This window comes from Hemitrygon akajei, chromosome 9 (assembly GCF_048418815.1).
Source record: "Hemitrygon akajei chromosome 9, sHemAka1.3, whole genome shotgun sequence".
Taxonomy (NCBI): domain Eukaryota; kingdom Metazoa; phylum Chordata; class Chondrichthyes; order Myliobatiformes; family Dasyatidae; genus Hemitrygon; species Hemitrygon akajei.
This window is the reverse complement of record NC_133132.1, coordinates 53,006,593-53,150,771: the sequence shown is the minus strand read 5'-3', so window position 1 is coordinate 53,150,771 and position 144,179 is coordinate 53,006,593.

Genomic DNA, 144,179 nt, shown 5'->3' with positions numbered 1-144,179 from the left:
TCCTGTTCGAACTGGCTGAATGAAACCAGATGGAAGAGGATTTAAAGTATCTCTATCCTCGCGAGAAGAAATGTGGCCAAAATAAATTAATAAAGGAGTGATTGGCCAATGAAGAGGCCTGGTATTGAAACTCCAATGCCCAGACACAAAAAAGGCCACAGGAAGTGATAGATACAGCCCAGTCCCTTCCTACCACTGAGTACATTTACATGCAGCACTGCCACAGGAAAGCAGCATCCATCTTCGAGGACCCTCTCCATCCAGGCCATGGATTCTTCTGCTACTACCATCGAGTAGGAGGTACAGAAGCCTTAGATAGATAGACAGACACTTTATTGATTACAAAGGAAATTGCAGTGTCACAGTAGTATTACAAGTTCACAGGTATGAATATTAGACGAGAAGTAAGAATAAATAAAAAACAAGTTACCACGAACAGTCTAACAGGAGGGGGGTCGTCACTTCCTCGGCTAGAGGTTGACTCATTATAGAGCCCAATGGACGGGGGGTGAGAATAACCTCATATAGCGCTCTTTGGAGCAGCACAGTTTCCTCAGTCTATTACTAAAGGTGCTCCTCTGTTCAGCCAAGGTGGCATGCAGAGGATGAGAAACATTGTGCAGAATTGCCAGGGTTTTCATAGGGTCCTTTGTTTCACCACAGCCTCCAGTGCGTCCAGTTTGACTCCTGAAGGTGGTGTCTGAAAAGAGGATGCTGTCCAAGTTGCATGCCATCTTGGACAATGACTCCCATCCACTCCATAATGTACTGGTTAGGCACAGGAGTGCATTCAGCCAGAGACTCATTCCACCGAGATGTAACACTGAGCGACATAGGAAGTCATTCCTGCCTGTGGCCATCAAACTTTACAACTCCTCCCTCGGAGTGTCAGACACCCTGAGCCAATAGGCTGGTCCTGGACTAATTTCCACTTGGCATTATTTACTTATTATTATTTGATTATTTGTGGTTTTATATTGCTATATTTCTACACTATTCTTGGTTGGTGCGGCTGTAACGAAACCCAATTTCCCTCGGGATCAATAAAGTATGTCTGTCTGTCTGTCTGAGTACGTAGATCCCAGGTTGGCAACGCCTACCCACTATCAACTTCACAAAATAAAAGCCAACTGGAGGCAGATACAATATCGTTTCTCAGGGTTACTTTCCCCGAGGGATCAGACAGTGCCTTTTTTTTTGCTATGAATAAACTCCTGTTGATGGTGATACCCTGAGAAGGGCCCTGAGGTCGGGACATGACCTCATCACATTACCCTTGTCAACAAGGAGATCTGAAGATCCACATTCAATGATTTAGAAGCAGCTTCTATCCCACCATCACCCCACACCCCCACAACCATCCCAGCAGTCCATGAACCCATAAATACTACCTCATTATTTGCTTTTCCCGTACGCTGTTTTGTAATTTATTGCAATTTTATGTCACTGTATTGCTGCCTCAGAACAACAATTTGACATCACATGAGCCAGTGTTAAAAAATCTAGTTCTGATTCCAATTCTGACTACACTGACTGGAAGGAAGTTGCAAGCACATTAGTAATTTTTTTTTCCCAGTGGGAATTGGAGAATTAATGGACAGTAATTTCAAAACACTGGGGAAAAGAGCTAGGGTTAATTGGAATGGGCTTTGAAAGAATCAGTACAGGAATTATGGCTAAATGGCCTCATTCAATCCTTAATTTCTCCACCTAGGCAAGCAATGCCAACTTCACAAAGTAATAGCCAGTTGGAGGCAGATGAAACATCCGCAGATACCTCTCAGGGTTACATTTTCTCTGTGGTATAGGTAGCAGAATTTTCTTGTGAATAATTCACAGTTACTTGTGTTGCTCATAATCCTTTTAAGCTGAAAGAGAAGTCCAGCGAATAGATGTAGTGATATCACCTGTCATGCAGGTGATACGATTACTCTTGCTGAGAGACAATTTATCGATCAGTCTTGCTGGTCTTGGGTCTGGACAGTGCAGTTAACAAGTAGGAGAAATACTTAAACTTGTGAAAAAATCATTAAATGCTTTGGGGAATAAGTTCAGTCTAGGCAGGGATTGGCAATGGGTTGATGTATTGAGCTGAGACTTCATTCGAAGGTTCAAGATTCAAGGTACATTTATTACCAAAGTATGTATGCAGTATACAACCCTGAGATTCATCTTCCCACACACAGCCATGAAACAAAGAAAACCATCGAACCTGTTCACAGAACAACATCAAGACCAACCCCCCCATGCAAAAAAGAAGCAAATCACACAAATGGCAACAAAAAGGGCGAGCGAAAAACACTGAACATAAAACACAAAATCAGAAGAGTCCAGGTCGTCCCGATCAACATTGTCTAAAGTAGCAGCAAAAAAAGTAGAGACCGGAAACACATCAGAACATGAACTGCAGAGTCCAGTCCACAAGCACTTTGTTCTTCGTCTCCTCATTAGGATGTATTGTCTGCCCAAGGATTATATTAACGAGGCAGCTACAGATCAGAATCAGGATCAGGTTTATTATCACCGACATGTGTCGGGAGATTTGTTAACTTAGCAACAGCAATGCAATTCATAATATCGGGGAGAAAAATAAATAAATAAAATAGAAATAACAATAATAAGAAATAAACAAGTAAATCAATTACAGTATATGTATATTGAATAGATTTAAAAAACATGCAAAAACAGAAAAAACTGTATATTAAAAAAAAGTGAGGTAGAGTCCAAAGATTCAATGTCTATTTAGGAATCGGATGGCAGAGGGGAAAAAGCTGTTCCTGAATCGCTGAGTGTGTGCCTTCAGGCTTCTGTACCTCCTACCTGATGGTAACAGTGAGAAAAGGGCATGCCCTGGGTGCTGGAGGTCCTTAATAATGGACACTGCCTTTCTGAGACACCGCTCCCTGAAGATGTCCTGGGTACTTTGTAGGCTAGTGCCCAAGATGGAGCTGACTAGATTTACAACCTTCTGCAGCTTCTTTCCGTCCTGTGCAATAGCCCCTCCATACCAGACAGTGATGCAGCCTGTCAGAATGCTCTCCACAATACAACTACAGAAGTTTTTGAGTGTATTTGTTGACATGCCAAATCTCTTCAAACTCCTAATGAAGTACAGTCGCTGTCTTGCCTTCTTTATAACTGCATCGATATGTTGGGACCGGGTTAGATCCTCAGAGATCTTGACACCCAGGAACTTGAAACTGCTCACTCTCTCCATTTTTGATCCCTCTATGAGGATTGATATGTGTTCCGTCGTCTTACCCTTCCTGAAGTCCACAATCAGCTCCTTCGCCTTACTGACGTTGAGTGCCAGGTTGTTGCTGTGGCACCATTCCACTAGTTGGCATATCTCACTCCTGTACGCCCTCTCTTCACCTCCTGAGATTCTACCAACAATGGTTACATCATCAGCAAATTTATAGATGGTATTTGAGCTATGCCTAGCCACACAGTCATGTGTACAGAGAGAGTAGAGCAGTGGGCTAAGGTGAGGTGCACCAGTGTTGATCGCCAGCGAGGAGGAGATGTTATCACCAATCCAAACAGATTGTGGTCTTCCAGTTAGGAAGTCAAGGATCCAGTTGCAGAAGGAGGTACAGAGGCCCAGGTTCTGCAACTTCTCAGTCAGGATTGTGGATACGATATAAGGAGACAGTATGAGCCATCTGAAGATGGCCCCTCGCATCTGCGATGTCTCTTTGCTAGACTAATCTAAAATGTATTCCACGCTCACTGAATACTCCTAAATCCTCCTCTGCTTCACGTATTTACTCACATCTTCTTTAAATCATATCTTGGCACCTGCGCAGTTGAAGGCCAGCAGACCCTGCGGATGGATGTTGGCTCGCAGGAGTCATGGATGAATACCTGCGAGGATCAGGGCTGGGGAGCCCCAGGCTGGCGAGTCAGCGAGTCCACAGTTCGAGGCCTGGAGTTCAGGAACCCATCACCAGCAGGTCCTGGGGTTGATACCGAAGACTGAAGCCCGAAAGTCAAAGACCAAAGCCGGCGAGCCCGGATGTTGCGGCCCAGTGGCTGGAGCCCTGGGTCTGTGGGTACGCAAACCCACTGGGGAGGTCAGAGGCCCAATGACTGCAAGTCTGCATGCCCACCAGAGGTGGCCTGTCCTGAGGTGGACACCCGTGTTCGTGAGTGGATGGGTGGGGGAGGGGAAGGGAAAGAAAGATGTACAGAATTGAGCAGGGAGCTTAGACTAGCTGGGTCTTAGTCTTGATTTAGACCTGAGTGAGACAGGCTTACTTTACAGGGCATGGATTTAATCATTAACCTCAAGTAACCTTCCACACACCACAATCCTGGGAATATAAATGTTAAGGGAAAAGTTTTGCTTGTCCTGTGGTTCATGCAGTCAGTTGTAACAAAGAGATAAAAGGGAAAGGAGGAAGAGAAATCCTTGATCTGGAGCAAGAAGTGGACTGCTGAACAAACTGACCCCTTTACATGACATCCCTCCCCTCGCCACGGCCAAACTATTATACCCACAAAGAGGGCCTCTCACTGAGTTAGCCAAGTGACCTTGAAAACAAGAAACCTCATTTGCCTTTAAACTGTCACCACCTCGAAAAGGAATGTAATATAATTTATGATATTTAATCAGAGAATGGATTCTCATATTTAGCATTGCAAAGTATAATGCGTGACACAAAGAATGAATACAACCTGCTTTTATATTAACCCCTAGAAGATGTATTTATACAGCAGAGCAGAAAAGCAAATACATCAGTGAGATCATAAACTCGAGATCCCGCAGATGCTGGAAATCCAAATCAACACATACAAAATGCTGAGGGCATTATGCAGGTCAGGCAGCATCTATGGAAATGAATAAACATTTTGGGCCAAAACCCTTTTTCAGGGCTGGAAAGGAAGGGGGAAGATGCTGGAATAAAACAGGGGAGGCAAAGAAGGACAGCGAGAAAGTGACGGGTGAAGCTAGGTGGGTAGGAAAGTAAAGGGCTGGAGAGGAAGGAATCTGATAGGAGAGACGAGTGGACCAGAGGGGAAAGGGAAGGAGGAGGGAACCCAGGGGGAGGTTTTAGGCAGGTGAGAAGAAGTAAAATGCCAGAGTGGGGAATAGAAGAAGAGGGGAGGAGGAGAGAATTTTTTTACAGAAGGAGAAATTGATATTTGTGCCATCATGTTGGAGACTACCCAGATGGAATATAAGGTGTTGCTCCTCCACCCTGACACGGCTATTGTGTCATCTGTCGATCGGTTGTGTCGGTAGCGAATTGTAGGGGGTCCAGTGTGGGTGGTAGCAAGCTGCAGATGTAATCCTTGACCAGCCTCTCAAAGCATTTGCTTATTATTGAGGTGAGTGCGACAAGACGTCAGTCGCTCAGGCATGTTACCTGGGTCTTTCTGGTACAGGGACAATGGTGGAAAATTTGAAGCAGGAGGGCACTATACACTGGGATAGGAGAGATTAAAAACATCAGTAAACACACCTGCCAGTTGTGCTGCACACATCCTGAGTACTCGCCCTGGGATGCCGTCCGGTCCCGCAGCTTTGCGACTGTCCACTCGTTGGAAACATCTGCGTGCCTCAGCCTCAGAGATGACCAGGTTGCAGGTTGTAGCGGTGGCTTTCCTCAGAGGCTCAGAGTTAGCGACATTGAACCGAGCGTAAAAGCCATTGAGCTCATCTGGGAGTGAGGCCGTGATGTTGGTGGCACCACAACGTTTGGCTTTGAAGTCTGCGTCGAAGCAGTCCTGCGGCATGGAGACCGACTGTGGACGGCTTTAACTATGGCCGCCTCTTGTTTCTGTTTCTGCTTGTATGTCGGCAGAAGCAGGATTGAAGAGTGATCTGATTTTCCAAAAGCCGGGCAAAGGAGAGCTTTGTAAACATTGCGGACGGGTGCGTAGCAGTGGTCAAGCTCACCTGGATGTGCTGACAAAACTTCAGAGAGACTTTCGTCAGCGACGCTCAATTAAAGTCATTGAAGAGGAGGCCATTGACCAACATGTTGGAACTGCAAAACCTGAAGTCTTAACTAATTCACTCATCTTATATAAAATGCAAAACAAAATCAAAAATAACAAATTGCTGGCAGGGATAGAAAAACAGTGTTAACATTTCAGATTGAAACCCTTCCGCAGAGATGTAAAAACAGGGAAAGACAATCACAAACAAGAGAAAATCTGCAGGTACTGGAAATCCAAGCAACACGCACAAAGTGCAGGAGGAGTTCCTCCAGCATTTTGTGGGCTACGGGAAAGACAAGTTAGTTTTAAGTTACAGAGAAGGTTGGGAGGTGTGGTTTGGAGGATTAAATCAGACAGAGCTTGTTCATGAAAAGGGTGACGCTAGGGCTGCAGTAGGGTTCAGTTCTTGTTGATGGCAAACAATGAGAGATTGTTAATAAAAGTTTCAAGAACGTGCCTAGCAGGTTAGGTTAAGGGAGAATAAAATTGAGTAGAATTGACCAGTTTTGATACAGTCAGAGTAAGTAAGTTACCTAAAGATGGAAAATTGAATATTGAGTCCAGAAACCTGAAATATGCTCAGACAGAAGATCAGGTGCCATTCCACAAGTTTGCATCAGGCCTAACTGCAACTTTGCAAGAAGCCACAGACAGGTCAGAATGGGTGTGGGATAAAAAATGTTGCAAAATATAAACATATATTCCGAATCAGATTTAATATCACAGACTTATGTTGTGGAATTTGCTGTCTTTGTGGCAGCAGTACAACGTAATACACAATAATAGAAAAAAATGGAGTTACAGTATAGTAAGGTATATATATTATTAAAGTAAATATGTAGTGCAAGAAATAGAAATAGAAAAGTAGTGAGGTCATGTTCATGGGTTCAATGTCCATTCTAAAATTGGATGGCAGAGGGGAAGAAGCTGTTCCTGAGTCATTGAGTGTGTGCCTTCAGGCTCCGGTACCTCCTCTTTGATGGTGGCAATGAGAACAAGGTGTGTTCTGTGTCATGGGGATCCTTAGTGATGGATGCTGCCCTTTTGAGATATCACTCCTTGAAGATGTCCTGGATACTATGGTGGCTAGTGCCTATGATGGAGCTGACTGAGTTTACAACTTTCTGCAGCTTATTTCAATCCTGCAGAGAGACTGAGGAACCACAATCTCTATTTTTGTTAGACTACATGGATAGATCAAATTTTCTAAGCAATGTGGCTCTACAATCCCATGATTCTGCAGGTGAAGTTAAGATATAGTCTGCTGGCCCTTCCTTCCGCTATTCAGATTTCACTGCCTTCCCTCTGAGGCTTTGCATCAGTTTATACCCCATTAGGCTTCTGTGAGATGATTCAAATAGTTTCTCTACATTTAAAGATCTTTCAATGCCTTACTAGTGTCCAGAAAATTCTTACAGGGCATTCCGAGAGTGGAATGGAGTCTTTCTCTTGCCTCTCACTGATGAACGGCTCTCTCTCCCACAAACTCCCTCTCTGCCCCTCTCGGGGTACGTATGGAATGCAGTTGCCATTGTGCTGCAGTGCACGTGCTGACAGACGTGGTCGTGAGCAGCAAGTCACTCTGCTCCTATAGAAGCAAATTAAATGTTTGATTCCAGTATGATGCCGCCTGTTGAAACAAGCCTAATTATGAAACTTATCAAGAATACTTCCAGCGCTGATTGACAGCTTGATGTCTTGCATCTCGATAAACAGCTGTTTGTTTGGGGGTGGACGGTGTGGGCACAGCACTGTGGCGCCAAACCACCTGTTTCTCCAATGATCTGCACAGACCCTCGGAGCAACCTGCAAAATTAGATTAAAAATAAATTCACTATAAAGTCCTTCACATCCTTCTCCTGCACATCCCAAACTGCTCTGCAGCAATTTGAGTTCGTATTGTAGTACAGGAAATGTGGCAACTGATTTGCAGAGTCCTACAAACAGTGCACCGATGACCACTTCATCTGTTTTTTAGAATCCTGGTAATGTTAGTTTGTGTGGGGGTGTGGGGTAATGATGCGTCTCTACCAAAGGAGGTGCAAGGCGCACCTTCCCTCTGCTAGTCTACGTGTCACCCTTGGGCAAGGTGTAGTACCTGATTAGGCCCCCCCCCAACCCCGATCTGGGTCACGTGAAGCCATGGGAGCAGGTGATGGATGGTCATGTGAGCAGCTGGTACATTATTACAAGTCCTGGATACGGGATCACTGAGACCAGGCAGACAATCTCTAAAGAGTATTAATAACGGCTTGTAAAGACACTGCCCAGAAGATACCGATGGCAAACCACTTTGGTAGAAAATTTTGCCAAGAACAACCACGTTCAAGACACCACGATCGCCTACATTATACGACACGGCACATGATGATGATGAATGTCTATTATTTGACAGGCATCGAAGGAGAGATTAGGCCTGCCGGTGGTGTAGTGGCATCTGCACCAGACTTCAGGGCGAGCGGTATCGGGTTCAAATCCAGCCGGCTCCTTGCACACCTTCCATCCGTGTTGGGTTGAGTGTTGAGCTAGCAACTCGGCCTCGTAAAAAAACAGACAAATGCCAAGAAAACAGCAAAAAATGCCACCCAATGCACCACATGGCACATTGAGGAATAACAAAAAACTGAGTGGAATCTGCTGGTCAGGCAGCATCTATGGAAATGAAGAATTGACATTTCAGGACTGGAAAGAAAGAGGGGAGGCAGCAGTGCAAAAAGGGTGGAGGGAAGGGCTGGACCAAGAGCTGGCAGGTGATTGTTGGTCCACGTGAGGGGGGTGATAGGAGGGTGGGGGCATGATGATGTCAGAAGATGGGAGGTGATAGGTGAAGTGACAAAGGCCTGAAGATGATGGAGTCTGACAGGAGAGGAAGGTGGAGCATGGAATGAACCGGTGGGTGGGGGTGGAATTGGTGGGAAGAGTATATGGGAGATGGAGAGGAAGGAAAAGACATAGGGCATAGGGTAACACACGCAAAATGCAGGAGGAACCCAGCAGGTCAGGCAGCATCTATGGAAAAGAGTTAACAGTTGATCTTTTGATTTGAAAGCCTTCTTCTGGACTGAGAAGGAAGGGGGAAGATGCCAGGATAAAACGGTGGGTCCGGGGGAAAGAGGCTAGCTGGAAGGTGATAGGTACAGCCAGGTGGGTGGGAAAGGTCAAGAGCTGGAGAAGATAGAATCTGATAGGAGAGGAGAATGGACTCTAGGAGAAAGGGAAGGAGGAAGGGATCCAGGGGAAGTGATAGGTAGGGGAGAAAAGGTAAAAGGTCAGTGTGGGGAAAGAGGAAGTGGAGGGGGGGAATTAGTTTACTAGAAGCAAAAATCAATATTCATGCCATCATGTTGGAGGGTACCAAGGAGGAATATAAGGCGTTGCCCTTGCACCCTAACGATGACCTCATCTTGGCACATATGGACTATAGCATGGATTAGAAGGAGAAGGAGTAAAGAAAAACGGTGAAAAGTGGCAGGGGGAAGCTGGCACTGGAAGTTTGAGAGTTTTATCTTCTGTCACCAGCCTGCCATGTTAAATGACTCCATAATGTTAATTAGTGAGTTATTTAGCATGGAAACAGGCCCTTCGGCCCACTGGGTCCATGCCAACCAGCAAGCAGCCATTAATCCCATACCAACCTCATTTTATTCCCACACATCCCTACTAACTACTGTAAAGCTAGATCTACCATTCAGGTACACAGTGGATTCACTATGCACTGACCAATTCGACTACCAGCCTGCATGTCTTTTGGACGAGGGGGGAAGGCGTGCAGACACAAATAAGAACGTGGGAAGTCTGTACGCTGGAGGTCAGAACTGCACCGGCATCACTAGAGCTTTGAGGGAACAACATTCACCGGCTCACCCCATGTCACCAAAATTGATCAGACTCAAAATGATCTTCTACAAGTTAATGCAATGGGATTTCTTAAATGCTGAGAGTGCAGGCAGGCAGGATATTGCATTAATATCTCAACTGAAAGACTGCACGTCTGACAGAGCATCGCTCCCTCAGTACTGACTGTTGAAGTTGATAGAAGTGTGGATCAATAAGGAGATGGAGGATGACATGTCCATTCACAAACTCACCTTGGTTCCTGTAAGGTCTGACAACAACTGCAGGAAATGGTAACCAAACTCACAGATTTAGCTCTTCACCCGAGGACTGGGTCTTCCCGGACTGGGCTCCCCGCACAGAACTTCTGCCCACACTCAACTGGATGTGCAGAGCCAACTGAGGCAGCCCTCTGCACCCAGGAGTCCACAACACCGTGAGACCATAAGGCATAGGAGCAGAATTAGGCCATTTGGCCCATCAAGTCTGTTCTGCCTTTCAATCATGGCTGAACCTTTTTTAACCCTCCTCAACCCCACTCCCCAGCCTTCTGCCCATAATCTTTGATGCTATGGCCAATCAAGAACCTATCAATTGCTGCCTTAAATATACCCAGTGACCTGGCCTCCACAGTTGCCTGTGGTAATAAATTCCACAAATTTACCACCTTCTGGCTGAAGAAATGTCTCCACATCTGTGTTTTAAATGGATGCCCCTCTATCCTGAGGCTGTGCCCTCTTGTCCTAGACTCCCCCACCATGGGAAACATCCTTTCCACATCTACTCTGTTTAGGCCTTTCAACATTCAAAAGGTTTCAATGAGATTGCCCTCATCCTCCTAAATTCCACCGAGTACAGACCCGCAGCCATCAAACATTCCTTGTATGATAGACCTTTCATTCTCGGAATCATCCTTGTGAACCTCCCCGAACCCTCTCCAATGCCACCACATCTTTTCTCAGACGAGGAGTCCAAAACTGTTCACGATACTCAAGGTGAGGCCTCACCAGTGCCTTATAAAGCCTCAGCATCACATCCTTGCTCTTGTATTCTAGACCTCTTGAAATGAATGCTAACATTCTCCCCATATAGAAAATGGACTGCATATTTATTTCTACTACTAAAGTGCATGACCATGCATTTTTCAACATTGTATTTCATTTGCCACTTTCTTATCCATTTTCCTAACCTGTCTAAGTCCTTCTACGTCTTTCCTATTTCCTCAACAATACCAATCTTTGTATTATCTGCAAACTTGTCAATAAAGCCATCTATTCCATCATCTAAATCATTGATATACAACATAAAAATGTGGTCCCAACACTGACCTCTGCAAAACACCACTAGTCACAGGCAGCCAACCAGTAATTGATCCTTTTATTCTCCAACCATGCCAATAACTTTCCTGTAATGCCATGGCCTCTTAACTTGGTTAGCAGCCTCATGTGTGGCACCTTGTCAAAGGCCTTCTGAAAGTCCAAATATACAACATCCACCGCATCCCCTTTATCTATCCTACCTGTAGTCTCCTCAAAGAATTCCAACAGGTTCATCAGGCAAGAATTTCCCTTAAGAAAATCATGCTGACTTTGTCCTATCTTGTCTTATGTCACCAAATACTCCATAACCTCATTCTTCACAATTGACTCCAATATCTTCCCAACCTCTGAGCTCAGGCTAACTGGTCTATGATTTCATTTCTGCTGCATTCTTCTTTTCTTAAAGAGTGGAGTGACATTTGCAATTTTCCAGTCCTCTTATGCCATGCCAGAGTCCAATGATTTTTGAAAGATCATTACTACTGTCTCCACAATCTCTACTGCTGTCTCTTTCAGATCCCTAGGGTGCAGTTCATCTGGTCCGGGTGACTTCTGTACCTTTAGGTCTTTCAGCTTTCTGAGCACCTTCTCCCTTGTAATAGTAACTGCACTCACTTCTCTTCCTTCACACCTTTCAACATCTGGCACACTACTACTAGTGTCTTCCACAGTGAAGACTGATACAAAATTCTCATTTAGTTCTCCTGTCATTTCCTTGTCCCCCATTATTATTTCTCCGCCCTCATTTTCTAATGGTCCTATATCCAATCTCATCTCTCTTTTATTTTTTTACATACTTGAAGAAGCTTTTACTATCCACTTCGATGTTGATTGCCAGCTTGCTTTCATATTTCATCTTTTCCCTCCTAATGATTCTTTTAGCTGCTCTCTCTAGACTTCTAAAAGCTTCCCAATCCTCTATCTTCCCATGAATTTTTGCTTTGTTGTATGCTCTCTTTTGCTTTTACATTAGCTTTGACTTTCCTTGTCAGCCATGGTTGTATTATTTTACCATTTGAGTATTTCTTCGTTTTTGGAACACATCTGTCCTGCACCTTCCTCGTTTTTCCCAGAAACTCATGTCAGGGATGACCTGTCCTCAGGATATTACGGATAGGCTTTGACAGATGACAAAACTGGACCAGGAACCTGCTGTGGAATCTGGGAATGAAACATAGAGACCATGCGATGAAACTTTTCACTCAGCACCGCCCAGGTTTATGGTTGAACTGCATGCAGCCTGGGTTTAATCCTATTGGAATGGCTAAATATGATATTTCCCATTGGAAATTCCAGGTATTAAATGTCCAACAAGATGTGACTCAGCTGCAGCATACTAGCCCAGTGACTAAGTTACTGGACTACATTCGGGGTTCTGTGCCACTGATATTAGGATATGTGCTCACTTTCTTCCATGGCAGCTGGGAAGTCCAAGACAAAATTAACCCAGAACTTAAATCAGAACTCTTCTGAGCACTGAAGGTCACGGAAGTACTTTAGGATTGTCCAGTCTGACTAAAATGTTCAATGCTCAATGTTCAACTTAAACTTAGTATCAAAGTAGGGACTGTAAATACTACCTTGATATTAAATTTCCTGTAGGTATTTACAGGAACAATGGAATTTTACGAGAAACCATACATAGACAGACAGACAATGTGCAAATGAAGACAAGCTGCAAATAAAAATAACACTGAGAAAGTGAATTGTAGTGAGTCTATGGATGGTCGAATCAGTTCAGAGTAGTGGTCAGACACCCCAAGCATTTAGCTGCTTCCTCAATTCAGGATCATTTGGGGATGGTTAATAATTACTAAAGATGTCCACATCATCATAGACCCATAGAGCAACACAGACTTCAGCCCAACCAATTCATGTTGAGACTGGAACTTACCCAATTGGTCCCAAGTTTGGCCCATATACCTCCAAGTACTGTACTTCTTCAATGATATGATTAGCCAAAAGACCAATCCCATCAAACCTACTTCTGTGACACTGCAAATTCGTCACTCTCTGGGTGATTCTTTTGTTGCTTTCAGTAGGGGTAATTAACAGCTGCCAATAACCTACCAACACGACTTAGGGATATGGGAGAAGTGCAGAGCGCTAGGAGGGAACACATCTGGCCACAGGGACAGTGCAAATGTAACACAAACACCACTAGAGGTCATGATCAAAGCTAGGTCCCTGGAGTTGAGAGACAGCAGGACTATCTACTGCACCAGCACATCACAATTACAACGTCTGGTGTCTCAATGCACATTTTGGCACGGTTGTGTAGTGGTTAGCACAACGCTGTACCGTACCAGCAACCCAAATTCAATTCCAGCTCTGTCTGTAATGAATTTGTATGTTCTCCAGTGATCACATAGGTTTCCTCCTACAGTCCAAAGATGTACCAGTTTGTAGGTTAATTGGTCATTGTAAATTGTCCCATGATTAGGCTAGGGTTAAATCAGAGGTTTCTGGGCAGCCTGGTTCGAATGGCCAGAAGGGCTTATTCTGCACTGTATCTAAATAAATTAATTCATTTATGGATTTGGCTCTGCATCAAATATGAGGTGAAAGCAGAGGACATGTCATTGTACCCCCACTAAATCTCGTTCTTCTGCAAGTGAAACAGCACCTGGAGATTAGGCAAGCCGTTGCAGTGTAAGTTCAAACTTTGGCACGACTTTGCACTTGCATGTTTTGAAATCTTGCCAAATTCTTGATCCACACGTAAGAACCGTGCAGTATCTGGATATAGTTCTCTTTCATCATAATATCTCTCTTTGCAATGAGAGGCATTGCATATAGTGAGTTTTGTGCTGCATCCGTCTCTGCTGTCTTGTTGAACGTCTGCTCTGATGAACAAATTGCTCCGAGTTTTGGAGGCTTGAGCGGGGTGGGGTGGGGGGGGGGGGGTGTGAGGTCTGAACATTTCTGATTTCCAATCACCCACACAGGTAGACTTTGTGCTGTTCTCACTGACCATGAACATAAACAAAACTGGAACATCAAACATTTTTTAACAATGCCAACAAGCCGGTCATTACACCGGGTGTGTTTACATCCAGTATGTTATCAATGTTTGCTTAATAAGGCACTGTTGTGTCTGTACACAACTACAAATAAATTAAATGAAAGCACGCACAGGGGGAGATGGCTTTAACTGGTGAATTCATATTGCAACGAGAGAGAGAGAGAACAAATGTGCACGTAGAGCCAACAGCGTATGCGACAACAACAGACCAATATGTAGAGCTAAGGCGGGGGGAGCATTACTCCAAAAGAAATAGATCCAGACATTACACTTCCTGCCCCTTAGATTAATGCAACAGAAACCTGTATACGTACAAAACATTCAATTTCCCATTGCATTTTGGAATTTGTTACCGGCAACTGCAGTGTGGAACGCTTCTGCTGGGTCACAGTATGAAGATTTTGCTTCTTCAGCTGACAACAGTGGAAGACATGACGAGCCATCAGCATTGCTGTGTTGTTTGGTGCCCTTGAACTCCATGTCGTAAGAGTGGGCTCCCAGGAACAGTTCCCAACGTTGTAACTGGGTAGCAGTCATCACTGGAATTCCCTTCCTGGGATTGAAAATGGGCACGGGGGGCTGGTGGCCTGTCACTAGCATAAACTTTTGTTCATAGAGGTAGTGGTGGAATTTCTTTATCCCCCATACTCTCGGTCGATCTCTGCGTAATTGCGTTCTGTCTTGTCATTGATCTTGAAGCAAACACAATCAGGCATTCAGATCCATCTTCAATAGTGTGTGACAGGATGGCTCTAATGCCATAAGGGGATGCATCACGCACCAGTCTGATGGGCAGGGATGGGTCATAATGGCTGAGCAGTTCATCGGATGTTATTAGTCTCTTTGTTTCTTTGAATGTTCTTTCACCTCTTTCTGACCATTCCCTCTTTGCTCCAGTCTGTAAAGCTACATTCAATGGGTGCAGCACTGTAGCAATGTTTGGGAGAAAATGATGGTAGTAGTTTACAAAGTCCATGTATGACCTGAGTTGTGACATATTTTCTGGTCTGGGTGCCTGTAGCACTGCTTCAGTCTTCCTTTGTGATTTATGTAAGCCATGCTCGTCAATGACATGTCCACAATATGAGATCTCATTCTTGAAAAACTCGTATTTCTCTCTCTTTGTGTGCAGACCATATTCACTCAGCCTGGTAATCACTTTACCAAGGCTCTGGAGGTGCTCCTCATCATTCTTGCCAGTCACGATGATGTCATCAAGGTAACTCCGTTGCTCTTTGCCAAATTGCTGGAGCTGACGCAATGCCAAAGATGAGAAAATCATACTGGAACAGTCCCTGGTGAGTGTTGATTGAGAGGAACTTCCTGCTTTACTCCTCAATCTCCATTTACAGATAGTCCTGTGACAAGTCAATTTTTGAAAGCCTCTCCCCACCTGCCAAAGATGCAAAAATGTCTTCTATTCGTGGCAGGGGAGACTGCACAGCACGCAGCACTGGGTCGATGCTCACCTTGAAATCCGGTTCCGGCCTTCCCTTTCTTCATCACCGGGACAATGGGCGTGGCCCAATCACTCCACTCAATCTTGGAGAGAATGCCAGATGCCTCCAAGCTCTGAACTTCAGCATCCACTTTAGGACATAGTACACAAGGCACTGGAGGTGCTTTATGCAATCTTGGTGTTGCTGTTTCATCCAGTTCAATTCTGCCCTTCATGCCTTTGAGTTTACCGATCCCCTTCTCAAACACCTTCTCATCAGCATTAAGCAGCTGTGCCAGTCTCTGGTTGGTGCTACCATTTGGGCTGCTGTTACCTGCTGATGCCACACTGAGGGCTTTGATTGAGTGCCAGTCTAGTTGGATTTTTCACAACCAGTCACGTCCAAACAGTTCTGGCCCTCCACTTTTCAATACATTAAGCTCTAACTGTTGTGCCTGGCCTCCATACACCACATTTACTTTCCGCTTGCCTTTGGCAGACACTTTTTCGCCTGTGTAAGTCCTTATCATCACTGCGGTCTTCTCTAACAGCATCTTAGAAGACAGTTTGTTATAGTCAGCCTCTGAAATTATGAACAACGCTGATCCTGTATCCAGTTCCATTTTCAGTTTTACACTGGACACATCTATAGTGATCCAGATAACTCTATGATCTGCTTCAGCTATACTATGCAACTCTAGGCATGATAATTCACCTTTGTCGGACTCTATGTTGCCTGATTCAGTTTTACATTCGGTAACTTTAAGCATTTGCTTAGCTTTGTGTTTGAGACTTTTCACTTAATTGTGCTTTTTGTCTAACTTGCACGCTCTCTCTATGTGACCATGTCTGATCCAAACCTTTTCTTTGAACCAACAGTCATTTGCATCACCAGAGGATTTGCCACTTCGATAACATTTTTGGCTTCTTGCACCATCCATGGAGTTGTCATGCATTTCACATTCTAACCTCTCTTTCTGTAGTTCTGCTGCATCCTTTGCTGCAATCTCTAAAGTTATTGCAATGGTCGTTCGCCATTTTCAGGTTGAATCTCCTTCTGCCAGTAGCCTCGTTTGAGTGCTTTGACTATGCATGCCACATACAAGCCTGTCCCTTATTGCATCAGAAAGTCCACCTCTGAAGTTACAGTACTGGGAAAGTTTGCACAGTTCTGCAATGTGTTCAAAAAAGCTTTCATCTTTTGATTGCTTCCTTTTGTAAAATCTAAATCTCTCAGCTATTACCAGCAGTTTAGGGCTCAAGTGATTTTGTAAAATTCTAACAATTTCGTCAAGCGTCTTGCTTGCTGGCTTTTCAGGGGTTACTAAGTTGCATAAGAGGCCCATTAAGCCAAGAAGTGTAGGGGCTTTTTTTTTGGCTCCTCTATGTTGTTCACATTATACAATACAGTTCAACCTCTTGATATATGACTCCCAGTCTTCATTAGCGCTATCAAATTTGTCAACTTTCCTGACTGAAGCCATTGCCGTGTTATTTTCACTTTACATTCAGGACATCTTTCACTGTTACTGTGCACTGTACTCGTGCGATTGTCAGCGCCTGTGACGGCCTTCTCGTGCTGTTTAACTCTCGCTGTTCCATCCCATAACTGTCGGTGATATTCTCCGACATTCAGGTTCGTACTCGTTGCTAATTTGTTGTGTCTGTGCACAACTACATATATGTTGAATAAAAGCACGCGCGCAGAAGATGGCTTTAACTGGTGTATTCATGTGGCAACGAGAGACAGAACAATACGCATGCGTAGACAACAGCATATGCACAGGCAAGTGGGGGGGTCATTGCTCTAAAAGAAATAGATCCACACGTTACAGGCACTGTAACATGTTTTGACAAGATGGAGGTACTACATACTGTAAATGCTGCTGCTACTGTGTCAGTTCTCCCTCTGCGGCTAACTTTCAGAGCAGCACTGTGAGCTTTAAGACGGGCAGCGATGCTGTAGCTATTTCATGCAATGGCTTCAGAGTCATGAAGTCACGAATTGATACTCACATGCTGAAAACTTAGCAAAAGAGTCTTCTGCTGAAAGTTTAACCTGCCTCCCTCTGTCAAAACGTGAATACCTGGACCAAATGCCATGATTTACATCCCAAGTAGAGTCATAGAAGTACACAGCACAGAAACAGGCCCTTCAGCACAACTTGTTCATGCTAACCAAGATATTCATCCATTTACCTGTGTTTGGCTATATCCATCTAAGCCTTTCCCGTGCGTGTAGACATCCAACTTCCTTTTAAATATGCTTTTTGTACTTCCATCAGTGCTTCTTCTGAAGCTCATTACATATGCAGACTGCCATCTGTGTGGAAAAAGTTATCCCTCAAGTTCCCATTAAATCTCTCCCCTCTCACTGTAAACCTATGCCCCTAGTTCTTCATTCTGCAACTCCGAGAAAAAGATGGGCTCTCACCCTATCCATGTGCAGCTTCCTACACTCCAAGGAATAACGTCCTTGTCTGCCCAATCTCTCCCTGTAACCCTATCCCTCAAGGCCTGGAAAATCTTCATCAGTCTTCTCAGCACTCTTTCCAGATTAATAATATCTTTCTTATAACAGGGCAACCAAGTACGGTCTCACGATCTTTTACAACTGCTTCTATACTCAATAACCTGTCTGATGAAAGCTGGCTTGCCGAAAAGCTTCTTTACCACTCTCCTTATGCAACCACTTTCGGGACCGATGTGCTCTGAGCTGAATTTATTGGTTTTGAGTGAACTGACAGGGTAAATACCGGGTAGGGGTGCAAGAACATATTTCACCAACGGTAGCTTCACAGGTAAGACGTGTCAAAATATCAAATGTTAGAGGGTATGCATTGAAGGTGAGAGGGGGAAAGTTTAAAGGAGATGTGTGGGGTAAGTTTTGTTTATACTTAGGGAACAGTGGGAGTCTGAAGCAAACTGCCAGGGTTAGTGGTGGAAAGAGATGTAGTAGTGGCATTAAGAGGCCTTTAGATAAGAACATAAATACGCAGATAATGGATCCTGTACAGGCAGAGAGGTTTACACTTAGTGGCTACTTTATTAGGTATACCTGCTCGTTATATAATCATGTGGCAGCAACTCAATGCATAAAAGCATGCAGGCCTGGTCAAGAGGTTCAGTTGTTGCTCAGAATCAAACATCAAATAGGGAAGAAATGTGGGCGGAGCTAGGAGGGCGATGGTGCCTAACGGTGACTCCCTTGCTTGCATCTTCGGAAACGGCTCTATTTCCATCTTTAATATCTCTTTTTTCCCCCCTTTAGGGTACTTTTGAAGACCCTGACACGGAGTTACATGCTGACTTTGGTACTTGGCGGGAATGGGACCTGCTCTCGGGGTCTCATTATTCGATACGCCAAAGACGTGGCCTGGAAGACCGGCGCGCTTTCAAGGTGCCGGATTTTCGTGACTGTGGAGGCGGGTGGATTCAAGGCTGGTGCCTCCGTCTGGTGTGCCGTGGGAGACGGAAGATCGAAGCAGTGAGCTGGCTGCTGGCTGTGTGCCCAGAGACCCAAATTCTTTGGGCACAGAGCTTGGAAGAAGCAATGCAACAGACTCTTAACACCATAAAGCAGCCAGTTGTTTGTATGTCTCCCTGCTCTCTGTCAAACAAGGACACCTCCTTTTCCCTTATTAGGGAGAGAGAGCGAGCCTGTGGTATGTCGAATTATTGGGTGGATGAGTAGTCTTTGGAATACTGCAAGGCTGTGTCTTTATTGATGCTTTGCTGCAGGCTTGCGTGCTCGGTGGGGGTTGCCAATGCTTTTTTTTTGCTGGTGGGGGAGGGGGGGGGTCGTTGCTTTGTTGAGTGGGAGGGGGGAGCTGGGGGGGGGGCTTTGGGGTTCTAACATCTAACTGTCATTCATTCTTTGGGGCACTCCTCTGTTTTCGTGAATGTTTGTGAAGAAAAAGAATCTCAGTATGTATATTGTATGCATTTCTCTGCCATTAAATGTACCTATTGAAACTATTGAAATGTTATCTAAGTGACTTTGATAATGAAATAATTTTTGGTGCAAGATGGGATGAATGGAGTATCTCAGAAATTGCTGGTCTCCTGGGATTTTCATGCACAACAGTCTCGTGAATTTACAGAGAATGGCGTGGGAAACAAGAAGAAATATCCAGTGAGTGGCAGTTCTATGAATGAAAATGCCTTATTATGAGAAAGGTGGAGGAGAGCGGCCAGACTGGTTTAAGCTGACAGAGAGTTGACAGTAACTCAAATAACCTCACGTTACAACAGCGGTGTGCAGAAGAGCATCTCTGAATGCACAGCTCATTGAACCTTGAAGTGGATGGGCTACAGTTGCAGAAGACCACAAACATACATCCAGGCAACACTTTCTGGTGCAGTGTACTTATACAGTTCAGTCTAATTTAGCGTCATGTCTAGTACAGACATCATGGGATGAAGGGCCTGTTCCTGTGCTGTATTGATCTATGTTCTAATTCTCTCCCACGGGCTGTGGAGGATCAGTCGCTGAGTATACTTAAGACAGGCACAGATAAGAAGAATTTTTGCTATTAAGAGAGTCGAGGACAATGCTATTATTGGTGCAAGGTAAAAGTTCATCCATGGTCTTACTAAATAGAAAAGGGGCCTGAAAGGTCTACTTTTATTGCTTATGTTCTAATGCGAATGCCAGATTCATATGCTTCTTATTGTTAAGAGATAGCAAATTGCTCCCTTATTGTCCCAGTGGGACTGGCGGGACCTCCTCCACGCTTTCCAGATGAAAAACCTCCACTTTATCTTTCTGGCACAGTGGCTGTGCTGGCTCATTGTTTGCAAGAGCTGGAGATCCACCAGATACCTTCAGCAGTGACATCATTTGTGACAGTTACCAATACAAAAGCTATGTTGAAGTGGCAGCTAAAAGCTTTGGGCCTCAGTCCAAGTTTCAGTGAGTGCTTCGTTGCCATAAACAAGAAATTGGCCTAGTGCCTTTGCTGAAGGAAAAGTGCATTCTGCGACAAACCAATCAGAGAAAAAAGCCCAGAGAGAAGACAAGGATGCTGCAAAGTATCTTAGCCCTAATCCAGCCTGCTCAGTCTGCTTCAGAATCTGCACAAAAATTCTAAGAAATTAGAGGTGCTGCCTTGGCTTTTTGTAATGGCACTTACTCTGGTCTCAGGGCAGATCCTTCAAAATGGTAACACCAAGGAATTTTAAATGACCTCCAGGACTAGCTCATGGACCTACGGTTTCTGCTTCCTACAGGCAATGATCAGTTTTTTGGTTTTGCTGACGTTGAGTGAGAGGTTGTTACTGAGAAGTGCAACCAGATTTTCAGTTTTCCTCCTACATGCTGAGTCATCGCCACCTTTGATTTGGCCATCAACAGTGTGTCATCAGCAAACTTGAATATGGCACTGGAGACCTACCTGGCATCACAGTCATAAGTATAAAGTGAATAAAGTGGAGCTATACATACAGCTTTGTGGTGCCACCAGTGCTGACGGTAATTGTGGAGGAGATGTCGCTGCCAATCTGTACCGACTAAGGTCTGCAAGTGAGGAAATTGAGGATTAAGTTGCAAAGGAGTTATTGAAGCCTAGGTCTTGGAACCTATTGGTTAGTTTTGAAGGGTGATAATGTTGAATGTTGAGCTGTAGTGAATGAAGACATCCTGATGTATGAATCTTCACTGTAGACGTTCCAAAGCTGAGTGAAATACCAATGGAATGGCAACCACTCTCTGACTTCCTGTCATTTGCTTATTTTCTTTATCTCTGTCAATCCTCTTTAATCCATCAATTAGTTGAGCTTTGTCACTTAAGAAGAGGGACGCCTCACGTCTTAATAAGCTGGTAAGGAAGGCGGGCTCTGTCGTGGGCAAAGTACTGGAGAGTATAACATCGGTAGCTGAGCGAAGGGTGCTGAGTAGGCTACGGTCAATTATGGAAAACCCTGAACATCCTCTGCATAGCACCATCCAGAGACAGAGAAGCAGCTTCAGCGACAGGTTGCTATTGATGCAATGCTCCTCAGACAGGATGAAGAGGTCAATACTCCCCAATGCCATTAGGCTTTACAATTCAACCGCCAGGAGTAAGATATGTTAAAGTGCCAGGGTTGATTGTATTTAATGTATCTAAGTAAACTACTTAAGAACTTTTAAAAAGCTATTATTAATGCTTTTTGAGAGAGTGATTTAGATGCATATCATATTTTTACTGAGTTAAGTATTGTATGTAATTAGTTTTGCTAAAACAAATGTATGGGACATTGGAAAAAAATGTTGAATTTCCCCATGGGGATGAATAAAGTATCTATCTATCTATCTATCTATCTAACCTCACTGCAACCTTGACCTCACCCTATGTTTGCTTTATCCTATCCATCACAGTGACCTCAAGATGTCCTGACGTGTCTTAAATGGGTGGAGTTATTTGTGAAGTCCGGTTTTTGTTCTAATATAGATAGATTGGAAGCCAATGTGCATGCAGTAAGTTCCTGCAAGCAGCAATAGAACTACAGTGCCACATCCAGCCCACACCAACCATCAAAATTAACCTTTGCTAATTCTAAACTAGTCTCACCTCAATGTCCTATACACCTAAGAGAAATTTACTGTGTAGATTAACCTATCAATCTGTACGTCCTCCCATGATTGAGGGCATCGTCAGAAGTTGATGGCTCAAGAAGGCAGAATTGATCACAAAGAGCCTTTACCTTCTGGAACTTGCTCACCTCTTGACTACCATTGGGGAGGAGGTGTAGGAGCCCGAAAACTCACATTCAGTGATTCAGGAGCAGCTTTCTCCCTTCTGGAATCAGATTTTAAATGGTCCATGAATGCATTAACCTCATTACTATTACTTCGTTAATCCTTTGACGATAATTGACAATAAACTGGACTGGTCAAAGAACACTGAGGCTGTCTACAAGAAGGGTCAGAGCCATCTCTATTTCCTGAGGAGACTGAGGTCCTTTAACATCTGCCGGACGATGCTGAGGATGTTCTACGAGTCTTTGGTGGCCAGTGCTATCATGTTTGCTGTTGTGTGCTGGGGCAGCAGACACCAACAGAATCAATAAACTCATTCGTAAGGCCAGTGATGTTGTTGGGGTGGAACTGGACTCTCTGATGGTGGTGTCTGAAAAGAGGAAGGTGTCCAAGTTGCATGCCATCTTGGACAATGACTCCCATCCACTCCATAATGTACTGGTTAGGCACAGGAGTACATTCAGCCAGAGACTCATTCCACTGAGATGCAACACTGAGCGTCATAGGAAGTCATTCCTGCCTGTGGCCATCAAACTTTACAACTCCTCCCTCGGAGTGTCAGACACCCTGAGCCAATAGGCTGGTCCTGGACTTATTTCCACTTGGCATAATTAACTTATTATTATTTAATTATTTATGGTTTTATATTGCTATATTCTACACTATTCTTGATTGGTGCGACTGTAACGAAACCCAATTTCCCTCGGGATCAATAAAGTATGTCTGTCTGTCTTTTTTTGCACTATTTATTTATTTTTGTGACTTATAGTAACTTTATGCCTTTGCTCATACTGTTGCCGTAGAACAATAAATGGACAGTCAATTCTGATCCTGACATCTTTAGAACGTAAGAGAAATCTGGAGCAATTGCAAAGAGAATGTGCTCCCAGCGATTGAGATTACCATAGGCCAGGATTGAACACTGGAGATCTAAGAGATCAGCACTCCCAGATGCACCACCACGCTACCCAAGTTTTTGGTCTTAATTAAAGAATGACTATTGACCTAGGCATTATAAAGAACTTTCCCATTCTTCTTTGAAGTCCTGCCATAGGACCTTTTATGCTCACCTTATATCACTTGGCTCATCTTCTTGCCTACGACACATTATGTCAGTATTGTCCTGTAGTGACAATGTGTTATTACCAAGTATTCACTGTGCTGAACTATAGCTGTTCCTGAAAAGGTTTCATTAAACCAAATTTCATAAACCAAAATGACTGAGCAAATACATTTTGGTCCAGTGTATCCTTTAGGTATGTTATTTGGAATAATGCACAATAGGTTAGTTGGTTAATGTTATGTAACCTAATGACTCAGTGTTCTATAGAAGAAACTTCTAGGTTGTACAATGTCAAATCAAGGAATGCCTATAAGTCATACATAGTGTATATTCATATACTGGAGAGAAAATCAAAGAGCTACAGATGCTGGAAGTTGCAATAAAAATGCAAAATTATGGAAAGAGTAGAAGTTATTGTTTTTGATCTTTCAATAACTTCTTCAAAGAATTCCAGAAGATTATTCATTGGTCTGCTATTTATTATAAATTGATTAGTGTCTTTAGCAACAATGTACGATAGTAGTGACCCATTAGACATTTGCCTGTCTATCATTACTATATTCACCATTGTTACCAACTTTGGCGGCATTTCTTTGAACTAGAAACACATTTTTTCATTATTCTAAATACTGTAACATACCCAAAGGCATATGCTGGACGAAATACCCTTAATGTATCCAAAAACCGTTTATATTTCTGAAATTTGCTTCATGAATCTTTTTACAGGAATGTGACCCTTTTGTAAATCAAGAACTGGCTTTGGCCGCCATTCAGTCTTGCTACTCCTTACATTCCCAACATGATTAATTCCCTTGCAGCTACATCATCCTAATTTACCTGCCTAAACCATTTGATGTAGATGCAAATTTCCTTGCTATTGTGTGTTTCCTTTCTGATTCATGTGCAATTCAATTCAAATTTCATTGTCATTATCTTGTACCCATGGATTTTTCCAGTTGGAGGCACTGAGCTGTGCCGCAAAGATTCTGTCTCTGTAAAAGGAGTTGAAGTGTGCGTGGTTTCTGACCCTCCCTCTTGTGACGAAAGTGCAGCCTCAACTCTTCATGCTCTGGTACAGCCAAGAGAAATATACAGGAATGTAAGGAGGTGCAGTGAGTTGTGAACTCAGCCTAAGTCATCACGGCCCTCCCTACCATTGGTAGTATCCTCAGAAATGCAACGTCTATCATCACCACCATCCAGGACTTACCATCAAGCAGGACGCACACCACCAGCTTCAGAAACAGCTACTTCCTTTTTGCCATTCAGTTCCCGAACCTGTGCAACCTTGATCACTAACTACCTCCATACGGCAGCGCGACGACCACTTTCTTTGTTCTAATTGTGTTCTTTCATATATAATTCTGTATAATGTATGTGATTCTAGTGAATGTAGTTTATCTGATGCTATGTTCCTGTAATGTTGCTGCAAGTAAGTATTTCATTGCTCTAGTGCATATGACCATAAGCTCAACTTTTGAACTTAAAAATATGAATACAGCTAGCTTCCATGTTGACCAGAAGTTCAATTTTATGCTTTTTAATGGGGGGGGGGGGTCTCTTTTACTTTATAGCCTCCAGTTGCGCATTTTGACTCTTAGCTGATGTCATTAAATGCACTTTGGATTATTGATATAATGTAGCTAATCACACAGAACTATTTAACACCTTGTAGGGTCTCTCAGAGAGCTCCCACATTTACTTGGACACACAAGAGACTGCAGATGCAGAACTGAAACTAAAAACTAATTGCTGGAAGAACTGAATGGGTCAGGCAGCATCTGTGGAAGGAAACGGACAGTCAAGACTTTGAATGGAGAGCCTTCATCACTGCAGTTACTTGAATCTGGTTTATGAGAATGGATCTGGAGATTCTCTTCGGTTTAATCTAATTTGGAGCAACTGGGCAGAACAAGCCATCGGAACCAACCATCTCAAAATGATATATAAATTACAATGCTGCTAAGCTTCTAACTCCAGTATTTCTCAGCCTAATTACTAGCTCTGTGAGCATTGAATTACAGTGCAGCAATTTTACGTTCATTGTTGGTATTTATTTCAATGCAGCTCCATTAATTAATTTTCAGGTTAAGCTGATGTGTAAAGTTATTTCTTGGTGTGCAGTCATCAAAGTTCGAAGCTCAAAGTATATTTATTACCCAAGTACATTTACATTATTCAACCTTGAAATCCGTCTCCTTACAGGCAGCCACAAAACAAAGGAACACTAAAAAAGCATGAAAGAAAGACCCTCAGACACCCGATGTGCAGAGAGAGAAAGAAAAAACAAATTGTGCAAACAATAGAAGTTAAAAGACCTGGCGTATTACTGCATTTACGATTGTTCATTGGTCTGCTTAACAGGATCAATGACTCTTACAACAGTACACAAAACAAAGTTAGGTAAGCAAGTTGCTTGGTGCAATACATAGGTTATCGACACCAAAGGAATTACTTTACATAGGAAAATATTGGAATTATTGGAGAAATTTAGGACATGAAGTCCAGTTATTGCTTATATACTTCACCTGCTTCTGCTTAGTCCTTGGAGACATAATCCAGTTAGCAAGTTCCAATAACATGGGTTCGATCCTGACCTCTGAGGGTGTCGGTATGGAATTTGCATGTTCTCCCTGTGATTGGCTGTGTTCCCTGAGGGGTCTGGTTTCCTCCCACATCACAAAGATGCATTGTGTGGTAGGTTAATAGATCACTGCAAATTGCTCTAGTGCAGCTGGTGGAAGGAAAATCGGGGGGGGGAGGGGGGCATTTGAGGGACAGTAGGTTACAGAGAAACGCAAGGGGGGGGGTTGAGATTGATCTGAGTGCTGGCAAGAGCATGATGGGCTCAGTGGCCTCATTCTATTTCATAAGGAATGAAATATGACACCAAATCTCATTCTGAAGTTTAAATTCAAGTAATTGCACAAATCAGGTATATCAACAATGTCGACCCTAAAACCTTTATTTCCCTAACATCTTACAAGAGAGGAACACTAATAGACCAAAGACTTATTAGCACTGAATCATTTCTAGGACCTCCACGTCAGATAATTACATTTGGGACATATGCTAATATACCATTAGTTGCCTCACAGGTCCTTCTGAACGAGAAGCTCTCATTTAGAACCTCTGTTATTGGAATCTTCATCTCAGTTCCAGTCTCAGGGAAGGGTCTTTGACCTAAACCAATAGCTTTGTTTCTCCTCTACGGAGGACTGCCTGCCCTCCATCATTTTCTACCTTAATTTCAGATTTCCAGCATGCACATTGTTTTCCTTTCGGGATTCAATTTCAAACCTGTTTGTCCTGAATTACAAATTGCTTCTCGCACTTTGCCATCATGTCAAACTTACATTTGTGCATGCATTCTGGGACTCAAATGTAGAAAATTCCACATCAAGACACTTTATTTGAATAAAGCATAACAGCTGATGCCTGATTGGTGCAGTGGTGCTCGGAGATGGTGATAAATCATATACTTGTGGTCTTAAAATACAACCAAAAGAAAGCAACATGTTTTTTTGTATCAATGGAAAGAACATGGTCCATTGATGATTAGTTTCCTTTGAGAAACAATTGCTGTAAAGGACGAGTTGTGGCACACATTCTGCACACTGGCTGATGCTTCAGTACAAACACTGATGTTAGTATTCTAAAATGGTGGCAACGGAAATAGGTGCAAATGGAAGAATCACTAAACAATAGAAGAAGCCATTGAAATGTCTCTCAGAGCAGATCTAACCCATGTACAAGTAAACGAGGCCAGTGCAATCCTTCAGGACAAGTGTTTAAAACAAACAGTCTTAATGGGTAACATACAAAATACAGGAGGAACTCAACAAGTCAGGCAGCATCTATGGAGACGTTTCAGACATTTTATGGAGATCTATAAGACGTTTTGGGCTGACACCCTGGGGACATAATGGGTGGAAATGATGAATGACTTTTAGAATTGAGTAGCACAACTGGATTCAAGGTTTGTCCAGCTCATTAAGCGTAATTTGCATTGCAGAATTTAAAGTTATAGGTAAACATCACAGTTTTAGAATTGTGCTAACTGGGTGGTGGAATTTCTGAAAACACTATTCAGAGTACTGCAAGGGATAGTTTGAGGTGGTCTGCGCAATTGCTTGGAAGCTAGAAAAATGTCGTTACAGGGTAAATGCTAACAACCTGACTGATAAAACTGCAGTGGCAGTTCCAAAGAGTTGTGTCAAAGTTCCGTGAGATAGTGAATACACACAGTATCAAATAACAGATACCAAAATGTTTCAGGAATGCAAAATGTAAATTGCATCCACATGGGATATCTGAACTAAGCAGGAGATTGCACTGTTTTTCTGAAAGTAATTAATCCCGGGGGCTTGCAAACATTCAAACTTTGATGAAATTCTTCACTATTTAGAGACTGTTAGCCAAACTATTTACTCGAGGCTATATATTAATCACTTTCAGTGGTATCATTGGTATCAGTGGCAAGTGTATCATTTATCACTTATTACCACCCGCCCCTGAGCTGCTGGTGGTATGCCACCTTACTCAACTGCTGATATCCGTGGGTGCGGGTACTCCCATGTGCTGCAGCTAGAAGTTCCTGGGTTTCAGACCAGCGATGGCACTGCCCCAGTGGTTTCTTTCCAAGGTGTGACTGGGGAGAAATCGTGCAGCAGTGGTCTTCCCATGCACTTGCTCTCCTGAACCCTAATCCACGGACCCCACGATTAATGGTAGGGGTCCTTGGCATAAAAAAAGTTGGGAACCCCTGTTCTTGGAATTAGAACAAACGTACATCAGCCTCCTTGACTGATACTCTTTCTAATATTTTAACCAGTCGCTTTGTCCATATTCTGACCTTGAATGAGTGTGGTCGAGATCCAGCTAAATGGGCACACCTTATTAAGACCATAGGACCATAAGATATAGGAGCAGAATTAGGCTATTTGGCCCATCGAGTCTGTTCTGCCCTTTCATCCTGGCTGATCCATTTTCTTCTCTTAGCCTCAACCTCCTGCCTTCTTCCCATATCCCTTCCTGCCCTGACTAATCAAGAATATATCAACCTCTACCTTAAGTATACTTAAGATTTGGCCTCCATAGCCGCTTAGAAAACACAATATCAGGAGGCATGTTTCTGTACAGTTCAGCTCATTGTTAATGATCTGCAGGTCACTGGTTCTCGAATCGGGTGAGCTCAAATAGGCGTCGCTTCACATCGAAACAGCGATCTGTTGGCCTCCCTCTCGCTGTGCACAGTGTGACACCTCTCCGTCCCTTGTTGGGGGGGGTGGCACTGATGCTTCCTGCTGGAACAAATGTGGGGGGGAGGTTGACGCTTTGCTGCTGCTTGTGCAGGGAGGGGCGGCGGGGGGGAGCTTTGGCGTTCTAATGTTTTTCTTGCCATTTGTTCTTTGGGTTTTTCTTCTGTTTTGTGGATGTTTGTGAAAAGTATGAATTATAGGTTGTATTCTATATACGTTCTCTGATATAAAATGGAACCATTGAATTGGTGTACAGCATTGCAAAATGTCTGCATGCATTGATGCATTGCACAGCTGTTCACATGTGAATTAGTGCATTGCATAAGTGTGTGTGTGTGTGTGTGTGTGTAGATGCACTGTATGATGCACGGGTGTGAATTAAAGTATAACTGTCACACAACAGCCTGTGGGTGAAATCATGGATTGCACGAAAGCCCGACTGCGCTGCATTCCAAAATTCCAGGAGAAAGATGAACCATCTCTGGTAGATAAAAGTCAACCAAAATATGAAATTAAAACCTAGAACCCAAGTATGAATTGGAGTCAGTAGGGCTAAAAGGGGCAAACACAGGGCGTGAACAAGGGAGCAAACAAGTACTTCGGATTGCAGTATTCACTAGGGAGAAAGAGGATAGTGAGATGAGGGAGGGCAAATCGGAAAGGACAGGTACAGGCCATATCAAGGCAGTGGGGTCCTGGCCCCAGAACCCATCGAGGTGATTGAACCTGATGTTTGAATGCTGATTAATGCGCCAGGCCAAATTGAAAAGGTCAGGGTGTCACGGCAGGAGGCAAGGGACGGTCCAATTCAGACCATTACTCCGTGATGTTTGCTCGGCTCTGCGCTAAACCATGGGACTCTCTTTATGGACTTCAGACCAGAATGTTATTTGCTTGTTGTTATTACTCACCTGATGTATGTGTTCGACTGTCTACTTCTTTTGGGTTCTTTCTTATGAGCATGTTGTATTTTTTCTCTCGCTCATTGCGTGTTTGATGGTCTTTTTTGAATATATAGGTTCTTTCGAGTTTCTTTGCTTCATGGCTCCCTGTAGGTTGTATAATGTATATATACTATGATAATAAATGTACTTTGATCTTTGAACTTTTAACTTTGATATGTTGATATCATTAAGGAGGAGGGGTTGGGTCTCTTATAGACAAGTAAGGCAGATAATGGAATCTATCCCATTAAGTTGCTGAGAGAGTCAAGAGAGGAAGTTGTCCATTTTAGGGCAACAACTGCTCCTTAACCTGGTGGCATGGCACCTGCGACTGCTGCACCTCCTGTCTGATGGTTGTAGTGCGAAGAGAGGAAGGTAAGTCAAATGCAGACAGACAGGTGGGAGACTTTTGCTGGCACAGAGTAGTAGGGCTGAACACTGGCTCATTCCCCACTCTCGGGCCTCGACGCTTTCATCTGGCTTGAAGTTCACCACGGTGCTTTCTCTTCCAGCGATGGACGACCTTTGTCCACTACGAGGGGCTGAACCTACAGTCCTGAGATCCGACAAATCTCTCAGGACATCATAAGATCACTAGTTCATTTAGATAGTTCAGAAATATGTTTCTTAAAGGGAAATTGAAGGCTGCAGATTGCGGCAATCATGGTTCAGAGATATATCGAGTGGAATATCTTGTCTGTTGTGAGCTTCCCATAAAACATCGCTGTACATCACCAGCGCCATTTTGGTAAAAGATATCTTTGTACTTTTTAGATGCAGGCGAGGTCCAAGAGGACTGGAGAATATCCACTGCTATTCCTTGGTTTCTGTGTCCACTGTGGGGCCATGTGGGCTTTCATGCATTGTATTACAGCCTATGTGTGAATTTTATCACATAATTGTTCATGTGTACATCATGGCAGCCCAGCTGGAGTAATGTATTCCAATGTGTATGTTGGTATAGTATGCAGGTTCCTGTCTGAATATGCACATATTGCATGTCTCCCCATTTATCCCCTGATCAACATGAATGAAAGAGGTTACCCAACACTCAACATCTTATAGTCAAAGCCCAAGCACGCTAACATGAATACTATTTGCCTTTAAGGAATTTATGTCCCTTCTTTGTTTAACAATGTCATCAGACTGTGTGATTTAAAGAAAGTCATAAATCTGCCTTACAGCCAAAATATTCATATTTAATCCAACTTTTTGACTTCCAGTGTTCATTATTTTAATTTATGAGATTAAATTGCTGCTGTGTTCTTTTCAGGGAGTTTTGAAGGAAGCCTCAGTCACGAACTGCAGTCATCATAATTCCAATGGCACGAAGTCACTTCCTCCACAGGTCTCTAACAGCCAATGCTATGTTCATTATCAATTGTACTTCACTCAAAAGCAATTTCATTCCAAGTTAGAAGATCATCAGATCAAATCACACACCAGAGACACGACTAGGGTCAATTTTCAGTGCAGAGGAAGTGCTGTCATACAGTAGAAATATTGAACTGAAACCCGACCTGTCCTCTCAGGCAGATGTAAGAGATCATATACACACACAGTCATTAAGATGAACAGCATATTCGCATGCCCTTCAGCCCATCACATCCTTGCTGTCCCATGTGCCCATCTCCACTAATTTGCTTTGCCCGTATTAAGTCCATAAAGCAGAGTAACAGCTTGGAGAAGTTCAGGAATATCCCGGTCAATACTTCTCGTTTACTAAAAGTAATTACCTGTCATCGTCACATGGCTGTGTGTTTAAGCTTGGTGTCTGCAAGTTGCCTGGTGTGATTCAGTATAGAGAGGAAGAATCTCCTCTCCGGTTCTGGAAGTGATGGGTGAGGCGCAAGGAGGATATGTCCCAAAACTCAATCAAGTGTCTATAGACATACTGTTGAAGGTATTCTAACTGGTCGTGTCGTGACCTAGTAGACAATTCCAATATGTGTGAATGCATGAGGCTGCAGGGTCGTGGGCATGGGTCAGTCCATCATAGGCACAGCCTTCCCCACCCCTGATAGCATCTGCAGGGGGAGAAGCTTCAAGAATGTGGTGTCTCTCTTTAAAGTTCTCCAGCACCCAGGTCACACCCTCATCTTACTACTACCACCAACCAGGAAGTACACTTGCTGAAAGGAGAGATTCTAAGAGGTTTGAAAGTAGTGGGGGGAGGGGGAAATGCGAAATGATAGGAGAAGACCGGAGGGGGTGGGGTGAAGCTAAGAGCTGGAAAGGTGATTGGTGAAAGTGATACCAAGCTGGAGAAGGGAAAGGATCATGGGACGGGAGGCCTCGGGAGAAAGAAAGGGGGAGGGGGGAGCACCAGAGGGAGATGGAGAACAGGCAGAGTGATGGGCAGAGAGAGAGAAAAAAACAAACAACTAAATATTGTCAGGGATGGGGTAAGAAGGGGAGGAGGGGCATTAACAGTGACACTTCACTTGTGAGTCCGCTGGTGTGGTATACTGCGTTTGGTGCTCCCGGTGTGGCCTTTTATATATTGGTGAGACCCGACGCAGACTGGGAGACCGTTTCGCTGAACACCTATGCTCGGTCCGCCAGAGAAAGCAGGATCTCCCAATGGCTACACATTTTAATTCCATGTCCCATTCCCATTCTGATATGTCTACCCATGGCCTCCTCTACTATCAAGATGAAGCCACACTCAGGTTGGAGGAACAACACCTTATATACCGGCTGGGTAGCCTCCAACCTGATGGCATGAACATTGACTTCTCTAACTTCCGTTAATGCCCCTCCTCCCCTTCTTACCCCATCCCTGACAATATTTAGTTGTTTGTTTTTTTTTTCTCTCTGCCCATCACTCTGCCTGTTCTCCATCTCCCCCTTTCTTTCTCCCGAGGCCTCCCGTCCCATGATCCTTTCCCTTCTCCAGCTCTGTATCACTTTCGCCAATCACCTTTCCGGCCCTCAGCTTCACCCCACCACCTCCGGTCTTCTCCTATCATTTCGCATTTCCCCCTCCCCCCCCACTTTCAAATCTCTTACTATCTTTCCTTTCAGTTTCCTGACGAAGGGTCTCGACCCAAAATGTCAACAGTGCTTCTCCTTATAGATGCTGCCTGGCCTGCTGTGTTCAACCAGCATTTTGTGTGTGTTGTTTCCTATAACCATCAGGTTCTTGAACTGACCAGCATAAACTCCAATCCTACCTTAGCATGGAATGCTACAGACCACCTCTTCCACTACCATCAACTAGTCTCTGATTGTGGGGGTTTTGCACAAATGTTTTCTCTTCACTGTCTCATATAATTTATGGATGTTATAGTTCAAAGTTCAAGGTAAAATTTACCATCAGAGTAAATACATGTCAGCACATACAACCCTGAGGTTCTTTCCCTGCGGGCATACTTAGCAAATCTATAGAACAGTAACTGTAAAGTGTAAACATCAGGAATTGTGCAAGTGCAGATATCAGTAAATAGCAATAAATAACGAGCATGAAAAGCAATATAAAAGAGTCCCTAAATGAATAGAGCTAACCCCTTTTGTTCAAGAGCCTGATGGTTGAGGGGTAGTAACTGTTCTTGACCCAGCTAGTGCAAGTCCTGAGGCTCCTGTACCTTCTACCTGATGGCAGCAGCGTGAAGAGAGCGTGGCCTGGGTGGTGAGGATCCTTGATGATAAATGCTGCTTTTCTACGGCAATATTTAATGTAGATGTGCTTAATGGTTGGGAGGGTCAAATCCACTACCTTTTGTAGGATTTTCCGCTCAAAGGCATTGGTGTTCCCATACCAGGCCATGAATCAGCCAGTCAGCACACTTTCCACCACACATCTATAGAAGTTCGCCAAGGTTTTCAATGACACGCCGATCCCCCGCAGACTCCTAAGGAAGTAGAGCTGTCGAGCTTTCTTTGCAAAAGAATTATTTATCTATATAGATAATTTATGTTTTGCGTGCTGTCCGTAACTTTGTGCCTGCAATATGACTGTATACACGCTATTCATTGTACCTCACTTTACATGAGCACGTGACAATAAACTCCACTTCATCATGCTAGCAACCCTAAAGTGAAGAGAGAAATTGATTTCTAAAGCCACTAACTCATTGAAACCTGGTAACTAGGCAAGATCCTACCGATACCTACCTCTTCCGACATAATCTCTCTTATTTTGTTTTAACTACATGGGTATCGATTGTAATAACGGGGACAAAAGATTACATTTTACATCATGGAACTTAGATCTATTAAGAGTGTGGCTAAAATCCAATGAAACCTCCACTTCCTGCACAGATCCATTGTGTTTGTGCCTTATTAAAGCTCAGGGCCAACACCTCTGTGCTACTAACTACTAACCTGCACATTCTTCTTTATCTACAGCAATTAATTTTGACTGCTGAATTTTAGCTGGGAACATTTCCTCATGGTATCAGGTTGTTTGGCCAGATTAGAATCAGTATTTTTTTCCTTCTTTAAACTTTGGCATTTACTCCACAGGGCAATTAGTTATTATTTCCCCTGGAGCAGAGAATGCCAAAGTAAGGATAAAAATAAACACAATCATTTCCTTCTTGCATCATTCTTACGACCAGTTTTAGCTGATGAAACAAGAATAGTGCACGAAAGGAAGATATAAGCCCTCAAGTGATTTGATTGCCAGCAATAGAAAGTGTGTTGACAATATTGTTGGCCGGTGAAGAGAAGGTAGGGGGGAGTGCAGCAATCTGTTATACTGTAAAACAAAATCAGCTTCTGAGAAAACTTTCTGATTAAAGGGTAGAGCAAACAAGGCTTAAACCAGAAACTACAGCAATTTCTACCATTAAAATCAAAGTAATTTCACAAGGAAAATATGGTGAGTGGGGGATAGCTACAGATCAATTATGTGGCAGAATTCATTATTGGACATCTATTTATTAATAAGATGGGAGATATCAATCAACCCTGGTACTATCACTGTATTAACAACTGTTGATTTGTTATCTTTTACAGGATTGACAGAAGCTAAGGGGAGACATGATATATCTTTATAGGATCATGCATAGGTAGAACAGAGAGGCAGAATCTATTGTTACCAGGGTAGAAATGTCAAGACCTAGACAACATGCATTTAAGGTTGCAGACTTAAGTTCAGAAACACTATTTGCTTGTGGTTACTGTCTCCATGATGCTCTTTTTAATTGCACATTGAGTGTTAGGCAGTCTTCTTTTTATTACATATATATATGTTCTTCTTCTCTTCTTTTGGGTGTCTTTGTTTCGTGGCTGCCTGTTAGGAGGCAAATCTCCAGATCTCAAGGTTGTGTAGAGTATGCATACTTTGATAATAAATGTACTTTGAACTTTGAAGATAAACTGGAATTATGTGCTGGATACGGAGGCTGATGGGGTGCTGGGAGAGGACAAGAGGAACCCTGTCCCTGGTGGGGTGGTGGGTGGATGGGGTGAAGTCAACGTGCATGAATTGGAAGAGAATATAAGGTCTCAGCCCGAAATGACAACTGTTTATTTCCCTCCACAGATTGTGCCCAACCAACTGAGTTCTTCCAGAATTTTGCATATGTTGCTCAAGATTTCCATCATCTTTTATTTATATTATTTAGAGATCCAGCATAGTAATGGGCCCTTCCAGTCCCAAAGAAGCTGTGCCATGCACCCAGGTGACAAATTTACCCACTAACCTCTATATCTTTGGAAAGTGGGAGATTACACAAACTACTTATAGACAGTGGCAGAACTGAACCCGGATCGCTAGCGCAGTAATAGTGTTACACATACCGCTGTCTCAATCTGACCCATCTGCAAAAACATCTGGTGTCAAGGAATTTTATCACAAAAATGGACATTAGTCATTTCATCACCTTTGAGCTGCATGCTGAAGGCCCTACCAACTAGTTTAATTTCCCCGCCTATTTTTGGACACGCTGTTTTCTCTTAAAACCTCCTTCATTTTTACTGCTATCCCCAGCAACCTAAACTTAAGAAACAAGAGAAAAGATGTATGGTTATTGCCCTGGAATATTACGTCTGTTTTTCTCTCTCCTCAGATTCTGACTGGCCTACTGATTATCTCCAGCACCTTTCATTTTCATTTCCGATCCAAAGCTTCTGTTTTTGTACAAATTCACATATGTTATTATCACCTTGTCCTTCTGTTCAAATTTCTGGAGATGATCTTAAATTAGTTCTGTCTGGTGCAATGGATAGTTTTCCCTCACTGCCTTTATTAATATCTCCTTCATTTTAATTACTTCTATTAGAACTACTTCAATTTAGGAACTACTTTGTGGTTTATTCTATTAATGAAACCCTTCCCCAGCAGGGAGTCAATATCTTCTTTAAAGGATGGGAAGAGAATCGAGGACATTGCCATACTCCAGGAGTAAGCACAGATGGGGGGGGGGGGGGGGCATCACCTTACAATCTGTTAAGAAAATAATTTTGACTTTCAAAGGATTTGTTGAAGTGGACTATATTTATTCTTAAGGATTGTAAACAACCATTCAAGTATTTGGATACCAGTAATGAAAATCACTGCAGTTTGTTCATGGGCAAAACACCATTTTCAAATCGGCCTAAACTGGGGATAATTTGAATTCACCTTGAAAGACAAGATGCTCCTCTATCCCATAAACACCTTCTCATCAGATATTGATCCGAGGTAAAATATAACATTGGTCACACCTCTGTTAAAATTAACAGGATTAATGAACCTTGAAGTTATATATGGTACCTTTGCTTTCTTGGGATCTCAAATTTGACAGAGAATCTGAATATACTCAGCAGGTCCTGTAGTATTTGTAGAATGGGTTAACAGAACTTGTTGACAGAGATTTGTTGACCTGAAATGTTAACTACACTCATTGGACACTTTATTAAGTACCTGCTGATCTGTGTATCTAATAAAGTGACCACTGAGTGTATGTTCATGCTCTTCTCCTGTAGCTCATTTACTTCAAGGTTCAATGTGTTGAGTATTCAGAGATCTTCTGCACACCACTGTTGAAATGCATGGCTATTTGAGTTACTGTCGCCTTCCTGTCAGCTTGAACCAGAGTCGCCATTCTCCTCTGACCTCTCTCATAAATGATGCTTTTCTCCCACAGGATATGTTTTATTGTTTCTCACACAATTCTCTGTAAACTCTAGAGACTGTTGCAGCTGAACGCCTTAGGCAAAAAGCAATTCTTGATTGAGTGCTGTGTGATGAACCAGATTTGATTAGGGAGCCCTTAGGAGACGGTGATCAATACATGATAGAGTTAACCCGGCAGTTTGAGAGGGAGAAGCTAAAGTCAGATGTATCAGTATTACAGTGGAGTAAAGCGAATTACAGAGACATGAGAGAGGAGCTGGCCAAAGTTCATTGGAAGGAGACGCGATCAGGGATGATGGCAGAACAGCAATAACTGGAGTTTCTGAGAGCAATTCCCAAAGCACAGGATAGGCACATCCCAAAGATGAATCAGTATTCTAAATACAGAGGGTTGGAGAGGACTAGCTGTTCAATAACATGGTGGTGTGGGACTTCAAGCTTCTGTACCTCCTTCCTGATGGTAGTGGCAAAAAAGGCCCAGGTGCTGAAGGGAGGGAAATCTTTGATGATAAATACCTTCTAGAGGCAGTACCTCCTGGAGATACCACCAATGGTGGGCAGAGATGTACTGGGCCGAGTCCACTACTCTCTGCAGCTTTTGAATTTGCTTACCAGACCATGATGGGACCAGGATACTTTCAAACGGTCAATATGCCCTGCATGAAATAAACACGTGGCTGAGCTATGGAAGGAGTCCACCATCCCACAAGCTACGTCCAAACCTGACCCAGCTCTGGACGAGTCTGCAGTGTCCACATTGACCTCATTAGATCTTAGAACACAAAGTTCTGGAATGGAGGCAGGTCATCCTCGATTCAGAGAACTGACCAATTTAAACTCAGTCTAGATATATGAACAGAACATATGTCCGTTTCAGGTTGAAGAACTTTCAGAAAGGTTCGTTGACCTGAAATACGGACCATTAATTCTCTCTCCACAGTTTCTGCCAGACCAGCTTTCCAGTATTTCTTGTTTTTATTAACATTTTGCTTCTCTATAAATGCAAATTCCTCCTTCACGTGGCAGTTGAATTGTTATAACTAAATGCCCTTTGTTTATCATTGGTCTGATTGGGTCTTCTACAGTTAAACTCTTTTATGACATAGGTTGATCTTACATCTTGCACAGCCTTGTTTACTTTTCCCTTTCCTGTTCCAACATAATTATCGTTGAGGTTTACTTGGGTCTGTCATAAGAGTGCTTTCATGGGCTCGAGGAGTGCTCAAACAGCATCTACTTCTTTGTTCAGTGTGGTGAGAGCGGTTCTGGTCCAAGTGTCACCAGGAGCCCAGCTCACAGGAATTTCCCATCAGTGGGGCAGGCTTTTGTCACTGAAATGTCAGCCATTTCAATGTTTTACCTAAAACTAATTATACCACAGTTTTTACTAATAACATGTCAATCCAAATGCAAAGTGTGATGTTAATGAGTGCAGATATTTCGGCTTGAATATTTTTTTTAAGAAAAGGCCCCTTAATAAATGGCGAGCTGATTGATGTATCGGAGGCAACAGCTCCTGTCTCATGGCTTGTTACCCAGGCGTAGCCAGTAGCCCGTGAAGGCGTCGGCCATCCCAGGCCTGACATCGGGAGGGCATTTTCAGTGAATGCTGAGCCACCGTGTCTCTCCGAATTTTTCTCTGTGGGCAGATTTGTTAAATAGCGAAAGCGGAGCAGTCATCTTCGATCAGCGCATTGCGCCGAGATCTTCTCCTCATACGTGACATGCCGCACGTACATGCTGGAATCAGCCAAGAGACCGGCTCAGAGGCAGGGCAGAGGGATTCTTTCCATCCGTATTTCAGAGAGAGGTGAATTAAAACAAAGAAACAACATGGTCTCGATCAGAGATATATGAAGCAAACCCGTTAGGGAGTTAAAAATGAACATTTTCACATTTTAAGTGGGAGGATCTCAGTAAATCCACAGTTCAATAAAATATCTGACCATTTGACATTGGAATCTGCATTCAGCTGCCATCTTCCAAACGACGGACAAATAAACAATATAAAATACCAAGGAGTATATTTGATGGAAACATTTTGTCTTTTAATTGCTGCGATGCTAACTTTTTTTTACATAAATTACCCTAAATTTAACTGAATGCCAGACTTTGGCAACACACAGGGTGAACTACTGTGGCAAAAGTAAGAAGGATTTTTCTAAGAGCCCGGTATGCTTTAAAGAAATCTGTCTCCACTTCAAAGAAATCTGTCTCCACATTCAGAGCTGAACCAGAAGCTACTCCTTTTCATGAAAGAAGTGAAATGTCCGATGGATGCTCCTCACTGTTCTGTTGAAGGTGGTCAGAATAAAGTTTAGTTATTTTTCTAAAGTAGGTCACACTTTCCCTCAGGACAAGGCGATAAGCTGGGGGAGCAAAGGCATCCGACTTATCTCACAAATCATGTTGATCCATTGTCATAGAAATTTAAAGTAAACTTTGACCGGCTTGAGTGAAAGCACATCCATTGAAGCTCACTTCTTGTTATAAAGATGAGCTGTAAGTGGGCTGGGTCTCTGCAGAATGATGGTTGGGCTAAGACCCCAACCACTGCTCCATTGTAGATCAAGCAGGCGTGGAGAGCTATTGAGGGACAAGATTAGTGAGGGAAGCAGAAATCCAGGCCTAACAAGAAGGCAAGTCTTTAGGGTGCGCAGCTGACGTCTTCTAATCAGATCTAATCACTGTGGAATGGTGGAATGACAGTGTTGCTTTTTTAACCCTAACAGAACCTGTCATTAAAAGTTACTGAAGCTTAGCCTTTCCACTTCATTCTGCCATTTGCCCGTGACAGAGGCTTGAATGCAAAGCTTGTTCTGTCAGTAAACAGTCAATCTGCGTGTTTTACCTCTTTTGTGTCAGGCAGCTCGTGATGGCGGCCAGCTTTGTGCGCCCTTGTTGGGTGATTGACAACACTCTGCTCTAGGCACATAGGCCTGCCCCCTTGCTTCAGGTTTACAGGGATTCAGCGAGGTCACACTTGGAATATGATCCTGGATACTGAGCTTGCTTAATGAGATGAGATTAAGAGTACTGGGCCCACACTCAACTAACTAAAAGGATGAGATCTACAGAAGAGTCTGTTGATTGATAAAGGATCACTCAGGTAACTGTAATGAGCTCTTCGGACCTCTGGGGGAGCCAGAGAGCATTGAGCTCTGAGGTTTTGCCAGTACCTGAATTGGTTAATTGTTGTTTAATAAGAGTCATTTATCATTTAGAGTCCCTTGTGTTTTTCTCAAGCGATTCGCACTTTGGAATGCGGTCTCCTGGTATTTTCTGTTTAAACTTCTTAAGTTTAGTTTGATAGGCTCGGGGATTCTGTGTTATTTGTATTACTTAAGCAGTCATCCATTAGCATTAATTGTGGGTCCTAGTTTTGAGAAAGTTACTTCTCGCAATGTCGCTCACCGAGTCACTGATGGTCTTTCGGAATTCCTATGAATAAACTCTGATTACCAACTATACATGGGAATCTGTCTTTCCTCCGCACTTGGGTTGCAACATTGTCGGTGCACATCGTGAAGGTACCCAGAACTATGATCCAGCACGGTAGTCAAAGTCAAGTTTATTGTCACACGCACAAATACATGTAAGCACAGGTGGAACAAAAAAACTTAGTTGTAGCAGCATCATGGGCACATAGCATTCACAAGAAAAACATTAGTTTAGCAGAGATTATACACTGTTCTTACAAGAAAGAACATAATCAGAAGAAACGACGTGCAAAGTAGCCAAAAAGATCAGGGTGTTGCTATACTGTAGTGATTAGTGTAGTGTAGGTTGGTTGAAGGCGAGGAGCTGTTCTTGAACCTGCTGGCTCAAAATGAACGAAGCATGCCCTTAATTCTATGGAAGCTACTCTTCCCTCCCGCTCTCCATTACAGCTCCCCTTTAAGGAGAAGACCATCACGGCAGTAACAAGGGAGGAAATCCTATGACAGCTTAGAAACAAAATGTCAGCGAGGGCTTTGCTAAGGTATTAAAGGCTCCTCACAGGTGGCAAGTAAAACTATAGGCAAGTCACAGCGGGATTTAAGAACTAGTTTACAGTGGTGGTAAACTTTATCTTTCCTAATATTAACTGGATTTGTCATAGTTTGAAATGCTTAGATGGGGTGAAGCTTTTTAAATGTGTCTGGGGAGCTTTTTGTGTCAGTACCTGGAATGTCCAAAAAGAGATGGGGAGGGTTGGATGTAATCTTAGAGAAGGTAGTTGGATTATTGATAGAGGTGTGAGTGGGAGAACATTTTATGGAAAATAATTGTAAATTTGTTTTCAAGGCAGTCACGAAAAGGATATAATAGAAACCAAGGTTCCAAACTGGAGGAACAGCGATCACAATATCATAAGCAGGCCCTGCCAAAATTAGATTCAGAGCAGCCGATTGTAGTTAGGTGGACCTCGGAATAAGAGAATCGTTTAAAATTGAAATCAGAGTTCAGAATCAATATGTCCATGTAAGGGTGAAAGATTTGGACAGTAAAACAAAGATCCATGGCTATTAAGTGGCATTCGGAGTTGGTAAAACTTAAAAAATGGAAACATAGTTAAAGTTATGAAGATCTGATGGGAGTATAGAATTGCATCCAGGTAATTAAAAAGTTAGGAGTACATGGATGGGGGGCACAAAATATCAAAAGTAGACAAGATAAAGGAAAATTCCCAAGGGATTTGATTATGTTAAGAGCTAGAGGGTAATCTGCAACAGAGTAGGGCCCATTGGGATCAAAGAACAATCTGTGGATGGAGCTAGAAGACATGCATGAAGTATTAAATGACCATTTCATATCTTTGTTCACTGAGAAGGACATTGTACTTGTAGAATTCAAGGAGGTGGGCAATGAAATTCCTGAAGAACTCAGCATTGAAAAGATAGTACAAACTGAATGGACTTAAAGACCAATAAATCCTTAGGCCTGGTGAGATATATCCAGACTGCTAGGAGAAGCAAGGGAGGGATGCTTAAATTCTCACTAGCACAGGTGAGGTACCAGGTAACTAGAGGAAATAAATGTTGTACAAGCCATCCCTAGGTCACAAACAGGTCCAACTTTTACTAAAGTCGGCATTGCCATGTTGAAAAATACACAAAATCACTTGATATGGTAAACATACCACGACAGTATTGTAATGACTGGTGTTGAAAGAGGTCAATTAACATGAACTTCTATTTATTATCTTCCTCTGTCTAGTTACAATAGTGCAGAATCAGAATGTCCCATGCTCAGTGGTTGGTTTTGATGGGTTTGAAGTATCACTAGACACTAAATTGTTTAGTGGAGTAACACAAGGATCAATAGAAGTGATTGCTTGTCAATTTCCAAAGCAATTCTCTTAATCGGCTTCCCACAGTGAAACTGACAGCCTGTGACAAATCTGCATATAGGAGGGCAGAGTGAAAAACCAGTTGAATGGTGCCACATCAACAACCTCCCCATTCAATGCCAGCATAACCAAATAACTGCCCCAAAGAAGCAGCATCTATCATCAGGGACCCCCACCACCCAGGCCATGCTCTCTCCTCACTGCTGCCATCAGGACGAAGATACAGGAGCCTTAGGACCCGCATCATCAGGTTCAAAACAGATATTACCCATTAACATCAGGGTCCTGAACCAGCGTGGATAACTTCACCTACCTCTACAGTGAACTAGTCACTGAGCACAATCTATAAATTCACCTTCAAGGACTCTACACCACATGTTTTCAGTATCAATTATTTTTGTGTGTATGTATACAGTTATTTCTTTTTTGCATTTGTACAGTTTGTCCTTTGCACATTGGTAGCCTGTCAGTCTTTGTGTGTAGTTTTTCAGTGATTCTATTGTATTTCTTTGTTCTATGGGTTGCACAGAGGGAGAGAGAGTTTAAAAGAACTGAATGGGAGCAGTCGGCACATTTTGCATGCCGCAGTTCCCAAGGAGACATTGGTTTGCACACAATTAGGCATTTGGCAAGGTCCAATTAAAAAAAACGTTATGTTTAAGCAGAGTGGCCATTGTGGGAGTGGCCATTATGTGAGTGGGCCAGTGTCAGAGTGGGGAGTTGAGGCTTTGGCTCATCGAGGTTTCAGTGAGGAGAGGCTTTTGTTGTTATTTATTCTTCCTTTCTCTCTTATTGCCATTTAAAGCAGTGGGCATGCCAGACAGGATGGTGGAATGCTCCTCTTGTGGGACGTGGGAAGGCAGGGAGGCCTCCAGTGTCCCTAAAGATTACATCTGCATTCGTGCATCCAGCTGCAGCTTCTAAAAGACCATGTAAGGATTTGGAAATGAATTAATTCTGGATCAGTTGGGAGGCTGAGGGGTTGATAGATAGGATGTACAGGAAGGTGGTCACACCCAAGGTGTATGACGCAAGGACACAGGTAAATGGATAACCCTCAGAAGGGGGAAAGGTGATAGGCGGCCAGTGCAGAGTATCCCTGTGGCCATTCCCCTCAACAGAGGGTAAACCTCTTCGGATACTGTTGTGGTGATGGGGAGGGGAGGGATGATCTACCAGAGGAAAGCCACAGTGGTCAGGTCTTTGACATTGAGTCTGGCTTTCTGGCTCAACAAGGAAGGGGAGAGTGGGAAGAGGTGAACTGAAGTGATAAGGGGTTCATTGGTTAGGGGGACAGAAGGGAGGTTGTGTGAATGAGAATGGAAATCTCGTATGGTTTTTTTTGCCTCCTGGGTGCCAGGGTTAGAGGCATCTCAGACCAAGTCTATAGCATTCGTAAATGGGAGGGGGAACAGCCAGAGGTCCATGTGGGAACCAATGACATAGGTAGGAAGAGTGACAAGGTTCTGCAAAGGGAGCTCAGGGAGTTAAGGTACTAAGTTTAAGGACAGGTTGTGATCTCAGGGACTGGTACACATGTCACGTGCTAGTGAGAAGTAGGAAGATCCTACAGCTTAACACATGGCTAAGGAGTTGGTGCAGGAGGGAGAGGTTCAGATATTTGGATCATTGGGCTCTCTTCCAGGGAAGGTGGGACCTGTACAGAGGGACAGTTTGCACCTGAAATGGAGGGGGACTAATATCCTAGTGGGAAGGTTTGCTAGTTCCACACAGAGGTGGGGGGGGGGGGGAGGAGTTTAAGTAGAGTTGTAGGGGAATGGGAACCAGAGTACCAGAACAGATAGAGGTGTTATCAAACCATTACAACCTGTGGCATCCTACACAAGATGGCACATTGGTTCCAAAGTTGGCTTGGAAATAGAAGGCAGAGAATAAGAGTGGATTATTATTTGTATGAGCAAAAGCCCATGACCAGGGATCTGTACTGTGGTTTATACAATGATAATTTCAATATCAATGTAGGAGAAGTATGATTAGTAAGCTCAGAGTTGACATATAAATTGTTGGTGTTGTTGATCAAGTGAAGGATAGTATTTGGTTCGAGAATGAGATTGATGAGTTGTAAGGTGGACAAGAAATAGGGGATGGAATTTAATCCTGATAAGTGTGAGATAATGCTGGATGAATGGTCATGCCCAAGAGATTATTGAGAAACAGAGAGACCTTGGTGGACAAATCCAAAGGTCCCTGAAGGTGATAACACAGAGAGATGGGGTCATGAAGAAGACATACGGGTTACTTGCTGGGGCAGATATAACAGAAGAGCAGTTATGATACAACTTTACGAAACACTGGTTTGGCCACATCTGGAGTATTACGTACAGTTTTGGTTGTTACACATCAGGAAGAATAAGGGAGTGCAGAGGAAATTCACCAAGATGTTGTCTGGGATCGAGCAATGCAGCTCTGCAGAGAAACTGGAAAGATCAGGTCTGCTTTCCTCCGAGTGGACCGGAGTGAGTGAACGGTTGGTTGTACACAAATCCATGAGAGGCATGGATAGGGTGGACAGCAAAAAAAATTCCCTCCTAACAGAGGTGCATAAAATCAGAGAGCATAGGGTTAAGATAAGGGATGGGTGCCTGCGATGGAACCTGAGGAAAAAATATTTCGTAAAGTGGGTAACTGGAATCTGAAGTGTACTGTCTTAGTACGTGCAGGTAAGTACTCTAACAATACTCAACACTATCAAGACAAACAATTGAACTGCCAAGGCATAAAAGGATAGGAACTAAGTGCAGGTAAGTGGGATTGGTTTAAATAAATATTCAATGGTCAGAATGGACACAGAGAGGGGTGCAAAAGGCCAGTTCTGTGCTGTATAAGTCTATGATGCTTAATGAGAGGCCCTCCCATTGAAACATGCAGAATAGCAGTAACCATGAGGATGATAAATTCCTCCAAATGGAGTGCCCAGAACCTAGATCTTTAACTTCAAAATGAGAGGTCCTTTCAGGACAGAGATAAGCTGAAATTTCATCACCTAGAGAATGGTGAATCTTTGGGATTCTCTGCCCAAAAGAGGGGTGTGGAGGATCAGCTGTTGACTATATTCAAGGCATTCATCAACGGATTTTTTGACTTTAAGGGATTGAACGGACAGGACAGTGGTGCTGAGGTAAAAGGACAAGTGAATAAAGAAGCAAGAGGAAAGGACCATTTGTCTTACTCCTGCTTCTATTTCTTGTGTTTTTTCCTGCTGGCAATCTCAGTATAGCTAAGTCAGAATGGATACATTTTCCAGCTTGATTACGGGGGGGTTTATAATGGACCCCTGAGGTATAATGGTATAAGGTATAACCCCCTCAGCCCAAACCCAGTGTGTAGAGAATTCACTAGGACAGGCTGCAGAAGGTATGGTGGCCAATTAGATGCAGTGAGGTCAAGGGTGAATGATCTAGGACAAAGCTTTGTTCTAGCATTGTACTGCCAGTTAAATCCCAAACTGAATTCTTGCAGAAAGCTGAATTCATTTACTCATATAAGCAAAAAAATGTCAGCGTCGTCTTTGTGATTCTGTCAAGACAGCAGATTGAATTGAATTGATTGAATTTCACTTTACCGTCATTTAGAAACCACAAGTGCAATGCAGTTAAAAACTGAGACAACGTTCCTCCAGAATGATATCACAAAGCACATGACAAACAGACTACACCAGAAAATCCACATAACGTTTGGCTAACAAATTCTAAGGTTGTAACATACTGCACGTGGTAAGACACTGAAACGGCACACAAAAGAGCAAGAGAAACTCAGCAGGTCAGGGAGCATCTGTGGAATGAAATCTTTTGGGAGAAAACATTTCATCAAGTCTGGAAAGAAGGGAGGGAGATAGCCAGCACAAAAGATGGAGAGAAAGGGTGAAGCAAGAGCTGGCAGGTGGTAGGTGGATCCAGGTATTGGGTGATGGGAGGAGGGAGGGGGAGAGTGGGATGTTGTAAGAAGTTGAGGGGTGATAGGTGAAAGTAAAAAAGGGCTGAAGAAGATGGAATCTGATAGGAGATGGAATAAAGCAAAGGAGTTGAGGAGAGAAACCAGTATGTGCGGGAGTTGCACAAATTAAGAAGGCGGGGAGGAGAAAGAGGTGGGGTGATAAGGGTGATAGGGACTCATGGGATAAGGGAAAAAATAGACAGAGGGGACTGGTCACTGGAGGTTAGAAAAATTGATGTTCATGAAGTCTGGTTGGAAAAGAAGATGAGTAAGAGGTTGGTTATATTTGCAACGTTCATTCAGCAGTATTGAATTCTAGCCTCTGCAGCAGAAACTGTTGAAATCTTTCCGTATTTATAATTCCCATATTTCCTAATGACCTGGGAGACCATTCAACTGTTGCTGGTCCACATTTCCCCTACTCCCCCCACCCCACAATTTTCCTTGCAATCTATTCTCCCCATATTCCCAACAATTTTACCCGTCACTTATTCTAGGAGAAATTTGCAGAAACCAGTCAACCTACCTGCCCATCTGCTTTAGGAAACTGGAGTACCAGGAGGAAACCCACATAATCACATGGAGAACGTGCAAACTCCACACAGACAGAACCAGATGTCAGGATTGGATAGCTGTGAGGCAACTGTTTTACTGCACCATCCAGACATAGATAGTTCCATTGTTGGGACTGCGGATCAAAGCTGGACAGACAACACTGTCATTTGGCAAATTGGTTTATTATTGTCACATGTACAGAGGTAAGATGAAAAACTTTGTTTTGGATGCCATCCAGACAGATCAATTCACCACATCAGTGCACTGAGGTAGGACGAGGGAAAAGGGGGAAAAAAAGCACAAGGTGCAGAACGTGGTGTTGCAATTACAGAGAAGGGGCAGTGCAGGTTGGCAATAAAGTGCAAGGCTGTGACGAGGTAGATTGTGAGGTTAAAAGTCCTTTTTATCATCCTGGAGTCTTAAAGCAGCAGGATAGAAGCTGCCCTTGAGCGAGGAGCAATGGACGGACTCTGAAGTGGATTTGTTTCAGTGTGTGTATTGAGGTGAGAGAAACCAAAGCCTGAACTCTAAGGATGGTCTAAGAATAATCCAAAGAGCAAATGATAGATGAAGACACGAGAAAATAGGAGCAGGGTATCCCCCTGGCCCCTCAAACCTGACCTACTGTTCAATATAATCATGGCTCATCTACCCAAGGTCTCATCCCCCTCTCCGCATCAGTTCACCAGAGCTCTCAGTTCCCTACCCCTCAAGAATATATCTACCTGCCTTTTAAGAGCACCCAGTTACCTAGCCTCCACTGCTCTAGGACAGAGAATTCCAGACATTCGCCACCCTCAGCAAGAAGTAGTTCCCACACACCTCAGTTTCAAGTGAAGATTATGACCAGACACTGTGAAATGTCCCTCCAGCTTCCATCTGTATTCTTGAGTGTGTTCCATCTGGACCAAGTAACGTGTCCACTTTAAATGCAGCCAGCCTTTCTTCTGGCTCTAACCAGACCCCTTGTCACAGATACAGATTAGTTTATTGTCATACGCACCAGGGTGCAATGAATTGTCTTGCTTGCATGAAGCTCACAGTATAAACAGTAGATACGGTGAATAGCAAACAACATCAATCGCCGAATGAGAGAATGATACAATAGAACTGTGAAAGGATAACAGTGCATCCTGAAGTACTGCAAAAAGAAATACTAAAGTGTCGTTAATGGAACAACGCAAGAGGTAGAATTAAGAGACTGGGAATGTTTCCATTCTCAGAAATAGGCTCAGGAGAAGAGGAAAGGGGTTCAGGAGTCTGATAATAGTGGGGCAGAAATTGTTGCGTCCTGATGAAGGGTCTGGGCCTGAAACATCAACTCTTCACTCATTTCCATAAATGCTGCCTGACCTGCTGAGTTCCTCCAGCATTTTGTGTGTGTTACTCTGGGTTCCCAGCGTCTCTCGTGTTTATGAGGAAACTGTTGTGGAGCAAGACCAGAAGTGGGAACCAAGTTCATTTACAGAACGATGAGGGTAACTTTTGAAAAAAGAAAGAGAATGAAAAAGTGGCAGAGAATATTGGAAATAATATTTTCAGATATCCGATTTCCATGTGAACAGGAAGAAGGCTGTATGGCCAGTGCAGAATAGCACAGGAACAGGCCCTTCAATCCACGATGAGTGGGCAGAGGAGAATTAATTTAATTTGGCATTGTGTTCAGTGCAGATTTTGTGGATCAAAGGATCTGTTCCTGTGCTCTGCTGTCCTACGTTCTACCTCTACGTAAAGGAGATGGTGTAGGCCGATTCTTTTTAGACACGGAACGGTAGGTGCCTGAACTGTGCTGCCAGGGGAAGTGACAGAAGCAAATGTGTTGGCAGTATCTAACAGAGATTTAGATAAGCGTGTGCAGGGAGTTATGGGGCAGCTGGGGGTTGAAGCGAGGGGGTGAGCATTGTTCATTGACAGGGGCTTAAAAGCATCCTGGACTTCATAAATAGAGGCACAAGAGCAAGAACATCGTAATGTGAGCACTGAATTCGGCCACGCTTTAGGAAGAATGTGAAGGCTGTAGATACGGCGCAGAAGGGACTTACAAAAATAATTCCAGGAATGAGGAATTATTGCTATGAGCAAAGACCGGAGTAGCTGGATGGTTCTCCTTGGAACAGAGGGGATTGCAGCGGGACCTGACAGAAGTGTTTAACATCACGGAGGGTACGGTTAGACCTGATAGAGTACAAACAGTTCCCATCGGCAGAGCGGCCTGGAACTAGGCAACGCGGGATGAAAGTGATCAGCAAGGGAACCAGAAGTGACAGAAGAAAAAGTTATTTCGGATAGTGTGCGATTAAGAGTTCAGAGTGCAGCAGCGGGTGTGGCAAAGGTTTAATCGTAGCACATTTGTTATTGTCACATGTACAATGAAAAGCTTTGCTTGATGTGCCATCAATGCAGGTCGGTGTATTGAGGTAGCACAAGACAAGTCGATTATATAATGCAGAATAAAGTGTCACAGTTACAGAGAAATTGCAGCGGGGCAGACAAGAAGGCCGCGATGAGGTAGATTGTAAAGATTAAGACTCCACCTTATTGTACAAGGGGACCGTTCAATTGTTTTATAATAGTGGCAGAGAAACTGTCCTTGAGCCTGGTGATATGTGCTTTCAGACTTCTGTATGTCCTGCCCAATGGGAAGAGAGAATGTTCTGGGTGAGTGGGGTCTTTGATTATGCTGGATGTTTTACTGATGAGGTGAAAAATGTAGACAGAGTCCATGGGGGGGGGGTGGGGAGGCTGGTTTTTGTGACATGCTGAGTTGTGTCCACAACTCTCTGCAATTTCTTACAGTCATGGGTAGAGCAGTTGCCATACCAAACTTCCAAAAAAGAGAAGAGATAAAGAATGAATTTGTAGGGCAGTGGGGAGAAGGGCAAATGGGAGCATCTGGATTTGATTAAACTGGACCTTTAGTGCTGGAATCATTCGATGATTCTGCAATTTGTGTGGTGTGCATAGCTGCACTTCCCCTGTGCAGCTGGATATGCCATCTCAGTCACCAACGTGAAGCAATGGCAGCTGACACATCACTTTTCACAAGAAGTGGTCGGATTCTGGCGGGGCACTGCCTCCGGTGGAGGCAAAGCTACTCACAACATTGAATCACCGAGATACAGAAGGCCTCAGGCCAATTGCTGGTGAATGAGATCAGTACAAATGGGTTACCAGAGACTTGCTATAAAAATCAAGCATAACAACGCTAGAAGTATGTGACTATGGTGTTAGATAATGGCTGCTTATGTTGAGTTGGGACCACATTAAAATTCACTTCTGGCTGAAGGTCTGGCTTCTCTGCTAAACGAATGGACGTGATCTGTGTTCATCAGCAAGGCGTATCAGAGTAGAAGCGTTTTCCCGAAGTCACTGGCTATTGTTTATTGCTCATCTGCAAGGAGAGGTCAGGCAACCTTGGGTTGCTTTCTCTGGAGTGTTGGAGGTCGAGGGGGAGATCTGATGATGAGGTACAACAAGGAATCTGCGAGATCAGGGCTCCAACAGACCCCTCGGTTAGCGGCAAGGCTCCACGGCATAAAAAAGGTGCTAGAAGAATTCAACAAATTGAGCAGCTTCTGTGGGAGGCAGTGATTTGCTGATGTTTTGGAACAAAACTCTGAATCAGCTGCATCCGAATTATAATACATGAGAGGCAAAGGCAGGTTAGACAGCCAGAATAACCTTTCCAGGGTTGAAATGTCAAGTATTAGAGTACAGGTAGATGATGGGGGTGAAGTTTAGAGGAGACGTGAAGGGCAGTTTTTATTTATATAGAGAGTGTTTGGAGCTTGGAACCTAAGGTTAGGCTGGTGGTGGAAGCAGAGAGAGCCAGGCATTTAAGAGTCTGTTTGCTACAGGGACATGGCGGTGGAACGTATCCAAGTGCTGAACACGGGCGCAGAGGCCGAGTAGGGAGGCGTTACGGTCGTAGCGAGCGTGGAATTGGTGCCAAGGGAGTCTTTACCTGGAGTCTTGGTTTTAGTAGAGAATTCAGGAACGATGCTAGACTAGAACCGATAGGCCTAAGAACCATGGAACAAAGTTACTCATACACAAGTCAACCAACGAACCAGCAGCTCCTTGTTGTGGTCACAGGGTTTTATACTGCATTTGCTGATGGAAAGCAGGTGTTTGTAGTTAGTGGAACCTGGGAATGATTGGGAACTAAACGAGGTGATTGAGGCCCAATTCCTGAGGTAAATAGCCAGGTGCCAGAAGGGACCATGACACTGTTAGATATTCACATGAATATGCAGGGTATGGGGGAAATACAGATCATGTAGAGGCCGAAGAGAACTGGTTTAATTTGGTATTGTATTCAGTGCAGACGTTGTGGGCCAAACTGTTCCATGTTCGGCTCTCTATGTTCTCTGTTTTTTCTTCTATGTTCAATCTCTACTTCCACTCTGAACTGTTAGCTTGCTGGGCCACATCAGAGGAGCAACTTCACATCCAATGCTTTAATGGCAGAAAATTCCGGAAACACTCAGCAGGTCAGTCAGCATCTGATGAGACAGAAGCGGAGTTAACATTTCAGGATGCTAACGCATAAGGCAATGAAACTACCATGTTACCACTGGGTTGGAGCTAAGAGTTCAAATGTCACAATCACAGAATACAAAACAAAAACCTAATTTTGTTGAAGATTTTTTTCTTCTCTCTGCAGATTGGGTGTTTGGCAGTCCTTTATTAATGTTTTTTTTGGGGGGGTGGTTCTTCATTTTGTGGCTGCCTGTAAGGAGACAAATCTCAAGGTTGTATAATGTATACAAACTTTGATAATAAATGAACTTTGAACTTGATGACTGTGAAACCACGGACAGACATGAATAAATGCTTTCAAACATAAACACAAGCACAGACACACACACACACACATGCTTATGAACCTGGATATCAGAATACCAGAACACATTCCTGCTTATTCCCACTACTGGATTTTCAGTGACTAAGTAGGTGTTAAATGGCAATTAAACGTGATAGTAGAATCATGCAGTAATACAGATCCTTCGGCCTAACTCAGAATGCCCAAATACTCAGAATCTTGTCAAGAGTTTTTGAGCCCCAAAGCTCTTGAGCAAGTGATTGTGCATCAGTAAGTTGAGAGGTGAACTAAATTGCTTGCAATGCTGGGTTGATAGAGAAATACAGTCAAAACTGGTGTGTTTGCTAAGTACCAACTATTTCTAAACATGGCCCTGAGGTTATCTGTAAGCTAACACGATATTTATAGCTTGCATGTAAGGAATCAGGAAACAATCTATTTGTTCAATCTATTTTTGACTTACAGGTGTGGGAAAGTTGGATGATTGAAATTCTTTGCTTGAAATGCTACTGATAAAAAGGTAGCCTTGTGAAAGTTCAGTTTTGGTCTATGGGAATAAAAGGTTTGCATTAGAAGTACAATGCATCCTCAACGGTGGCTTTACCGGGGGGAAATGAAAGGCCGGGTTGACACCTGAGCACATTAAAAATCACTTCTGTCTGAAGCCTATGGACTCGGGAAGGAGGAGAGGCACAGAAGGTGGCACAGGCAGCAGCGCTGTTGTCTCATAACTCCAGCATCTGGGGTTCAGTCCTGACCTTGGCCGCTGTCTGTGTGTGGGGTTTGCACAGTTTCCCTTCACCTGTGTGCACTGCTTTCCTTCCACATCCCAGGACCAGTAGGTTAACTAGCTGTTGTAAATTGCCCTAGTGTTAAGATGATTAGTAGAATCTGGGAGGTGGGAATTGATGAGAACGAGGGGAGAACATTGCCATGCTAACCCAAGAATAGTTTCAATCAATTTTTAAAGTTTTAAGAGTTATAAACATGAATTTTGAAAATATGATTTTAAGAAATGAGAGATTTATGGTGAGGGGAGACCAGCATTTAAGAAGGATGGTGTTCAGAAGGCATGGGCAATACCTTGGCTGAATTAATAAAATCACAGTTGACTTCTGTGTTAACATTATACCAAAAGTTAAGGTTGTGTACCAAATAAAGTGGTTATATCCTGAATCATATAATCGGTGCTTTAATACTTATCCAAAATAGTACAAGTGAAAATGCCCTGAAGCCTTAATTGAGAAAACAGGCAAACATCATGCGATTGCATGTCCTCTTGCCAAATGTAGGGCTATTTAAGACCAGGCTAAATGAGATAAGCATCTGATAAGGAAGACTGGCTCTTTCACAGTGTTCATTGTTGCTTATTTCTCTTGTCTAAGTTCGGTCTGGTATAACATTAGATGCATAATCGTCCATTGATACAAGAAACTAAAAGCACTAGGAGTGAACTTATCCAGCAATTCTTGTTGGGCCTTCAGCAGTGATGGTAATGGGGTAGATCTTCATTTGTCTGGGCAGTGAGAGAGATAATGAGGGAATTAGATCTTGAGGGGAAGTATATTGTTGATATCAAGAGTGCCATCTGTGCAGACTAATAAGCAAATTTCATGTTGCTGACCTGGGTAGGCATGCAGACACAGCAGTTAGGTTAATCAAGATACTTGGGTTGGTCTAGTCTGTCCTGCAGACAGTGTAGGTTGGCCATTGAACAACTGCACCATGTTTCCAGGCATTGTTTGGTCATAATAAACCCTCCAGTTATTAGACACAACAGGATACCAGAGTTTTTGCCTAATTAAACTTCATAGTTCAGTTGGACGGTATTCAAGGAGCTGAGGTTTAATGGTATTGAGGACAAAATCAGGATTCCAATGTCATCTGCATATTCCAGCATGGCTGAATGGTTATCTCATCACCATCTTCTTGAAATACCCTTTCCAGTATACTCCTTGATGCTCCTAATATGTCCAAATTCAAGGTAACATGCACAAAATATGGGAGGAACTCAGCAGGTCAGACAGCATCTATGACAGGAAATATGCAAGATATCAGGCTGAAACCCTTCATCAGGACTGGAAAGGAAGGGGGAAGAAGCCAGAATAAGGTGGGGGAGGGGACGGAGTATATTGAAGGTGATAGGTGAAGCCATGTGAGGGAAAAGGTAGGTGGGTGGGAGGTGAAAAGTTAGAGGGCTGAAGAAGAAGGAATCTGGTAGGAGAGGAGAGTGGACCGTGGGAGAAATGGAAGGAGGAGAGATACCAGAGGGAGGTGATAGGCCCATAAGGAGAAGAGAAGAGATGAGAGGAGAATCTGAATGTGGGATTGAGGAAGAGAGAAGGGGAGCAGGGAGAAATTATCAGAAATTAGAGAAATCGATGTTCATGCCGTTAGGTTAAAGGCTACCCAGACAGAATATGAGCTGTTGCTCCTTTAACCCGAGAGTGACCTCACCTTGGCAGTAGAGGTCATGGACCAACGTGTCGGAATGGGAATAAGGATTGGGCTTACTTATCTAACCCACTTGGCTCCCCCAGCATTTTGTGTGTGTTACTCTGGCTTTCGAGCATCTGCAGAATCTTGTGTTTATGTCAAATTCTGTCCTGGTTTTGAGTGAACCCAGTGACCGACCCTCCACAGCCACTTGAGTAGAGAATTCCAAAGGTTTGCTACCCACTGGGTGAAGAAAATTATTCATTAATTTATTGATAAAGCACGGAGCTGGCTCTTCGAGTCACATTGCCCTGGCAACCCCACAATCCTGAGTAACCCTAACCTAATCACAGGACAACTTACAATGACCATTTAACCCACCCAGTACATCTCTGGACTGTGGGGGAAAGCTGTAACACCCAGGAGAACACACACATTCCACAGGGAGGACGTACAGAATGGCGTCAGAATCAATCGCTGAACTCCAGAACACCCTGAGCTATAAGTAGCACCGCACTAACCATTATACTAACATGGTGCCCAATTTCTGCTCTGCTCTGTTCTGTTCTGAATGGCTGTCCCTTAGTCTGAGCCTCTCTCAGGGGAAATATTCACAACCCGACTAGCTTGTCAAACCCTGTGAGAAGTTTGAATGGTTTAGCGATAATATCTCATTCTTTTGAACCCAAGATAAACCCAGTCTGCCAAATCACCAAGATCTCAAACCCACTAGCTAGCAATCATTTTGTTGGATTTTCATTGCATTTCATTTATCATCGGTAAGTACATGCTTTCTTAGACAGCAAGGAAAGAGATGCACACAACATTCCTTTTGAAGGAGATACCTCCTGTACCCAAAGGTCAGTGCATTTTTGCCTTCCTAAATGCTTGCTCCACCTGCATGTTATCTTTCAGTGATTTTTCTGCAACTACATCCAGATACCCTTTGAACTCTAACCACAATCCGTCTCTATCCTTCCTTTTCTCCTGCTAAAATGGAAGGCTACACATTTCACAACTTTATATTCCATCTGTCACATCCTTGCCAATTTGCCTAGCCTGACTATAAAGCCCTGAAGGATTTTGCATCCCTCTTATAGATACCATTATCATCTAGCCATGTCTACAAAAAGTAGACAAACTTTACAAAAAGTGGTGGATACAGCCCAGTCCAACATAGGTAAAGCCCTCCCCACCAGTGAGTACATCTACAAGGCGCACTGTCACAAGAAAGCAGCATCCATCATCAAGGACACCCACATTCCAGGCCATTCACTCTTCTTAGTGCTGTCATCAGGAAGGAGGTACAGGAGCCTTGGAACCCGCACCCCCAGGTTGAAGAACAGTCATACCCGACAGCCATCAGGCATCTGAACCAGCAAGGATAACTTCACTCACCTCGACTCTGAACTGATAACCTCCATATCTGCTGGTCTAATTTTGTTCAATAACCTCTTTATCAAAGGCCCTCGAAAATCTCAAATACACTGCATCAGCTCATAGAGCTATGAGCTTTATAAAAAGGATAGGTTCCTCAGCCCAACTTTTCTATGCAGACAATGATACTTATGTATGCCTGTCCCATTTATCTGAATTAGTCTCATATCCCTTGATGCCTTTCCTGTGCAAGTACATGGCCAAGTGCCTTTTAGACATTGTCATAGTATGTGCTTCTAACCATCTCCTCAGGCAGCTAGTTCCACTTAAGGTGACCATCATCCCCAATACACAAAACAGTCGTTGGATGAAGTACATTCTTCCCAATGAAAGAACTTCATTGATCCACCAAAGTTTATGAACATTGCCAGCACACTATCCCCTTGAGGCTGAACACTCGCTGCAGGCCACCTCACCCTGACACTAATCAACAACAACCCCCATGGAACCCTGTGCCCCTGCCAGCCCTCACCCCCAAATGAGCAATGCAGCTGTCAGGAATCAATTGGATACTTTCTGACGTGGTATGTACGACGATATTGAAAATGCTCTGGCCTTTGAGGAATATAAGGTGGATGGTCACTATCTTTACCCAGGGTGGGGGAAATCTAAAACCAGTAAATATAGTTTTAAGACCATAAGATATAGGAGCAGATTAGGCCATTTGGCCCATCAAGTCTGTTCCACCATTTCATCATGGCTGGTCCATTTCCCTCTCAGCCCCACTTTCCTGCCTTCTCCCCGTAGCCCTTCATGCCCTGACTAATTTAAGGTGAGAAGAAACAGATTTAAAAGGGAACTTAAGGGAAGCTCAGAGGTTGGTGGCCATATGTAATGAGTCGCCAGAGGAAGGGGTAGAGATGGATACAACAACAATGTCTAAAATATATTTAGACAGGAGCATAACCAGATGATCACTGGGGACATGCTAAACTTCTTTTGCATTCTGATGAAGTTGAAGGATTGGTGTGCTTTCTTGGGCAGAGCATCTACCTGGCTGGAACAGGTCAAGTTATTGGCGCAGGGGCCTTGAAGTTCCATCTCAGTACCACTGATACAAACAAGGGTGTATCCTCCATTCTGCTTCCTGACGTCAACGACCAGCCATTCTGTTTTGCTGCCATTGAGGGGAAGTTTGTTATCTTGACAGCTATCACCTTTCTTCATTCCTCCACTTGTTTCTCTATAACCTATTTCCTCTCACAGGCTCTTTAACCTCCCAAATATGGCTGCCCAGCCACCATGGCCAATTAACTGACAACCAACACGTCATTGTGATGTAGGAGGAAACCCATAGGGTTGAAGAGGGGAACAGCCACTGAGAGCAGGTTGAACCGGGGTGCTGGAGCAAACTATCCGCAGTAGCAAAAATAAATGAGTCTGTAGTCTGGCAAAACCCTGATCATTACAAGTTGGCAATGCTATCACCACTTTGCACTAAAATAGACCGTTTTTTTTGTTCTAGTTGTGTCCTTTCTTATAAAAATTGTTTAGATTTTCTTCGTTTTTCTCTTATTAATGTTGTTTGTTCTATCCTCTACCATTGATGCTGCCCTCGTCCGCATGTACTCCGTTTCCCAGACATCTCCCCCACCCATCTTCCCGCTACCATAACAGGGATAGAGTTCCTCTTGTCTGTAACTACCAATCCTCCAAGAGACCCACAACCTCGTCATGGTTTGAATGCTTGCATGCCTCAGTGATACAGAGAGTTACGTTGGCTGGAGTCAGGGCTTTATGTTTGGCCTCTTGGTAGGGTCACCTTTGTCAAAGGGTAGAGGACAGACTAAAAGTGGTCCATCAGACCTCTAGGCTTGGGGGTTTAGCTCAGGGCTAACAACCCAGACTGGTAAATGGAAACAGCAATGAGGAATCCTTCTACATCTGAGTGTGACGGTACTCCCGAGACTCCATCCGAGACTTGCATGACTGACAGTAGTGAAAACCCAGATAGCTATTGACACGATGAAGGAAGCCCTGAACACCACCAGAGATGGAGGAACTTCATTGCTGCCCTAAGCGCCAGAGGGGTAACAGTCACTAAGACAAGATTAACTACCAATCCATGAGCCTCTGCATCCAGCACATCATTTACCGCAACTTACGCCATCATCAACAGGTTCCTATCATCTAGCACATCTTTACTTCTTCCCCCACTCTTTGCATTCTGCTGAGATTGCTTTCCCCATGGTTCCCTTTTCCATTTGTCCTCCCTCTTGGCACTTACCTCTACGAGTGAGACAAGTGCTACACCTGCCCCTGCATCTCCTCACTCTCTACCATTCAGGTGAGACACTTCACCTGAAAATCTTTTGGGGCCATCTACTATATCCAGTGTTCCCGGTGCAGCCTCCTCTATATCAGTGAGGCCCTACATAGATTGGGGGACACTTTGTGGAGCACCTTCATGCATCCACAACAGGGAGGATTTCCCAGTAGCCATCCATTTTAATTCTACTCCCCATTTCTATTCTTACATGCCAGTCCGTGGCCTCCTCGACTGCCACAATAAGGTTACTCTCAAGTTGGAGGAGCAACACCTCATATTCTATCTGGGTAGTTCCAACCTGACGCGATGAACATTCTTCAGTTTCTGGTCATTTCTCCCCCTCATTCTTTTCTTCTTTTCCATTCTGGCTTCCCTCTTACATCTTCTCCTCACCTATCACCTCTCTCTGGTGCCCCTCCTCCTTCCCTTTCTCCCATGGTCCACTGTCCTCTCCTATCAGATTCCTTCTTCTTCAGCCCTTTATCTTTTCCTCCTATCACCTCCCAGCTCCCCCCTCTCCTGGCTTCACCCTACACTTCCACCTAGTACTCCCACCTATCCTCTCACCTTCTTATTCTGGCTTCTTCCCCCTTCCTTTCCAGTCCTGATGAAAGGTCTTGGCCCAAAACATTGATTCGTTACTCCTCTCCACAGATGCTGCCTGACCTGCTGGGTTCCTCCAGTGTTTTGTGTGCATTACTCTGCATTTCCTGCATCTGCAGAATGCCTGGTCCATATACGCCTCCATCCCCCATCGTGAAGGCCTCAAAGCTCTCTGCTTCTTTCTGGACACCAGACCCAGCCGGTTCCCTTCCACCACCACTCTCCTCCATCTGACGGAACTGGTCCTCACTCTCAATAATTTCTCCTTTGGCTTCTCCCACTTCCTTCAAACAAAAGGTGTAGCCGTGAGCACTCGCATGGGTCCCAGCTATGACTGCCTGTTTGTCAGCTACATGGAACAGTCTATGTTCCAAGTCAACACTGGTATCACTCCCCAATTTTTCCTGTGCTATATCAACCACTGCATTGATGCTGCTTCCTGCATCAACTTAACCAACTTTGCCTCCAACTTCCACCCTGCCGTCAAATTAATTTGGTCCTTTTCTGGCAACTCCCTCACCTTTCTCAATCTTTCTGTCTCTATCTCTGGAGACAGTTTATCTACTGATTTCTTTTACAAACCCACTGATTCTCACAGCTACCTGGACAATACCTCTTCCCACCCCGTCACTTGCTAAAAATGCCATCCCCCTTTTCTCAATTCCTCTGTCTCCACTGAATCTGCTCTCAGGAAGAGGCTTTTCATTACAGAACTAATGAGATGTCCTCCTCCTTCTTCAAAGGAAGGGGCTTTCCTTTCTCCACCATCAACGCATCTCTTCCATTTCACACACATCTGCCCTCACCTCATCTTCCCACCATCCTACCAGGGATAGGGTTCCTCTTTTCCTCACCCACCAGCCTCTGCATCCATCACATAATTCTCCGTAACTTCCGCCATTTCCAACTGGATCTCACCTCCAAGCTCATCTTTCCCTCCCCCACTCTTTCCACTTTACGCATGGATCTTTCCCTACATGACTCCCTTGTCCCTCCCCACTGATCTCCCTCCTGGCACATTCTTGCAAACAGAACAAGTGCTACACCTGCCTATATGCCTTCTCCCTCACTACCATTCAGGGCCCCAAACAGTCCTTCTAGCTGAGGTAACACTTCACCTGTGAGTCCACTGGGGTCATCTACTGTATCCAGTGCTCCTGTATATGTGTGCCTCCTGTATATGGGTGAGACCCATCACAGACTAGGAGATTGCTTCACTGAACACCTATGCTCCATGCGCTGGAAAAAGCTGGAGCTCCCAATGGCCACCCACTTCAAGTCCACTTCCCATTCCCATTCTAACATGTCAGTCCATGGCTCCTCTACTACTGCAATGAGGCCACACTTGGGTTGGAGGAGCAACACCTTACACTCTGTCTGGGTAGCCTCCAACCTGATGGCATGAACATCAATTTCCCGAACTTCTGGTAATTGCCCCCACCCTCACCTTTCCCACTTCCCTCTCTCACCTTATCTCCTTACCTGCCCAGCACCTCCCTCTGGTGCTCCTCCCCCTTCCCTTTCTTCCATAGTCTCCTCTCAGATTCTCCCTTCTCCAGCCCTTTATCTCTTTCAGTAATCAACTTCCCAGCTCTTTACTTCATCTTTCACCCTCTCCCAGTTCCACCTATCACCTTATACTTCTTCCTCCCCTCCCCCCACCTTGCTCTGACTTCCCATCTCTTTTTCCAGTCCTGACAAAGGGTTTTAGCCCTAAACTTCACCGGTTTATTCTCGTCCATAGATGCTGCCTGGCCTGCTGAGTCCCTCCAGCATTGTGTGTGTGTGTGTATTACTTCGATTTCCAGCACCTGCTGATTTTTTTTTTCTTGTTTCTGATCTGTGCTTATTCTGTGCCGGTGATCCTGCATACAACTACAGTACTGGCACACATGACGGTAAACTCACCTGGGATATCTTGCAGATCAAGAAGCTGCTGAGACTGACAAGCAGCCGGATGAAACGGGTGGACACGAACTGTTGACGCCACCCGTCTCCCCAGGCGCTGCCTGTCTTATGGAAAAGAATAAACAGTCGACGTTTCGGGCCCAGACTCTTCCCCTGTCTCGGCACGTAACGTCGACTGCTTACTCCTTCCCATTGATGCGGCCTGGCCTACTGAGTTCCTCCACCATTTTGATGGCGTTGCTCGGATTACTGGCATCTGCAGATTTTCTCTTGCTTGTACCTCCTGTACACTCTCTACTTGAAATCTCCAGCATCTGCAGGAGCCTTTCTTTTTGCTTTTTAACTACTTGCGTGGTGCCAATCACCGGACCAGAAATCATACGGGCTGCGGTTATTTTATTGAGAGGCAGTAGAGCCCATTCCTTTAAGAGACGATAAATCTGAACAAACTGCTGCAGGAAGCACTCCTTAATAAATAGTTGGCCAGAGTACTTAATTAATGTGTTTCTCCACAACCTGCGAGACACGAACCAGTCACATAAACGGAAAGGAGGCTCTAGTTTCGTGTTTCACACAAGAAAGCGTGAGGCTCGGATTTAAGCATGCAGCCCCGGGGCGCCCTTCTCTTTTTTTTTGTGATTTTTTTTATTGAAGTTCATCAAACAAACATTTCCATAAGATGTATTTCAGACATTGTACATATATATATTATAATATAATATCACAAATCTCCACAAAGTATTTATCTGGGGTATACACTTATAGAAAAGAGTGGAAAGAAAAAACAAGCAAAAGGAAAGAACTATGTACAAGTAGGGAGTGATCTTTTTTTTTACAACAGATTCATTGATTTGTGTGAATAAAATCAGGCCTATGAGGCATTATGTAGTTAAACCATTTTTCCCAGTATGAATCAAATTGTTCCAGCTTATGATTAACAGATGCTGTTATCTTCTCCATTTTGTAAATATCCATTGTAATTTCCATCCATAAAGTTGGGCTCTCCTGTGATAACCATTTCCTAGTAAGAGTCTTTTTACCAGCCACCAGCAGTATATTCATTAAATATTTATCTCTTTTCAACTATTCTTGAGGTATATATCCAAAATATATGGTCTCACTCTCCAAGGGTATTTCACATTTAAAGATGTCTTGTAGGGCATTGTGTATCCCCCTCCAATAGTTTTTGATAACAGGGCAGTCCCAAAAAATATGATAATGATTTGCATTTTAATTTCCACAATTTCTCCAGCAAACGGGGAGGTTACTATCATAATGGGATTTCTGAGAGGGTGTAATAAAATATCTTATTGAGTTTTTCCATCCAAACTCCCTCCATTTCTGTGAATTGGTACACTTCCATTGATATCTCCATATTGTTGTCCATTCTTCCTCAGATATAATTATCCCTCCTTCCTTCTCCCATTTTGTTTTAATGTATGAAGTCGAATGTGTTTTAAGATTTGACAACCCCTTATACATGCTTCAAATAATTCTACTACCATTATCTGAATTATATGCTTTTCTAAAGAGCTCTATCAAGCATGTATTTGCCTTGGTTACATTTTTAAGCGGCTTATTAACATATTGTCGCATCTGTAAATACCGATAAAAATCTTGTTTTTCTAATAAGTGTTTCTCTTTAAGCATTTCCAAACTGAACAGTGTTCCTTCTTTCATTATGTTGCAAAGAACTGTTATCCCTTTAGCTGTCCAGTCCTTAAATCTAGCATCCAATTTATTTGGTGTAAAATCGGAGTCATATGCACACCATTTAAGAATTGCAATATCTCTCTCTAGATTATATTCTTTTATAGTGGTTTTCCATATTTTAAGAGTCAATTTCACCCATGGGTTATCAATAGTATTTATGTACCTTTGCAGGTTGTTATCAGCCAAAATTGCTTGTATGGGGATGGGAAGTACCCGCTCCTCAATGTTTTTCCATTGAGCGTCATATGATGGATGGGTTGCACCAACATATCACAGCTCTCAACTGTGCTGAAAAATAATAATCTCTAAGAGAAGGCAAGCACCATCCCCCCCCCCCTTTTCCTTTGCTAATTGCAAAGTTTTGAGACGAACTCTAGGCCTTTTACTCTGCCAGATATACCTTGATAGCATTTTGTTCCATTCATTGAATTGATTTTGATTAATCTCTATTGGTAGGGCCTGAAAGAGATATAACAGTCTGGGCAGTATATTCATTTTAATAGACTCAATCCTTGAACTGAGACTGAAAAAAGGAATCAGGCTCCATCTTGCCACATCTTCCTTAATTTTTTTATATAGAGGCTGATAATTACATTCTGATAATTTTGCCAGATCTTTTGGCATAATGATGCCCAAATATTTGAAAGACTCTGTGTGCCATGCCCAGCGCCCGTCTCGATTAGGAATCGAGTGCCTCGTTATTTACCGGACAATAGGCACAGAGGTTTCAACCCAGCGGGGCATACGCACGGACGGGATGCATTTTGTTCCTTGCTAAAATTAGTTGCTCTTGAATGGCTTGCGAGACGTTTAATCTCATTACTCCAATCGGCTACTTCTCTTTCATCCTGTACTGAGCCGCAAGAAACAAGCGGAGCTTGCCTTGAACAATAGGGCACTTGGCAAATGATTTTCGCCGTGGTCTCTGTGTGTCTGCAAACTGACGGGACAGCGAACGGAGCTAACATTGACTTTAGGACGAAGATGCAGAGAGAAAAATCAGCGCGGACCAGTCGCAGTTAACCACTAAATTTCCTTCAATTGGTTAAATGTGAAAAAGTGATCCTGGAGATTTATAGAGGAAGGCTGAATAGATTAGGACTTTGTTGCCCTGAGCAAAGGAGAATGAGGAAGATTTGATAGCGGTATATAAAATTACGAGGAGTACACATAGGGTGAATGCAAGCCGGCGTTTCCTCCCCAGCGTGGGTGAGACTAGAACGAGAGGTTAAGGGTGAAAGGTGAAATGTTGAAGAGTAACCCGAGGGGGAAATTCTTCACTCGGAGGGTGGTGCAAGTGCTGGATGCAGGTTCGAGAAGTTTCGATAAATATGCGGATGGAACGGGTAGTGTGCAGATCACGGACTAGATGGGCTGAAAGGCCTGTTTCTGCTGTAGCACTCTATAGAGTGCTTTCAGAAGTATTCAAGTATTGTGTAAATCAACAATTGATCACTCTTGTTCTTCGTGGGGCGGAAATTACTGTGTAAAACTTCCTCGCTACACCGGGGCTTCGATCAGAATACGAAATAGGTCAGTTAAACTTCATCTCAGAATTAGGTTTACTTTTTCCTCTTGCCCTTCCACAGAAGCCTGGAGTTTTTGTTAGTGTGGAGACTTTCAACATAAAGCAACTCCCCCAGCATTACTACAGAGTCCCCAAGTAAAGAATGGCCCTTGATGAAAACCTGTGGGAAGTTCCCATACAAATTTGCATTTTAATGCTTCAAAGGAAGTTGTTCCACTCCTGCAAAGGGCAGCCTGGTAACCGTATCCATGCAGATCCCTCATGCTGTGTCAAAAAATGTGTTAACACGACTGACTGTATTAACGAAATGACACTAACAATGAGACAAAGAAGGGATTTACACAGTGATTACCTTTCCGTGTATATTTTATAGTATGAATAAAGTTTATTTTTTTTAAATAGCAGAGTACGCAGGGTTTGGAGGTTTTAATGATGACTGTGTATATGTACTGATATCCTTCTCCAAGCCTTTTTCCCATAAGCAGCCTGTGGTGAATTAACGACAGCTTTGAGGGCAACTGGGAACTCATTCCTGCTTCATTGATTGGATTTCACAGCTAGGGTTAGAAATAAACGTTTACTTGAACACGGCACTTCCGTGAAGTCCTTGGCTGTCAGGGATTTCAGACACCAGACTGCAGAATAAAATCCCTGCAGCACTGAGCAGCAACTCCCCGCCACACGCAGGGTGCAAATTAACTTGGCCCAGTGGGGATGTCTGTACTTAAGTTGGCTTTAACTGTCTCTCGTTTTATTAGCGGTAGCCGCTTGGCGTGATTAATTCAAGCCTCTGCTGGCTTTACTGTGGGAAAGCTTTGGTCACTGTGTGCCCTGTGCACATCATGCCAATTTATTGTGGGGCTGTTAACACCCAGCAGGTCAGGCAGCACCTGCAGGAAACAAGGCGGAGACAGGGTATACAGAGCCTTTCTCCGGTACAGTATTTAACATGGAGGATGCGGCGTTTAGATCATTTGCAGGAGATGTGCGGGGCAAGTTGTTTTTAACCTGGAGAGAGGTGGATGTCTGAAATGTGCTGCCGTATTTAAGTAGTATTTCTACAGGCACGTGACTGTGCAGAGATTGGATGGGTATGGATCTTGTGTGGGCAGCTAAGTTTAGCTTAATTTGGCATTGTGTGCCAAAGGCAGGAAACAAGAAAGTTTGAACAAGTCCGGACAAGTTTCTTTGGAGGAAAGGAGGATCAGAAGTGAGTTTGTGGTGGTGGTGGGGGGGGGGGGGGTCGTAAGATTATAGGGACTTCCTAAGACTTTAAGAGGCACAGATAGAGTGAGCAAGCAGCAACCTTTTCCCAGAGCGGTAGCAGCTAATACCAGGACATCACTTTAAGGTGAGAGGAGATGACAAAGAGGTTTTTTGTAATATGGAGAGGTGGGTATACTGCCAGGGGTGGTAGTATAGGCTGATACATTAGGGGCAGTTAAGAGACTCCTAGATAGGCACAAAAGTGGAGGGTTAGGGACTATGTAGGAGGGAAGAGTCAGATTGATCATCGGGTAGGTTAAGAGGTCAGCATAGCATCAGAGCCAAAGGGCCTGTATTGTGCTGTACTGTTCAATGTCCTGTATTCTATGTTCTTATACATTGCAGAGATGGGGGTGGGGGTGGGGGAAGAAGATAGGGACAGGACTGAATTGGTCACAGGGAATAACTCTTAATAGAGTGGCAATAAACAGGTTAATCTGACAGGGCCAGATTCCTTTGTGGAGATTGAATTCAGTTTAAATTGATTAGGGTAATTCTTTTATTCAGGAACAAATAAATCAGTAGATGTTCAAGCACAAGTCCTGATAAAGGGACTCAACCCAAAATATCAACCATCCCTTTGCCTCTACAAATGATACCAGACTCGCCGAGTTCCTTCTGCAGTTTGTTTTAGCTTCAAGTGCAAGTGATGCACCATCAATAACTCTCCGAGACGTGAGGCGAGATATCGGCTTTTATTGACTGGAAGAAAGAACAAGCAGCAATTGACCACCATGCTACATCCTGGAGACTGAGAGGCAGGGCTCAGGCCCCAATCGCCTTTATACCGGGGTCTGTGGGAGGAGCCACAGGAGCAGTCAGTGAGGGGGGCGTGTCCAGACAGGTATATGTAGTTCACCACAGCAAGTGTTGTCTGCGTACTACAGCAGCTGAGGTTGGGCTAACAATGGTTCTGATGTGGAAGCCAGGGAAATCCTCGTTAGACCTGTAATTAGCTTAACTCCAGCAAGAAACCTTTTGGAGGGCATGGAGTTAGAGAGAAATACAGCTTCTCAGCTAGTCACACCTGCCTACATTTGACTGATATCTTTATCAACCTTTCTTATCCATGACCCTGTTCAAGTGTCTTTTAAATGTTCTGCTGTATCGACCTCAATTACTTCCTCGGGCAGCTCATTTCATAAACACATCACCCTCTGTGTGATGAAGTTAAATCTTTCCCCTCTTGTTTAAACTATGCCTTCTAATTTCTGATTCCCTTTCTCGGAGGGAAAGGCTTTGCATCACTGCAGGGAAAACAGTATTATATCAATGACACACTCTTCAGTGAGACTAGAACTAAACTATAAAACACTGGAACCACCCAAACCTGTATTATTAACTTTCTCTTCCTACCCATGGTACTTGAACTGTTATTTACAAAATATTTCTGTTTGCATTTCAGATTTTCAACACCTGCAATTTAATTAAACTCATAGAAGCATCAGGACGCTGGAGCAGGGATCCAATCACAGACCTAGTACTTTGCACACAGTGATATTAATTGAGTAACAAATCCCAAGGTGCAAACAAAGTTGGCATCAAAGTTCAGGCAGAAATCAAAACATCCAGAGAAATCCAAAAACCAGAATTAGGAAACAGGCAGAGTCAATATTCACACATACAGGTACAAATGCTGCAAAGGCACAGGAGAACTCACGAGCACAATCTGGCAACAAACAGGTGAAAACACTGGACTGAAATACACTGAGCAATAACCAGAGAGGCAGATGACAGGTGGAGCACAATGAGACACGGGTGGCAGCAATACAGGTAATAATGAGAGATAGATGAGAGACGGAGTACTCAGTGATACAGGGGACGGAGTAGAGCAGGAGTGGGGACAGAAGCACATGGCCATACAAAACCACAGACTGACAGCTAGGGGGAAAACACACAAAAAGATGGAGTTTAACTGGAGGTACTGACAGGAAGAAACAAGGGGAGTTGGTGGGTATGTGGCAGAGAATAGGTTACATCAGAGTGAGTAGAAAATTGGAATTATGGGACTGCACTGAGAGCTGACATAGACTGGATGGATCAAATGGCATCCTCCTATGTTGTAAAGAAACATGAGAAGATCAAGACAATGAACATGGAAGAAAATCCATTATCTACTGGGCAGCAGCAATGTCTGCCCTCTGAGATCTAGACTATCAAAGACACTAGAAAGATACCATCAGTGGTATCTCCACCAGAACTTCAAATGTACTGGAAGGGTGAGAAAGCTACTGACAGCTTTCTCTCTCTGGCCAGCATTACCAACATTGAAACCTTCACCTCACACTCAGTCAGTGCCTTTGTTTACATGTGTGCCCAAGGAGAACATGATATCCTGCCTCACTTACATCCACTGTGATGAAATGCTTTGAGAGGCTGGTGATCTCCTGCCTGAAGAGTGACTTGGATCCACTCCACTTTGCCTACTGTCACACCAGATCAACAGCAGATGCCATTTCATTGGCTCATCTCTCAGCCCTGGAACATCTGGACAGTGAAGATACATACATCCAGATGCTCTTCATTGACTATAGCTCTGCATTCAATTGACTATATCATCCCCTCAAAACTAATCAATGTTTCAAGACCTTGTCAAGCTAGATACTCAATTTTTTTATTTGCACACCTCAGTCAGCACGGATTGGCAACAGTATCTCCTTCACAATCACCATCGGCACATTTGCCCAGGTTTGTGCTTAGCCCCTGCTCTACTCGCTTCAGAATTATGACTATATAACTCATGTTTTCAATTTGTTTCTATTTATCTATCTATTTATTTGTTTATTTATTATTTTGTTTATCTTTTTGTATTTGCACAATTTGTTGTCTTTTCAAAGTTTGATGTAAAATTTATTTATCACAATACATATATGTCACCACATATGGGATGCTTTTTCCTGTGAACACACTCAGCAAATCCTTAGAATCTATAGGATAGTAAATGAAAGATCAAGTAGAGCACGGAAGACAGCAAACTGTGCAAATGTAAATACAAGTAAATAGCAATTAATAATGACAGCATGAAATAAGATAATGAGTCCTTAAAGTGAGATCATTTCTTGTGAGAACATCTCAATGGGTGATTGTAGTTAACTTTTGCCAAAGAGCCTGATGGTTAAGGGGTAGTAACTGTTCTTGATCCTGAACCTGTACATTGTTTGTTTGGCCGTCCTTGTTTCTGTGTAGTTTTTCATTGATTCCATCGTGTTTCTTTTTATTTACTGTGAATTATGATGAATTGCCCAGTATGCCGATGGCACTTAGTGCAGCAATGGAGGTCCTCCATCTCTTTTTGTCCTTGACCACATAGAAGGAATCTTCATTGCAGTTTCTGTAGCAATTTTTTTGACCGGTCAGGGTTGTTAGCCCTGAGTTGAAGCCACCGAACCTGGAGGGCCAGTGAACCACTCCTAGCCTGGCCTCTACCCTGTGGCATGATTGGCATGGCTGACCCTACCAAGATCCAAAGCACAAGGCCCTGATTCCAGCCAACATAGCTCTCCAGGTCATTGAGGCACGCAAGCCTCCAAACCCTACAGCAAGGTTGTGGTTCCCTTTGAGGATTTACTGTGAATGCCTGCAAGAAAATGTATCTCAAGGTAGTATATGGTGACATATATGTACTTTGATAATAAATTTACTTTAAACTTTGGATCAATTACCTGAAGTAGACCCTCTACTCTGGATTGGGAAGTAGGTCGTTTTGTAAACTGGAGCATTATTGTCACATGTACTGAGCTACAGTGAAAAGCTTTGTTTGGTATGCTAGCCATACAGATTATTTCATCACACCAGTACATTGAGGTCCTTCAACAGCAGCTTTTCCAAAACACTGTATTACCGGCCTTATTGCCCTCCAGCACAATAACTGCAACTTGCACTGTTCCTGAGAGCAAATGATTTCATTTCACCACATTGGGTCACTTGGCAGCAGTAACCACGGGTGCGCTTGAGAAGGCAGCGACCTCAGTCTGTGCCCAGCTACCCCAAAACACAAGTGCACTGTGAAAGCCCAGACAAGCATGTTAACTGTGCCATGGATTTGGGGATTGGCTTAGAGTTAGCAAAGAAGAATGGTTGTCACTCACCCCAGTCTCTATTGACCTTGATGGGCCTATCCTGTTGGAACTACTGGCAAAACCACTATAAGTTTTGGTTAAGTTACTGGATGAGCATCCCAAGTTCCAGGTAATTGATCCAAAGATATAAATTGAGACCCCAAAGTGGCAAATGGCAAATATAAGCTTGGAATTATAGAGTAATACAACCCTTCAGCCCATCAATTTCATGCCAACTAACAAGCACCCATTTTCACATGAATCCTACTCTCTTAACATTCCCATTAAATCCACCTCTCCCCTACCCCCCCCCCCCCAACTGCCAGATTATACCACCACTGGGGCCCGGTTACAGTGGCCAATGTGGGAGGAAATCAGAGCGCCAGGAGCACACTCGCATGGTCACAGGAAGAGCTTGCAAACGCCACACGGTTAAATAAATCGGAAAGGAAAAGTTAGTTTTAGAAATAGTAGCCGTGTGGAACAACCAGTTTGCTGTAGAAACCCACCTTAGTCACCATTGTCATTCAGAGAGAAAACACGGAACACAGAACATTACAACACAGAACAGACCATTCAGCCCCCAATGTTGTTCCAACCTTTTAGTCCACTCTAAAATCAATCTAACCCTTCCTTCTTTCATAGCCCTCCATTTTTCTATCATCCATGTTCTTATCTAAGAGTTTCTTAAATACTCATAATGTATCTGTCTCTACCACTACCCACGTCAGGGCACTTGATGCACTCAGCATCCTCCATGTAAAGAACTTACTTCTGATGTCCTCCCTGTACGTTCTTCCAATCACCTTAAAATTATGCACCTTTGTATTAGGTATTTCCACACTGGGAAAAAGACTCTGGCTGTCCACTTGATCTATTCTTTTTACCATCTTGTATATATCTATCACGTCACCTCTCATCCTCCTTTGCTCCAAAGGGAAAAGCCCAAGCTTGCTCATCTAAGTTTCATAAGCATCTGCCAATCTTCCTCAGTCTAGTGTATCTGTGACTCCAGATTGAAACAATCTCCTCATTTAGGATCGATTAAAGATTAATAATACATGCTGGCATTATTAGTGATAACACCATCCCATGAGCAAATAACTTATTAGAAGTGAAGATATTTTTCCAAAGAGAAGACCAAAATACAAATATTATTTTTCCACCTAGAGTTGAGGGTTCTGGAATAGACAGAGATGAAAGCCAAGGATGATAATTCTCAGTGATCACTACATATCACGCTTTTTCTTGAACTATTAACTGCACACCTTTATTCAATGATTCTCTTCATCTAGTTCCCATGTTGAAACTTCGGTTTCTCATTTCATTACCATTTTTATGAATGATATTCTCCTTGTACAAATGAGATGCTGAGATGCAGACTGGCACTTTGAGGGTTAACAAGAATGAGTAAACTATTCCGAATTCAGACTAATCTTCATTTCCCATAATCTGCCTGTTTTCTCCATTGACGTTCAGTCTCACTGCTCACAGACGCGCTTGACTGCAGAGAGTAACCAGGAGTCAAAAGTGACTCACACGTAACTGGAATGTAACCGATACCTTGTGACCCTTTGAGGTCTTGTTTTATATTTGTCCTGGCATATGAAAGGGAAGGAATAGGATACCCCCCACCCCCGTCACCCTGCATTTCCCACACTGCCCCCTGAGTCAGTCTCTTACACATCATTAGCTGCTGTGCTTAACCCTCTCTAAACCATTTTTGTCCTCTTCTCATATATTTATGACTCTACAACTCATGTTCTCAATTCTATTTATTTATTTATCTGTTTGTTTGTTTGTTTGGCTTTCCTTTTTGTTTTTGCACAAATTGTAGTCTTCAGCACATTGTCGAGTCCATGAATGCTGCTGAAATCTGCAGTCAACCACGTTACAGCCTGCCTTCTGCCGAGCAAACACTGGGGCCAATAAATTCACTGATTTACTGGCTGTGCACCAATAAATCACTGAATTGAACTTGAGGCATTCACATTAACAATGTCCAGAAGGTCTTGTGATCACAAGAAAAGCGACTATGATGGTTACTCGCTGTTAGACTGCACGCCTCCTTCGCCCACTGGTTCCTCTGAAGTGTCTCTGATGCTAGCGGCAGTACGATCTGCACCAGGTCCAGCCCCTTCAGTTTCTACAACAATGATCCACCCACTGAAGGGGTGGACCTGTAGTACTTTAAGTTCTTAATGTCTTGCGGGATCTCGTGATCATAAAGAGTAGGTTTAAAAAGGACAGTAGCACCCTTCAATGATCCCATAGAAGATCACCAGCCTAGAAAAAGTAGAAAATGCCAGAAACACTCACAGGTCGGGCTGGGGGGAGGGAGGGAGAGAGAGAGGGAGAGGGAGAGAGAGAGAGAAAATTACTGATTTGGGTCAAAGATCTTTCATCTGTGTCTTCAGCCTTTTCTGATTTTATATCATCTCTCAAAACTCAGTTATGACAGAAACATAGAAAACCTACAGCACCATACAGGCCCTCCAGCCCACGAAGTTGTGCCAGACATGTCCCTACCTCAGAAATTACTCGGCTTAGTGATCTAAATATCTTTAACATATTTTGCTCAGGTTCCTCCAGATCCTTAAAATAAATGTTTAAAGTATCACTGTGAGCAGCATAGATACTGCATAAAACTAAACAACTCCAAAGATCTCTGCAATTCTAAATAGCTGCTGAAATAATTCATGAAGTGCTTAAAAATTACCTTAAGTAGACAATCTTTACTTGTCCAGTGGCTTATCTCACTTCAGGAAGACTACTCATTAGAAATTATGGTCTAAAGCTAATAAATAAACCAGGATTAAAATGCATGTTTGTGACAGGTGGATCATACAAATGTTAGCAGAAGAAAAAGGCCAACAAGTTAACAGTGATACAAGTTGGCTGTGTATCATAGCAATGTTTATCCATAATGAAATCTCAAAATATTCAAATAGAGGTGACCTCAATATTACAGGAGAGAGAAGGGAGAAGGGTTTTGCAATTCGAGTGAACAGTAATTTTCGGTAACACAAAACATTGTCATTTGTGCCTACATTAAGAAATGCAAGGTTGAAAAGATATAAATTTGCAGTTTAATTGTGTACTTTCTTTTCAGAAATTTAATTAAGTGTGAATTTTATTCCATATCTCAAGATTTGGGTACTTACTTGTGAATTCTCTAAAGAACTAAGTTCTATTACCTAAATGGCTGTAATGCAGAGGTTGTCTATAATAGGCTTTAAAACATAAAGCTCTCTAGGCCAAAAGAACTCTCAGAAATTCCATTACAACCCAAAGGCTGATAGTTTTATCCCTGAGTTTGTAGTTTCTTGTTCAGCTCCTGCAGAATTATAGTTAAAGTAGAACTTATGTGTGGCAATGGGCCAGTGGGTCAGCTGCCGACTTTACCAAGCTCCGATTTTGTTTGTTCAAGTGCATCCAGTAATGACATGGACTTTCAGTAGAGGGAGTCCTGTTCTGGAAATATTCCAGTGATTCATTTGGAGAGTGTAAGATAATTAAATACTGACGTTTTGCACTGAACAGGAACACAGAGATTTTGTAGAGGGAGTGCTTCAGTTTTATTGCCACTGTCATGTTTTGTAACTTCAAAAGGTTAAACTAATTCAAAGTCAGACATGAGAGTCTGAAATATGAGTCTAACTTCGTGTTAAGCGAGGTGAGCACATATCACGTGGTAGCATGATGACGTATGCAATTAATATATTTTTATATATAACCCATAGTGAATTATTTAAATTAACAAGAATGCTTAATCAAACCATATTGATAAAAAAAATCCAATGAGTATCAAAATATTAACTACACAGGAGTCATGCCGTCTGCATCACACAAGACCCACAGCCTCTGCCACTTCTTATGGAATAGTCTCCCTCTCATCACATTTCTTTCCTTATTATTTTACAGGTTTTTTCATTTCGCTGACTGCTTCTGGTAAACCAATGATCTTTAGATCTAATAAATTTTGAGCTGACACCAATGGGGCTAGATATTCCTTCTGCTCTCTCTCTGTCGTGGTCAATTTTTAAATTTATTTAATTTTTTAATTTATTGAGGTACAGCGCAAAGTTGGCCCTTTGAGCCACGCCGCCCAGCAACCCCCGATTTAACCCTAGCCTAATCTCAGGACAATTTACAATGTCCAATTAACCTGTGGGAGTCATTGGGAGAACAAACAGATGACTTATAGACAGTGGAGGGAATTGAACCCATGTTGCTGGTACTGTAAAGTGTTGTGCTAACCACTACACTCCCATGCCACTCCTTCCTGAGTGTTTCCAGCTGATGACTTATTTAGATGTTTCTCTCACAATGCAATAATGGAGTGGTAGATATTGTAAACAGAAACATGGAGGTTCTAAAGGTCAGGGTAGACCATTCTAACACAGAAAGCAGAAGTAGGAGTCAGCCATTTGGCTCTCTGAGCCTGACTCAATGCAATCCTACCTTATCTTAACAGTTTATTTTGTCTTTCTCTATTGTGAGCAGTTGAGGTAACACCAATAGAGGAAGGATGTGAATGCTTAGGAGAGGGTGCATAAGAGGATTACTAGAATTCTGAGAGGATATGAGCTATAAGGAGAAGATGGACAAATGGGTAATCTTCTCTGGAACACTGGAAGTAGAAGAGCTGGTGTTCTTTCTTGGTCATAGCAATGGGTTGGGAGAGTGGGCCAAGAAATGGCAAACGGAATACAGCATAGCTTATGGAAATGTGAGTCTATGCACTTTGGTAGAAAAAGAAAAAAGATGCACACTATTTTCCAAGTGGAGATAATTCAGAAATTGGAGGTGCAAAAGGTGTTCTATTTCAGGATTCCCTTAAGGTTAATACAAGTTCAAAGCAAATTTATTATTAAAGTACATATATTCAACCCTGAGATTTGTTTTCAGTAAACCCAAGAGCTATAATGGAATCAATGAAAGATCCCACCCGACAAGACAGGCAAACAGCCAACATGCAAGAAACAACAAACTGTGCAAATACAACAAAAAAGAAATAATAATAATAATGATATATAAGCAATAATATCGAGAACATGAGATGAAGAATCCTTGAAAGTGAGTCCACAGGTTTAGTGATAGGGCAATGAAGTTGAGTGAAGTTATTTCTTTTGGTTCAAGAGCCTGATGGTTGAAGGATAATAACTGTTTCTGAACCTGGTGATGTGAGCCCTGAGGCTCCTGTATCTCCTTCATGACGGCAGCAGCAAGAAGAGAGCATGAGCTGGGTGGTGGGGGTCCCTGATGATGGATGCTGCTTTCCTGCGGCAATGCTCCATATAGATGCGCTCAGTGATGGGAAGGGCTTTACCCGTGATGGACTGGGCGAGTCAATTACATTTTGTAGGCTTTTCCATTCAAGGGCGTTGGTGTTCCCAGAGCAGGCCATGATGCAACCAGTACTCTCCGCCACACATCTAGAGAAGTTTTAGATGCCACACCGAACTTTGCAAACTTCTAAGGAAATAGAGGCACTGCTGTGCTTTCTACGTAATTGTACTAACGTGCTGAGTGGATAGTAAAAAAGGCAAATGCAATATTAGAGTTTATTTCCAGGGGACAAGAACATAAAAACAGAGATGTGCTGTAGAGGCTTTATAAGACTTTGGTCAGACTATGAGCAATCTTGGGCTCTATATCAGCCATGGTTGAATGGTGCAGCAGACTTGAGTGGCCAAATGGCCTGATTCTGCTGTCATACCTTTTGGTCTTATGGTCCTGATTTCCCAAGTCAAAGGGAAGTGCTGACAGAGTCGACGGAGGGGAGGCTGGTTTTCCAGATAGACTGGGCCGTGTTCACCGCTCTCTGTAATTTCGTGTGGTCTCAGGCAGAGAAGGTGCAATTCTAAGCTGTGATGCATCTGGATAGGATGCTTTCTATGGTGCACTTGTAAAAACTGGTGTGGGCCAATGGGAAACGCCAAATTTCCTCAGCATTGGTGTCATCTCTACGATACTATTCTTTTTTTGGATTGCCTGCTCCAAGTAATAAAAGCACAAAGGAGTACATGTGCTAAATCCTCGGCCAATGAACGTCGTGAAAAATAAAACTTCCTTCATCACTGGTTCACTGAGCAAAGGCGACAATGCTGATTGCTGAGCTGGTTACTAACCCAACCCCAGAATATCTGCAGTGCATGATTATCAACTCAAATAAAAAATAATAACATAATCCCTCTCCGCTGAGTACACCTGCAATATAGCCAGGGTGCCTAAGACTTTTGCACAGTACTATAGTAATTTAATATATTGCACTGTACTGCTGCTACAAAAGAAAACAATTTTCATGACATATGTGAGTGATGATAAGCCTGATTCTGATATGGGTCTCTATTGCGGACTGAGAGTGGGAAGGGGGCAGGGAGAGGGGAATCATGGTCGGGAAAAGGGGCAGGGAGAGGGAAGGGAACGAGAAGCACCGGAGAGACATTCTGTAATGATCAATAAACCAGTTATTTGGAAATAAATTACCTTGCCTGGTTTTTGAGTGCTGGGTGTGTCTGCAAACATGCCCCCCCCCACCCACCCCTGGTAATCCTTTTTTGACACTTGTCCCACACCCCTCCCGCGGTTGATCCACCCTTGCCAATCCTTGCTCCCGCCGGACTTATAAACTCACTCTCCACTCCACGTTGGCAAATACAGTATTGTGCAACCATCTTAGGTACCCCTGCTATATATATTTGCCTAAGACTTTTGCACAGCACAATACATTAGTTAAAATAGGAAGGTGGTTGGGAAACAGAAATAAGAGGATTTAGCTTTGTACTAGCTCAGTTGTATTAAGTGTTATTTAGGAACTAGAAATACATGATATATCATACCGTGTAAAAGTCTTGGCTCCAAAGCTATACATATATACCTAAGACTTTTGTACAATACTGTATATATGAGGCTAAGACTTTTGCACAGTATTGTAAGTATTTGTTTGGAGTCACAGCAATGCTCCCTCTACTGAGTTCCAATACAGACATTCTGACATTGTGTGGGAATGTTGATCCTGTCTTTCAGAGGAAGTATTGAACTGTGACTGTGTCTAGCTACAGCAGTAAATGCAAACATCCCACAAACTCAGTTGAAGAGGAGGCGGTTTGCTTGGTGTGCTGAACACTCTTTCTCCAATGTAATCACCAAAATTGGACTGTTACCCAGTGCATTTGGAATAGAATGGACAATATTGAATAATAAGTCAGGCAGCATCTATGGTGAAACTCAAACCCTTCCTTTTCCAAACTGATAAAGGATCTCGGCCCGAAAACATCAACTGTTTATTCCTCCCCAATGATGGTGCTTGACCTGCTAAATTCCTCCAGCATTTTGTGTGTGTTGCTCTGGATTTTCAGCGTCTGCAGAATTTCTGGTGTTTTTGAATAGAAATTATTTATTATCAGTTATTATCTTCAGAAATCACTTTTAAAATTCAAGATTCATATTGCTTAATTTCATTTCCGGTACACAAATGTAAAGGAGAATGAAATGATTGTTACTCCTGATCTGATGCAGCACAAAAAAAGCACATTAAGATAAAGAACACAATAATAATAAAAAAGTATATAAATACAAAAGATTGCATATATACATACTGTATATTAATTGTATATCCTTAAAGTGGTAGTAGGCACAGGAGTGCCAATGCATAAGGTGACTGACAGGAAATGGCAAACAAGTGGTGGTTGGGGTTATGGATGTAACTGTTTTGAGTCTGGTGGTCCTGGCATGGATGTGATATGGCCCTCTCCCTGATGGGAGTGGGACAAACAGCCCCTGAGCAGGGTGGGTGGGATCCTTGATGATGTTGCTGGCCCTTTTCCAGCTCCTTTCTGTATATGTGGCAGGTAGGGTGGTGCAGGTGATGCGTTGGGCTGTTTTGACTACTCATTGTAGAGCCTTGCTGTCTGCCACAAGACAGCACACAACACCGGGGCAGGGGCACCCTCATCTAACATGAGCCAGATCACATATATTTGCAGGGAAGTGAAAAGTCATTCAAGTTCAAGTCTACCGTTCAGGTAGGTTGACTTTGGCACCAGCATCTGTCCTTCCTCAGGAGGCCGAGGAAATTAAGCATCTCTCCAATGCGCCTCACCAACTTTCACAGAAGCACCCTAGAAAGCATTCTGTTCACATGCATCGCAGTGTGATTTGACATTGACTCTGCCCAAATCTGCAAAAACGGCCGAGCTGTGGACATACCCCAGCACGTCACTGAAGCCAACGTCTCCTCCATTGACTCTGCCTATACTTCCTGATGCCTCAGGACAGAAGCCAACATAATCAAATGTCAGAATAGAGGCACATTAATTTCATTAATTTGACATCACCTGAAAACAGACACTTTACTGATTTTGAAAGACCTTGGAATAACATGATACAGGTCTTATTATTGAAATATATAAAATTCTCGGGAGGCTTGTGTATGAGTTTGTTTCCCTTGATAGGAGGTACCAACCATAAGGTAAAATCAGCTGTTTAGGACTGGAGCAAGGAAAATGGCTTTTCATTTACATCCCCCCCCCACCCCACCCACCGACAACTGTACTATTATCTAAAGAGAGAAGAATAAAAGAGTTTGGAAATTGCTTTGCAATGTGCAAAACCCTGCACTTGGGGTATTGTGAGCAGTTCTGGTTGCCACACAATGGGAAGGATGGGATTACAATGGAGAGAGTGCAGTGGAGGTCAAGGTCAAGCTCAAGAAGACAAACACAAAGTACACTGCAGACGCTGTGGTCAAGTCAACACGTACAAACAACACGAGTGAATCTGCAGATGTTGGAGATAAATAAAAACACAAAATGCTGGCAGAACTCAGCAGGCCAGACAGCATCCATGGGAGGAGGTAGTGACGACGTTTCAGGCCGAAACCCTTCATCAGGAGTGAAGTGAGTGAACCCTTCACTCCTGATGAAGGGTTTCGGCCCGAAACGTCCTCACTACCTCCTCCCATAGATGCTGTCTGGCCTGCTGAGTTCTGCCAGCATTTTGTGTTTTTTTAACGTACAAACAAGCTGGATGAACTCAGCAGGTCAGGCTGAGTTATGTCCATACATGGCCTCCTCTACTGCCATGATGAGGCCAAAGTCAGGGTGGAGGAGCAACACCTCATATACCGTCTGGGTAATCGCCAGCCCCTTGGTATGAACATCGAATTCTCCAACTTCCGGTAATTCCCTCCCTCTCCCTTCCCCCATTCCACTTTCACCCTGCCTCCTCTTCTAGCTGCCTATCACCTCTCTCATGATTCTGCCTTCTTCTACTACCCATAGTGCTTTCCCCTTACATTCCTTCTTCACCTCTCCAGCCTATCCCCTCCCCATTTCCCCTCCCCCACCCCTTGATCTTTCCTCTGATTGGTTTTTCACCTGGCACCTTCCACCCTCCCCCCACCTTCTTTATAGGGCCCCTGCCCCCTCCTTCTTCAGTCCTGATGAAGGGTCTTGGTCCAAAACGTTGACTGCTCATTTCAACAGATGCTGCCAACCTGCTGAGTTCATCCAGCTCAAGAAGATGCTGCCTCATAGATTCAATGACTAGGTTAAATCCCACCCTTGGGTGCTCTGGGTGTGTCTGTATGTGTATGGGTGGGGTGGGAGCTTACACATTCTCCCTGTGACTGTGTGAATTTTGTCTGGGTGCTCCAAAGGAACTGTTTCTATATTGTACTGTATCTCCTTATGTCCTAAGCTTCTCTCTAAATTTTCCTTTTGTGCATTGTTAGTGCTTATGGTTGCATGACGCAGTCTTTAATCTGGTTTCATTTATCTTATCTCAGTCATCTTATCTCTATCATCAGAAGCAAGCAAAATAATACATCAAAAAGAAAGAAAAAGGGATTGACTAGTTCTTTACTGAGGGATGGGGTGGGACCAGGAAAGGGTCACTCGGAATATGAGGAGACAGTTGAGGAACTTGAGCTGTTTGATTTGATTAAGAGGGAGATTGATATAAATCTGTGAAGTACTGAGAGGAATTCAGTAATGTGGGTGCTCTCAGATGCCTTAACATGAACTGTAATCATTGGACAAACCCGATGAACCTCACACTAGATGTTATCAGATGTGAGAAATGATGCTTCCTACAGATGGCTATCTGAAACACAGTCCAGCCTTTCTTAGTCCACCGCACATTCCTTAACTCTTCTGGAAAGTAGCTGAATGGATATGTAAGAGATTACTGCTCTGTATTGTTAGTTTATCAATAAATTCAATACCAACACAGAAAGTAATTTTAGTATTTTACCCTCATATCAAATGTTTCAATTAAAAACAAGAGAGCAGCTTTTATTTACGGATGGAAGTTAAAGCCCCAGATCTCTCCACTTCCTCACTCTTTGCAAACCCAGATTCTTTAACCCCTTCCTACAGCTCCCGACAACCGTCTTTGGAAACTGGAGAACCCAGAGAAAACCCACGCTTTCCATGGGGAGGACGTGCAGAGACCCCTGCGCCAGAACTGAACTGGAAATTCCGAACGCCCTGAGCTGTAATAGTGTTGCCCTGACTGCTACGCTGCCGTGAGCTTTGTTTTCTCCCTGGTGCTCTGTAATTGGCTTATCTTGGTACACACACCTTCTTCATTCATTGAAACTCCTTCCGTGGGATGCTGACACTGGTATTTGGCAGCATCTCTCATTCATACTCTTAGCTTCGTTGTACGTTCTGACATGCGAGAAATGAAAGTTCCTCACACGTCAGAACATACTGGTGTTGGGTTAACTCTAGGAAGCTCCAGAAACCTCTGGTGAGGTTAAGAATTTTTGTGACTTTTCTTCAGCTTCTCTAAACTCAATCAGCGTTGTACATTTCATTCCAAAACTCAGGCATTCTCACTCCTTCATCATCCTCTGTTTAGCGTGTAGTCTAGGCCCAGCCTTATGGAGATGACAGTTGTGGCAATTGTCACCACTCTACTGGCTGAGCTGTCAACTCTTCTGCCTCCATTCATTTGTATCCTTAATAAGTTTCATAGGCTTTCTGCTGAAAAGCAGCCTGACTTAAACTAAAGGCAAACATGTGGCATTGGAACTAGCATGATCTGAGCGTTATGTTAATTGTTGCCATGGTAGCGTACGAGGCAGTTCACGCGATGCTATTACAGCTCAGGGCATCAGAGTTCAGAGTTCAATTCTGGCATTGACTGTAAGACGTTTGTACATCCTTCCCGTGTGCATGTGGGTTTCCTCTGGGTCAGGAGTTCCCAACCTGGTGTCCACGGATCCCTTGCTTAATGATATTGGTCCATGGCATAAAAAAGGTTGAGAACCCCTGCTCCAGGTGTTCCGTTTCCTCCCACATTCCAAAGACATACCAGTTATTGGTCATTATAATCAGCCTCAGGACTCACACCACCAGGTTCAGGAACAGTTATCACCCCTCAACCATAAGGGTCTTGAACCAAAGGGGGTAACTTCATTCAACTTCACTCACCCCATCACTGAAACGTTCCCACAGCCTTCAGAGTCACTTTCAATGACTCTTTATCTCATGCTCTTGATATTTATTGCTTATTCGTTTATTATTGTTATTATTCACTCTTTTGTGTATTTGCACAGTTTATTGTCTTTTGCACATTGGTTGAACGCCCAAGTTGGTGCGGTCTTTCATTGATTCTATTACAGCCATTACTCTATGATGGATTTTATTGAGTATGCCTGCAAGAAAATGAATCACAGGGTTGTATATGGTGACATATGTGTACTTTGAAAATAAATTTACTTCAAACTTTGTCCTGTGTTTTGGTTAGTGTTTAAATAGGTGAGTGCAGCTCACTGAACCAGAAGGGCCTGTTCAGTGCTGTATCTCAAAATCAATCAATCAATCAATAAACACAGTGATCCTCTCCAAGTTCATCTTTCTGTCATCAAGCTATAACATCCTTAAACAAGCTTCTTGTACAACATAGATGAACTCTTTGTTTCTCGATTTACCTTGTTATGGACATCATATCTTATTTGACTATCTGCACTGCCCTCTCTCTGTAATAGATAGATAGATAGATAGATAGATAGATAGATAGATAGATAGATAGATAGATAGATAGATAGATAGATACTTTATTCATCCCCATGGGGAAATTCAACTTTTTTTTCCAATGTCCCATACACTTGTTGCAGCAGAACTAATTACATACAATACTTAACTCAGTAAAAAAAAAATATGATATGCATCTAAATCACCATCTCAAAAAGCATTAATAATAGCTTTTAAAAAGTTCTTAAATCCTGGCGGTAGAATTGTAAAGCCTAATGGCATTGGGGAGTATTGACCTCTTCATCCTGTCTGAGGAGCATTGCATTGATAGTAACCTGTCGCTGAAACTGCTTCTCTGTCTCTGGATGGTGCTATGTAGAGGATGTTCAGAGTTATCCATAATTGACCGTAGCCTACTCAGCGCCCTTCGCTCAGCTACCGATGTTAAACTCTCCAGTACTTTGCCCACGACCTTCTGTGGTAACACTACCTTCTGCATTCTGTTAATGCTTTTCCTTTTGTATTATCTCAATAAGCTTCAGTTTGAAGTGATCTGGCTGGATAGCATGCAGACAAAGCTGATGAACCTATCTCAGTACAGAAGACAATAATATACCAATTACCAGTTATCCTTTCAAGCTTGCTGAAGGCGTTGACCTCCGCTGCGGTGACTCCTCGCAGAGTCAAAGGTGTGGCTGGTCCCGCTCAATTGCCCGGTTAAAGACCCTTGGGTCTATTTCATTCCTGTGAAGTGTGGCCATTCACAAGTCAAGCTACCTTTCTCTAGTTTATATTCCTCTCTTTCTGATTTCTAACGACTTTGCTGTAGTTTTCATTCAAGATTGTTTAATGTCATTTCCTGCACCCAAGTGCAAGGGGCTCAAAATAAATGTTACTCTGGATCTGATGCAGCGTGCACAGAAAAACACCAAAGATAAAGAATATAATAATAATATTAATAAAAGAAACACACAATAGATATAAATACACAAGATAGCTCGTGTACATAGATTGATTGCATGTACATCAAGTGACACAAGGCTATACATAACAGATAGAAAATAGTAAAGCATTGGTGGAGTTAGTGGGTGCAGGTGTTGATCAGCCTTACTGCTTGGCGAAAAGTAACTGTTTTTGAGTCTGGTGGACCTGGTGTGGATGCTACATTGCTTTCTCCCTGATGGTAGAGGGTCAAACAATCCCGAAGTAGGGTGGGTGGGATCCTTCCTGATGTTATTGGCCCCTTGCCAGCACCTTTCTATATATATGTCCTTGATGGTGGGTAAGCTGGTGCCAGCGATGAGTTGGGCAGTTTTGACGGCCCATTGTGGAGCTTTCCTGTCAGCCGCGGCACAGTGGCGCAGATTGTTAAAATGCTCTTTACTCTGTAGAATGACAGGAGTATGGACGTGTAAACTCCAGCTCTCTCCTGGATTGCAATAGATGTCAGATGCTGCAGTAACTGGCATCGTTTCTCTAATTGTAGCCAGTTCTGCTTTAGCTGTATCTACAGCATAGCCTGGGCTCCTCTTGTGAGCACTTCCCCCTCAAACTAAGTCTCCTGCATTTCTGGGTGAGGATAGACCTGGGAGTTATAGAGCCATTAGCCAAACATCCATGGTAGGTGAGATACTGGAAAGAATTCTGAAGAATAAGATCCATTTGGAAAGGCAGGTGTTGATTAGGGGTAGTCAGCATGGCTTCATGTGTGGGAGATGTTCTTTTACAAATTTGATTGAGTTTTTTGATGAGGCGATGAGAAAGGTGGTATGGACTTCAGTAAGGCTTTTGATGAAGTGCCACATGGCAGACTCTATGTAAAGTTAGCTGAATCACATGGCATCCTAGGGTAGCTGGAAAACCAGATACAAACTTGGCGGGATGGTAGGAAAGGGAGGATCATGGTGGAAGCATGGACTTCAGGCTGGAGGCCTGTAACTGGTGGTGTGCCCCAGGGACTGGTGCAGGGCTCATTGTTATTCAACATTCCCTCTAATTTTTTTTTACAGCTACACAAAAGAACCATTGCTCTGAGCAGGAAATTTTTACTTGGCCCGACAATCGCGTGGCACTTTAAATGCTTCTCTTTTGTAATATGTCAAACAGGCTCCAGATGTTCTGAGCAATGTGATCAACATGCACAAAACAGCTCACCCCGATGCCTTTACCACCATTTGGCCGGAACATTCAAGGACATTTTCAACCTCTCACTGCTATGGTTGGAAGTTCCCACCTGCTTCAAAAAGGCAACAATTATACCAATGCCCAAGTTGAGTAGTGTGAGCTGCCTTAATGACTGTCGTCCAGTAGCACTCAGATCTACGGTGATGAAACGCTTTGAGAAGTTGGTCATGGCTACAATAAACTCCTGTCTCAGCAAGGACCTGGACCCACTGCAATTTGTCTATCACCACAATAGGTCTATAGCAGATGCAATCTCAATGGCTCTCCACACAGACTTAGATCACCTGGACAATGCAAACACCTATGTCAGGATGGTGTTCGTTGACTGTGACTCAGCATTTAACACCATCATTCGAGTCAAGTCACTTTTTATTGTCATTTCAACCATAACTGCTGATACAGTACACCGTAAAAACGAGACAATGCTTTTCAGGACCATGGTGCTACATGAACAATACAAAAACTACACTGAACTACGTAAACCAACACAAAAACTACACTAGACGACAGACCTACCCAGGACTGCATAAAGTACACAGAACAGTGCAGGCATTATAATAAATAATAAACAAGACAATAGGCACAGCAGAGGGCAGTAGGTTGGTAGTCTGATGGCTTGGGGGAAAATCTGTTACATAAATAAACAGCTGAAAGGTGGCATCCTGGATTCTGTCTGTTTCTGTATTCCCGCCGAATATTTTGTTGCCACAGATGTAGTCCAATTTAATGTCCATTGGAGAGCAGAATGAACGGGAGAGCCGGCCGGCTGGCTAGGGCTTGCTTTCTTCCTGGCACAGGCTCCTGCCCACTTGCCTCACTTCCGCTTCCTCGCACACCACTTCCGACGTCCCCAGCTCTGACCACCAGCATCAGGTGACTCCGAGGACTGCATGCCCAATTCCCTCAGCAAGCCGAGGTCGCGCAATCTAACCAGCAGATTTTCATGAAGGTTTGTTTTTGGGCGATCTCTGTATTGAAGCAGTATCTGGCGATGGTAGATAGTCGCTCTGTTATTCATTGCCCTAAACCCTAATTGTGCCTTAAAATTAAATTAAAAAACTAAAGTAGCACCAGATCCGAAGGACCGCTGCTGCCGTGTGTCGCGCTGCCTACAGGATATTCCCACAGTCCTGATCAATTAGCTACAGAACTTACCTGCTTCTGCAATTGGATCCTTGACTTCCTAACTGGAAGACCACAATCTGTGTGCATTGGTAACAATATCTTCTCCTCGCTGACGATCAACGCTGGTGCACCTCAGGGATGTGTGTTTAGCTCACTGCCCTACTCTCTCTATACCCATGACTATGTGGCAAGGTATAGCTCAAATACTATCTATAAATTTGCTGATGACACAACCATTGTAGGTAGAATCTCCGATGGAGATGAGAGGGCGTACAGGAGTGAGATATACCAGCTAGTTGAGTGGTGTCACAGCAACATCCTTGCCCTCAAATCGGTAAGACAAAAGAGCTGATTGTGGACTTCAGGAAGGATCAGATGAGGGAACACAGACCAATCCTCACAGAGGGATCAGAAGTGGAGAGAGTGAACAATTTCAAGTTTCTGGGTGTCAAGATCTCTGAGGACCAGCATACTATAAAGAAAGCAAGACAGTGGCTATATTACATTAGGAGTTGAGGAAATTTGGTTTGTCACCTAAAACACTCAAAAATTTCTATAGATGTACCATGGACAGCATTTTGACAGGCTGCATCACTGTCTGGTGTGCAGAGAGGGGGTGGGGGGCGGGGCTACTGCGCAGAACCAAAAGAAGCTACAGAAAGTTGTAAAATTAGTCAGCTCCATCTTGGGTACTAACCTTTGTAGTATTTAAAATATCTTCAAGGTGTGGTGCTGCAGAAAGGCAGCATCCATTATTAAGGAACCCATCACCCAAGGTGTGCCCTCTTCTCACTGTTACCATCAGGTAGGAGATACAGAAGCCTGAAGGCACACATTCAGTGATTCAGGAACAGCTTCTTCCCCTCTGCCATCCAATTCCAAAATGGACATTGGATCCACAGACACTATCTCACAGTTTTTATATTCTGTTTTGCATTATTTTAATCTAACTATTTAATATAAATATATATACTTACTGTGATTGATTTACTTATTTTTATTTTCTTTCTATATTATTCATGTATGGCATTGCACTGTTGCTGCTAAGTTAACAAATTTCACAACACATGTCGGTGATAATAAACTTGATTCTGATCAAACAAACACAAACCACGACTCACAGCAGAAGTAGCAATGCCAGGCAGTCAGAATAACTGACAGGCACCAAGGTAAAAGAAAAATGTTTTGGACTAGATGGCATTGGCATTCAGTGGGTTCGTGGTTTATTAACAATGAGCTACTGACTTCCATTCTGTGTTTAGTGTTACAATTTGTAACAGTGCTGCAACTTGAAACATTGACAATGCAAATACGTTGAAGCTCTAAATTGTTTCAATGTTAAGATCGTGGTAAAAGTAAAGGTACATTTATAATATAGAAAATGTATACATTATAGTAATTAACAGAATTGATTGTAGGATATTTCATAATTAAATTAACATAGATTTCAGAATTATATTAGCATAATTTCAAAATTATATAATAGAAAATTCCATTTGCACAGCCATGTGCAGGAACATTCCCATTTCCATGCAGCCTTGCACCCATGCAGCATTGAGGGAACAGTCTATGTTATCTATATTAACATCTGAGGAATTGTTAATAAGTTTGCCGACGACACTAAACTGGTGGTCTCATAGAGAGTGAAGAGGAGAATCAAGAATTGCAGTGGAATCTTGATTGGCTTGGGAGGTGAGCTGAGGAATGAATTTAATTCAGATATAGTAAATGTGAAATGTTTCATAAGGACATATCATGATAGTCCTTTACACTGAATGGGACACTAGGTAATGTTGTAGAACATAGGTACCTTGGAGTACAACATGTCCCCCTAAGTAAAGTCACAGGAAGAGAGGGTGGTGAAGAAGGCTTTTGGCATACTGTCCTTCATCAATCAGGAGATTGAATATAGAACACAGCAGATTTTGGATATGCTAGAAATCCAGGGTTAAGCACACAAAATGTTAGAGGAACTCAGCAGGTTAAGTAGCATCTATGGAGGGGAATAAAGAGTCAACATTTTGGGCCAAGACATGACAGGTTGATTATCAAATCAATCAAGTTTAATTATCATTCAGGCCATACAAAGATACAACTCTAATGAGGGTAATGACACAATTGTGATGGGGACTTCAATATGCAAGGAGATTGGGAAAATCAGGTTGGTGTTGGATCGCAAGAGAGGGAATTTGTTAAATGCCTACGAGATGGCTTTTTCGAGCAGCTTGTACTTGAGCCTACTAGGGGAAAGGCTGTCTTAGTTTGGGAGTTGTGTAATAACCCAGATCTTATTAGGGAGCTTAATGTAAAGGAACCCTTAGGAGGCAGAGATCATAATATGATTGAATTTGTGCTACAATTTGAGAGGAAGAAGCATAAGTCACATGAATCAGTAACACAATGGAATTACAGAGGCATGAGAGAGGAGCTTGTCCAGGTGGATTGAAGGAGGATACTGGCAGGGATGACAGCAGAGCAGAGATGGCTGAAGTTTGTGGGAATAGTTCACAAGGCACAGGATAGATATGTTCCACAGAGGAAAAAGTTCTCAAAAGGCAGCAGAGGCAACCATGGCAGACAAAGGAAGTTAAGGACTGCACAAAAGCCAAGGAAAAGGATATAAGGTAACAAAAGTAAGTGGCATGTTGGACGATTGGAAAGCTTTTAAAATCCACAAAAGGCAACTGAAAAAGCTATAGGGGAAAAGATGAAATATTAGGGCAAACTAGCCAATAATATAAAGCAGGATACTAAAACATTTTTCAGTTATATAAAGAGTAAAAGGGAGGTGAGAGTTGATATTGGACCACTGGAAAATGATGCTGGTAAGTTAGTAATGAAGGACAAAGAAATGGCAGATGAATGTAATGGGTACTTTGCATCAGTCTCCACTGTGGAAGACACTAACAGTGTGTTAGAGGTCTGTGAGTGTCAGGGAGCAGGAGTGAATGCCGCTGCTATAACAAAGGAAAAAGTGCAAGGTAAACTCAAAGGTCTTAAGGTGGATAAGACACCTGGACCAGATGGACTACATCCCAGAGTCCTGAGAGAGGCTGCTAAAGAGATAATGGATGCACTGGTCATGATTCTTTCAAGAATCACTTGATTCTGGCATGGTCCCAGAGGACTGGAAGATTGTAAATGTCGCTCCACTCTTTAAGAAGGGAGGAAGGCAAAAGAAAGGAAGCAATAGGCCAGTTAGCCTAACCTCAGTGGTTGGGAAAGTGTTAGAGTCTATTATTAAGGTTGAGGTTTCAGGGTACTTTGAGACGTGATAAAATAAGTCGAAATCAGCATGGTTTCTGCCAGATAAATCTGTTAGAGTTCTTTGAGGAAGTAACAAGCAGGGTGGACAAAGGAGAGGCAGTGAATGACATTTACTTGGATTTTCAGAAGGCGTTTGATAAGATGCCACAAATGAGACTGCTTAACAAGATAAAATCCTATGGCGTTACAGGAAAGATACTGGCATGGATAGAGGAATGACAGACAGGCAGGAGCAAAACACACAAATTGCTGAAGGAACTCAGCAGGCCAGGCAGCATCTATGGAAAAAAGCACAGTCAGCATTTCCAACATCTGCAGAATTTCTCTTGTTTGCTGACAGGCAGGAGGCAGCAACTGGGAATAAAGGGGGCCTTTTCTGGTTGTCTGCCAGTAACTAGAGGTGCTTCTCAGGGGTCACTATTGGGACCGTTACTTTTCACATTGTCAATGATTTGGCTAATGGAATTGATGGCTTTGTGGCAAAGTTTGTGAATGATACGAAGGTAGGTTGAGGGGTAGGTAGTGCTGAGGAAGCAATGTGATTGCAGCAGGACTTAGAAAAATTGGAAGAATGGACAAAAAATGGCAGATGGAATACAGTGTTGGAAAATGTATGATAATGCATTTTGGTAAAAGGAACAATAGTGTGGACTATTATCTAAAAGAGGAGAAGGTTCAAATATCAGGGTTGCAGGGGGACTTAGGAGCCCTCATGCAAGACTCTCTGAAGATTAATTTACAGGATGAGTCTGTGGTAAAGAAAGCAAATGCAATGTTGGCATTTATTTCAAAGGGAATAGAATATAAAAGCAAGGAGATAATGCTGACGCTTTATAAGACACTAGTCAGACCACACTTGGAGTATTGTCAACAGTTTTGGGCCCATATCTCAGAAAGGATGTGTTGTTTTTGGAGTGAGTCCAGAGGAGCTTCATGAGGATGATTCCGAGAATGAAGGGGTTAACATATGAGGAGCTTTGGGAGTTTGTCAGCTTTGGGCCCGTACTCAGTGGAATTTAGGAGAATGCGGGGGGATCTCATTGAAAGCTGCCGAATGTTGAAAGGGCTAGACAAGGTGGATGATGAAGAGGATGTTTCCTATGGTGGGGGTATCCAAAACTAGAGGGCACGGCCTCAAAATTGAGGGGTGATCTTTTTGAACAGAAGTAAGGAGAAATTTTTCTAGCCAGAGAGTGGTGAATCTGCGGAATGCTCTGCCACAGGCTGTGATGGAGGTCAAGTCTGATGGCATATTTAAGGCAGAAGTTGATAGTTTCCTGATCGGTCAGGGCATCAAAGGATACAGCGAGAAGGCAGGTGTTTGGGGTTGAGTGGGATCAGGGATCAGCCATGATGGAATGGCGGAGCAGACTCGATGGGCTGAATGGCCTAATTCTGCTTGTATGTTTTATGGTCTTATGTTATTCTGGTACAAACTCCTTTCAGGCAGCCGTGAGAATTGAACCTGGGTTGTGTATACCATAGAGCGTTATGCTATAACCACTATACTACAATACCACCCCAGTGAAAATATGAAAATATGGGGAGAATTCTTAAAAATGGGATTAGTGTCCGTGGGTGGGCTGATGGTCAGCACAGACCCAGTTGGCTAAAAGGTCTGCTTCTGTCCTCGGTATCTCTGTGCTTACATGATTCTACAAAATAATGCTTCATTTATCGTGATCCATAAGCCTATTCTCTCACCTTCCCCTCCTGCACTGCATAGAAACACAAGGTCACATCACGTGAGGGAAGAACCTCCAAAGGTAAATTGTAGCCAAGTTTTATATTTGCATTTTTCAATGCCAGACTCTGCGACGGATAGCGATCATTGGATAAGATAAACTGATTAAATGAGTCGTTAGTAGATGTTGTTCAGTTTGCATTCTGATGTTTTGATTAACACAATGTTGGGTTATGAGTATCTCCAGTGACAAGATCGTTTCCCAGTGGTTCACTATAGATTATACAGTAGTCCACAACCAGCACCTCAAAATTACCCCAGCTACTTCTCATCTCTGCTCACCTAGATCCAGTGGGACCTTCACTAGGGATAGACAGATCATGATGCAGGGTCTTGCTCTGTAACATCAACCATCTATTTTACTCCATACATGATGCCTAAGCTGCTAATTTCCTCCAAATGTTTGTTTTTTCAGTTGCTGATAAATTTTGTTTTTGCTCCAGATTGCAGCATCTGCAGCCTCTCTACTCTCCATTCATGTTGCACTTCAATCTGCCGAGCAGTTCCCTCCTTTTCCTTAAAAATCTATCAGAACCAGGATTCAGCCACTTCCACCACGGGCTCTAGCCTGCCCAGCGTCAAAAGGTGGCATTCAGGTCCTGATGAAGGGTCTCGGCCTGAAACGTCGACCGTTTACTCTTTTCCACAGATGCTGCCTGGCCTGCTGAGTTCCTCCAGCATCTTGTGCGCGTCACTTTGATTTCCAGCATCTGCAGATTTTCTCGTGTTTGTGATCCATCATTAAGGACCTCCATCACCCAGGACATGCCCTCTCCTCATTGCTACCATCAGCGAGGAGGTCCAGGATCCTGAGGACACACACTCAACATTTTAGGAGCAGCCTCTTCCCCACTGCCATCAGATTGCTGAATCAATAAGGAACCCATGTAAACTACCTCACCATTTTTTTCCTTTTTTTTAATTCTCTTTTTGCACTACTTATTTAATTCAATTTTTAGTATCTATTTCTTCTTGTAATTAATATTTTTATTATGTAGTGCACCATACTGCTGCCACAAAGCTACATATTTCATGACATATACCAGTGATATTAAATCTGATTCTGGAGCACTGATGGGAGAGACGAGTACCTGCGGCTACTAACTCTTTGCATCTCAGTGAACGGCATGCATTCATTGTGAAAGATTGTAATCACTGAACCCACGGTTCCCTGAGGTAGAGAATGGACTCGCTGCTGATCTGGCTGTGACATCACTGGGGAGGGGGCAACTGTTACCCTGCTGGAAAAGATATTTGAGTTGTTTCGCATATGACTTTAATTGAAATAATTTTTAATTTAAAAATGATTAAAAATACATTTTATTTCTTTCCCATTTGAAAACTGTTCAAAATCCTGTCGTGGTGGGCAAACTGTCCGAGGCCATCAGGGTGTTCAGTGGGCGTGTTCTGAGGATAAGTCACTCTGGGTTTGGTTGCGGCTCAGAGGCTGTTCCACGTTGTCGGAGAGTCAACTTCCTCACTGTAGACTCTCTGGACAAGCTCAGGTTTAATGGGAAAGGGTTGTATTGTGTAGAGTCATAGAGTCAGAGAGAAATACAGCATAGATACAGGCCCTTCAGCCCAATGAGTCATTGTGGATCACGGTGCCCACCTAACTAGTCTCAATGTCCTGCATTCAGCCCAAATCTCCCCAAACCCCTCCCCTCCATGTACCCATCCAACTGCTTCTTAAATGATAATATTGTACCTACCTCAGTCATTTCCTCTGGCAGCTCATTTCATATATTCACCACCCTCTATGTGAAAAAGTTGCCCTCTACTCCCTTTCAAATCTTTCCCCTAATCCCATATCCCCTAGTTTTGTTCTTCCCTACCATATTAGTTATGCTTTAAGCCACCAAACACTTCTATAAGTTTACCTCCCATTCTTTTCTCATCGCAAGGAGTAATGACTTAGCCCGGCCAACCTCTCCCTGTTACTTGGCAACATCCTCATAAATCTTCTCTGCACTCTTTCCAGTTTAACCACAGCTTTTCTGTAACGGGGCGACCAAAACTGTACACAGTACTCCACATGCAGCCTCACCAACAACTTACGCAACTGTAGCATTAATTGGTAATGGGCAATTGTTTTTTTTATTGTCACATGCATGAAGACACAGTGATAAACCAATCAAAAGCAGAATGCAAAGTATAGTGTGGCAGCTACAATGCAAGCAGACAATAGGTGCAAACCTGTGTTGAGGGAGGTTCAGAGTCATTGCTATCATAGGCATCGTGTTAGTCTCGTGAGACCACGGATTTGCACCTTGGAAGGTTTCCAGGGTGTAGGCCTGGGCAGGGTTGTATGGGAGACCGGCAGTTGCCCAAGCTGCAGGCCTTCCCCTCTCCACGCCACCGATGTTGTCCAAGGGAAGGACACTAGGACCCAAGCAGCTTGGCACCGGTGTCGTCGCAAAGCAGTGTGTGGTTAAGTGAACACAAAGTACACTGCAGATGCTGTGGTCAAATCAACACGTACAAACAAGCTGGATGAGCTCAGCATGTCGGGCAGCATCCGTTGAAAGAAGCAGTCAACGTTTTGGGTCGAGACCCTTCGTCAGGACTGCTTCTTTCAACGGATGCTGCCCGACCTGCTATGTTCATCCAGCTTTTTTGTACGTGTGGTTAAGTGCCTTGCTCAAGGACACAACACGCTGCCTCAGCTGAGGCTCGAACCAGTGACCTTCAGATCACTAGACCGATGCCTTATCCACTAGGCCACGCACCAACACTATCATACTACGTAACCATTCAAGCGTCTCATAACAGTGCTGTCTTTGAGCTTGGTGGTACATACTCTCAAGCACTTGTATCATCTGTCCTTTTGGAGTTGTAGATACAGAGCAGAGTGGAGGGATACGGGCTACGTGCAAGTAGATAGGATTAGTTTAATTTGACATCGTGATTGGCATGGACACTAAGGGCCCAATGGCCTGTTCGTGAGCCATACAGTTCAATGCACCTTTTGCCCTTGTTTGAAAATGACCACACATAACCCCTAAACTGAAAATAAAGGCAGTTTGGCACGCTCATTAAAATGAATGGCCATTAAAATGGTCCTTCAACAAAATTATCAATAGCTACACTCCTCTAGTTTTGATTGGAACATTGATCTCTGTGTTTATCCCTGGATCCATGCCAACCCCCGAAGGTCAGGGCTGGCACAACCCTGCAGCATTGGATGTTCCCATTTGTTAACAACATTCAACAATGAAAACGTATTGGAAAATTATTGGTTAGTTACTCTGCCAAATTGTAATGAATTCATCCAGCCAAGTCTAATATTACTAAATAACTGATACTAATGCAGGAAGTGCACCAGCTGTGGTTCTTTCTTTTATCATTGGCTTATTGTACTTTTTTCATCTTATTGTATTTGTTGATTTGGTTCCTTGAAGTTGTTATAGCCAGGAGTGGTAATGGGGATAAGCTCCCACTACCAATTAAATCCTCCCAACGGTGTGTGTCTCAAATAGCCCTCTTCCATTCCATGTCCTTCCATTTTCTGTACAGTTGTTTAGGTTTTTAATTTGAAATAGAGCCCTGCCGACTTTTATTCCGATTGTGCCGCCGACCTTAAATCTGATATTGCAGCTGCCTTTAAATTTGAAATTCAGTTGGATCACGCGAGGGCAGCCATTTTGTTTTGGTGGTGTCTTTCAGTCAGATTAAAGCGCAGTTACTAATACCTGTGTTGTCCTTCCTTTGTTTGCACCATTGTAAATCATCTGTAAGTGTAGGCTTAGTCCATAAAGGGGAATGATATCTGAGCAATATTTTAAGTTAATACAAGTTAAAAATTGACTCCCAATTATTGGTATAGTGTTTGATCAGCCTTGTTATTTTAATGAATGCTTACATGGTACTAATCTTCTCACATAGTTTAAAACTTTGTTTACTTGTGTTACATATAATTTTGGATGTTTTACATGCTATCTAGCTTCATATATTCCTAGTTACTTATAAATGTGTGACTTAATCATCATAAGTTTGTTGCATTAAGTACTTCTGGTTTTTTTTTGGTTCGCTCTCAGTTTTACTCTTCCTCAACTGAACGTGCGCGTGCTGCCCAAATAAAGCTTGGACGCTGGTACCTGGCTCCCACGTTCAGCTGAGTGGAGTCTGGTTTACTGCTGAATTGTGTACTTCCCACTTCACACACAAGGAGAGCAGTACAACGCTCACGTGCCCATCCAAGAGCCTCTTAAATGCCTCCGTCAGTATTTGCCTCCACTATCATCCAGATGCCCACTGTGTTTAAGAAAACCTGCCCTGAACATCTCCTTTGGATTTACCCCCTCTCACTTCAAATGCGTTCCCTCTCATATTTGCCATTCGGACCCTTAGAAAATTATACTGGCAGTCTCTTTTCTCTCTGCTGCTTATAATCTTGTAAATTTCTATGAGGTCACTTCTCATCCTCCACTGCTCGAAAGAATACGACACAATCACTTCTTACAGCCTATGCCCCCTAATCCATGCAGCATTCTGGTAAACCTCCTCTGCACCCTCTCCAAAGTCTCGACAGCCTTCCTATAATGCGGCAGCCAGAATTGAATACAGTACTCCAGATGTGGCCTAACCAGGTTTTAGAAAGCTGCAATATAACTTCCCATTTCTTGATCTCAATTCCTCAACTGATAAAGATATAACATGCAAGAACCCTGTACAATTTTGATGAGCTTCACTAGGGTTACCTCCCATCCCCCTAAACCAGGGGTTTCCAGCCTTTTTTATGCCATTAGGCAAGGGATTCCTGGACCCGAGGTGGGGAATTCCAATTCTAAACTAAAGTAAGTGCAGGCACAGTTGGCCTATTGTCTCCTCAAAGTTGTTTGTTGTTGTTGTTCGACCTTCGGAGTTGAAGACGACCACGACTTCTGTCAGGTGGAGGGTTTGTGACTGTGGGTCCGGAGGTGACTGGTGAAGCCAATCCGGGCCCTGAAAGCTCGCCCACATGTGGGACACATGAGGGTAGGTGCTGCAGTGGAAGTGGAGGTAGTTCGAGCCTTGCGCACGGCGCGTTTCCTCTGAGCCTCTGCGGTGCGTCTGATTTCTGCTGCATACGCTCCTTTAGTGGTCCTGCTCCACCAGGTTGGGCGGTCCAGGGCAAGCGATTCCCAGCTACTGGGATTGATGTTGAGGTCTTTGAGGGTCACTTTGAGGCATTCTTTGAAACGTTTCTTCTGCCCTCCAACTGAGCGCTTGCCCTGGCTCAGCTCTCCATACAGCAGCTGTTTTGGTAGTCGACTGTCAGACATCCTGATGACATGGCCAGCCCATCTGGCTTGGGCTTTCTGTAGGAGGGTGTAGACGCTGTGGGTGCTAGCCCGCTCCAGGACCTCCGTGTTTGGGACTTTGTCCTGCCATCATACGTGGAGAAGTCTGCGGAGGCAGCTCAAGTGGAAGTGGTTGAGCTGTTTAGCGTGTCTGCTGTAGACAGTCCAGGTCTCGCTGGCATAGAGGAGGGCGGTGAGAACCACTGCTCGGTAGACCTTCAGCTTGGTGGTAAGGCTGAGTCCTGTCCGCTCCCATACATTCTCATGGAGTCTCCCAAAGGCGGCACTGGCTTTGGCAATTCTGTTGCTGATCTCTGCATCTATGTTCACCGCTCGTGATAGAGTACTGCCCAGATAAGTAAAGCTGTCGACTGCCAGTAGCTTCTGCCCCTTTACTGTGATGTGTGGTTCCTGGTAGGGCTTTCCGGGTGCAGGCTGGTACATAACTTCGGTCTTTTTGGTGCTGATTCTACGTCCGAAGTTGTCACAGGCTCGTGAGAGGCAGTCCATTTCTCGCTGCATCTTCTGCTCTGTGCTGGCGTTGAGGGTGCAATCATCAACGAATAAGAGGTCTCTGACGACGGTCTCCTTTACCTTTGTAACAGCCTGTAGACGCCGGAGGTTGAATAGCCCACCGCCAGTCCTGTATCTGACGTGTATACCATCCTGTCAATCGCGGAAGGCATCATTCCGCATAGCAGAGAAGACCATGCTAAAGAGTGTAGGGGCAAGGACGCATCCTTGCTTCACACCGTTCGTCACTGGGAAGGCTTCTGACTCGTCACCATCATCCAAAACTTTCACCATCATGCCATCGTGGAACTGCCGAACAATCGTGATGAACCTGCTAGGGCAGCCAAACTTCTCCATTATCTTCCATAAGCCATCTCTGCTGACCGTATCAAATGCCTTGGTCAGATCGACGAAGGTCATAAAGAGGTCGCTGTGCTGCTCTTGACATTTTTCCTGGAGTTGGCGTGCAGCAAATATCAGGTCGACAGTTCCACGCTCTGCATGGAAGCCACACTGGCTTTCTGGGAGGAGACCTTGCTCAAGGTGTTGGAGAAGGCGATTAAGCAGGACGCGAGCCAAGATCATCCCAGCTATGGACAGGAGGGAGATGCCTCAGTGATTGTCACAAGACTGGCGGTTGCCTTTCCTCTTGTAGATGTGGACTATACTGGCATCTTTCAACTGTTGCGGGACCTTTCCTTCGTTCCACATAGACTGGAAGAGCTCAGTCAGCTTCTGCATCATGAATGGGCCTCCTGCTCTGTAGACTTCAGCAGGGATTGCATCTGATCCTGGTGCTTTGCTACAAGAAAGTTGCCTGATGGCTTTTCTGACTTCTTCTTCTGTGGGGAGGTTGTCAAGGTCCAGGTTGATCTCCACCTGAGGTAGGCAAGCAATGGCCTCATCATTGATTTTTTGCAGGGCGGTTGAGGACCTGGGTGAAGTGTTCAGCCCATCTCTCCAAAATCTGCTTTTTCTCTGTCAGCAGCCGAGTCCCATCTGCACTGAGGAGGGGGGAGGAGCCAGAGGACTGAGGTCCATACATAGCCTTCAAAACGTCGTAGAAACGCTTGGTGTCGTGATTTTCGTCTTCTTTGTTGTTCGACCGCTGAGTGGGATCCCCGCCAGCCGCGGTGTGCTGGCCAGAGTAAGATGAAGCAGGCTATGTTTGAGGCACCTCTTCTAGCCCCTTCCTCCATGGAGGTGAGCAGAGCGATTCCTAAAGAGGACTGCTCAGACACCCAGGGGGCTGCCGAGCTCCACTGCTGCTTCATTCCAGCGCAGAATGACCCAATGCCCTGGGCCGCCTGTGTGCAGGTTTGTGACTACAGCTTCTAGTTTATCCACACCTGCGGCTTCGCGACTCGCCCATCGCCACAGGACTTGAAGTTTTTTAGTGGAATGTGTTTGGAGTCGTGACTTGCGCTTGACTTGGATTAAAGTGAGGGAGAGTTGCGTAAATCGTCAGCCTCACTCTCTCATCCCGATCTATCTGTATCCAGTTGCAAGACGGAGTCGAGACAGCTGGAGATAAGTCGGGATGCAGTGGATGGCCAGCAGTGTCCTACGTGTCTCACCGTGCCCTGATTGCGCTCCACAACGCTTTGCTGGGTCCGCCTTTCTACTCGTTGGACCGCTAAGTGGTGGTCTCCTCCGTGTAGTCCGCCGAATCCAGTCTTCGCATGCGTAGGTAGATAAGCTCTTACTCACCGAGGATTTGAGGCCCATCGGCTACCCTCACCAGGTTTTGCCGGCCAGTCGAAGCCGTTGCCCGGGGTGTGACCGCTGTTGCATGCGAACAGCTACGAGGAACCACTGGTGAGAGCTGAGTGTCAGGTGAGGACCAATGCGGACAAACTACTCAGAAGAGTACAACGTGTTCCCCGTCAGAGGCACTACCTCTCCCTGACACCCCATACACCCCAAAGTACAAACTCACCGTCACACAAATTAATCCCAGGAAAATGGAAATAAAACAAAGAATGAACTGCAGATGTTGGAAATCTAAAATTTTAAGAAAGCAGAAATGATTGGACACTGTCAACAAGTCGGGAAAGAGAAACAAAATTAATGTTTCAGGTTGCGGACTCTTCAGCTGCCTTTCTTTCAGTTTCTTTGTCTCCTTTCCACTTCCAATGAAGAGCCTTTGACCGAAATGTTGACCCTATCTCTCTATTTCTCTCCCTACATATGTGATCTGACCTGCTGAGTATTTCTAGCAGTTTCTTATTTTATTTTTGGAAACCCAGGAAAACTTTATGTTAAAAAAAGTTGTCTATAAGATCGTAAGTGTTCTTTCCTTGTGCGTTTTAATGTGACTCATTTCACCATATTGTGTGTGTTTTTAAAGATTTTGATAGTCTCGTCAGACTCCGAGGCTGGAAAATGATCTTGAGTTCAGTCAGATCACACCGATATGAACTTTAGATATGCAGCCACCGTGAGCCATTTCTCTCCTGGAAACCTCCCAGCCCACATTGTCCCTTAATCAATACCACAAAGAAGTCAGATTAGCTGGTGATTCACTTTGGTGTAATGGTGCCAATGGAGGCAGCACTTGTTATTATTAAAACACTCACCACATTTACAGTGCACAGTGGTTTATTGTACATGAAGGGAATTGGTCCAATTTTAACCTATCTGGTTAGATAATATTTTTCACTTTGTTTCCTTTTCTCTTTTAACAAAAAGCAAAAAAAAAACAACTTGTGATCCATGCATTATTCATTTCTTCATGATCTTGCGATGCACGGGTAAAAGTAAATATTTATTTAAAGCCTCACACACAAAATGCTGGAGGAATTTAGCAGATTAGGCAGCACCTGTGTAAATAAATATAATCAATGTTTCGGCCCAAGACCTTCATCAAGACTGAGAAGGAAGGAAGAAGATACCAAAATAAAAATAAAAAGGTTGGGCGAGGGGAAAGAAAGCTAGGAGGTGATTGGTGAAGCCGGAAGGGTGGGAAAGGTCAGAGGTTGGAGTAGACAGAACCTGATAAGGAGAGGAGTAGACTATAGGAGCAAGGGAAGGAGGAGGGGACCCAAGGGAAGTGATAGGCAGGTAAAAGGAGGTAAAAGATCAGCGTGGGGAATAAAGGGGAGGGGTAATTTGTTTATTGGAAGGAGAAATCAATATTCATGCCATCAAGTATTCTGAAGCATCTTTATAAAGATGTTTGTCACTCTTAGTTCAAAACAAGTTGTATATTGATAGCAGAGTTACAAGAAAATGAGTTAGTAAGGCTACAGAACCTAATAAGTGAGACATAATCAATTGCTTCACTGGAATCTTAGAATCAAGGAATTGAAGTGAAACACCAATGAAAGCAAGTTTGACAAACTTACTGGAGTTCTTTGGGGATATAACGAGCGCAGTGGATAGAGGGGAACAGATGGATGTTATATACTTGGATTTCCAGAAGGCATTTGATATGGTGCCACATAAAAGACTTATCCATAAGATAAGGATGCATAGAGTTGGGGGTGATGTATTAGCATGAATAGAGGATTGGTTAACTAATAGAAAGCAGAGAGTTGGGATACATGGGTACTTCTCTGGTTGGCAATCAGTGGTGAGTGGTGTGCCGCAGGGGTCAGTGCTGGGTCTGCAACTGTTCATGATATACATTGACGATCTGGAAGAGGTGACAGAGCGTAGTGTATCTAAGTTTGCTGATGATACTAAACTGAGTGGAAAAGCAAATTTTGCAGAAGATACGGAGAGTCTGCAAAGAAGTATAGACAGGTTAAGTGAGTGGGCAAGGGTCTGGCAGATGGAGTACAATGTTGGTAAATGTGAGGTCATCCACTTTGGAAGGAAAAATGGAAGAGCAGATTACTATTTAAATGGTAAAAAACTGCAGCATGCTGTTGTGCAGAGAGACTTGGGAGTGCTTGTGCACGAATCACAAAAGATTGGTTTATAGATGCAGCAGGCTATGGGATGTTGGCCTTCATTGCTAGAGGGATTGAATTTAAGAGCAGGGAGGTTATGCTGCAATTGTACAGGGTGCTGGTGAGGCCGCACCTGGAGTCCTGCGTGCAGTTCTGATCTCCTTACTTGATGGCATGAACATTGACTTCTCTAACTTGTTAATGCCCCTCCTCCCCTTCTTACCCCATCCCTGATTTATTTATTCCCCCCTTTTTTTCTCTCTCTCTGCCCATCACTCTGCCTGTTCTCCATCTCCCTCTGGTGCTTCCCCCCCCTCCCCCTTTCTTTCTCTCTAGGCCTCCCGTCCCATGATCCTTTCCCTTCTCCACCTCTGTATCCCTTTCGCCAATCACCTTTCCAGCTCTTGGCTTCACCCCACCCCCTCTGGTCTTCTATCATTTCACATTTCTCCCTCCCCCTCCTACTTTCAAATCTCTTACTGTCTTTTATTTCAGTTAGTTCTGACAAAGGGTCTCAGCCCAAAACATCGACAGTATATATTCCTATAGATGCTGCCTGACCTGCTGTGTTCCACCAGCATTTTGTGTGTGTTGTTTGAATTTCCAGCATCTGCAGATTTCCTCGTGTTTGAGGAAGGATATACTGGCTTTGGAGGCGGTGCAGAGGAGGTTCACCAGGTTGATTCCAGAGATGAAAGGGTTAGAGTATGAGGAGAGATTGAGTTGCCTGGGACTGTATTCACTGAAATTCAGAAGAATGAGAGGAGATCTTATAGAAACATATAAAATTATGAAAGGGATAGATAAAATAGAGGCAGAAAGACTGTTTCCGCTGGTAGGTGAGACTAGAACTAGAGGACATACAGTAGTCTCAAGATTCGTGGGAGTAGATTTTGGATGGAGATGAGGAGGAACTGCTTTTCCCAGAGAGTGGTAAATCTGTGGAATTCTCTGCCCAATGAAGCAGTGGAGGCTTCCTCAGTAACTATATTTAAGACAAGGTTGGATGGATTTTTGCATAGTAGGGGAATTAAGGGTTATGCGGGAAAGGCAGGTTGGTGGAGATGAGTCCATGGCCAGATCAGCCATGGCCTGCTCCTGCTTCTTATGTTCCTAAGGTAGAAGACTGATCGATAATTCAGGTTGAAACCCTGTCTCAGGACTGAGAGTGCCAATGGAAGATAGCTAGTATATAAAGTTCAAAGTAAATTTATTAACTAAGTGCATACTGTATTATCACCATGCACTAAGATTCATTTTTGCAGGCATTCACAGTAGAACAAAAAGTATTAATGAACCAAATGAACAATAGAATAAATGAAAAACTACATACAAGACAATCAAAGGAAAACAGACGTGCAAATGAAGATAAATGTATAACTAAATAAATAAATATTCAGATAGATAAATCAATAAACTGTTTGAATAATACATTAAAAAAACAAATAAATAATACTGAGAACATGAGTTGCTGAGCCCTTCAAAGTGAGTCCATAGGTTCAGGAGCCTGGTGGTTGAACGATAATAACTATTTCTAAACCTGGGGGTATGGGACCTTCTGTACCTCCTACTCAATCACAACATGACCTAAATAATGGATGCCCCTTTCTTCTGGCAGTGCTCCTTGTAGATGTGCTCGGTGCTGGGGAAGTGATGGGTAGGGTTTGCTTTTCGTTAGTGTTCTTGTGTATACGCCCCCCCCCCCCCCGTCCTCTTACTTTCTGCCTAGGCAAATAAAGACAGCATTCCATATCCACTTTAAACCATTTTCCCATTTACCTGGTTACTTTTAGGGATTTGTAGATAAACACTGAAAAATCTCTCTGTCCCTCCACATCACTCAATATTCTGCTTTTTTTTTTGGATAATTCTTTGCCTTATTGCATTATCCCACAATCCTCTAGATATAATTGCATTTGCCACTTCTGTGCTCAACTGTCAAAGTCGAAAGCAAGTTTACTCCAAATGCATCAGTACCAGGAGCAATGACAAACTCATCTGAAACAGCATTAAAGGCACATAGCATCATCAGCAGCACTTACAAGAAAAATGTAAGTTGAACATTAATCAAGGAAGAACATAATTAAAACAGAAATAAAACTCCATTTTAGTGTAAAGTGATGCAAGTAGTCATAGTGTTGCTATTTTGTTCGCTCTCTCTCCATGGCTCTGAGGCTATGAAGACTGCCACGGCTGCTGTGTTCCATGTCTGCTAACAGGGTGAACCGATAAGCAAGGCTTTGAGCCGACTCCAGTTGCTCAGGGGTTCAGATCTGAGGACTCAGCTTGGTTCAGAACGTTGTTTGCATGATTTGTGTTTTTCTTTCATTCTCCCGCACATCAGGTGTTGGCCTCTTATTTTTTTTTTCTCTTTAATTGGGTTCTTTCAGGTTTCTTGCTTTGCGGCTACCTGTGTGCAAACAAATCTCTAGGTTGTACCAGTTATACACTCTTTGATAATAAATGTACTTTGAATTTTTGAAATTGTAGTGATTAGGGTTGTGCCAGTTAGTTCAGGAAGGGAAGAAAGCGGTGTGGGGTCTCAGGCTTCTCTGCACTCTGCCCGATGATAGCGGTGAGACTACGGTGTGGGCTGGATACTGTGGATCTTTGATGATGGGTGTTCCCTTCTAACCAAACTGCCCCTATCTTCCTGCTGTTTGAAGCTTCCTCCTCACTCTCAACCAATTTTTATATGCCCCAGTGTTTAGATCTAACTCATTGATGTAAGAACACAAGAATATTAGAAATAGGAGCCAGAAGAGGCCAGCGGGTACTTCTAGCCTGCTCCAACATACTTCTTGGTTCATCTTCTACATTTGTGCCGTTTTCCTCCACTCCTCACAACCACTGGGCACATCTAGATGAAACACTGTCGCAGGAAAGCAGCATCCATTGCCAGGGTCCCCACCACCCAGGACATGCTCTGTTCTTGCTGCTACCACCAGTAAGGTGGTACAGGAATCTTGGCACTCTCATGCCCAGGTTCAGGAACAGTTACTACCCCTCAACCATCAGGCTCTTGAACCAAAGGGGATAACTTCACTCAACTTCACTTGCCCCGTCATTCAAATGTTCCCACAACCAATGGACTCACTTTCAAGGAGTCATCATCTCATATTCTCAATATTTATTGCTTATTTCTATTGTTTATTCCTTTTGTACTTACATAGCTTGTTGTCTTCTGCACTCTGGTTCAAAGCCCTTTCATTATGTTATAGTTACTATTCTATAGATTTGTTGAGTATGCCCACAAGAAAATGAATCTCAGCATTATATTTGGTGACGTGCATGTACTTTGATTAAAAAAAATACTTGGAACTTTGATAACTTGATTCCTTTGATATGCAGAAATCTATTGACCTCTGCTTCGAATTAAGCCTCCATAGGGTTCCAGTGTAGACAATTCCAAGCTTTGCTACCCATTTGATGAAGAGTACTCCTCCCTGTTCTAAAGCTTTGATCCTTGGTTCTTGAATCCTCAAACAGAGGAAGCATTCTCCCCACCTCCTGCACTGTATGTCAAAGAGAATCCAGGTTGGTGTCAAATTAGTGATATGCTGCGCTACCTCTGGCACTTTCTGTAGGCCCCTGTGTGCTCCCAATGTATAGTCTTGAAGTTTCTGAGAGCTGCAAACACTTGAGGGACTGAGGATGGACAGGCTTTTCATCGGAGCATGGGAGATTAAGGGGTGACATAGAGATGTATATAATCATGAGGGTTATAGATAGGATGAACATGAAAAGTTTTATCCCTCTAGGGAAGAAAAACAAAGAGTGAGGGGGCAGAGGCTTAAGGTGAGAGGTGAAGGGTTTAAAAAGGGACCTGAGGAGACCTTCCTCATACATGGAAACTGCTGGAAAAATGGTTGAAGCAGATATGGTTTCCCAACCTGGGGTCCACGGGCCCCTTGCTTAATGGGATTAGTCCATGGCATAAAAAAAGATTGGGAATCACTGATTTAGAGGGATCTACACCAAATGCAGGTAACTGGGACTAGTATGGTCGACACCATGATCAGCATGGGCCAGTTGTGCCAAAGGGCCCATGTCCATGCTGTATAATTCTCAGCATCATCATCATGATATGCCCTGTCATATGACATAGGTGATCATAGGCTTTGACCATGCTTGTTCGTGGCAAATTTTTCTGCAGAACTCATTTGCCATTCCCTTCTTCTGGACAGTGTCTTTACAAGACGGGTGACCTCATCCATTATCAATACACTTCAGAGATTGTCTGCCTGGCATCAGTGGTCACATAATCAGGACTTGTGATATGCACCAGCTGCTCGTACGACCATCAACGACCTGCTTCCATGGCTTCATGTGACCCTGATCAGGTGCTGCACTTTGCCCAAGGGTGACCTGCAGGCTAGTGGAAGGAAGGAGCATCTTATATCTTCCTTGGTACAGACATACGTCCACCCCACTATCAATGTATCATTCTATGATTCCCAAATGCTTTCTTTACTTTGACCAACATTGGTCAGGAGTTAATAGAGATGTCACATTTCTCAAGGGTACTTTACAATCCTTGAATATTTTCTCCTGTCCACCTGCAGACTGTTCCCATGAACAAAGTCATAGTGACTTTATTGTGGGCCTGGTGTTGGGCATGCAGAAACTGAGGCTTGCACGACTGGCCCTACTGAGTGAGATCCCAATGCTGCCGAAGTTGGGAGAGGGTAGTGACACTAGTGTGCCAAGAACTGTTTTAATTGTATCAGCCTTTTTGGGGTTGTTCTTACTCAATGTGAAAATATCCATCCATCTCTCAAAGGTGTGAAGGTGGCTCGCAATCTGATTTTGTTTGAAATTGCAACACCACACACGCATGCTTCCCTGTGGCCTCAAATGTATCATTTATAAAGTGCAAAGAATTCCATTCACAGCAATGCTTGGATTTATTCTGCCAAACTATAATAAAGAAACACAAGGCGGGTGTTCGGCTTGTGAAATCCTGGGAGGTCCAACTCCCCCGAGTCTCCTCACCATGTTGCACTGGGTTGCAGCAGAGGGGTCCGAGCTGAGGGCTCTCGGCTGCTGTTGCATGAATTCTTTGAGGAGTCATCAAACAATCATTTCCTGTTGCTGGCTACTCCCATCCCCACCATCACTATTCCACCTCCTGATTGTCCTGCCCACCCACTGCCTATCCTCCATCTCCACTGTGGTCCCAAGCATTTCGCTATCCATGTCCACCCATCAACTCAAAAACCCATTCCCTCTCCATCCTTCTATATATATGTTGATCCAGTCCCACCACCATCCTTACTCACACCCCATTAACATTCCCACAGCAACCACCAACCTCGTCGTTCCCTTGTTCAATGTCTCCCCACTCACTTGCACCGCACCTCAACCTACACCCATCCACTCATGCACTGCTCCGTGGATCCTATTTTTAAATTAGTACCAAAAATATGAAAAATATTGTTGTAAATTATCTGCTCATTCGTCATTCCTCTGTGCCAGCACAAATACAGAGGGAATTCACCAGACTAGTGCTATGTACAGTACTGAACAAAAGTCTTAGGCACCCTAGATTTTTTATATGGGTTCAAATGGTATGGCCTTCATAGAGCGCTGATATCGACATCGTTATCTGGAGACACAGAAACAAGCAAAACAGTCAAAGTCTGTAGTGGAACTGTGGCACGTTCTCCAAGATGCTTGGAACAAAATACTAGCGGATTTTCTTATAAAACTGCACGACAGTGTACCTAGGAGAATTGATGCCGTACTAAATGCAAAGGGTAGTCACACTAAATATTTTGATTTAGTTTTTTTACTGCTTTTTTTTATGGTTTACTGCTCTTTATCGTATTTTTTGATATTTAGGAACTTTTAATTTAATTATTTTTGTAAGCATCCTTGCTTTACAGAAGTTTTTTTTACATGTATCTAGTATTATTGCACAGTACTGTATATCACAGCGTAACTTCTTCACACAGAGGGGGAGAGATATCTGGAATGAGCTGCCAGAGGAAATGGTAGAGGGTGGTGCAGTTATGATGCTTAAAATACATTTAGACAGGTACATGAATAGAAAAGGTTTAGAACCATTCCCAACCTTTTTTATGCCATGGACCTCTCGCATTAATTGAGGAGTTCATGGATGCCAGGTTGGGAAGCCCTGATTTAGAAGGATGTGGGCCAATTGCAGGAAATGGAACTTGCTCAGCACGGATGTTGAGGGGAAAGGCCTGTTTCTGCACTGTATAACTCTATAAGTCCTTGGGCACTCTTTGCCCTTCACTGTATGGTGAGCAATTGGTGTTCATCCCCTTGGTGTGAGATCACCATTGTAGCCTCACTGGTTCAGGCCAACAAGTGGTGGTCAAATGCTGGCAAGGCTGGTCATACAAAACCAACTTAAGCAGACATTTCTCCTTGCATGGAATTAAAGACACTGCATCATTAGAAGTATGTAAAATGGAGGTAGATTAATCTTTAGAAGATTGGGGAGGAGATGGAGAACTTTGGGGAGCAGGCACAGAGAAGGAGTTGAGATCTGAGTTGAAGCCAATATGATCATATTGAATGGTCGGTCAGGCTTGAGAAACCAGCCGACCCACTTCAGCTTCTGTTTACCGTGGGTTCTCAAGAGTATATGCAGTGAATGAGAAATAGATAAAACACTTCAAGATGTAGTACAATAAATGTTGTCATTGCTAGTTATGTCCACATGTAGAAGAGGAATAAAAAACAAAGACAAATGAAACAAACAGGGAGAGTACGGCCAAAGAAAACCCGTTCAGAAAGCACCCAGTCAAGAATTGTCACATTGAAACTGCATGGAAATCAAATAAGTGTATATTAATTCCAAGGAGTCCGTAATCTGAAATAAAATTAATAATAATTTTGAAAGAAATGGCTCATTGAAACACACGCATCCCAGAGTGCTTAACAAATTTAATAGAGAATTTACAAAAAGTGATCAATTGGACAAGTAAAGAAAACACAACAGTTATAACATTCCTGGATTTCAGAGCATTTGGTAAGTGACCTGAAAGAGTCGTTGCATTGCATGGAATTGAGAATAAGTAATGCAGCATTGAAAGAAAGGTGGTTGACAGATATGTTAGCCATGTTATATGTACTGTGTCTATAAATATAATTATGATTTGGGCCTGTTGAATCAGACATGTTTATACATGTATATTTTTAAGAATCAATATAATTCAAGCACCAGTAAACCTTCAACATGACATGGTTGAAACCTTATAGACAGGTCCAGAGTTCTGGAAAACATGCCAGCATTTTTCCTTCTTGGAGAGGATATAACCCCGGAAAATGGGGAATTTTCTATCTGAAGCCTTATTCCTATCCCAGACCTGCATGCGAGACCGTTCTTGGAACAGTACGGCTCAGGAATAGGCCCTCCAGCACGTGATGTGGTGCTGAACTAAGTAAACAGGTAATAAATTGTCTAACCCAGGGATTCCCAACCTGCCGTCCATGGACCTCTTGTTTAATGGTATTGGTCCACGGCATTAAAAAAAGGTTGGGACCCCCCCCCCCCCCCCCAGACTAACCAGACCCCTTCTGCCTACACATTGTCCACATCCACTCATCCTCTGCACATTCACACCCAAGAACCTTTTAAATGCCTCTATCGTATTTGCCTTCATTACCACCTCAAGCAGCACTTTCCCAGCTTGTTTGCTCGGTTTTCTCTGAGAATTAACTTGGTGTAGAAATGAATCTCTGCTCACAGGTATCTGTTGAAATTCCTGATCTATTCACTGGTGTGAGCGGCAGAACAACAGGTAGTGGATAATTTGCTCATTTGCCAAGAATGCTACCCCAGAGGCGTCTACTGCAGTGCCTTACATAACAGTAGGATCCACAGATTTCCGTAGTCACGGTTTCAAGGTAGGAACATGGATCTGATTGATCCAGGACAAGCAGATGGTGCCAGTCTGTGTCATTGTGACCGCGACAAACTGACAGATTAGTTACTTGTCACACATACATCAGAACATGCAGTGAAATGCGTTTGCATCATCAACCAGCACAGTCTGAGGATGTGTTGGAGGCAGCCTGCAAGTGTCACTGTGTGCCAAAGTAGCACGCCCACAACTTACTAACCGTACATCTTTGGAACATGGGACGAAACCAGAATACCCAGAGGCAACCCATGCAATCACAGGATGAGTAGAGAGACAGTAGCAGGAACTTAACCACAATCAATGGCACTGCAAAGTGTTATGCTAGTCGCTACACTACCGTTAATCTTTCAATTAACCATCTTTCACTCACAAAAAACACAGGAGAAAAGGAGCAGAAGTAGGGCAGACCATCATGAGCACTCAGACCTCCATGAATTCCATTATTAATTAAAGGCATTCCTCCAACCTCCAACAAAAGCAAAGCAATCCCCTTGGACAATCTCAAATCTCCTTAGATGAAAGAATGCTATATGAGTACAGGTCATAGAGTTATTAAGTCACAACATGAAAACAAATCTTTTAGCCCAAATCACCCATGGCCTCTAAGCTAGTTCCATTTGCCTGCACGTGGCCAAAATCCTTCTAAACTTCTTCTACCCACGTACTTATCCAAATCCCTTTTAAATGTTCTTATTGTACCTGCCCCTACCACTTTCTCTGGCAGCTTATTCCATATAGGCACCATCCTATGTGTGAAGGTGCTCCCTTTTAAATCCCTCACCCCTCAGCTCAAACCTATGCCCTCTAGTTTATAGATCCCCTGCTCTGGAAAAATGTCTATGTGCTTTCATCACCATTGTCAATACGTGCCATGTCGTATGACGTAGGCGATCATTGTCCCATGACCATGATTGTTCTTGGCAACCTTTTCCACAGAAGTCACTTGCCATTACCTTCTTCTGGGCAGTGCCTTTACAAGATGGGTGACCCCAGCCACTACCAATACGCTTCAGAGATTGTCTGCCTGGCATCAGTGGTCGCATAATCAGTGCATGATATGCACCAGCTGCTCATACGACCATCCACTATGTGCTCCTATAGCTTCATGTGACCCTGATTGGGGGGGGGGGGACTAAGCAGGTGCTACACCTTGCCCAAGGGTGACCTGCAGGCTAGCGGCTTGCATCTCCTTTGGTAGAGACGTATCTCCACCCCACCACCCATATGTGTGTTCACCCTGTCTATACCCCTCATAACTTTATGAAACTCCGTAAAGTCACCCTTCAATATCTTATGTTCTGAGGAATAAAGTCCTAGCCTGCCCAGCCTCTTCCTGTAACACACGCTTGGAGAACTGACCACAAACTCGTATACAAGTAGTCTTTAAATTGTGGCTTAAAAGTGACAGAACAATGCTCCCTCTTGGTGGTTGTCACCTATGATCTCTAGGGGTAACCGCTGTCATGTATTTACTTTTAATTGGTCACCTTTCACTGAGGGCCAGCATTTACTACTCAGTCCTAACTACCCATCAGATTATGGATCTTGAACTGAGGCAGACCTTTTTGTGAAGGCCCTCCCGCAGTGTTGTTGCTGAGGTGCTCTGAGATTCGACCCAATGACGATGGAAAACTCTGATATATTCCCAGGTCACAGGATAGAGTATGGCTCGGAGGGGAAGCTGGTAGTGAACCCTGACCTTGACCTTGGAGAGGGAGCCTGAGGCACGGATATTAAAATGCTGCAGCTGTGACCAGTAGATAATGCTAAGGGCCTTTCGTGCCATGTAGCCACATTACATGCAAGCCGCTCCTTCAGCTCAATAAGTTCAAAGTACATCTATTATCAAAGTATGTATGCTTTATACAATCCTGAGATTTGTCTCCTTATAGGCATCCGTGAAGCAAAGAACACCAACAGTACCCATTAAAAACTAAAGAAGAATGTCGAACACCCAATGAACAGATAGGGGGGAAAAAAAAACAAATCACACAAACAATAAAACAAGCAAACGACATTCAGAAATGAAGTTCACAATGCCAACCGATTCAGAAGTCCACAGGAGCTGATTCAGCAGACCTCAGTTCAGCACAGAGTCAGGCAAACCCCACGGAGCAACAAGCCAAACCAGCTCCTCGTGCCCACATCAGTCCTTAGGTAGCTCTCCGCGTCTTCCCTTTTCCAACACCCAACCTGCCATCTTCAATGTCATGGCATCTCAAGTCTATCTCCTCGTCTATCACTTATCAGATCACCCCTCAAGCTCACTGCTCTAAAGAAAGGGGTCAGAAGCCCAGCCTCTCCTCAGACTTGAAACACTCTCACCGACAACATGCTGGTGAATCTCCTTTTCACCCTCTCCAGTGTAATTACATCCTTTGCATAGTGTGGTGGGCACAACTGCACATTGTACTCCACCTCTGGTTTAACTAAAGTTTTACACTGTTGCAGCATGACCTCCTTCCGCATATATGCTATGTTCAGCTAATGAATGCAAGTTTCCTATGAACCTACATAACCACCTTATCTACCCCTCTCCTGACTCCTTCAGGGTCCCATGGACTCTGCTCCTCACACTTCCTAGATCCTAAAACTCACTGGGTATATCCTAGCTTTATTAGTCCTCCTAAAATATAGTAATTCACATTTTTCAGGATTAAATTCCTTCTGCTATTTCTTTGTCTTTCTGACCACATGATTAATATCAGTCTGGAGTTAAAGACCAATCTCTTCACTACCGATAACAACACTGATATTTCTGTCAACATAAAACTTCTACAATCACACCTTCTACACTCACTTTCAGATCTTTAACTAAGTAACAAAGGAAGGAAGGGTTCCTGCATTCTCCCTTACCGTAAGCCGCTGGTCAATGACTTCCACCACAATCCTCTACCATCATTCCCTGCATCCAAAGTTATGAGGGGCCTGGATAATTCTTTTTGGACGTGGACGGTCATTCTCTCAGAACATTTTATCAAATTTCACAAATTTTACTATATAAGATTCTTTTAATTTAAGGTTTTCTCTTGAACCATGGGTAATTTCCAATCTTCAACCTGTATAACATGCTTAAAAAGTTAGTTGAAAGTTGAGCTTTCTATTCCTGATTTGCCGTTGGGTGTGTTCTCCATCTGATCTGTGTGTGTGTGTGTGTGTGTGTGTGTTTGGCTTCTTCAAGGTCAGCAATGTACAGAGTGCCTTCATCTTTCTCACTGACACCAAAAATCCAAGCCATTCATTTCTGCGCAGGATTGACACAGACTGGGCTTTCAGCAGCTACACAATGAGCAATCCAACATGAACGACTCAACGTCAGCATGTGATCACCCATCAGGCACAGTCCAGTCACAGCATACGGTGACTTGGTGTGACGCAGGGACAGGACACACAGAAACAGCAGAGTAGGATTTAACGTGGTGAGGAAAGGCAGCGAAGTGGAAGGGAATTCCAAGGCTTGGAACCTGGGAAGCTGCAGCTTCGGTGCCGCAAGCGCTAGGACTCAAACTGGTGTTGCTCAAGAGTGCAAAAGGTAAAATATATGTGTCCGCCCAGAATTATTTTGCAGTCACATCTGTTCGGTACTACTGGAATCACCACTTGGAAATACAACACGACTGTAAAAAAAAAACTTCCTGCCGTGGATTATTCATTCAGAGCTGCCTGCTCTGAGCGAGTTGTGACTAATAATTAATTGTTGATTACTGTTGATGGATGACTGAAGGTGCTGCCAAAGGATGATAACTCCGTGAAGTCAGGATTTTGCAATAGCTCGCCTGCATTGCCACTCCATGGATGACTTGTACACTTGATGCGCAAGAGATGCATTCTGGAGGAGTCCAAACTGTAACACGTCAAGCTGAGTATTTTTTGTAAACCGGGTCCATGAAACAGCTGTTTCTGTCATGCATTTTAGATTCAACCAATGTCACTCAAGTGTCTTACCGGCTCTTAGTCACCCTGCTGTTTGGGACCCCGTTGTGTGCAAACTGGGACTTGTGCATCCAACTCTGCGATGTCTCCTCAACAGTCACCCAATTAGCCTGAGAACACTTTGAGATGTGGGCAGTCATGAAATTAATTGGGGCCGTACGGTGAGAGACTGCGGATGCTGGAATCTGGAGCCCTGAAAACAAACTGCTGGAGGAATTCAACATGTCGGGCAGCATTTGTGGAGGCAGACGGAAAGTCAAAGTCTCAAGTTGAACCCCGATGTCAGGACTGAGAGTATTGAAGAGGAGATAAGACGTGAAAGGGAGAGATGAGTCAGTGCTTGGCAGGCCACAGGAGTAAAAACACAAATGTGAAATTAATCCAGTTCTCTTTGTGCCTTGAATGTGCATAGTAGCACCACAGTTACTGGTCTGTAGACTGTCTGATGGTGGTATTCAATGTCCAGACAGGATTTAATACCCAAACACTCACTTTTATTTCTGTAATGTACGGAACTATTTCTTTTAGAGATCTGTGTCTATGCATGTCTCTCTCGCTCTCGTGAATACACAAGTTAAATGTGAATACACGTGAATAAAAGTGAATACACAAGTTAAAGCCATCTCCCGTGTACGTGCTTTTATTTAATTGATACATAGTTGCAAAGACAGAACAAATTGGCGACAAATTGAATTGACTTTATTTCTTACATCCTTCATATGCATGAGGAGTAAAAATCTTTGTTACATCTCCATCTAAATGTGCAATGTGCAATCATAGTAATCTATAATAATTTATAATAAATAGAACAGTTAATGTAATATAGAGTACACTCAAATCAGCATGAATTAATCAGTCTGATGGCCTGGTGGAAGAAGCTGTCCCAGAGCCTGTTGGTCCTGGCTTTTATGCTGCGGTACCGCTTCCCAGATGGTAACGGCTGGAATAGATTGTGGTTGGGATGGCTTGGGTCCCCAATGATCCTATGGGCCCTTTTTATACACCTATCCTTGTAAATGTCCTGAATCATGGGAAGTTCACAACTACAGATGTGCTGGGCTGTCCACACCACCCTCTGCAGAGTCCTGCAATTAAGGGAGGTACAGTTCCCATACCAGGCTGTGTAGCAGCCAGTCAGGACGCTTTCAATTGTACCCTTTAGGATTTGGGGGCCCATACCAAACTTCTTCAATCGACGAGGATGAACCTGAATGTCAGAGACTATCAGCAACTGCACCGAAAGTTACGGGACAAAACAGTGAGAGTTACAACAGTATGAAGGCCATCACGAATGTTAACAAAGGGACACATAAGTAATTGCCTGTATAAGTATACAGTGAAAGATGCAACTAGCAAAGTTAAAGTGGAAGTAACGTGGCCATGACTTCAGTCAAGTAAGTTGATGAATTTGATAGCAGTAATGAAGGCTGGGAGTAATATATCAAGAGGGTGGAACTGTATTATAAAATGCAAGCAATGTTGAGGAACGAAAGAAAGCCCCTACATTTCTTAGCTTAATGGGTCCAAGAACATACAGTCTCTTATGCAACTTAGTATCCCTTGTAAAGCCAGCAAACAAGAAAGTTGATGAAGTTGTTACAATTTTTACAAAATCATTTGAGCCCTAAACCATTGGTAAAATCTAAATCTCACAGCTATTACCAAAGGAACCAGTCAAAGGACAAAAGCATTTCTGGATACATTGCACAACTGCGCTAACTTTCCCAGTACTGTGACTTTAGAGATGGAGTTTCTAATGCATTAGGGGACAGGCTTGTATGTGGAATGTATAGTCAAAGCATTCAAACAAGGCTACTGCCAGAAAGAGACTTAATCTTAGAAGGGGCATTGACCATTGCAATATTGTTAGAGACTGCTGCAAAAGATATAGCAGAACCACAGAAAAGAGGTTAGAATGTGAACTGCACTAAATTTCCTTGAATGGTGCAAAAAGCCAAAAATGTTATCAATGTGGCAAATCCTCCCATGATGCAAATAACTGTTGGTTCAAAGAAAAAGTTTGCCAGAGAGAGTGTGCAAGTCAGATAAAAAGCACAACCAAAGAGAAAAACCACACAGAGTGAAAATCAAACCCAAAACTAAGCAAATTTATAAACTGATTGAATATGAAACAAAATCAGACAAACAGTGTCTGACAAAGGTGAGCTGACATGCCTAGAACTGCATAGCATTACTGAAGCAGATCACAGTATAATATGGATCATAATAGATGTGCCATGTCTAAAACTTAAAATGGAACTGGACACAGGGTCAGCTTTGCCTATAATTCCAGAGGCTGACTACAACAGATTGTTTTCTGGGATACCATTAGAAAAGACCTCAGTGATGCTAAAGACCTACACGGGCAAAAAAGTGTCTGCCAAAGGCAAACTGAAGGTGAATGTGATGGATGAAGGCCAAACACATCATTTTGAGCTTAATACATTGAAAAGTGGAGGGTCAGCACTTTTCAGACATGAATGATTGAGAAAAATCCAACTAGACTGGCACTCAATCAAAGCCCTCAGTGTGGCATCAGCAGGTAACAGCAGCCCAAATGGTAGCACCAACCAGAGACTGGCACAGCTGCTTAATGCTGATGAGAAGGTGTTTGAGAAGGGGATCGGTAAACTCAAAGGCATGAAGGGCAGAATTGAACTGGATGAAACAAACACCAAAATTCCATAAAGCACCTCCAGTGCCTTGTGTACTATGTCCTAAAGTGGATGCTGAACTTCTGAGCTTGGAGGCATCTGGCATTCTCTCCAAGATTGAGTGGAGTGATTGGACCACGCCCATTGTCCCGGTGATGAAGAAAGGGAGTTTGGAGCTGTTCGCATGTGCAGGGATTTCAAAGTGAGCGTCGACCCTTTGTTGTGTACTGTGCAGTATACCCGGCCATAAGTAGAAGACCGTTTTGCATCTTTGGCACACAGGGAGAGGTTTTCAAAGACTGACTTGTCACAAGCCTGTCTGCAAATAGAGATTGAGGACTCAAGCTGGAAGTTCCTCATAACCTACACCTACAAGGGACTGTTCCAGTATAAATGTCTTGTCTTTGGCATCGCATCAGCTCCAGCAACTTAGCAAAGAGCAACAGAGCGAGTGCTCCAGGTACACAATATTACCTTGATGACATCATCGTGACAATGATAAGAAGCACCTCCAGAGCCTTGGTAAAGTGATTACCAGGCTGAGAGAGGGTGGTCTGTGCACAAAGAGAGAGAAGATTGAAGCAGCGCTACAGGCACCCAAAACGGAAAATGTCATACATGGGTCTTGCAAACTACCCCTACCGGTTTCTCCTAAACATTGCTACAGTTCTGCATCCATTGAACGCACTGTAGAAGACAGGAGCAAAGTGGGAACGGTCAGAAAGAGGTGAAAGAGCATTCAAGGAAACAAGGAGACTAAGAACATCTGATGAACCGCTCACCCATTATGACCCAACCCTGCCCATCTGGTTGGCATGCATTGCATCCCCTTATAGCATCAGAACCATTTTGTTACACGTTATGAAATATGGATCTGAACATCAGATTGCATTTGTTTCAAGATCACTGTAAAGTGCAGAAAGCAACTACGCACATATCAATTGAGAGGCCTTTAGTATTGGGAATAAAGAATTTCCACCACTACCTCTACAGACAAAAGTTTATGCTAGTGACAAATCACCAGCCCCTTGTGTCCATTTTCAATCCCAGGAAGAGAATTCCAGTGATGACTGCTACCCGGTTACAAGGCTGGGCACTATTGCTAGGAGCCCACTCTTATGACATAGAGTTCAAGGTTGCCAAACAACACAGCGACACTGATGGCTTGTCACATCTTCCACAGTTGGCAACTGAAGAAGAAAAATCTTCATACTATGACCCAGCAGAAGTGTTTAACACAGCAGTTGCTGGTATCAAATTCGAATACAAAGGGGAATAAGGAATGACCTGACATTGTCAAAAATCTGAAATCACCATGCAAGGATGGCCAGCTCATGATAACCCTACGCTTCTCAACAAGACGAGACCAACTGTCACAGTATGTCAAAGAACACTGATGTGGCGATCTCTTTTTGTGGTTCCCTCCAAACTGCACATCAGTGTCAGAGAATCTACATGAAGGACACCTGGGTACAGTCAAGATGAAAAGTATCACCTGGAGCTATGTTTAGTGACCGGGAACAGCTAAACAAATTGAAGACTTGGCCAAAAGCTGTTTGGGATGCCAAAAAGTTCAAAATGCACCCCCACAGGCACCATTACACCCATGGGAGTGGCTGTCATCACCATGGCAAAGAGGACATATTGACTTTGCTGGGCCATTCATGGTCTCCATGTTTCTGATTGCTGTGGATGCTCATTCAAAGTGGCCAGAGGTTATACCAATGAAGTCAACCACCCCCGTAAAGACTGTCTCCACCCTGAGGACTATCCTCACCAGAAATGGCTTACCAGAGCACACTGTGAGTGACAGCAGACCACAATACATGTCAGAAGAATTCCAACCATTCATGAAGAAAAATGGCATCAGATATTTCAAGTCAGCTCCTCATCACCTAGCAACAAATGGGTTAGCTGAAAGATTTATCCAAACCTTCCATATATCCATTAAAGCTATGGAAGAGGAGGACATTTCTCTACAGCAAAACGTGGACAATTTCCTTTTTGTGTATTGGAACTCTGTCCATGCATTCACAAATCAAATCCTGCAACGCTGTTCATGAGCAGGAATCTGAGATCTTGCATAGACCTCCTGAAACCAGATCCATTGAGGGAAGTGCAGAATAAATAGATCAGCCAGCAAGACAATAACCCCCAAGCATAAAGCCACAGCTACACAGGAACGGCTTAAAAACAGCAAAGTTAATGTCCTGGAGTGGTCTCAATTCAATTGAAAGTTTTGGCTGGACTTGAAAAGGGCTGTTCACTCACAATCTCCATGCAATCTGACAGAGCTTGAGCAGTTTTGTAAAGAAGAACGGGGGAAAATTGCAATGTGCAAAGCTGATAGAGACCTATCCACACAGACTCAATGCTATAATTGTTGCCAAGAAGTGCACCTACTAAATATTGACTTGAAGGGGTGAATACTTATGCAATCAATTATTTTGTGTTTTATATGTGTAACTAATTTAGATCATTTGTAGAGATCTGTTTTCACTTTGACACAAAAGAGTCATTTTCTGTTGATCAGAATAAAAAAAAAGCCAAATTAAATCCAGTGAGATACAATGTTGTAAAACAATAAAACATGAAAACTTCTGGGGTGTGGGGTGAATACTACTTTATAGGCACCGTAACTCAAACCCTGCAGTCCCAGTGAAAGATCCTCGTGTATCTTTTTCTTCACCCCCTCAGCCTAATCACATCCTCGGTGATCAGAAATGCACACAGTCCTCCAAGTGTGGGGACCAACATCTTATACATGTAACATGACATCCCAACTCTTGTACTCAGTGCCCTGACTGACACCCTGTCTATCTGCGTCACCAGGAGTTTTATTGCTGTGTGATAGGATATGGTTAACCTGAGAGGGAAAATGTTTTAACGCTCTGCTGTTATCTATAGATGAATAGTTGGATCAGATGCCCTGAGAATGATAAGCAGGAATTTCTGATATGTTATTGTGCCTGAAAATGCTGTAAGCTGGAGATATTTAAAGTTAATGTGCCAGGGTCCAACAATGAAATGCTGTGGACAAAGGTCAGAGAATGGGCATCAAACTGCATCGGCCTGGAACAATCTTGCTTGTTGCCAATCAGTGAGCATCTGTCTTTCAGTTACAGTGAAGCATGAAACTCAGCTTCTCCTTCAAACGATGCAAACTCCTGCTTTGATATCTGCTGCAGAAGGCAAATGCTTTGCATTTCTTCATCTGCTCTCAGCCAGGCAGTTAGTCACAAGCTAAGCCACATCTTCATTTCTGTCAGTGACTTCAACCAGGGCAGCTTCAACAGTGTGTTGCTGAGATACCACCAGCATGTCTCCTGTCCCAACAGGGGCCACATATCCTTGGCCATTGCTACCCAGCCATCAAAAATGCCTACAGAGCCACTCCCAACAACTCTTTGGTAAATCAGACCACCAGGCTGTGCTCCTTACCCCTGAATATAAAGGGAAACAGGAAGATTCAGAAAGTTGTTCAGTGCTGATCCGAGGAAGTCGATAAGCTTCCATGCTGCTGCTTTAAGTTGACAGACTAGTCTACGTGCAAAGACTCAACAGCAAGCCTTGCTGAGTATGTCAACACCATTACAGACTTTACCTACATGTGTGTTGAGGACTGAGTACCTCTGGGTGTCCCCAAGCTGGATATATGAATGAACCAGGAGGTTCAAGATTCAAGATTCAAAATTGTTTAATGTCATTTCCTGCACACAAGTGTAAGGAGCACAAATAATTGTTACTCCGGATCTTATGCAACACAAAAAAACCCCCCAGAAAGGTAAAGAACACAAGACTAATAATAAAAGCATACAACAAATATACTCTAAATACAATACATAAGATATCTTATAGACATAGCATGTCCATAAAGTGATACGAGGCTGTACATAAGGTGACTGATGGGAAATAGTAGAGGTGGAGTTAGTGGATGGTCATTTTGATCAGTCTTATTGCTTGGGAAAAGTAACAGTTTTTGAGCCTGATGGCCCTGGTGTTGATGCTACATAGCCTTCTCCTTAATAAAGGTGGGACAAGCAGCCTCTGAACAGGGTATGTGGGATCCTTCATGATGTTACTGGCCTTTTTCTGGCACCTTTCTGTATGCACGTCCTTGATGGTGGGTAGGCTGGTGTTGGTGATGCATTGGGCAGTTCTGACTCCCCTTTGCAAAGCCTCCCTGCCCGCTACAGTGCAGTTTCTGTACCGAGCAGTGTTGCAGCTTGCCAGGATCTTCATCCTCTTCAGAAACCAGACGTCTTGATGAGCTTTCTTACTGTGTAGGATGTGTTCTGGGCCCACGAGAGGTTGTGTGTGATGTGTACTCCCAGGAGTTAAAAACTGCTCACAGTTTCCATCTCTGTCACCAATGCAAAGAGTTCTCCAGAAGTAGATAACCATCTCCTTTGTCTTCTCGACATAAAGAGGTCATTCGCCCGTCACCAGGCCTCGAGCTCATCTATCTCTTCTCTGTTGGACATCTCATCGTTTTTGGTGATGAACCCCACTATGGCCATGTTATCAGCGAACTTGGCAATGTGGTTCATCGGGCAGTCATGTGTGAGCAGAGGGTATAGCAGTGGGCTCAGCCTGCAGCCCCGGAGGGGACCTGTGTGGAGGAAGATGGGGAGGGAGGAGGGGTTGCGCATCCTGACTATCTGAGGTTTGTCCGGTGTAATTAGACCGAGGAGTAGGAGTTTGTTCACCCGGGTCTGTGGGACAACAGTGTTGAATGCTGAACTGAAATCCAGACGCAGTACTCTGACATAAGTGTCCTTATTTTCTAGGCGTGTCAGAGCCAGGTGAATGACAGGTTCAATGGCATTAGAGTGGTTTCGTCAGTGAACATATTGGTGAGTGTCCAAACTGGCAGGAATGGAGTTTTTGATATGTGGCATCACCAGCATTCAAAGCACTTCAGGATGATTGGTGTCAGTGCCACTGATTTAGTTCTGAAGGTGTGGAGTTGTTTGGTACGGGGATGATGGTGGCTGATTTGAAGCCGTTGAGGACAGCAGCCTGGATGAGTGAAGTGTTGAAGATGTTCGTGAAGACATCAGTGAGCTGGTGTGCACACTCCCCGAGTACTCGGCCTGGGACATGGTCTGACCTGGCCACCTTATAGGAGTTGGCTCTCTGCAGAGTCTTTCTCATGTCTGCTGCTGTTACAGACAGTGGCTGCTCACCTGGGTGTGGGGCAGCTTCCATGGCCGGTGTTGTGTTGCATGCCTTGAAGGGTGAATGAAAGTTGTTTAGAGCGTCAGGGAAGGAGGTGTCATTAGTACAGTGGACAATGTTTTCCTTGCATAGTCCGTGTGCCCCACCACATACACTGGGGATCGTTATCAGACAGATGTTGCTGCATTTTTGTGCCTAGGCAGTCTTGACGCCTAAGGTAAGGTTTTATCTGGCTGCTCTGGGAACTGTTCTGTCACCAGACTTGAAGGCAGCATCCCGGGATTTTAGTAGGAAATACACCTCTGCATTCAGCCAGGGTTTCTAGCTGGGCTGTGAGATGACTGTTCGTGATGCACAAGCATTGTCTATACACTTTCTGATGTAGACATTAACACATGAGGCATATTCCTTGAGGTCAACATCCACAACCCTCCAATCCTCTGGAACCTCTCCCGTCCCCATTGATGATTCAAAGATCGTCACCAGAGGCTCAGCAATCTCCTCCTGCGCCTCCCACAGTTAGCCTAGGGTACACCTCATCGGGTCCAAGCGACTTATCCAATGTGATGCTTTCCAAAAGCTCCAGCACATCCCCTTTCTTAATATCTGTATGCTCAAGCTTTTCAGTTTGCTTCAAGTCAGCACTACAATCACCAAGATCCTTTTCCATAGTGAATACTGAAGTATAGTATTCATTAAGCACCTCTGCTATTTCCTCCAGTTCCATACACACTTTCCCACCATCACACTTGATAGGTCCTATTCTTTCACGTCTTATCCTCTTGCTCTTCACATACTTGGAGAATGCCTTGGGGTTTTCCTTAATCCTGCCTGCCAAGGCCTTCTCATGGCCCCTTCTGGCTCTCCTAATTTCCTTTTTAAGTTCCTTCCTGTTAGCCTTATAATCTTCTAGAGCTCTAACATTATCTAGCTCTCTGAACCTTTTGTAAGCTTTTCTTTTCTTCTTGACTAGATTTATTACAGCCTTTGTACACCACAATTCCTGTACACCACCATAACTTCCCTGTCTCATTGGAACATACCTATGCAGAACTCCACACAAATATCCCCTGAACATTTGCCACATTTCTTCCATACTTTTCCCTGAGAACATCCGTTCCCAATTTAAGCCTCCAATTTCCTGCCTGATAGCCTCATAATTCCCCTTACTCCAATTAAACACATTTCTAACTTGTCTGTTCCTATCTCTCTCCAATGCTATGGTAAAGGAGATAGAATTATGATCACTATCTCCAAAATGCTCTCCACTGAGAGATCTGACACCTGACCAGGTTCATTTCCCAATACCAGATCAAGTACAGCCTCTCCTCTTGTAGGCTTATCTACATATTGTGTCAAGAAACTTTCCTGAACACACCTAACAAACTTCACCCCATCCAAACCCCTTGCTCTAGGGAGATGCCATATCGATATTTGGGAAATTAAAATTTCCCATCATGACAACACTGTTATTATTAAATCTTTCCAGGATCAGTTTCCCTATCTGCTCCTCGATATCCCTGTTACTATTGGGCAGCCTATAAAAAACACCCAGTAAAGTTATTGATCCCTTCCTGTTCCTAACCTCCACCCACAGAGACTCCGTAGACAATCCTTCTATGGCATCCACCTTTACTGCAGCTGTGACACTATCTCTGATCAACAGTGCCATGCCCCCGCCTCCTTTGCCTCCCTCCCTGTCCTTTCTGAAACATCTAAAACCCGGCACTTGAAGTAACCATTCCTGTCCCTGAGCCATCAAGTCTCTGTAATGGCCACCACATCATATCTCCAAGTACTGATCCACGCTCTAAGCTCATCCACTTTGTTCTCAACACTCCTTGCAATAAAATCTCAAGCCTTTGGTCTCAGCACGTCCCTTCTCTATCACCTGCCTATCCTCTCTCTTGCACTGTCTACAAGCTTTCTCTATTCATGAGCTAACCTCCTCTTCAACAGTCTCTTCATTTCGGTTCCCAGCCCTCAACAATTCTAGTTTAAATTCTTCCCAGTAGCCTTAGCAAACCTCCCCACCACCAGGACATTGGTCCCCCTGGGATTTAAGTGCAACCCGTCCTTTTTGTACAGGTCACACTTGCCCCAAAAGAGGTCCCAATGATCCAGAAATCTGAATCCCTGCCCCCTGCTCCAATCTCTCAGCCACGCATTTATCCTCCACCTCATTCTATTCCTATTCTCACTGTCGCATGGCACAGGCAGTAATCCCGAGATTACTACCTTTGTGGTCCTGCTTCTCAACTTCCCCGGTCTCTTCATTTTGTATCAATGTATAATGACAATAAAGATCATTCATTCATTCATTCCTTCCTAACTCCCTGCAGCCTTTTTTTCAGAACATCATCCCTTTTCCTACCTATGTCGTTGGTACCAATATGTACCACAAACTCTGGCTGTTCTCCCTCCCACTGCAGGATAGCTTAGATGCGATCTGAAACATCCCGGACCCTGGCACCTGGGAGGCAAACTACCATCCGAGTTTCTTTCCTGCGTCCACAGAATCGCCTGTCTGACCCCCTGACTATAGAGTCCCCTATCACCACTGCCTTCCTCTTCCCTTCCCTACCCTTCTGAGCCACAGGGCCAGACTCTGTGCCAGAGGCACGGCCACTGTTGCTTCCCCCCAGGTAGGCTGTCCCCCCCCCAACAGTACTCAAACAGGAGTACTTATTGTCAGGGGGTACAGCCACCGGGGTACTCTCTAGTACCTGACTCTTCCCCTTCCCCCTCCTAACCGTGACCCACTTGTGTGCCTCCCGTGGCCCTGGTGTGACCACCTACCTATAACTCCTTGGGACATTCTGGGCAGTAAGGACTCCTATGTTATACTAGTGTTTGTTGACTAAAGCTCCACCTTCAGTTCTATCATTGGAAGCAAATTCATCTGCCAGCTCCTGGAGCTGGGACTCAACACCCCCCTTTGCAACTGGTTGCTTGATGTCCTGACCAACAGACAGCCATCCGTAAGGGTAAGCAATAACACCTCTGCCATGATTGTCCTACATCACTGCCTCCTCAGCCCCCTGCTCTATTCCCTACACACTCACAACTGCCCCTCCTCGGGAGGTGAACACAAATGTCTGACAATGACAATGACAGCTTCTTTCTCACTGTTATAAGACCATTGAACCATATCCTAGTTCAACAAGATGGACTCTTGGCCTCACAATCTATCTCATTATGATCTTCCACCTCAGTCTCCACCTATATGGCATTTTTACTGTAAAAGTATCACTTTATTCTGCATAAAGCTATTGTTTTATCTTGAACTACCTCAATGAATTGTTGTGACGAAGTGATATGTATGAATCGTATGTAAGAGAAGTTTTTCAGTGTCCCTCAGTACACGTAACAATAGTAAACCAATTTACACCAGCGGATCAGAGGAACAGCAGCCACCTTGGCCTTACCTAGATTACGTGCAGACTGAGTCACGGTAGAAGATGTAGGCGCACCATGTCCTTGCAACTATCTATCTTAATATTTCGCAATCTTGGAACACACCTGAATCAAATCTACTTGTTTTTGTTCAATAGTACTTCGCTGAGTCTTAAAGGGGCAGCACACTCTTATCTTCATAGAATCATAGGAAGCTACAGCACAGAAACAAGGCACTTCTGCCCATCTAGTCGATGCTGAACCATTGATCTGCCTGGTCCCACTGACCTGCACACAGACCACAGCCTGTCGTACCCCTCCCAGCAAATGTACCCGACCAAATTTATCTTAAATGTCGAAACTGAGCCCGCACCCACCACCGGCAGCTCGTTCCACACTCCCACCGACCTCTAAGTGAAGAAGCTCCCCCTCATGTTCCCCTTAAACATACCACCTTTCACCCTTAACCCATGACCTCATGTGCTAGTCTCACTGAACCTCAGTGGAAAAAGCCTGCTTGTGTTTACCCAAACTATATTCCTCATAATTTTGTATAGCTCTATCACATTTTCCCTCAGTGCTCTACGCTCTAGAGAATAAAGTCCTAATCTATTCAAACTTTCCCCCTCACTCCAATTCTCAACAACGTACTTGTAAATTTTCTCTGCACTCTTTCAATCTTTTTACATCTTTCCTGTAGGTAGGTGACCAAAGCTGCACACAATACTCCAAATTAGGCCTCTCCAACATCTTATACAGCTTCAACATAACGTCTCAACTCCTCTACTCAATACATTGATTTATGAAGGTCAATGTGCCAAAAGCTTTCTTTATGGCTCCATTTACCTCTGACACCACTTTCAAGGAATTACAGATCTGTATTGCAAGATCCCTCTGTTCTACCGCATTCCTCAGTGACCCACTGCGCACCACGCCTGGTTGGTCCTCCAAGAACGCAACACCTCACACTTGTCCGCATTAAAAGCCATCTGCCATTTTCAGCTCTTTTTCCCTGCTGGTCCAGATTCCCCCAAAAGCTTTAATAGTCTTCCTCACTGTCCATTACACCCCCAGTTTTGGTGTAATCTGCAAATTTGCTGATTCAGTTTACCACATTATCATCCAGTCTGTTGATATAGATGACAAACAGCAATGGACACAGCATCAATCCCTGCGGCACTCCACTAGTCGCAGGACCCCAGTCAGAGAGGCAGCCATCTACAAACACTCACTGTCTCTTCCGCGAAGCCTGTGTCCAATCCAATTCACATCTGCATCTTGAATGCCAAGCGACTGAAACTTCTTGACCAACCTCTCATGTGGGACTTTGTCAAAGGCTTTGCTAAATTCCATGCAGACAACATCCAGTGCCTTGCCTTTATCAAATTTCCTGGCAACTTCATCAAAAAAACTCTATAAGATTGGTTAGACACGACCTACCAGGCACAAAGCCATGTTAACCAGTCTACCCAAAGACTTATATATCCAGTCCCTTAGAATGCCTTCCAACAACTACTGATGTCAGGCACACCAGCCTATAATTTTCTGGTTTATTCTTTGAGACTTTCTTAAACAACATTATCTATGTTCAATCGTCCAGTCCCTCACCCGTGGCTAAGGATTTTTAAATAACTGCTAGGCCCCTGCAGTTTCTGCACACACCTTCCACGGGGTCCGAGAGATCACCTCATCAGGCCCTTGAGATTTATCCACCATAATTTTCCTCAATTCGGCAAACACCTCCTCCTCTGTAATCTGAATACTGTCCATGACCTTGCTGTTGTTTTGCCCCTCTTCCAGTGACTCTGAGTCCGTTTCTCGAATAAATGCAGATGCAAAATATCCCTTTAAGATCTCCCCATCTCTTTTGGCTCAATGCATAGATTATTTATTTACTTGTTTGTTTGTTTGTTTATTTATTTATTGAGACACAGCGTGAAGTAGGCCCTTCCAGGCCTTTGAGCCTCGCCACCCAGCAAGCCACCACTTTAGTCCTAGCCTAATCATGGGACAATTTATTAAAGCCAACTAACCTACCAACCAGTACAAGAATATACAAACTCCTTACAAGCAGCGGTGTGATCTTCTGATTTTCCAGAGGAGTAATTTTGTTCCTTCCAAACGTTTTGCTCTTAATATGTCTGTAAAAGCCTTTAGGATTCTCCTCCACCTTGTCTGCTAGAACCACCTCATGTCTTCTCTTAGCTCTCATAATTTCCTTCTCTAGTGTTCTCTTGTATTTCCTATACTTCTCAAGTACCTTATTTGTTCCTGCCTGCCTACACCTGTTATGCCCCTCCTCCTTTTTCTTAACCAGGGCCTCAATATTTCTCAAAACCCAAGGATCCCTATACTTGTTATCCTTGCCTTTTATTCTGACAGGAGCAAACAAACTCTGGACTCTCAAAATATCACTTTTGAAGGCTTCCTGCTTACCAAGTACACCTTGCCAGAAAACAACCTGTCCCAGTCTACATTTGCCAGATTCTTTCTGATACCATCAAAATTGGCATTTCTCCAATTTAGATTCTCAACCATCAGACCAGACCTAACCTTCCCCATAACTACCTTGAAACTAATGACATTATGATCACTAAATGCAATGAATTCGCCTACACAAACCTCTGTCGCCTGCCCTGTCTCATTCCCTAATAGACCTAGTATTGTACTCTTTCTAGTTGGGGCTTACAATGTATGTACTGATTAAAGAAACTTTCTTGAACACATTAAACAAACTTGTTCCCATCCAGCCCTTTTACAGTATGGGAGTCCCAGTCAATATTGGAAAGTTAAAATCACCTATTATCACAACCTTATGTTTCTTGCAACAGTGTGTAATCTCTCTACAAATTTGCTCCTGTTGGGTGATCTGTAGATAGATAGATAGATAGATACTTTATTCATCCCCATGGGGAAATTCAACTTTTTTCCAATGTCCCATACACTTGTTGTAGCAAAACTAATTACATACAATACTTAACTCAGTAAAAAAAAATGATATGCATCTAAATCACTACCTCAAAAAGCATTAATAATAGCTTTTAAAAAGTTCTTAAGTCCTGGCGGTAGAATTGTAAAGCCTAATGGCATTGGGGAGTATTGACCTCTTCATCCTGTCTGAGGAGCATTGCATCGATAGTAACCTGTCGCTGAAACTGCTTCTCTGTCTCTGGATGGTGCTATGTAGAGGATGTTCAGAGTTATCCATAATTGACCGTAGCCTACTCAGCACCCTTCGCTCAGCTACCGATGTTAAACTCTCCAGTACTTTGCCCACGACAGAGCCCGCCTTCCTTACCAGCTTATTAAGACGTGAGGCGTCCCTCTTCTTAATGCTTCCTCCCCAACACGCCACCACAAAGAAGAGGGCGCTCTCCACAACTGACCTATAGAACATCTTCAGCATCTCACTACAGACATTGAATGACGCCAACCTTCTTAGGAAGTACAGTCGACTCTGTGCCTATAATATAATACATTAACATAGTCATTTCTTGTTCCTGATGACAGCCACATTTGGATGCACATCTTGCCAGTGTAGTTGTCAGGGACACTTCCTACCTTCCCACATTCCGCAAGAGGAGCATTCCGGTATCCTTTCTGGCACCCCCAATCTTCATATCATGTGAAGATAACAGATTCAGATTCAGATTAGTTTATTGTCATATACATGTAAGGGGTTTCTCCTTTTATGATACTGCTAAGGCTAATAAAATGGCTTCTTTGTTACGTAAAAATGTAAAAATGCTTCTTTGTTATGTTAACTGGTGAGAGAGTGCTTTCTTTCGCAGCTTGTTTGGGTTATAATTATTGATAACGTGAATTGTATTCATTTGTTAACCAAATGTGACAGATGTTATTCTTTCTTGTGGGTCTGTAAGCTATAGTTTTGTGGGCTTTTGGGGGGAGACGGCACGAGGGGGTTAGAGAGAGGAGACGCGATGCTGTAAGCTGGGCGATGGAACAGACCCCGAGTGGGGGTCCGAGGCCCAGGGTTTTCGGCAAGGAGAGGAGACGAGGACAGATTCGTGTGGGGCGTCTGGTCAACTACCGTTGTTGGTCCCAGGCGGCGGGTCGAGGAGGTTGGAGGGGATCGAATGGTGGCAAGAAGACTTCATTAACTGAGCTCCAACGGGTTGTGCATGAAGTGTTTGAACTTTGATAAGTTTGGCGGCTTTTATTTTTCCTTTTATATTGTATCTTTATTAAGTACATAGTTCTAGTAAGATCTATAAAGTGTAATCATTTAATCGCATATGGTGTACTGTCTGTTATTTGGCGTGGTGGGGACATCACACAGCATCTACACAAGCTGACTACCCAGTTTGGTGGGGCTGAAGGCTGCTCCCCCTAGACGGAAGCGAGCTGAGCGAGACTGAGGCTTACCGGAGGCTACATACACATTGGCCGATCCTTTTCCCTCAGCCCCAATCCCATGCCTTCTCCTCCCATCCCTTTATGCCCTGACCAATCCGTAATCTATCAATGTCTGCCTTAAATATACCCAAAATGCAACAAATTCCACAGGTTCACCACTCTGTCTCAAATAATTCCTCCCCATCTCTGTTCTAAATGGACGTCCCACTATTCTGAGGATCTTTCCTCTAGTCTTAGACTCTCCCACCATAGCAAACATCCTCTCCACAGCCACTCTATCAAGGCCTTTCACCACTCGATATGTTTCAATGAGGCCACCCCTCATTCTTCTGAATTCCAGCGAATACAGACCTTGTTTGCATAAAGCTCACAGAATAAACAATACATACAGCAATAATATTTCAGTGAGCTGGCGGCACGTTTGAACACTGCGCCTCTCAGAAGCCAACCAAAGGTGCGCCTTTCTTTGTAAAATCTGTTTTTTTTTATATATACTGTATTCCAAGATCAACTGGTACAGCAGGTCTCCCACATCAGTATTCTGTTCTGTTCGGAGCCGCTGGCCAGGCTGTCGAAAGAGCCAGCTGACATGTCAGAGAAGGGGAAGCTGCCGCTCGGCCCGGTAAAGGATAAGCTGGCGGACGAGTTGGAGAAGGAGAAACCAGCGGACAGGCCGGAGGTGGAGAAGCTGGTGGTCAGCTGGGAGAAGGAGAAGCCAGACATCAGAGTTGGTGCATAAAAGCAGCGTGCAGTGTAACCATGAGTGACCTTCTTGGATATTTCTCTTGCAATCACAAGACCCTGCTGGACTTTGATAATGTGAGATGCCGCAGGCCTGTTTCCCATGTTTGGTGGAAAGAGACAGGTGACGAGGCAGCAGTGTGGCCTTGGTCGTAGCGAGGAAAAGGCCTCAGACCATGGGCTTGCCTGCTACTGAGGCCCTGGTGAGATGACGCTGGAGGCGGTGTAGTGTGGAGTCTGTGCTTGGTTGGGAGCTTGCCTCTCCCATCAGTGCTGCCCTCCAGTGTTCAAATGGCGGAAGGACAGGCTGGATTATCAGAAGTTGTACCATCAATTTGCATGTTGCTCAGGGACCTGAACTATGTGTGTGTTTTTCTTGCATAACGGGCGGGGGGGGGGGGGGGGGGGTGTGTGTGTGCGTGTCCAGAGGAACATTGTCTCATTTAACTGTAACCAAGGTCTGAGTGATAATTAAACATGATTTGATTTGATATACATAATGATGAGTGCAAGAGACCAGATTGGTGCAAGGATTGTACTGGAGTCTGTTGTGATGGAAAATAACTGGTTCTTTGAGTCTCAACAGTAGAGGCCTGGACACACAGTTTTAATAATAAGGAATTTATTTACAAGGGGAAGTTGGGTCAACACAAGCAACTACAATATTCTAACAAAAAACGCTTAGGATTAACACATGTGGGGAAGGTCGGGTCAGCTGTACAATACACAGAAAGAGGTGTGGGGACAGGGTACGGTTACACATACAAAGAACAAGGGAAAAGCACTACAACAGCTATTCCCCTTGACCTTGGATAGCTGCGGCTCCCTTACCAGGACCAACGATAAACCTTTCCAAACATAAATCAATGCACTTACCTTCTATCAGGTGGTCACTTACCTTCTTACAGGTGGTCTGTAAGAGAGAGTGAGCCAGGCACATGTCTCACCTTTTATAGCATGGGGCTGGACACGATAATCCAATTAAGGTGACCAATCATTTAGGTGTGCATTGATTAGTTGGGAGGGACCAAATGTTGATTGGCGTGTGGTGTGTCCTCCGACCAGCCGGGTGACAGTGCATCTGTCATGTGGCCGGTATTTCTGGATACAGAGTCTGAAGTACTGCAACAAGAAATGCTACAGTAACAATATTGGACTATCTGAGAGAGGTAGAATTAAGGGTTCAAGAATGTGACAGCACCTGCAAGGATATGAAACAGGTAACTGGTTTGGAAGGCGGATAATAGTGTACAAAGCTGTGGTAATCCCGACGCTCCTGTATGCATCAGAAACCTGGACAACATACCGACGACATCTGAAGGCACCTGAAAAGTTCCATCAACACACTGTCTTCGAAACATCTTAAATATCAGCTGGGAAGATAGAAGAACCAACATCAGCATGCTACACGAAGCAAAAACGACAAGCATTGAAGCCTACGTCATCAAGAACCAACTCAGATGGAGCGGTCATGTTGTTCGGATGAGAGACGAACGTCTGCCAAAACAAATCTTCTACTCCCAGCTTAAAGAAGGCAAACGTAAAAGAGGCGGACAACAGAAGAGATTCAAAGACGTCTTGAAAGCCAACATGAAGAAATGTAACATCTACATCAACAATAGGGAAACCGATGCCAAGGACAGGAAACTCTGGCAAACCATCATCCGAGAAGGAACAGCAACTTTCAAAGCCAATTAGAATTAGAAGAAAAGAGAAGAAAACGGAAGGAGAGGTAGCAACAACCAAAGCCCGATCTGCCATCTGGAACTACCTGTCCTGATCGGAAGAACTTTCAAAGCCAAGATTGGACTCATAAGCCACTTGAGAGCCCATAAATAGATCAACAGAACAAAGACCATCATCCTTGACCTCGAGGGGTTGCCACGACGAATGGTTGGAAGAATCTGTTCTTAAAACTGGACAGCCTAGTTTTCAAGCTCTTGTGTCTTCTCCCAGAAGGTAGAAGAGAGAAAAGGGATTGGTCAGGAAAACTTAACAGACGCTTTAGCCTTCCTGAAGCAATGTAATGTGAAGATGGTCTGGGTGAACATAAGTGATGATGCCATGATGGGCTCCGTGCACACACTCACAGAGTATTAAACATCTCCCATTGCCACCACTACTGCATCAGTTCATCCAGGAGTCAGGGAGATGACTCATAACCACCCTGACCCTATTGGAGGAGAATCAGCTTTGCTGAGGGCACAGCAGGAAAGGTGGTGTAGCAATCACGGTGATTAAGCACATTGGAAAAGTCTGAGCTTGCAATCCCTAAACATCTCACCCTTTCATACAGAACTCTTCTCTCTTGGCATCGACAAGACAGACAGCCAGCAGGGGAACAGCAAGAACTATCTCTGGATAATCACTGGGTCCTTTATCTCCGCTGTAATCTATTCACCAGCCACCATGTCTGTCATTCTCGTGGCGACCATATGACATTAAACTCTGCTTGATTCCATGTTGAGCTTCTGTCCATTTCTACATGCCTAAAGTCACTGCCTCATCATCCATATCTTTATAAACTCTAGGACTGCCTACACCAGCATTGTCCAGGCTGGCCTCCCAAATTCAATGCTCAGTAACCTCGAGGACATCCAATATCAGGTGTATTAGATCCCTACATACTTAAAATATGCTTCAGTAATTAAAATAGGTAGTTAATCTCCAGAAGTAGGTAGCAAATCTCGAGAAATAAGATCATAAAATATAGGAGCAGAATTAGACCTGTCTGCTCCGCCATTTCATCATGGCTGATCCATTTTTCCTCTCCGCTCCAATCTCCTGCCTACTTCCAGTATCCCTTCATGCCCTGACCAATCAACAATCTATCAAGCTCTGCCTTAAATATACCCAGTGATTTGGCCTCCACAGCTGCCTGTGGTGACAGATGGTATTTCACATTTCCACTGTGGGCAAAAAGTCCTTGACTTTACCCCATATACAGTACTGTGCAAAGGTCTATGGCACATGTATGTAGCTAGGGTGCCAAAAACCTTTGCACACTACTCTAGTAAGTTAATGTATTGCACTGTACTGCTGCTGCAAAAAAAAATCATGATATATTATGTGAGTGATGATAGAGCTGATTCTAATAAGAAAGTTCATGTTCAAAATACATTTATTATGGAAGCATGCATGCAGTATACAACCCTGAAATTTGCCTTCCCCACATACAGTCATGAAACATGGAACCAACCAAAATATCAAACATTAAACCAACCTACCCCGCCGCCCCCCACGCGTAAAAAAAATTGCACAAACGGCAACAAAAAAAATCAAACAACATAGTATATAAAACACATGAGGTATATCTCGGTACGATTACGGGTCGTTATTGGGGACTGAGAGTGGGAAGGGGGCAGGGGGAGGAGAATCATGGCTGGGAAAAGGGGGGAGGGAGTGAGAAGCACTGAGGCATTCTGCAATGATCAATACGCCGATCGTTTGGAATCAAATGACCTTGTCTGGTGTCTCAGATCTGGGCGTGCCTGCACCCATGCCACCACCCCCTACCCCTGGCACTCCTTCCCTGTCACCCATCCCTCACTCCTCCCACGGCACTCCACCCTCATCAGCCCAACATCCTTTGCTCTCACCAAATTTACAAACTCTCTGTATTTACAAATACAGTTCAGTGTATTTGGCACCCTAGCTTGATTCCATGTCTTAGGCATGTCTTAGGGTGTCTTAGGCACCCTAGCTATATATATGTGACTAAGACTTTTGCACAGTACTATATATATCTCTCGTAGAACTCTAACCTCTCCTTATAGCTAATACTCTTTAATCCAGGTAACATCCTGGTGAACTACTTCTGCATGTTCTTTACATCCTTCCTGTAATGGGGCAACCAGACCGAACACAATTCACCAAGCGCAGCCTAACTGAAGTTTCATACAGCGGCAACTTGACTTTCCAACTCAGTATCCTGACTGATGAAGCCGAGTTTGAGAATGACTTCCTCACTACCACTGCTGTTACCACTTCTGGTGAGATATGGGCTGGGAGCTCAAGATTCCTGCCATTTACTGTCCACTCTCCTGTTACACCTAACCTCTGAGAGGCCAATAATTGTGTGTTCCATGTGATATGTCTTTCAATACACCATTGCCACAGCCAAAGCTATTGGCTGAGTGTTGAGTACCTTCAGAAAAGTGTGTTTTTTGTTGGTGGCTCTATCCGTGATTCTCGCTTTAGTTAACAGGAAGACAGAAAAGCCTATGGGCAGTATATTGTCATCAGTTTGGAATGTTACTGTTTGGCAGGGTGTCAGGGCAGTGATCCAGTGCGTTCTCGAGAAATACAAGTTCTCTCAGGCACTGAGCAAGTGGAAATGTTCCTGAGGGCAAAGAATGTCATCAAGATCCCCAGAAGGACACAGAACAGAGAAACATGGCCAAATTTGAAAGAGGGAAGTCCACATCTTTGCTGGTATTGGGGCTGGAGGACGTGAGAAGTTAGTGAGAACTTACCAGGGCTAGGAACCCTGGAGAAGGTCTTCCACAAGGACATTGTAAAACCCCTAAATCTGGGGTTTCCAACTGTTCAATGATATTGGTCCATGACATAAAAATGGTTGGGAATCCCTGCCCTGAAGGGACACCGGTAGGATTTTCCAGAGTTACAAACTTGACACTTGCAGCCAAGAACCAGTGGAAAGAGTTGACAATCGGAGTAAAAACAGCATCTAAGTGGAATTTTCAGATCACGTGTATTTGGTGCTGGGAGATCATTTAGGGGTGTAGATTGGCAAATGAGGAGAATTAGACAAAACAGTTTGCTATTTTGCAATTAACATTTAAAGGCTGTGCAATATGGCCACCTCTATGGAGGTGACCCTGAGAAATGTTAAACAGCTTTACACTGGACACAACTTTGAGGTGTGGGTGGGGAAAGCTCACAGGTGGAATTGGTAGCATGATCTTCAATTCAGCTTGGCCAAGTCATGTGGTCATGGTGAATGGGTTCAGCGGGAAGGAAGTGTTATGTTTTGTAATTCCAAAACATAAAATAATCAGGAGAAAAACAGAAATAAACAAGTCTACTTCATTTTTACTTTTAGTGAGACACCCGCATATGACATAGTGGTGTAATGACGTATGCCATTCACATACTTTTACATATAACCTGTAATTAATTATTTAAACAACAAAGAATGCTTAATCAAACAATATATTTACAATATTACTCAAATATTACTGAAATATTAAAAACACAACAGGAAGAAAGTCACATGAATGGCAAAGGTAGGCAAGCTTAACACCTTTTTGATGAAAAAGGCAGGAGGACTTGTCGTGAATGTTATCAAGGTCACAGAATGTGGTAAATTGCATTGAAAGGGAGTTTGTTGCAAACTGCTGGCTTATTACAATATTATTCTAATCAAGTTGACATGTTTGACAAAATTGCTTTATGAAGCATTTAGTAACAATGAAAAGTTTGGTCTTTTAATGTAGACACAACTGTCTTAGCCCCACTGCCAGTGGAGATCGCTAACGACGGCAAAGGTAAAATTTGCCAATGCCACTCATGGCTACAGTTCAAAAGGCAAGTCAGCTCAATTGATCCAAAAAACAAACAGTTCCCAAAACGAGACAATGCTCTCACATTCTTTCTGCTCTGGTCTGCACTCTTGGCAACAACAAATGTTAGAGAACCTTCCGTTTCTAGCCCTTGGAGCCACTCACAATCCCAGTGCGAAGATGAAGTCCTGTCCATTAGTGGAAAAGCTCCTTTAACACTATTGCTTGGGTTACACGGCTTTCGTGTCACGTGAAACATCACTTTGGCAAACCAGGAGACTCAAGCGATTGCAGATGCAGGAATCCGGAGCAACGTTTAAAATAAGTATGAAAACACATTTTTGTGACATCTGCAAACTTGTTGATGTATCCTACATTCACGTCGTAATTGTTAATGTATACAATGGTAGTGATCCCTGTTCCACAGCACTAGCCACTAGATTCCAACAACAAAATCAACCCTTTACCATCACAAACAAGAGAAAATCTGCAGATGCATGAAATCCGAGCAACACACACAAAATGCTGGAGGAACTCAGCAGGCCTGGCAGCATCTATGGAAAATAGTACAGTTGGCATTTTGGGCTGAGACCCTTCAGCAGGACACATCTCGGTGAAGGGGCTCGGCCTGAAACGTCATCTGTACTCTTTTCCATAGATGCTGCCTGGCTTGCTGAGTTCCTCCAGCATTTTGTGTGTGTTCCTTTACCATCACCCTACACCTCCCTTCACCAAGCCAGAAATGGAGCCAATTTGCCAACTTGCTCTAAATCAAGTCAAGTCACTTTTTATTGTCATTTTGACCATAACTGCTGGTACAGTACACAGTAAAAACGAGACAGCGTTTTTCAGGACCATGATGCTACATGAAACAATACAAAAACTACACTGAACTACGTAAAACAACACAAAAACTACACTAGACTACAGACCTACCCAGGACTGCATAAAGTGCACAAAACAGTGCAGGCATTACATTAAATAATAAACAAGACAACAGGCACAGTAGAGGGCAGTAAGTTGGTGTATGTCCAGACTCTGGGTAATGAGGAGTCTGATAACTTGGGGGAAGAAACAGTTACATAGTCTGGTTGTGAGAGCCCAAATGCTTCGGTACCTTTTCTCAGATGGCAGGAGGGAGAAGAGTTTGTATGAGGGGTGCGTGGGGTCCTTCATAATGCTGTTTGCTTTGCGGATGCAGTGTGTGGTGTAAATGTCTGTAATAGTGGGAAGAGAGACCCCGATGATCTTCTCAGCTGACCTCACTATCCGCTGCAGGGTCTTGCGATCTGAGATGGTGCAATTTCTGAACCAGGCAGTGATGCAGCTGCTCAGGATGCTCTCAATACAACCCCTGTAGAATGTGATGAGGATGGGGGGGGGGGGGGGTGGTGGGAGATGGACTTTTCTCAGCCTTCGCAGAAAGTAGAGACGCTGCTGGGCTTTCTTGGCTATGGAGCTGGTGTCGAGGGACCAGGTGAGATTCTCCGTCAGGTTAACAAGAAATCTGGTGCTCTTAACGATCTCTACCGAGGAGCTGTCAATGTTCAGCGGGGAGTGGCTGCACCATGCCATCCTGAAGTCAAAAACAAATCTTATGGGTCCGTGTGTTTTCAACCAGTTTCCCAAGTGGTTCCTTTTCAAAGGCTCAGAATTTTTACAATAGCTTCTCAACTTCTTCTCAGCAGAAGCTCTTTACTTACTGCCCATTACAACACTGGTGCAGTCCAGCTCTGGCAGTGTTCAGCACTTCCTTCATTGTGACAGTAGGTTCAGGTGTTAAAATCACAGGCCTATAATTGTGAGCTTCAGTGCCTACTCCTGCTTCTGTCTCCTTGTTTTCCTGTGTCCTTGACTCCACCACCAACGAGTCAGCAATATGGGAGCCATTGATCAAATCACTCTGCCATCGAAATAATACCCTTTGTAATTCAACACAGAGTTCAGGCTTCACTCGATAACTCTCTGCTGAAAACCCTCCAAGACAGTCCTAGATCTTCAGTGGGGTCAGTGCAGCAGATGATGCTGAAACAGACCAACAACAGCGAAGTAGAACCTGGTGCATCAGAGGTAAAGATGTGGTAAGGGACCTACAAGCCAAATTCAACAGAATGAAGAAGCCTGAGCATAGAATGGAGAGACAAACTAGGATCAGGCAAGACAGTATGTGAATGCAGAGCGTAGCCAAAGAACACAAATGCCTCCCACAAACTTACCACGTGTTACAGCAGAGTAACCATCCAAATTCCTTCACCGTCCTCTAAATGTGTAACCCGGGCTTTGTACAGCTGGCTCCTCACTTCTATCTAGAAGAAAGGTCATCACTTCATTTTCCTTTATGATTTTTTTTCTGTCATAGTAACGTTATTAACCTGTTTGTCAGGTCAGGTCAGGTGACTCGTCTGAGTGCCACTGGTACCGTGTAACCCAGTACTACCTGTCGCACGGTCGGGCGGTCGGCGACGAAACCGGCTCCCCCACCGGGCTGGCCTGGTGAGGAGGGTGGCTAGACACCCTGCAGGACGAAAAACAAGACCTGTCAATGGGCGGATGAACCCTCTCGTAGGGTCAACGGCCATCTAGCAAACACGTGCCGTGAAGCGCGGAAAGGGCATTCCCTTGCATCGGAGCTTGATCTGGACGTTCACCGCAACAGAACTTCCCCCAGCCGTCTTGGACCCCACCATGCTGCTGGATCCGGGAGGGGATGTCGAGAGGATGGGTCGGGACCTGTGCAACCCCCTACTCACCTAAAATCCATCCACTCACACGCTGTGCCTTTCTGAGGAGTGGGGTATCTATCAAACCCCACTAACTGACTGAAAGAACCATCGCCATCCTATGGGATGGACAGCCAGACTGAGACTGATTAACCTGAAGCTTCAACTTGGCTTCTCTTTCCACACTTGCTGCCTGAACTACTGGGTATTTACTGCATGCTCTGTTTTTATCGCAGATTTCCAGCATCTGCAGTATTTTACTTCATGCCTGCACTGAAGTGCACTTGCCACAGTTTGGCCGCTCAGTTAATACATATTTCCTTGTAATGAAATCTACCTACACTTTGTACATCCTTGTATCACCTGCAGGCCAGGTTAACATGGGGTATGAATAAATCATGGCTGTCGAGGCAGAGTAAGCAGTGATAATCCATTTGCATTACTGAATGGTTCAAGGGAACAAGAGAATGGAGGTACATGTTTGGTACAAGATAGTACAAAGTTAGCATGGTTTCCTCCAGGGAATATCCTGCCTGACGAACCTGTTGGAATTCTTTGAGGAGATTCCAAGTAGGATACATAAAGGGGATGTATTGGATGTTGTACATTTGGATTTTCAGAAGGCCTTTGACAAGGTGCCACACATGAGGCTGCTTACCAAGTTTAGAGCCCATGGTATTACAGGAAAGTTACTAACATGGTTAGTGCATTGGCTGATTGGTAGGAGGCAGCAAGTGGGAATAAAAGGATCCCTTTATCCCTTTCTAGTTGGCTGCCAGTGACTAGAGGTGTTCCGCAGGGGTCGGTGTTGGGACCACTTCTTTTTATGCAGTATATAAATGATTTAGATGACGGAATAGATAGCTTTGTTGCCAAGTTTGCAGATGATACGAAGACTGGTGGAGGGGCAGATACTGTTCAGCCTGCAGAAGAACTTAGACAGATCAGGAGAATGGGCAAGAAAGTGGCAAATGAAATACAATGTTGGAAAAGGCATGGTCATGCACTTTGGTAGTAGAAATAAATGTGCAGACTATTTTCTAAATAGGGAGAAAATCCAGGAAAATGAGATGCAGGGTGCTTGGGAGTCCTTGTGCAGAACACCCTGAAGGTTCAACTTGCTGGTTGAGTCGGTGGTGAGGAAGGCAAATGCAATGTTAGCATTCATTTCAAGAGGCCTAGAATACATGAAGTGATGTGATGCTGAAGCTTTATAAGGCACTGGTGAGGCTTCATCTTGAGTATTGTGAACAGTTCTGGGCCCTTCATCTTAGAAAAGATGTGCTGGCATTGGAGAGGGTCCAGAGGAGGTTCACAAGGATGATTCCAGGAATGAAAGGGTTATCATATGAGGAATATTTGATGGCTCTGGGCCTGTACTCGCTAGAATTCAGAAGGATGAGGGGGGTTCTCATTGAAACCTTTTGAATGTTGAAAGGCCTAGACAGAGTAGATGTGGAAAGGATGTTTCCCATGGGGAGAGTCTAAGGCAAGAGGGCACAGCCTCAGGATAGAAGGGCGCCCTTTCGAAACAGAGATGCGGAGAAATTTCTTTAGCCAAAGGGTGGTGAACTTGTAGAATTTGTTGCCACATGCAGCTGTGGAGGCCAGGTCGTTGGGTGTATTTAAGGCAGAGATTGATAGGTTCTTGATTGGATATGGCATCGAAGGTTATGGGGAGAAGGCTGGGAACTGGGGTTAAGGACGGGGAAAAAAAAGGATCAGCCAAGATTGAATGGTGGAGCAGACTTGATGGGCCAGATGGCCTCATTCTGCTCCTATGTCTTATGGTCTTAAAACTCATTGCCTTTAAGTTTGGAGGAAATAGGATCAGTTGTGCAGATTGGAAGCATCACTTCCTTTTCAATGGCTATCAACCAGTTGTACCTCAGGGCTGCAGGCTTAGCCCTCTGCTCTACTTTCTCTATATCTATGAATGTTTGGCTAATCACAGCTCCAACACCATCTACAATTTTGCCAATGCATCACTGCATCATTGTTGTTGACAGAATCACAAATGGTGACGAGGTGGCTTACAGAAGCAAGATAGATCAGCCATTTAAAGTGGTGTCATAACAACAAACTTTCACTCATTGTCAGCAAGGCCAAGGAAGTGGCTGTGGGCTTCGGGAAGGAGAAGTCAGGAGATCATGCACCAGTCCTCATTGTGATGGAAAGGGTGAACGTCTTCAAGTTCCAGTTAACATCTTAAAGTATCTATTCTGGGCCCAGGACATAGATGCAAACACAAAGGAGGCATACCGGCATCTATAAGAAGTTTAAGAAGATTCATCATGACTAACAAAGTTCGAAGATGTTCATTGGAAAGCATTCTGATTGGCTGTATCATGGCCTGATATGGAAACATTGATACACAAAAACGCAAGAGACTACAGGTAGTAAGTAATAAGCTCAGCCACTTCCATCGCTGTTACAGCTCTCCCCACCACCAAGGACATCTACAAGAAGCAGTATCTCAGGTGGGTGACATTCATCATTAAGGATCTTCACCACCTGAGCTATGACCTCTTCTTAATGATGCTGTCAAGTAGAGAGTAACAGGAGCCTGAAGATACACACCTCAAGATTCAACAACAATTTCTTCCTTACTGCGTTGAACTGACCTGAAAAACTCTCACACTATATTGGACTACTTTTACTTCTCTCAATCAATATGTTTACTGTATTGGGGTTTTTTTGCACACCTTTAAGTTATCTTTAAGTCTTAGGCACCCTAGATTTTTTATATGGTTTCAGATGGTATGGCTTCCACAGAGCCCTGATCTCAACATTATCAAGGCCGCCTGGGATTACCTGGAGAGACAGAAGCAAGCGAATCAGACAAAGTCTGCAGAAGGAAAGTGGCAAGTTCTCCAAGATGCTTGAACAATCTACTGGCCGATTTTCTTATAAAACTGTACCTAAGAGAATTGAAGCAGTTTTAAAGGCTAAGGGCGATCACACCAAATATTGACTTGATTTAGTTTTTACTGGTTACTGATCTTTATGGTAATTCTTTTTGATATTTAGAAACTTCGCATTACATTATTTTTGAAAGCATGTTTGCGTTTCAGAATTGTTTTACATAAGATTAATTATTTTGCAGAGTTTTGTTTAATTTATGTTAATTTAAGTTTCTGTTCAATAATGTTTGCATTAATCTTGTAATGTACCATGTTGCTACCGCAAAAAAGCTAATTTTCATGGCATTTCGACCCTGTGTATGTACGCCTACAACAACAATAAACTTATGTAGACGGTTAAGAATAAATACAGGGTGCTGGGGAATAGAATGGGGAAATGAGATTCAGAGAACTACTCCACTGGGGGCTGGCGTACACTGATGGGCAACATTCCCCCACCCATGAATCATTCTTGCTTAGGGACTCTGCCCGTCCCTCCCCACTGTTGGTAGTGTCTGAAGGAGGTTCTGCCTCAGGAAGGTAACGTCGATCATCAAAGAGCCCCACCATTCAGGCTATGCCAAGTTTTTACAAGTTACCATCAGGCAGGATGTACAGAAGCCTGAAGTCCCACACCACCAAATTCAAGAACAGCTACTTCCTTTCAACTACTTGGGCTTCTTGGACCATCGGCAAAAGCCCTGATCACAACAGTTTAACAATACTCTGACCACCTTGATCACTTTGCCTTAAAGTGGAATGTTTTTTTTCCTAATATGTTCTTTCTTGTGCAAATTGGCTATAACTAATGTTTTAACTTAGCTGTTTTCCGTGTGGATGTCGTACATCTGATGCTCTGTGCCCGTGCAAGCAAGCTTCTCATTGCACCTGTGCATACGCGTACAATAACAAACACAAGTTTGACTTTGGCTTTTCAATTACTGTATCCTGCACTCAACTGCTGATTCAACAAAAGAGCGAGGGAGCAAAGACAGCAGCCGTTTATGAATTCAGTGATTGGCCGCATGGAGGAAGAGATAAGAGCTCTCCGTGTGGGTGCAGAGGAGTCGAATGATAAGGAGATTCCAACCAAGTGTTGAAAGAGGCCAAAAATGACAGGGAAAAAATGCAGAGCACAACACGAACAGAGGCGAGAGTGGGGGAGGTGATGGGGCAGCAAACGAGCCAAAGGCAACAAAGAAGGAAAGCCAGGCACGAAAGTGAAGAGATGAACCAGGGCCGTGGAAGTGACTGCTGACAGCAGCCAAAACACACAGCTACCTCACGCAACCCAAGCCAAGAAATAATAAAGCAGATGCGAAAACTACAGATTCTGCTCAAGGAAACCTCAGCTTTCAGATTCAGATTCATCTATTTATCACATGTTCATCAATACATACAATGGAATGCGTCATTTGCATTACAACCAACACATACCCACTCTGACATGTCAGTCCACGGCCTCCTCTACCGCCACCATGAGGCCACACTCAAGTTGGAGGAGCAACACCTCATATTCCGTCGGGGTAGCCTCCAATATGATGGCACGAACATCGATTTCTCCACCTTCTGGTAAGTGCCCCCACCCCTTCACCATCCCCATTCCCATTTCCCTCTCTCACCTCATCTCCTTACCTGCCCATCACCTCCCTCTGCTGCTCTTCCCTCTTCCCTTTCTTCCAAGGCCCTTTGCCCTCTCCTATCCAATTTTCTCCTCTCCGTGTTAACATAACCCAAGGATGAGCTGGGGTCAAGCCGGAAATGGCACCACACATTCCACTGCCAACGTAGCATGCCTTCGACGCTCAGCAGAACAGCAGCAAAAAAACAAACAACAAAAAATACAAGGCAACTCATACAAAGAGGAACTCAGCATCCATGGAAAAGAGTAAACAGTTGGTGTTTTGGGCTGAGGCCCTTCCTCGGAACTGGAATAGGAAGGGAGAAGGACTCTTTGTGTTTCTGGCTTCGGATTTCCAGCATCTGCAGATTTACTTGTAAGAGTAAAACAAGCCTCTTTCATCCCTCCCAACCACTGCACCCCCCACCTACTCATTCACACAGACAGTCCTCCAACCCCAGAACAAGCTGCCTCTAGCCTCCAGCCTCCATTGCACCCAGAGACTCGCAGACATTGTGACTCTGACTTTCTCCATTGGACTCACAGATGTGCAGACCTAGGGCTTAGGCAATCGCACCTTGACTTCCATACTTCCGATCAACGTTGGATCGTCATTCTTCGGTATCAGCCCCAGGACCCCAAATTCCAGGCCTTGAACTCTGGACTCACCAACTCACATACATGGGGGGAGTGGTCACCGGCCCCTCATGTTTCCTGCCTGAAACTGGGCCATGCCAAGCGGGGGGTCTTTCTGACCTGGGGTGGGGGAGAAAGGGTGTGCACCAGTCCTTGTCCTTGCTGGTCTTCATCCAAGATGCTGGCCTGACAACTGTCTACAAATGTCCTTCCTCCACATTGTCACTGGCCTTCAAACACTGAGCAGGGAGCAGGGGCCTAGATTCTGACCTGACCTTTAACTCTTCGACATCCCTGACCCTAAACACTAACCTGACCCCTAACTCCCCTCTCTGTCCCCAAAGCCTAAAAAAAATGAAGACTGAGCCACAACCTCGACTGAAACCGCAGCGCAATCTCGACTGGAATTTTGCTTCAGTTTGTGCCTTTGTGTAGCAGTGCAGGGAATCAGGCAGGTAGGGGTAGTGTAGCAGGTTCAGTCACAAACAGCAGAACATTAAAAGGGTTAAATAGCCCCTCCCCCTGCTCCTTACATTCGTATGAATACTGCATTTCCTAACGTACTGTCAGGATCTGTTCAGGCAGTGTTAGCTGACTTCCCACAGCGTTGCCCCTGGCCTGAAACTTTGTAAATCTTAGCTAAATGCAGGAGTCATAGAATCAAATGCACTCAGTGGCCACTTTATTAGGTACACTTGGTCGCTAATGCAAATATCTAATCAGCCAATCATGTGGCAGCAACTCAAGGCATATAAGCATGTAGACATGGTCAAGAGGCTCAGTTGTTGTTCAGACCAAACATGGGGAAGTAATGAGATCCAAGCGACTTTGTGGAATCATTGTTGATGGCAGACATGTTGGGTTGGAGCATTTCAGAAACTGATCTCCTGGGATTTTCACATACACAACTGTCTCTAGGGTTTACGGAGAATGGTGCAAAAAACAAAAAAAAAATCCAGTGAGCGGCAGTTCTGTGAGCAAAATTGCCTCATCAATGAGAGATGTCAGAGGAGAACGGCCAGACTGGTTCAAACTGACCAAAGGCAACAATAACTCAAATAACCTCGCATTACAACAGCGGCGTGCAAAAGAGCATCTCTGAACACACATGTCGGACCTTGAAGTGGATGGGCTGCAGCAGCAGGTCACAAACATACACTCAGTCTCCACTTTATTAGGTACAGGAGGCAGCCAATGACGTCACCACTGATCGTAGTTGTAGGTTTCCAATGGGTACATTTAATGTCAGAGAAATGTATACAGCACACGTCCTGAAATTAATTTTCTTTGCAAACATCCACGAAAACAGAGGAGTCCCCCAAAGAATGACAGTTAAATATTAGAAACCCAAAGCCCCCCCCCCACACACACAAGTAGCAGGAAGGCAATGACCCCCTCCCCCACCAGCAAAAAAGCATCGGTGCCCTCCACTGAGCGCGCAAGCATGCAGCAAAGCATCAATAAAGACACAGGCTTGCAGTACCCCAAAGACAACTCGTTCACCCACTTATTCAACATACCACAGGCTCTCTCTCTCCCTAATAAGGGGAAAAGAGGTGTCCCCGTTTCACAGCGAGAGGGGAGACGTAACAATCAACTCACTAATTTACGATGTTAGGAGTCTGTTGCATCGCTTTTTCCCAGCTCTGCGCCCGTAGATTTGGTACCAAAAAGGTGCAGCTCTTCAGACACACAACCCCCGGCAGCTAACCCACAGCTTCCAATGTTCCATGTTCTCCCGCGACACTTCAGTCAGGGGCACCGGCCTAGAATCAGTGCCTCCCCAGAGCCACAAAATTCTGGAACCCTGCTCGTCTTCCAGGCTGCGTCCTTAGGATATCAAAAAGCAGTTGGTAGTGAGGTCCTGACAGCAGCTCCCATTCCCACAAAGAACCAAAGTTAGAGCGTAACTCTAGGTCAGGGTCTTCAAAAGAACCTTGAAAAGGGAAAAGAAGAGATATCAAAAGATAGAAATAGAGCTGTTTCTGAAGATGCAAGCAAAGGAGTCACCGTTTAGCGCCATCTTGACTTCACCCCGCTTCCATCAGCCAGCATAAAAATGGGACTCAGCCAGTTCCATCACTATTGAGCTCCCCCCACCATTGCAGACATCTAGAAGAGGTGATGACTCAAGAACGTGGCATCATCTTTAGAGACCACCACCATCCAGCCATCTCTTGCTTTTTTTTGATGCTGCTGTCAAGCCTGAAGACCTGAACCTCAAGGTTCAACAGTGCCTTCTTCCCCACCGCCATCTAGTTCCTGATCCGACCCAAATAGCCCAACCGCTACCTCACTCCGCATTTTCTTCTCAACTTGCGATCGTGTTGATATGTTTGTTTTGTCGTGTACGGTAAGTACCATGCAAAATCCTTAGGCGCATGTAAAAAAATTCTATAAAGCAAAGACGCTCTCAAAAATAATGCAATGTTTCTGAATATGAAAAAATGACTATAAAGAGCAGTAAGCAGTTAAAAAAAAATCAAATAAATATTCGGCGTGACAACCCTTTGCCCTTAAAACTGCATCGATTCTCTTAGGTACACTGTCGTGCAGTTTTATGAGAAAATCAGCAGGTATGTTCTTCCAGGAATCTCGTAAAACGTGCCACAGTTCTTCTGCAAACTTTGGCTGCCCGGTTGCTTCCGTCTCTCCAGACAGTGCCAATGATTTTGAAATCTGGGCTCTATGGAGGCCATATCATCTGAACCCATATATAAAAAAATCTAAGGAGTCTAAGACCTTTGCAAAGTACCGTAAGTTATATATAATTTATGTTAATTTAAGTTTATGTTAACCCATGTTTGTCATGCTTGCAATCTACTGTGCTGTTGCTGCAAAAAGTTAATCCTCATGACAATTATACTCACCATTGTCGCTCCATGCCCTGCTGGTTCACGTGTCTGTTTACAGACAAGAGAAAATCTGCAGATGCTGGAAATCCGAGCAACACACACAAAATGCTGGAGGAACACAGCAGGCCAGGCAGCAACTAGGAAAAGAGTACAGTCGACATTTTGGGCTGAAACCCTTCGGCAGGTCCTGTGTCTGTCTAAATGTCTTTTAAATGTCACCATAGTATCCGCTTCCACCACTTCCCCTAGCAGTCCATTTCAGTTACCTACCACTCTTCATGTAAAAAAACCTGCCTCATTAAACTCCCTTTCAACTTCGTGCACCCTCGGGTCACCTGGGCAACACACATACCGATGTCAGGACGCAGCTCAGCGTTTAATACAATCATTCCTAGAGCTCTGATCGAAAAGCTCCAGAACCGGGGCCTCTGTACCCCTCTCTGCAACTGGATCCTCGACTTCCTAATCGGAAGACCACAATCTGTGCAAAGCAGATTTCCACCTCACTGGCAATCCACACTGGCACTCCGCAGGGCTGTGTGCTCAGCCCACTGCTCTACACTCTCCACATCCATGAACACTACCTCACTACCTCTTTTGTTTCTATTTTTGCACTACGTATTTAACTATTTTATATATATATATATATATATACACACACACACACACATACTTACTGTAATTCATAGATTTCTTCTACTATTATCTATTGCAAAGGCTGCTGCAAAGGCTACAAACTTCACAACATATTCCAGAGATATTAAACCTGACTCTGAACTTTCACCCTCTCACCTTAGGCTATGCCTTCCTTCAATAAAAGCCAGAAAATGCTGGAAGTAACTCATAGCGTCAAACGGTGTCACTGGAACAATTGGCATTGGTGTTGGTTTACTATTGCAATGAGATACAGTGAAAGGCTTTCGTTAGCGTGCCATCCAATCAGTTTATACCGCAGATCGGTACAGCAAAGTAGTAAACAGGAAACAGAAATGCAGGATGTAGTGTTACATCATAAATATAAAACAAGCCTTTCAGCCTACAATGTTGTGCCAAACTAATTACGCCAATGATTTCTAACTAATCAAATTCCTCTTCCTTGCAAATTGAGACTTGTTTTAGCTTTACTTTTTACTATCTCCATAGGTGCTGACTGATTTTCTGTTTTTATTTCAGGCTTGCAGAGTCTGCCGTGTTTTTTCATTTTCAGCTGGCC